Source organism: Oncorhynchus mykiss, chromosome 25 (genome assembly GCF_057628025.1).
Source record: "Oncorhynchus mykiss isolate SJ-2025 chromosome 25, ASM5762802v1, whole genome shotgun sequence".
Classification (NCBI taxonomy): domain Eukaryota; kingdom Metazoa; phylum Chordata; class Actinopteri; order Salmoniformes; family Salmonidae; genus Oncorhynchus; species Oncorhynchus mykiss.
The window spans coordinates 5887490-6031668 of record NC_143046.1 but is presented as its reverse complement, the minus strand read 5'-3'; the positions used below and the strand labels follow the sequence as shown (position 1 = coordinate 6031668).

General features: G+C 45.6%; 4 protein-coding genes and 1 non-coding gene across 8 annotated transcripts; 1 reads left to right on the top strand and 4 right to left on the bottom strand.

The window, feature by feature from the left end:
* Window positions 1-25936: 25936 nt before the first annotated feature.
* On the bottom strand, window positions 25937-52927 carry LOC110504494 (elongation factor 1-gamma). The gene is made up of 11 exons (XM_021583249.3): window positions 52836-52927; window positions 51514-51591; window positions 51126-51206; window positions 50250-50313; window positions 37193-37335; window positions 34765-34908; window positions 32084-32213; window positions 31378-31588; window positions 27828-28000; window positions 26732-26856; window positions 25937-26293 (listed from the first exon to the last, which is right to left on the bottom strand). The coding sequence occupies exons 1-11, from the start codon at window positions 52845-52847 to the stop codon at window positions 26135-26137; spliced, it is 1320 nt and encodes a 439-aa protein (XP_021438924.1). The 5' UTR covers window positions 52848-52927; the 3' UTR covers window positions 25937-26134.
* Window positions 50678-50752, bottom strand: LOC118946087 (small nucleolar RNA SNORD36). Its single transcript, XR_005041273.2, has one exon. It is a non-coding gene; the product is annotated as a small nucleolar RNA SNORD36 (small nucleolar RNA).
* Window positions 52928-53184: 257 nt separating the features above from the next.
* On the bottom strand, window positions 53185-57099 carry polr2g (RNA polymerase II subunit G). Its single transcript, XM_021583248.3, has 8 exons — window positions 56915-57099; window positions 56443-56552; window positions 56071-56230; window positions 54177-54227; window positions 54000-54065; window positions 53808-53879; window positions 53613-53646; window positions 53185-53529 (listed from the first exon to the last, which is right to left on the bottom strand). The coding sequence occupies exons 1-8, from the start codon at window positions 56924-56926 to the stop codon at window positions 53516-53518; spliced, it is 519 nt and encodes a 172-aa protein (XP_021438923.1). The 5' UTR covers window positions 56927-57099; the 3' UTR covers window positions 53185-53515.
* Window positions 57100-57209: 110 nt separating this feature from the next.
* On the bottom strand, window positions 57210-70505 carry pld7 (phospholipase D family, member 7). Of its 2 annotated transcripts, none has more exons than XM_090219981.1 (12): window positions 69899-70505; window positions 68506-68616; window positions 66856-67866; window positions 66132-66319; window positions 62213-62396; window positions 61402-61516; window positions 59855-59982; window positions 59432-59635; window positions 58904-59043; window positions 58505-58674; window positions 58229-58324; window positions 57210-58014 (listed from the first exon to the last, which is right to left on the bottom strand). In XM_090219981.1, the coding sequence occupies exons 1-12, from the start codon at window positions 69983-69985 to the stop codon at window positions 57821-57823; spliced, it is 2628 nt and encodes an 875-aa protein (XP_090076107.1). In that variant the 5' UTR covers window positions 69986-70505; the 3' UTR covers window positions 57210-57820. The 2 variants fall into 2 exon arrangements, with proteins under 2 accessions (XP_090076107.1, XP_090076108.1); XM_090219982.1 differs by having other exon boundaries at window positions 69728-70265.
* Window positions 70387-91862, top strand: LOC110504359 (dynactin subunit 4). 3 transcript variants are annotated; one of them, XM_036969689.2, is made up of 14 exons: window positions 70439-70609; window positions 71343-71413; window positions 73318-73496; window positions 73970-74013; window positions 75001-75108; window positions 76170-76190; window positions 76801-76874; window positions 77797-77909; window positions 79806-79915; window positions 80050-80123; window positions 80244-80298; window positions 84025-84132; window positions 85271-85368; window positions 88237-91862. In XM_036969689.2, the coding sequence occupies exons 1-14, from the start codon at window positions 70475-70477 to the stop codon at window positions 88451-88453; spliced, it is 1407 nt and encodes a 468-aa protein (XP_036825584.2). In that variant the 5' UTR covers window positions 70439-70474; the 3' UTR covers window positions 88454-91862. The 3 variants fall into 3 exon arrangements, with proteins under 3 accessions (XP_036825586.2, XP_036825584.2, XP_036825587.2); XM_036969691.2 differs by lacking the exon at window positions 76170-76190 and having other exon boundaries at window positions 70387-70609; XM_036969692.2 differs by lacking the exons at window positions 85271-85368; window positions 88237-91862 and adding an exon at window positions 84857-85024 and having other exon boundaries at window positions 70441-70609.
* The last annotated feature ends 52317 nt before the right edge of the window (window positions 91863-144179 follow it).

Sequence of the window (144179 nt, the reverse complement as noted above, 5' to 3'; positions counted from 1 at the left end):
TATGCGGGCGTGCACTTGTAGGTACGTGTGCTTGCCAATCCTCTCATATCCCAGGCCATGTCACACCCATATTGACTGAGGTCAAACAGCAAACAGCCAGATGAAAAGAGAGAGAGAGAGAGAGAGAGAGAGGCTACTTTCCAAATGGGCTACTATTCCCTATATAGTTCACTACTGTTAACCAGGGCCCATAGGGATAAGTTTAAAAGTAATTAACTATGTAAGGATTAGGGTGCCATTTGGGAAGCGGCCAAAGAGCAAACAAAGAGGAAGTGGAGACTGATCCTGTGTGTCTGTTTAAGGAAGAACAGGAAATGGAGACTGGTCCCGTGTGTCTGTTTAAGGAAGAACAGGAAATGGAGACTGGACCCGTGTGTCTGTTTAAGGAAAAACAGGAAGTGGAGACTGGACACGTGTGTCTGTTTAAGGAAGAACAGGAAGTGGAGACCGGTCCTGTGTGTCTGTTTAAGGAAGAACAGGAAGTGGAGACTGGTCATGTGTGTCGGTTTAAGGAAGAACAATTAAGGAAGAACAGGAAGTGGAGACGTGTTCTGTGTGTCTCTTTAAGGAAGAACAGGAAGTGGAGACTGGTCCTGTGTGTCGGTTTAAGGAAGAACAGGAAGTGGAGACTGGTCATGTGTGTCGGTTTAAGGAAGAACAGGAAGTGGAGACTGGTCCTGTGTGTCTGTTTAAGGAAGAACAGGAAGTGTAGACTGGTCCTGTGTGTCGGTTTAAGGAATAACAATTAAGGGAGAACAGGAAGTGGAGACTGGTCTTGTGTGTCTCTTTAAGGAAGAACAGGAAGTGGATACTGGTCCTTTGTGTCTGTTTAAGAAAGAACAGGAAGTGGAGACTGGTCCTGTGTGTCGGTTTAAGGAAGAGGAGACTGGTCCTGTGTGTCGGTTTAAGGAAGAACAGGGAGTGGCAGCACGCTACTATGAGTCAAGAAGAACAACTGATTTGACGTGTCCCAAATTTTATTTATTTATTTATTTTATTTAACCTTTATTTAACCAGGTAGGCAAGTTGAGAACAAGTTCTCATTTACAATTGCGACCTGGCCAAGATAAAGCAAAGCAGTTCGACACATACAACGACACAGAGTTACACATGGAGTAAAACAAACATACAGTCAATAATACAGTATAAACAAGTCTATATACGATGTGAGCAAATGAGGTGAGATAAGGGAGGTAAAGGCAAAAAGGCCATGGTGGCAAAGTAAATACAATATAGCAAGTAAAACATTGGAATGGTAGATTTGCAATGGGAGAATGTGCAAAGTAGAAATAAAAATAATGGGGGTGCAAAGGAGCAAAATAAATAAATTAATTAAATACAGTAGGGAAAGAGGTAGTTGTTTGGGCTAAATTATAGGTGGGCTATGTACAGGTGCAGTAATCTGTGAGCTGCTCTGACAGTTGGTGCTTAAAGCTAGTGAGGGAGATAAGTGTTTCCAGTTTCAGAGATTTTTGTAGTTCGTTCCAGTCATTGGCAGCAGAGAACTGGAAGGAGAGGCGGCCAAAGAAAGAATTGGTTTTGGGGGTGACTAGAGAGATATACCTGCTGGAGCGTGTGCTACAGGTGGGAGATGCAATGGTGACCAGCGAGCTGAGATAAGGGGGGACTTTACCTAGCAGGGTCTTGTAGATGACATGGAGCCAGTGGGTTTGGCGACGAGTATGAAGCGAGGGCCAGCCAACGAGAGCGTACAGGTCGCAATGGTGGGTAGTATATGGGGCTTTGGTGACAAAACGGATTGCACTGTGATAGACTGCATCCAATTCGTTGAGTAGGGTATTGGAGGCTATTTTGTAAATGACATCGCCAAAGTCGAGGATTGGTAGGATGGTCAGTTTTACAAGGGTATGTTTGGCAGCATGAGTGAAGGATGCTTTGTTGCGAAATAGGAAGCCAATTCTAGATTTAACTTTGGATTGGAGATGTTTGATATGGGTCTGGAAGGAGAGTTTACAGTCTAACCAGACACCTAAGTATTTGTAGTTGTCCACGTATTCTAAGTCAGAGCCGTCCAGAGTAGTAATGTTGGACAGGCGGGTAGGTACAGGTAGCGATCGGTTGAAGAGCATGCATTTAGTTTTACTTGTATTTAAGAGCAATTGGAGGCCACGGAAGGAGAGTTGTATGGCATTGAAGCTTGCCTGGAGGGTTGTTAACACAGTGTCCAAAGAAGGGCCAGAAGTATACAGAATGGTGTCGTCTGCGTAGAGGTGGATCAGAGACTCACCAGCAGCAAGAGCGACCTCATTGATGTATACAGAGAAGAGGGTCGGTCCAAGAATTGAACCCTGTGGTACCCTTTCCCCTATATATAGTGCACTACTTTTGACCACAGCCCTATAAACCCTATGGACCATGGTCAAAAGTAGTGCACTCCATAAAGAGAAGAGTGCCGTTTGGGAAACGGCCTTAGTCTCAGGATAGGGAACACACGGTGAAGGGAAGTACAGCTGTACTAAAGATGCTGGCTGTGTTCTTTACAAGTAGCCTGTCATCATAAACTGCTGTGTAGGTTAAGAAGATCCTAACGGGCTCAGATGGAATGTCTGTTCCTCTCTAGGAATAGAGGAATCCTCAAAAAATGCATATATTTTATACGCCAAACATGCATGATGTTTGAAAGTAGACACTTTTCTGCATGGGGTTGTGTATGTCATGCTCACACAGTTTGTTTAGCAAATTTAGAAACGTGCTTTGTATGAAATGACTTTAAACTTTCTCCTTTCAACTAACATTGTGTTAAACTTAAACTTACATTTGGTTTAATTAATCACACACAATCATATCATCAAATGATTCTCCACCTGTTTACCTGGGTACCTGTTTCCTTCACTTCCACTAGGGCGTTGGTCCACTTTGAAGAGCAGTTTCATGTGTTGTTATTCTCACAGTCGGCTGAGTCTGACTAACACTTTGTCATGCTCATTGACTTTTAAAGGGATCGCGAGTGGCTCAGCGGTCTAAGGCACTGCGTCGCAGTGGTGTCACTACAGACCGGGGTTCACTATAAAACCCGGGTTCGATCCCGGGCTGTATCACAACGGGCCGTGATCGGGAGTCCCATGGTTCGGGGGCACAATTGTCCCAGCGTCTTTAGGTGAGGGTTTGGCTTGGGTAGCGCTGTCATTAGTAAATAAGAATATTTTTTTATTCAACTGACTTGGCCTTGTTAAATAAAGAATAAATAAATATAAATGACACGAATTAATGAAATAATTGATTAATAAAAATGCAGCTAAACTCTACCTTCCAATCTGTGTCTTCTTTTACATTTCTCAACAGCTCTTTGTCATTTCTTTTGCGAAACACCAGGAATGTGTCAGTGGTTGAATGGTAGGATATGTAGGAAGCACGGGTGTGTTTCCTGGTCAGTGTACAGCACTGTAGGTGTGTCTGCCTGTCTGTGAACCAGTGCAAATAGCTGGGACTGCAGTCACCGTGAGTCAGAGGACGAGTCCCAAATGGTACCCTATTCCCCCAGTAGGGCTCTGATCAAAAGTAGTGCACTATATAGGGAATAGGGTGTACATTTGGGACGATCCCCCCCAAAGCCCCGCATGACTACAACACACACAGAGGCACTGGTGCATAGAAGCAGAGAGAAGGAGGGAAAATCTTTTAGGATTAGCAGAGACGGATGAATACGTTGGGTGTGTGTCTGTGTGGGTGTGTCTGTGTGTGTGTGTGTGTGTGTGTGTGTGTGTTTGTGTGTGTGTGTGTGTGTGTGTGTTTGTGTGTGTGTCTGTATTGGTGTGTGTGTGTGTGTGTCTGTGTGGGTGTGTGAGTAGGTGTGTGTTTTGTGGACAGATCTACAAACACATTTACAATCTTGAGTAACCATCTTCATCCAGACGCTTTCCTTCAGTTCAAACAAGAAGGTCCACAAGCCAATAATAAAACACTAAAACCAAACTGATGATAATCAACTGGAATTCCAATCATTCGATTGGACAATACAAGCAGTGTGTTTAGTAGAGAACAACCAGCCTCTTGTCTGTTTCATATTTGATGAGATCAGTTGATAGATCATGGGGTAGTATTTGTGATACGCTGTGTTGTTGTCTTCAGTGTAACTTAGTATGTTGTGTTGTTGTCTTCAGTGTAACTTAGTATGTTGGGTTGTCTTCAGTGTAACTTAGTATGTTGTGTTGTCTTCAGTGTAACTTAGTATGTTGTGTTGTTGTCTCCAGTGTAACTTAGTATGTTGTGTTGTTGTCTTCAGTGTAACTTAGTATGTTGTGTTGTTGTCTTCAGTGTAACTTAGTATGTTGTGTTGTTGTCTTCAGTGTAACTTAGTATGTTGTGTTGTTGTCTTCAGTGTAACTTTAGTATGTTGTGTTGTCTTCAGTGTAACTTAGTATGTTGTGTTGTTGTCTTCAGTGTAACTTAGTATGTTGTGTTGTTGTCTTCAGTGTAACTTTAGTATGTTGTGTTGTCTTCAGTGTAACTTAGTATGTTGTGTTGTTGTCTTCAGTGTAACTTTAGTATGTTGTGTTGTCTTCAGTGTAACTTAGTATGTTGTGTTGTTGTCTTCAGTGTAACTTTAGTATGTTGTGTTGTCTTCAGTGTAACTTAGTATGTTGGGTTGTCTTCAGTGTAACTTAGTATGTTGTGTTGTTGTCTTCAGTGTAACTTTAGTATGTTGTGTTGTCTTCAGTGTAACTTAGTATGTTGGGTTGTCTTCAGTGTAACTTAGTATGTTGTGTTGTTACTATACATAAGAATTAGCTCATTGTCATTACCCCCCAAATTAAGGTTCTCATGATCGGAACGGACCTTAAAAATGACGTGGTAATGAGAAATGTGTAACGAGAGGCCCGTAGTTCAATCTGCAGGTAATAGGAGCCAGCCGTTTTGAGTCAGAAAACAAAGCCCTCTCATGCCTCCATGTTTAAGGGAGTGGTTCTCTGACTTTTACCTTATTTGAGCTTTTTAATTCATTAATGAGAAGACCAAGTGGAGTAAAGGGAGTGTTTTGAGAAGCAGAACCTGATTCTGAAGGTATATAAGCAAATACATTAATTTAACTTGTGCTCATCTAAGGACTACTCCTCTAGAACAGATGATGCATCAAAGGAACTTGAAATAAATATGATGGTCTAATGTAAACTTCAGCTAGTATACCATTTGTATGATTCATTGGACAAACTACAGGAACATATTTATTTTTTTAATAAAATAAGTAACATTTTATAAAATGACCTGACAATTTGATCCGGACGCATTTCAGTACTGAGAATTTAGGGTGAAAATGTGAAAAATTGCCGAAAATGTCAAATCTATTTTAAATATGACACTTTGTCAAAAAAACGAAACATGTTAGTCTTCATAAAGATAGTTTATTTTTGCAGGTACATCATGATTTTGTAACTAAATTTGCTACAGACTAGTTTCATGAGAATCACCCAGGTGCTTCCACACAGGTGTGATTCCTGAGTTGATGAAGCAATTAACATCGTGCTTAGGGTCATGTATAAAAACGCTGGGCAGGTCATTATTCTGGCTACCCTGGCTATGCCCCCATAGGATGACAATGCCCCCATCCACAGGGCACAAGTGGTCCCTGAATGGTTTGATGGACATGAAAACGGTGTAAACCATATGCCATGGCCGTCTCAGTCACCAGACCTCAACCTAAATGAACACTTCTAGGAGATTCTGATCTCAACCTAAATGAACACTTATGGGAGTTTCTGGAGCGGCACCTGAGACAGCGTTTTCCACCACCATCAACAAAACACCAAATGATGGAATTTCTCGTGGAAGAACATCCCTCCAATAGAAGAACGGTGTCACATCCCTCCAATAGAAGAACGGTGTCACATCCCTCCAATAGAAGAACGGTGTCACATCCCTCCAATAGAGTTCCAGACACTAGTAGAATCTATGTTGAGGTGCATTGAAGCTGCTCTGGCTCATAGTGGCCCAACGCCCTACTAAGACACTTATGGCAACCAATGAAATCAGGCTGTTGTTATGATTTGTATGATATGCGTGTTGCAAGATGGTTAGATATTTCTTGCTGTCTTCGCTGGTTTGTCTGTTTAGTTTTTACACTACATAGTCAGTGGTAACCGTGGAGATATTTTGGTGTCTGATAACACTGCCGTCCTGACCTACAGTAACTGTTGCTTGTCCCATATCATGATTACCATGGATCATGATTACCATGGGTCATGACCCAAATGGCACCCTATTCCCTATAAAGCATACTAGTTTTGATCAGAGCCCTATGGTACCTGGTCAAAACTAGTGCACTTTATTGGGTTGTGACCCAAATGGCACCCTATTCCCTATAAAGCATACTAGTTTTTATCAGAGCCCTATGGTACCTTGTCAAAACTAGTGCACTTTATAGGGAATAGGGTGCCATTTGGGTCATAACCCATGGTAATCATGATATGGGACAAGCAACAGTTACTGTAGGTCAGGACGGCAGTGTTATCAGACACCAAAATATCTCCACGGTTACCACTGACCATGTAGTGTAAAAACTAAACAGACAAACCAGCGAAGACAGCAAGAAATATCTAACCATCTTGCAACACGCATATCATACAAATCATAACAACAGCCTGATTTCCGTGGTTGCCATAGTTGGGATTTCCCCACCACGCTCTCACATGATTCAGAAAAGTCGGGCAAGCCTTCCCCAGAGCCTCCCCACCCCATCCCTTCTTCTGATAGGCTACAGAGAAGAGAAGGAAGAAACATGAAAGCAGGGAATGAGAGACAGATTGAATTGTGCTTTACACTGCAAAGTTGTGAGTCACGAACACGGGGGGACGGACAGAGAGGAGGCTGAAAAAAAAAAACTATTCTGGGATGGTTGGTTGCTATAGCAACATAATAAGCAAGGGGGCAGGTTATTGCAGGGATGTTTCCATAGCAATGCCCCGTGTGTATATATAAATATTGGATGCAGAAATGCAGTTGTAAGTGCTGTAACAAAACAATGCAGAAATGAATAGGTAGTCACAAACAGTTTATTTACATTATCATTGCATGGTGAATAGATCATTTGTCTATAGAAGTAAGAATATGTCCCCTATTTTGGGCTTTTTCTGGGATTACCTTCCCACGGCTAACAGCGTTGGCATGTTATGCCTTGTCATGGCCGACCACAGCACTGAACAATCAACCACTTAGGAAAATAGAGTTATCTCAAAACTTTGCTCAACGTGCGTAACACTCCACCTAGAGTTTCAAACGGCTAGCGCAAAAAAAAAAAAAGCCATTGATAAACCCCTTCATTTTCTACTTGAAGAATAAAGACAATGATAGTTTGAACTTTATCAGAAGGTGTCATCATCAAGTACAACCTCCTTCTAATTCACAGATAACCTGCTTCTCAAATGTGGATGCCCGAGCCATTGTTCTTCGAGTCAGAGGGTTTTTAATAACATTGACCCAGTGTGTGTGTTGGAAACAGTTTGGTGTAGCCCTCGTCGACCCTCCGTTATGTTTTCATTCAGACAGATACCTTCCTGTGAGTTACATTCCTCTATTAGTTGGCCGTGTTCCAGGAGTCTAACACACTGCAGTGTGGCAACGAATCGCAGTGAATTCTGTTAAAATGCAATAAAATCTGCTGATCGAGTGTGTTATCTGAGTGACTCCAACATATGCCGAAGGAGTCATTTGTACACTACCCTCTTGGTAGCTAGACTCACCTTAAACAAACAAGTCCCAAATACACCTAGAAGGTCATCTGGTAACTTGAATCTGTCTTGAGTGTATTTGGGTTCAATAGCTCACTACTACTCCTCTCTCAGACCTCACCAGAGAAACCTGCATTTTTTACCTTTATTTAACTAGGCAAGTCAGTTAAGAACAAATTCTTATTTTAAATGACAGCCTAGGAACAGTGTCATTCTGCCTGTTCAGGGGCAGAACGACAGACCTTGTCAGCTTGGGGATTTGAACTTGCAACCTTCCAGTTACTAGTCCAACGCTCTAAACACTAGGCTACCCTGCCGCCGCTACCTCTGCAGAATATAAGCTATGGTATTTATCTATATCAAAACAGACACTGAGACACACATGCTATTTATGCTATTTAACTGTTGCTAGTGTAACGGATGTGAAAATAGCATTTCAATCGGTGACGTCACTTGCTCTGAGACCTTAAAGTAGTAGTTCCCCTTGCTCTGCAAGGGCCGCGGCTTTTGTGGAGCGATGGGTAACGATGCTTCGTGGGTGACTGTTGTTGATGTGTGCAGAGGGTCCCTGGTTCGCGCGAGGGGACGGTCTAAAGTTATACTGTTACATTGGTGCCGTGACCAGGATCACTGGTTGCTGCGGAAAAGGAGGAAGGTCAAAAGGGAGGTGAGTGTAACGGATGTGAAACGGCTAGCTTAGTTAGCGGTGCGCGCTAAATAGCGTTTCAATCGGTGACATCACTTGCTCTGAGACCTTGAAGTAGTGGTTCCCCTTGCTCTGCAAGGGCCGCGGCTTTTGTGGAGCGATGGGTAACGATGCATCGTGGGTGACTGTTGTTGATGTGTGCAGAGGGTCCCTGGTTCGTGCCCGGGTATGGGCGAGGGGACGGTCTAAAGTTATACTGTTACACTCGTTATTTGAGCAATATCAAATCAGAGATATCTTGTAGATTATCAGAAAACAAGTTTTTATTTGTATTTATTTATTTTATTTCCCCTTTATTTAACCAGGTTAAGAACAAGTTCTCATTTACAACTGCGACCTGGCCAAGATAAAACAAAGCAGTGCGACAAAAACAACAACACATAAACAAACGTACAGTCAAATAACACAATAGTGCCTGGAACTTTGGGGTCTTAAATCCAAAAATGCAGGGGCTGCCTGTCTGTTTCTCTACTCTGTCCCTTTCTCTCTCCCTCTCCCTTTAACTCTCCACATCTCTCCTCTCTCTCTCTCCTTTCCCTCTCTCTCTCCTCTCCCTCCTCTCTCCCCCTCTCTCCTTTCCCACTGTCTCTCTCCTCTTCCTTTCTCTCCCTCTCCTCTCTCTCCTCTCCCACTGTCTCTCTCTTCTCCCTCTCTCCCACTGTCTCTCTCTTCTCCCTCTCTCTCCCTCTCCTCTCCCACGGTCTCTCTCTTCACCCTCTCTCTCTCTCTCCTCTTCCTCTCTCTCCTCTCCCACGGTCTCTCTCTTCTCCCTCTTCCTGGTATGTAGCGATGACATGCAGTGTTCTCTCTTCTGTTCTCTTCTCTTCTCTCTTACACAGTCATACAGAGCATCTAGAATGATATATGCAGGCTACCAATAAATTAAATTAAACATTGTTTATGTACAAAATATTTTTGACTATGTTGCCTTGGCTCCCATGCCTGGTGTCAGTGTTGATGTCAGTGTTGATGTCAGACAGTGTGCATCCCAAATGGCACCCTATTCCTTATATAGTGCACTACTTTTGACCAGAGTCCTTTGAACATGCTCTATTTCCCTGGTCAAAAGTAGGGCACTATATAAAAAACATTGTCTATGCAGACACTGTCTTCTTCCCCAGCCCCATTCAGCTAGTTTACCCTTGCCACAGTCACAATCCTTGACCTCTGACCCTCACCATTCCATTCTGATGCTAAACGACTCTGCTGCTGCATTTTAGTGCCCCGGTAAAACAACACCATGTGCCCCGTTAAGTGTACCAGCTGACTGGAGGCTGCAGAGAGGGAGACACCCACACTCACCCACCCAGGATTTTTTTTGTAAAAACAAAAGATTGCAAAATGAAATTTGAAAGGTTAAATTCATATAGGTGGACTAAGTAGGATACTTAAAAACAACAGTTTGTTAATTTTGCAAATTTTTTTTTGTTGTTGTTATAAAGCAAAATAAGAGGATTAATGTTGATCAAAATTGTATTTATTTTTTAGATAATGTAAAACAATTATAGAAGAATGTCAACATGTTAGTATATCCTTACCACTGTCTACCATACTAAATATTATCTTCTGTCTCTCCCATGCAAAATAGTAACATTGGTACTTTTGCAAGATGTTGCCAAAGATAAATATGCAATATATTACTGGGTTGTAGTTCGCTGTCTAATTTCTAAAACTATCTGGTATTGACAATGAAACCAGTATTTCTGGCATGAATATATCAAGACAGAGAAGATCCCAATTTAGACAAAATGTGTCTAAACCCACTTCCTCTAAAGATTCTGATATACATCGGTTGGTCATTCAACCAATGACACACAGCTTTGTGGAGATCCTCCCCCCCCAAAAAAACTAGAGTAACGGAACTGGCACTCTATACCATAGTAACGACACAAACAATAGAACAAGTATGACAGTGAAATAAAGTGCGTGAGTTGAAGTGAAAGATTTAGAGAACAGGGAAGTAGAGTTTGGGGTGAGGTTGGTTTCTACTTCTGCTGTGTTTGTTCTCTCCAGACCAAACCCAAAACCTTGACTACAACCATCCCACTCTCTCCAGATGTGTGGACAGAAACAGATGCCGAGCACATGCTTACCATGCCTAAACATTCACAAGGGATTGACAGAGAGACAGAAAAAAACAATGCAGAGCTATTGTTATCTTTCTATTTGCCAAAATTTCTTTGATTTTTTTTGAAAAAAATCCCATAAAGTACAGAAGAAGTTGTAAATGGGGGTGTTGCTGTTGGCATAAAACAGAGTATTGTCTTGGGTTTGGCTTTTTTAACTCTAAAGTTACTGGCCAAACACTTATTAAATGTACAGCCTGGGGAGACTAGGCTTGTTCTGGATAGACTAGGCTTGTTCTGGGGAGACTAGGCTTGTTCTGAGGAGACTAGGCTTGTTCTGGATAGACTAGGCTTGTTCTGGATAGACTAGGCTTGTTCTGAGGAGACTAGGCTTGTTCTGGGGAGACTAGGCTTGTTCTGGGGAGACTAGGCTTGTTCTGAGGAGACTAGTCTTGTTCTGGGGGGATTGGGCTTGTTCTGGGGAGATTATGCTTGTTCTGAGGAGACTAGGCTTGTTCTGGGGAGATGAGGCTTGTTCGGGGGAGACTAGGCTTGTTCTGGGGAGACTATGCTTGTTCTGGGGAGATTAGGCTTGTTATGGGGAGATTAGGCTTGTTCTGGGGAGACTAGGCTTGTTCTGGATAGACTACGCTTGTTCTAGGGCGACTAGGCTTGTTCTGGGGAGACTAGGCTTGTTCCGAGGAGACTAGGCCTGTTCTGGATAGACTAGGCTTGTTCTGGATAGACTAGGCTTGTTCTGGGGAGATTAGGCTTGTTCTGGGGAGACTAGGCTTGTTCTGGGGAGACTAGGCTTGTTCTGGGGTGACTAGGCTTTTTCCGAGGAGACTAGGCCTGTTCTGGATAGACTAGGCTTGTTCTGGGGAGACTAGGCTTGTTCTGGGGAGACTAGGCTTGTTCTGGGGTGACTAGGCCTGTTCTGGATAGACTAGGCTTGTTCTGGGGAGACTAGGCTTGTTCTGGGGAGATTAGGCTTGTTCTGGGGAGACTAGGCTTGTTCTGGGGTGACTAGGCCTGTTCTGGATAGACTAGGCTTGTTCTGGGGAGACTAGGCTTGTTCTGGGGAGATTAGGCTTGTTCTAGGGAGACTAGGCTTGTTCTGGGGTGACTAGGCGTGTTCTGGCTGCTGTGTGGTGTAGCTTGGTGACTGGCCCAAATAGCACCCTATTCCCTATATAGTGGAACTACTATGGGTCCTGGTCTAAAGCAGTGCACTATATAGGGAACAGGATGTCGTTTGGAATGCGTGCAGTGTTGGAAACTTTGCCATGTCTCAACCCTTAATAGAAATACTGTCTGTTTGTACTCTACAATAAACTGGTTGAACTGTCATCTTGTACTTCTTCAGTCCAACGTTCCCTGTAGGTGAGTAGTGAGACGTTGTTCTAAATCAAAATATGTGTTTTTCTCATAAATAGAGCGAGGGAGCGGTTCAACAATGCCGGGACTTTTACTGAAGGAATTGAAGAGGTTAGGAATGTGTCTGCTTGTACTATTCTATTCAAGTCATAGTTCCCTCTAGGTCTATGGCTCTACATACCAATATGCTTTATACACAGTTAGAGCAAGGGAGGTGTTCCGTTCAACAATACCAGTCCTTATTGCAGGAATGGGATCAAGGAATAGGTAAGCATGTTGTCTATGTAGGGAACACCCAAATTCTTGTTGCTACGGTGACTATCATAATGAATTTGGTGTGAGTAAACAACTTCTTATGTTACTGTAGGCTTTAGCCGGGATGAGTGAGTCATTCATCCGCTGTAGGACTCAGGTCTGGCACCACTGTCATACTCTGTGTGTGTGTGTGTGTGTGTGTGTGTGTGTGTGTGTGTGTGTGTGTGTGTGTGTGTGTGTGTGTGTCACAAGCCACACATCACGTGGGTCTCAGCACACAAGTCAAGTTGAAAAGATTCTAGCATGTTAAACTTGCCTTTTGGGATATTTAACCTTTGGGATATTTAACCTTTGGGATATTTAACCTTTGGGATATGTAACCGTTGGGATATTTAACCTTTGGGATATGTAACCTTTGGGATATGTAACCTTTGGGATATTTAACCTTTGGGATATGTAACCGTTGGGATATGTAACCGTTGGGATATGTAACCGTTGGGATATGTAACCTTTGGGATATGTAACCGTTGGGATATGTAACCGTTGGGATATGTAACCGTTGGGATATGTAACCTTTGGGATATGTAACCATTGGGATATGTAACCGTTGGGATATGTAACCTTTGGGATATGTAACCGTTGGGATATGTAACCTTTGGGATTTTTAACTTTGGGATATTTTCCTTGTGTGTGCATCTACACTCCACTACGTATTTATTAGGACGAGTGAAGCTAAAACTATTAATATGTCTCTATACTCCAGCATTTTTTGGGGGGAGGGGTTCAGATCAAATGTTTGATCTAAAAATGTTACCTTTTATTTGAGGGTATTTTCATACATAAATCTGTTTTACTGTTTAGAAATGAAGCACTATATGTATCTAGTCATCCCATTTGAAGGTGCCATAAGTATGTAGACTAATTAAATTACATTTGTGAAAAAAAAAAACCTTTTAATGTTCCATGAACACAACCAGTCATGATGTTTCGATCTGACTGTCAAACAAATCACTCAGATAATAGTCTACCTGAGCATGTTCGGCCACTACAAATGAATTGTAGCATCCAAACGATGTGCACCCGGAAGGGAAAGAGATATCCGTTATAAAACACCCTTTACTCATGAAATATCACATTCACATAATTATTCAGACTCTTTACTCGGTACTTTGTTGAAGCACCTTTGGCGTCGATTACAGCCTTGAGTCTTCTTGGATATGACGCTTCAAGCTTGGCACATCTGTATGTCGGGGAGTTTCTGACATTCTTCTCTGCAGATCATATCAAGCTCTGTCAGGTTGGATGGGGAGCGTCGCTGCACAACTATTTTCAGGCGTTGTCTTGGCTGTGTGCTTAGGGATGTTGTCCTGTTGGAAGGTCGCCCCAGTCTGAGGTCCTGAGTGCTCTGGAGCAGGTTTTCATCAAGGATCTCTCTGTATTTTGCTCCGTTCATCTTTCCCTCGATCTCTTAGTCCCTGGTGGTGAAAAACATCCCCAAGGCATCCACCACCATGCTTCACCGTAGGGATGGCATTGATCAGGTGAACATCGGTGGCTGGTTTCCTCCAGACGCGATGCTTGGCATTCAGACTAAGAAGTTCAATCTTGGTTTCGTCAGACCAGAGAATCTTGTTTCTCATTGTCTGAGAGTCCTTTAGGTGACTTTTGGCAAACTCCAAGCGGGCTGTCATGTGCCTTTTACTAAGGAGAGGCTTCCATAAAGGCCTGATTGGTGGATCCTGTCTAGGAGCTCTAAGGACCATTCCTTCGACCTCATGGATTGGTTTGACTGTGGGATCCACCAATCAGGCCAATGTGGGATCAACTGTGACATATTTTATTTTATTTCACCTTTATTTAACCAGGTAGGCAAGTTGAGAACAAGTTCTCATTTATAATTGCGACCTGGCCAAGATAAAGCAAAGCAGTTCGACACATACAACGACACAGAGTTACACATGGAGTAAAACAAACACACAGTCAATAATACAGTATAAACAAGTCTATATACGATGTGAGCAAATGAGGTGAGATAAGGGAGGTAAAGGCAAAAAAAAGGTCATGGTGGTGAAGTAAATACAATATAGCAAATAAAACACTGGAATGGTTGATTTGCAGTGGAAGAATGTGCAAGGTAGAAATAAAAATAATGGGGTGCAAAGGAGCTAAATTAAAATAAAAAAAATCTCCAATCAATTGAATTTACCACAGGTGGACACCAATCAAGTTGGAGAAACATCTCAATGATGATCAACGGAAACAAGATACACCCGAGTCTCATAGCAAAGGGTCTGAAAACTTATGAAATTAGGTATTTCTATTTTTTTAAATAAATAATAAATAATAAAATAAATAATAAATAAATTTGTAAAAATGTATAAAAACCCGTTTTCACTTGGTCATTATGGGGTATTGTGTGTAGATTGATGAGGGAAAACATTTATTTAATCAATTTTAGAGTAAAGCTGTAACGTCACAACATTTGGAAATAGTCAAGAGGGTCTGAATACCTTCTGAATGTTAGATTGTAAACTGTCATGGTCAAAACATGTAGATTCAATGGTTGTCAAGATGGGGAGGGGTCTGTCCGTAATTAAGAGATGCTCTGCTTTTCTGACACCACACTCCAAAAAAGCAAGTCCTGCAGGCTCTAGTTTTGTCTTATCTTGATTATTGTCCAGTCGTGTGGTCCAGTGCTGCATAGAAAGACCTAGTTAAGCTGCAGCTGGCTCAGAACAGAGCAGCAAGTCTTGCTCTTCATTGTAATCAGAGGGCTGATATAAATACTATGCATACCAGTCTCTCTTGGCTAAGAGTTGAGGAGAGACTGACTGCATCACTTCTTCTTTTTATAAGAAACAATGTGTTTGAAAATTACAAATTGTTTGCATAGTTAACTTGTACTCAGCACTGACACACACACTTATCCCATCAGACATGCCACCAGGGGTCTTTTCACAGTCCCCAAATCCAGAACAAAGTCAAGAAAGTGTAGAGTATTATACAGTGCTCTGAAAAAGTATTTATCCCCTTCCTGATTTCTTCTTTTTTGCACATTTGTCACATTTAAATGTTTCAGATCATCAAACAAATGTTAATATTACACAAACATCACCCAAGTCAACACAAAACACAATTTTTAAGTGATGATTTGATTTATTACGAGGAGAAAGAAGCTATCTTAACCTTCATGGCCCTATGTGAAAAAGTAATTGCCCCCTAAATCTAATAACTGGTTGTGCCAACCTCAGCAGCAACAACTGCAATCAAGCATTTGAGATGACTGGAAATTAGTCTTTCACATCGCTGTGGAGGAATTTTGGCCCACTCTTCTTTGCAGAATTGTTTTAATTCAGCCACATTGGAGGGTTTTCGAGCATGAACCGCCTTTTTAAGGTCACGCCACAGCATCTCAATCGGATTCAAGTCCGGACATTGACTAGGCCACTCCAAAACCTTCATTTTGTTTTTTTAAGCCATTCAGAGGTGGACTTGCTGGTGTGTTTTGGATCATTGTCCTGCTGCAAAACCCAAGTGCGCTTCAGCTTGAGGTCATGAACTGATGGCCGGACATTCTCCTTCAGGATTTTTTGGTAGAGAGCAGAATTCACGCTTCAGCTTGAGTTTAGGAACTGATGACTGGATATTCTCCTTCAGGATTTTTTGGTAGAGAGCAGAATTCACGCTTCAGCTTGAGCTCAGGAACTGATGACTGGACATTCTCCTTCAGGATTTTTTGGTAGAGAGCAGAATTCCTGGTTCCATCGATCACAGCAAGTCGTCCAGGTCCTGAAGCAGCAAAGCAGCCCCAGACCATCACACTACCACCACCACATTTGACTGTTGGTATGATGTTCTGTTTCTGAAACGCTGTGTTACTTTTACGCCAGATGAAACGGGACGCACACCTTCCAAAAAGTTAAACTTTTGTCTCGTCAGTCCACAGAATATTTTGCCAAAAGTCTTGGGGATCATCAAGATGTTTTTTGCCAAAAGTGAGACGAGCCTTTATGTTATTTTTGGTCAGCAGTGGTTTTCGCCTTGGAACCCTGCCATGGATGCCATTTTTTGCCCAATCTCTTTCTTATGGTTGACTCATGAACACTGACCTTAACTGAGGCAAGTGAGAACTGCAGTTCTTTAGATGTTGTGGGTTCTTTTGTGACCTCTTGGACGAGTCATCGCTGCGCTCTTGAGGTCATTTTGGTCGGCCGGCCACTCCTGGGAAGGTTCACCACTGTTCCAAATGTTCTCCATTTGTGGATAATGGCTCTCACCGTGGTTCACTGGAGTCCCAGAGCTTTAGAAATGGCCTCGGAACCCTTTCCAGACTGATAAATTTCAATTACTTTGTTTCTCATCTGTTCCTACGTTTCTTTGGATTGGGGCATGATGTCTTGCTTTTTGAGATCTTTTGGCCTACTTCCCTTTGTCAGACAGGTTCTTGGTTCAACAGGTCTGGCAGTAATCAGGCCTGAGTGTGACTAGTGAAATTGAACTCAGCTTCCCAAAAAATGTGATTAACCACAGTAAATTCATGATTTAACAAGGAGGGGGGGGGGGGGGCAATTACTTTGTCACATAGGGCCATGAAGGTTCGGATAGTTTTTTTTCCCTTAATAAATAATATTATAACTCAAAAAATGCATTTTGTGTTGACTTGGGTTATCTTTGTGTAATATTAACATTTGTTTGATGATTTGAAACATTTAAGTGTGACAAATGTGCAAAAAAAATAAGAAATCAGGAAGGGGGCAGATACTTTTTCACGGCACTGTATAGAGCCATTATTGCATGGAACTCCCTTCCCATCTCATATCGCTCAAATAAACAGCAAACCTGGTTTCAAAAAAACAGATAAAGCAACACCTCACGGCAAAACGCCTCTCCCATATTTGCCCAAGATAGTTAGTGTGTATGTATTGATAAAGTTGTAGTCAGAAGTTAACATACACCTTAGCCAAATACATTTAAACTCTAGTTTTTCACAATTCCTGACATTTAAACCTAGTAAAAATGTCCTGTCTTAGGTCAGTTTGGATCACTACTTTATTTTAAGAATGTGAAATGTCAGAATAATAGTAGAGAGAATTATTTATTTAAGCTTTTATTTCTTTCATCACATTCCCAGTGGGTCAGAAGTTTACATACACTCAATTAGTATTTGGTAGCATTGCCATTAAATTGTTTAACTTGGGTCAAACATTTTGGGAAGCCTTCCACAAGCTTCCCACAATAAGTTGGGTGAATTTTGGCCCATTCCTCCTGACAGAGGCCTCCTTGCTCGCACACGTTTTTTCAGGTCTGCCCATACATTTTCTATAGGATTGAGGTCATGGCTTTGTGATGGTCACTCCAATACCTTGACTTTGTTGTCCTTAAGCCATTTTGCCACAACTTTGGAAGTATGCTTGGGGTCATTGTCCATTTGGAAGACCCATTTGTGACCAAGCTTTAAGATGTTGCTTCAATATATCCACATTATTTTCCTCCCTCATGATGCCATCTATTGTGTGAAGTGCACCAATCCCTCCTGCAGCAAAGCACTCCCACAACATGATGCTGCCAACCCGTGCTTCACCGTTGGGATGGTGTTCTTCAGCTTGCAATCCTCCCCATTTTTCCTCCAAACATAACGATGGTCAAAAGTTATATTTTTGTTTTTTGTTTCTTCAGACCAGAGGACATTTCTCCAAAAAGTACGATCTTTGTCCCCATGTGCAGTTGCAAACCATAGTCTGTTTTTTTATGGCGGTTTTGGAGCAGTGGCTTCTTCATTGCTGAGCGGCCTTTCAGGTTATGTTGATATAGGACTCGTTTTACTGTTGTATAGATTATTTTGTTCCTATTTCCTCCAACATCATCACCATAATTTGCAAATAAATTCATTAAAAATCCTACAATGTGATTTTCTGGATTTTTTTTTCTCATTTTGTCTGTCATAGTTGAAGTGTACCTATAATGAAACCCTAACCCTAACCCTAACCCTAACCCTAACCCTAACCCTAAAGGCCTCTCTCATCTTTTTAAGTGGGAGAACTTGCACAATTGGTGGCTGACTAAATACTTTTTTGCCCCACTGTATGCAGGCACTGAACTGTTAGCCTACAGTTCAGTCCTGTCTTATTGACATTCATTTGTATGATTATTAATCATCTTCGCGGAATAAAGACATTCAATCAATTTCAATCAAAATGGATTTGTACAGCACTCTTTGCACAGCAATCAATCAATCGCCAAACGGAACCAGGCATAACCCGCTACACTGTCAAACGGAACCAGGCATTACCCACTACACTGCCAAACGGAACCAGGCATTACCCACTAAACTGCCAAACGGAACCAGGCATTACCCACTAAACTGCCAAACGGAACCAGGCATTACCCACTAAATTGCCAAACGGAACCAGGCATTACCCACTGCACTGCCAAACGGAACAAAGCATTACCCACTACACTGCCAAACGGAACCAGGCATAACCCACTACACTGCCAAACGGAACCAGGCATTACCCACTGCACTGCCAAACGGAACCAAGCATTACCCACTACACTGTCACACGGAACCAGGCATTACCCACTAAACTGCCAAACGGAACCAGGCATTACCCACTAAATTGCCAAACGGAACCAGGCATTACCCACTGCACTGCCAAACGGAACCAAGCATTACCCACTACACTGCCAAACGGAACCAGGCATAACCCACTACACTGCCAAACGGAACCAGACATAACCCACTAAACTGCCAAACGGAACCAGGCATTACCCACTGCACTGCCAAACGGAACCAGGCATTACCCACTGCACTGCCAAACGGAACCAAGCATAACCCACTAAACTGCCAAACGGAACCAGGCATAACCCACTACACTGCCAAACGGAACCAGGCATTACCCACTGCACTGCCAAACGGAACCAAGCATAACCCACTACACTGCCAAACGGAACCAGGCATTACCCACTACACTGCCAAACGGAACCAGGCATTACCCACTACACTGCCAAACGGAACCAGGCATTACCCACTACACTGCCAAACGGAACCAGGCATTACCCACTACACTGCCAAACGGAACCAGGCATTACCCACTACACTGCCAAACGGAACCAGGCATTACCCACTACACTTCATAAAGTGTCAGTCAGTTGTCCTTTGCCAAGACAGATTACCGTCCTCAATATAAACTCAGTTCATTCTTCACGGTCCCATTGGGAATCGGGAAATTACATTAATGTCAACAATAGTTGAACTCGGCTCCGAGTCACCGGCCTATTGTAATGAAAGGAGTAAAAGAACTACGTTGGGTCAGTAAGGTTCTGGTCAAAAGAAGTCCACTATAAAGGGTGTAGGGAGCCATTGGAGACGCAGATTGATTATTGGAAGGGAACTTAATGTGGCTGAGGTTGGCACACAGGACAGAGGTTGCATCAAAGCAAAGGCAGGTTCGGGCGTGGTGGGGCTCAGAGCCTGTAGCAGGCAGGTATAAGGGCCAGGTTCGGGCGTGGTGGGGCTCAGAGCCTGTAGCAGGCAGGTATAAGGGCCAGGTTCGGGCAGAGTTCATGTAGTCAACCTGGGTGGTATTCACTAGGCACCAAACTGAGGAAAACAGACAAACGGGGAGGGACTAAGACTAACTTTTTTTTGTTGCAAGACGTTTGCTGCGCACTAATGTATAAGACCCTGGTCAGGTGGAGATCTTGTGGCCTACCAGTACTACCTATTTGTTTATTTGGATCCCCATTAGCTTTTGGAGAGGCAGCAGCTATTCATCCTGGGGTCAAAAAAAAAAAAACCTACATAAAACATGACAAGTAACAAACCACTGGTACACAGATTTTTATGCAAATATTCTAAACTCCACATTAAAAAAAAACTATAAGTGCATTTTCTAAAAAGAGACGTTTCTGTCAAATTGTCTTGTTGCAGATATAAGGCTGTGTGTGATGACATATACACATACGTGTGTGTGTGGAGGGGTAAATCCCCATGTACCGAACGAACAATACGAGTTCAATGGGTTTCCATGGTATTTTCAACTCTACTGATGGTAAAATGTTGCGCTATGTAGCCACTGTGCTCTCTGGTATTGGAACCTGTGTTCCAGCAAGCAGTTGGCCAGAACACAGCTATAGCCTACATGATTAGATTATTATGGATAAGAGCGAGATTATTTATATCAGTGAAATGAATTATGTGACAAATGGCGGTGGAAACACCTCTATGAGCAAATATTGATATAATGACCATATCCCTAGGACCATGCTTCAGGATTACCTGGCCTGATGACTCCTTGCTGTCCCCAGTCCACCTGGCCGTGCTGCTGCTCCAGTTTCAACTGTTCTGCCTGCGGCTATGGAATCCTGACCTGGTCACCGGACGTGCTACCTTGTCCCCGACCTGCTGTTTTCAACTCTCTAGAGACAGCAGGAGTGGTAGAAACTCTCTGAATGATCGGCTATGAAAATCCAACCCGACATTTACTCCGGAGGTGCTAAATCTGTTGCACCCTCTACAACCACTGTGGTTATTATTATTTGACCCTGCAGGTCATCTATGAACATTTGAACATCTCGGCCATGTTCTGTTATAATCTCCACCCGGCACAGCCAGAAGAGGACTGGCCACCCCTCATAGTCTGGTTCCTCTCTAGGTTTCTTCCAAGGTTTTGGCCTTTTCCTAGCCACCGTGCTTCTACACCTGCATTGCTTGCTGTTTGGGGGTTTTAGGCTGGGTTTCTGTACAGCACTTTGAGATATCAGCTGATGTAAGAAGGGCTTGATAAATAAATACATTTGATGATATCGCAGTAAACTGGCACCACGCGATGATCTGTTGTGTGCTCCTCCCATTACGACTCGGGAAATCATGCAGTTTATTAGGTATACAGATGAAATAAATGATGAGGAATTTCCCAGGGTGGTGAAAGTGCCCGGTGATAAGCTTGATGCTCCTCTCCAATACATATCCAGGGTCATATTCTGGTGACATGATCATCGATGATTGGCTGCCGTTCGACAAAATGAAGTAATATCGCACGGTCGTGAACCAAACATTTTGAGAATGACACAAATATTGATTTTCACAAAATTTGCTGCTTCAGTGTCTTTAGATAAAAAAAAATGTCCGATGTTACAATGGAATACAAGCATTTCATGAGTGTAAAAGGCAATTATATGAAGTTGATGCAAAGAGTCAATATTTGCAGTGTTGACACTTATTTTTCAAGACCTCTGCAATCCACCCTGGCATGCTGTCAATTAACTTCTGGGCCACATCCTGACTGATGGCAGCCCATTCTTGTATAATCAGTGCTTGGAGTTTGTTAGAATTTGTGGGTTTTTGTTTGTCCACCCACCTCTTGAGGTTTGACCACAAGTTCTCAATGGGATTAAGGGCTGGGGAGTTTCCTGGCCATGGACCTAGATGGTTGGGAGAAGTTGCTCTCGGAGGATGTGTTGGTACCATTCTTTATTCATGGCTGTGTTCTTAGGCAAAATTGTGAGTGAGCCCACTCCCTTGGCTGAGAAGCTACCCCACACATGAATGGTCTCAGGATGCTTTACTGTTGGCATGACACAGGACTCACCTTGTCTTCTCCGGACAAGTTTTTTTCCGGATGCCCCAAACAATCGGAAAGGGGATTCATCAGAGAAAATTACTTTAACCCAGTCCTCAGCAGTCCAATCACTGTATCTTTTGCAGCAAAACATTCGCTATATAACGCAACAGTTTGAGACAAAACCATCAGTATAGTTGAAAGTGCGATGGAAACCCAAGTAACTTGTATTTTTCATTCGGTACATGGGAATTTAACCAAAAGTTATTGTTATATGCACTACCTCATCACACACGACCTTTGATTCGCAATAAACCAGTTTGATGGAAACATGGTTGGAAAATGCGCATATTGTTTTAGAATATCTGCATAGAAATCTGTCCCAAATTGGATGTAAACCTAGCTAGCGATAGAAAAGGACAGTCACATAAATGTAAAATGCAACAACGTACAAACAATAATGTGTCTGTGCACTTCTGTGTGTTTGTGAGTGTTTGTTTAGCTTGAATAATTGGAGACAGGAGGGAGTTCCTTGCGTTCATGGCTCTGCGTAATACTGTGTGTTGCGGTGAATTCGGGAAACTGTGAAGACACCGGCTGGTGGCATGTCTTGCTGGGTATGTATGGGTGTCTGAGCTGAATGCTATTTAATTATGCAGACTATCTGGAATTTTCATTACAGTAATACTTCTCATAATAACTAGAAGAGCATTTCATCTCGTCAGCTAGTGTAACGGATGTGAAACGGCTAGCTTAGTTAGCGTGGGCGCTAAATAGCGTTTCAATCAGTGACGTCACTTGCTCTGAGACCTTGAAGTAGTAGTTCCCCTTGCTCTGCAAGGGCCGCGGCTTTTGTGGAGCGATGGGTAACGATGCTTCGAGGGTGACTGTTGATGTGTGCAGAAGGTCCCTGGTTCGCGCCCGGGTATGGGCGAGGGACGGTCTAAAGTTAAAACTGTTACATTGGTGCCGTGACCCGGATTACTGGTTGCTGCGGAAAAAAGGAGGAAGGTCAAAAGGGGGGGTGAGTGTAACGGATGTGAACCGGCTAGCTTAGTTAGCGTGGGCGCTAAATAGCGTTTCAATCAGTGACGTCACTTGCTCTGAGACCTTGAAGTAGTAGTTCCCCTTGCTCTGCAAGGGCCGCGGCTTTTGTGGAGCGATGGGTAACGATGCTTCGAGGGTGACTGTTGATGTGTGCAGAAGGTCCCTGGTTCGCGCCCGGGTATGGGCGAGGGACGGTCTAAAGTTAAAACTGTTACACTAGCAAAAAGGAAAAACTGTCACACATGTTGTTGGTCTGGTAAAAAAAATAAAAATGCATTGAAAAACACTCCCTGCACTGCCAGTGAAGCCTGAGGTCTTGACAAAATGCAACATATGCAAAGGATGTTTTGCGTGTTCCTCTTTTCATGACCATGTTATAGGAAGCTGGTTAACTGATCAGTGGTCGGTCTGGTTGTGAAGTGGGTTATACTTGAGTGTTGACTGATTAACGAAAAAAAGGCCACCCCCTTCTATGGACAACAGAGACTGTATGCTCAGATGATTGATTGAACGACATGCCTGAGGAATTTGACTGTAGACTATGAGCAGTTAATGCAATAGAGTAGGAAAAATATCCCCCCCCTACCCCAGTTTAAATGACTTATGCCCATCTCTCCCCATAGGCCATTGATGACTCCTCTCCCTCTCGCACTCTGCTCTGTCTTCTCAATCTCGTTCCATCCCATGCTGGTTCTCCTGGTTGCTGCTTTCATCTCCCGTTCTTTGTCATAGTAAACTATTTAGATTCAATGCTAGTGACATGATGGCAGGTAGACTAGTGGTTAGAGCGTCGGGGTCAGTAACCGAAAGGTTGCAAGATCGAATCCCCGAGCTGACGAAGTAAAGAATCTGTCGTTCTGCCCCTAAACCATGCAGTGTTCCTAGGCCGTCGTTATAAATAAGAATTTGTTCTTAACTGACTTGCGTTAAAATAAAACGCATTGGCCCGCATGGATTTTGGATCTGATAAATGCACGCAGGTCAGCGCTCGATCTGAATTACCAAAAATATCGTTCCTTTCTTCTGGGGAGTTTTTCCTGGCCACTAAGATTTTATTGCTCTTTGGCGTTTGACAACTGTCGATTGTAAAATACATTTGAGAATGTAAACCATAACCCATTTGAGAGCTGGTTTCTCAAACACAGATTTAAGAAACACTTCCCATGGAGAATCTTCATTGAACATTATTTTTTAGTATAGGGCTAGGCTTAAACTGTACCTTGTTAACAGGCCTGGGTGAAAACATTATCCCATTTGTTGCACGTCTTTGTTTCCTGGAGAACACGAGTCTTTTTCCATTCCACCCCTGTTCAGAAATACTGTATCTAATCCAAGGGTTTGTACGTCCCCTGGAGGACAAAGACAATACTGCACCATCACCATATTCACCCCCCCCCCCAAAAAAAAATATATTTCTCATTGAAATACCAAAGCTGCCATTTTGTAGGCTTTGTTTTGAAACTAGCTCCAGACTTTACTTGTTCTTATGTTACTAAGAACATTATTCAAAATGGCAAAATCTAAAATATTTTCCAATTTCATAGAGCACATAAACTGTATACAAATGAAATCATATGCAAATATTCTCATTCATTATGAAAAAGGCTGTTCTAGAGCCCCAAAGTGGGGGTGTCATAATACCCATAAACCCTAGTGGTCAAACAGGGAAATGGTTCCCATCATTTATCCACTAGTTTTCCCCCCACGGGACAGGTTTACCCTGGCGTGATGTTTTGATGGCCGTGTAAATCTCTCGGACAAGCTGATTTATCAATATAATTGGCTCTATTTTACACACGGGTTAGAAAATGCTAATTAGCATCAAAAAAGTAGACACGTAAAACTACAAATCCCTGCAAGCTCCGTGTACGTCATCTCTCTAGCGGACACCGTTGCTATCAAATAGTGTCAATTGAAAATTTACACAAGACAGTTCACAAAATTGTCAATTTACAGACGATGTAACCAATTTATTCATTAGTTAATCCAGAAATTCTTAGTTTTGCCTCAATGGCGACAGTCTCGTCCAGATAAGGCATTTGTAGTTCATGATAGCTACCATAGCAGATAATTGGCATGTCCTTATTGAGGGGGGGGGGGGGGGGGGGGGGTAAATATATTGATAACAGTCACCTTGTCTGAGATTTACACGGACATCAAAATGTCACATCAGGATAAGCCCACACGAAGCACAGGCCTTATTTAAATGTTTTAAATATCCCCTATAGGAAAAATGACTGGTGGAAAAACTATTGGAACCATTTCCGTTTGACCGCTAGGTTTTATGGGTATTATGACTCGTACCTGTGGTACTCTATTTACTATGATTATATACAGGACACAATTTACTCACCCTTTATACGGAATAGTGTACCATTTGGGATACAGACACTGTATGCACTGACTCGCGAGGCTGAGGGAAGGGGCGGGAGACTCGCGAGGCTGAGGGAGGGGCGGGAGACTCGCGAGGCTGAGGGAGGGGCGGGAGACTCGCGAGGCTGAGGGAGGGGCGGGAGACTCGCGAGGCTGAGGGAGGGGCGGGAGAGTCGCGAGGCTGAGGGAGGGCAGTGAGACTGAGGGAGGGGCGGGAGAGTCGCGAGGCTAGGGGAGGGGCGGGAGAGTCGCGAGGCTGAGGGAGGGCAGTGAGACTGAGGGAGGGGCGGGAGAGTCGCGAGGCTGAGGGCAGTGAGGCTGAGGGAGGGGCGGGAGAGTCGTGATGCTGAGGGAGGGCAGTGAGGCTGAGGGAGGGGCGGGAGAGTCGCGAGGCTGAGGGAGGGCAGTGAGGCTGAGGGAGGGCAGTGAGGCTGTAGATGTTTAGACTGTAGATGTTAAATATATTTATTTTCCACCACATTAAGACTATAATGTACACAACCAATTATTTCATGGGCAGCCATTTAATTATTTTTTACTCCATGTCCAGATTTCAGCTCCATGATAGATACACCAAAACAATAACATTCCTGAATATTTTAACCGAATTAGCCTGGTCCCAGATCGGTTTGTGCCAATTCCATTGCTCATTGTTAAGCCAAACATGACAATGACTGACTGACAAGGTAGTCGGTATAATGGCTCAAACAGACTGGCACTCTGAACTGAGAAGAGATTCAGGCTCAAGAGGTGAGGGGACCACAACTCAAGGCCACAAAACAACAGAAAGAGTCAAGAAATCTACCATTCCTTTTTTTTTGACGGGAATTCTTTCACAAAAAACAAATCCCCCCCCCCAAAAAAATGGCATTGTGGAAAGCATGTTTATTTGTCAACTCAAAACAAGTACTTTTGTTGAACCATCGCGATAACAATCCACTCCAACTGAAGATCAGTTTGAGAAGGTCCAAGTGCAGTTTCAAGGTGTTTGAATGTCCTTTAGGTTAAGGTGTTGATGTATAGCGGTCGGACGTATAGGGGTCATGGTGCCATCATCCTACACGCTGCTCACTTGAAACACTTGCCCTGGTTAAAGGGTTTTCCCACATGTTTGAACTCTCCCTCCCAAGCAAAGTACTCCTTGACCATGGTCTTGGTTTCGTCGCTGTCGGGGTCCAGTTTGCGCCAGGCGTACGACTCGTAATCAATCTGCCAGTCATCAGACAGCTACACAGGAGGGAGAGATAAGTGGTCAACTAAACGCAAGCACACAATCATTGAATTAACGATATCCCCAATATTGGGAGAGAAGAAGTAACTTGTTGGGTTTATCAATGCTTGGTGAGACTATAACAAGATCAACCAAGTCACTCGTATGTATGTATATATGTACACACAAAATGTGCACACACAGAGATCTCCAAGAGCACATTTTCAATTCAACCCCTAGGACCAGTTTCCCAGACACATTAAGTTTAGTCCAGAACTAAAATAATTTTGTTGTTGTTGTCCTGGACTACACTTAATCTATGTCTGGGAAACCAGTCCCCCAGTGTCTCTCCAAAAGTGCTCAGTTTAGTCAACTTTATTATTCCCAGGGCGAATAACAGACCAGAATGGCCTAGTAAAAATGTCCTTCCACCCCAAGGGGAATCAGCAACTCACAGTGAAAGCCAAGTCCTGTCCCCTAAAGATCCAGATACCAGAAATGCTACTGTCGTTGTTCCCTCCGAACAGGATCACGCTGGCAAAGCCGTTCTTGCGGAGTTTGTCGAGTCGCTGGAACATTCCTGAAAGATGAAGCCGCTCTCAGAACACCGGCATTTTTACACCCTCAAGACTCCCGACATTGTTTTTTTTGTGACAATGATCGATACACGTGGAATCCTTGACTCTAAATACATGGCCGTCACGCTGCGTGTTAATTGAGATGGACTTGAAATTTACTGTTGAGTCAGCGTCTACATAACTGTAGCTTAACAGTATGAAGTGCATGTGTCACTACTTTCTAAATTATTCATTTGGGAATCTGGTGCGTGTGAAGCCTATGGACGGCTGTGTGGCTCTGTGGGTGTAGAGCCTATGGACGGCTGTGTGGCTCTGTGGGTGTAGAGCCTATGGACGGCTGTGTGGCTCTGTGGGTGTAGAGCCTATGGACGGCTGTGTGTCTCTGTGTGAGTAGAGCCTATGGACGGCTGTGTGGCTCTGTGGGTGTAGGAGCCTATGGACGGCTGTGTGTCTCTGTGTGAGTAGGAGCCTATGGACGGCTGTGTGTCTCTGTGTGAGTAGGAGCCTATGGACGGCTGTGTGTCTCTGTGGGTGGCTGTGTGTCTCTGTGGGTGGCTGTGTGTCTCTGTGTGAGTAGGAGCCTATGGACGGCTGTGTGTCTGTGTGAGTAGAGCCTATGGACGGCTGTGTGTCTGTGTGAGTAGAGCCTATGGACGGCTGTGTGTCTGTGTGAGTAGAGCCTATGGACGGCTGTGTGTCTCTGTGTGAGTAGAGCCTATGGACGGCTGTGTGTCTCTGTGTGAGTAGAGCCTATGGACGGCTGTGTGTCTCTGTGTGAGTAGAGCCTATGGACGGCTGTGTGGCTCTGTGGGTGTAGAGCCTATGGACGGCTGTGTGGCTCTGTGGGTGTAGAGCCTATGGACGGCTGTGTGGCTCTGTGGGTGTAGAGCCTATGGACGGCTGTGTGGATCTGTGGGTGGCTGTGTGGATCTGTGGGTGTAGAGCCTATGGACGGCTGTGGTAGGTATCTCACCCATGATGAGGTTGCAGCTCATGAAGGTCATGGTAAGCTCCTCGGGGAATTTGTACTCGCCGTACCAGATGGAGTAGCCCTCCTTGTCAAAGTGTTCCCAGAAGTGGGGCACGGCTACAGTCAGCGTGTCCTCGTTAGAGTACTTCCTCTTGAACTCGTCCATGACAAATGCACTGCAGGAAGAGGAGAGAGAGAGAGAGAGCAGGAAGAGGAGAGAGAGAGAGAGCAGGAAGAGGAGAGAGAAAGAGAGCAGGGAGAGGAGAGCGAGCGAGAAAGCAGGACATGAGGAGACTGAGTTATTAGGTGACTATGTAGAGTACAGAGGTTGATATATATATATATATATATATAGACTTTGGACCGGTATAGTGAATGAGAGGTATGAGAAGAGAAGATTGAGTTATCAGACCACAATCCGACCACGTACACAATAAACTATTGACCAGTAGAGAAAAGAGAAGATTGAGTTATGGAGCAGATCATGTAGGATACACAGGACGAAATACACTGAAAAAAAAAAAAAAAAAAAAAACAGAAACGCAACAACTTCATAGATTTTACTGAGTTACAGCTCATAAGGAAATCAGTCAGGCAAAGTAAATAAATTAATTCACGAGGCCCTAATCTATGGATTTCACATGACTGGGAATACAGATATGCATCTGTTGGTCACAGAGATATATAAAGTGGCGTGGATCAGAAAACCAGTCAGTATCTGGTGTGACCCACCATTTTCCTCATGCAGCACAACACATCTCCTTCACATGGAGTTGATCAGGCCGTTGATTGTGGCCCGTGGAATGTTATCCCACTCCTCTTCAAAAACTGTGCGAAGTTGTTGAATATTGGTGGAAACTGGATCACGCTGCCATACACGCCGATCCAGAGCATCCCAAACATGCTCAACGGGTGACATGTCTGGTGAGTATGCAGGCCATGGAAGAACTGGGACATTTTCAGCCTCCAGGAATTGTGTACAGATCCTTGAGACATGGGGGCTGTGCATTATCATGCTGAAACATGAGGCGATGGAGGTGGATGAATGGTACGACAAGTGGCCTCAGGATATCATTACGGTATCTCTGCGCATTCAAATTGATGTCGATAAAAGGCGATCGTTTTCATTGTCCGTAGTTTATGCCTGCCCATACCATAACCCCAATCTGTTGATGACGTTGACATCAGAAAACCGCAAGCCCACACACACAATGCCAAACACGTGGTCGGTCTGTGGTTGTGAGACCGGTTGGACGTACAGCCAAACTCTTGTCAACAGCTCTGGTAGACATTCCCCACCGCCAGCATACCAATTTCCAGCTCTCTCAAAACTCAATCTCCTTGCCTTTTGGGATACTTCCCAAATGATACTGGGTTCCTTACACCTTCTGACCAGTGCCCTAGGGAGCCATTTGGGACAGCTTGAGTCTCTACACATACAGTTAAATAGTCAGACAGAATCTTAAGCTCACCCCTTCTCTCCTCTGAAGCCAATTATACACTGAAGAAAAATATTTTAAAAAACACAACATGTAAACATTTGTCTCATGTTTCACGAGCTGAGCTAAAATATCACAGGAATGCTCCATACCACACAAAAAAATCATCTCTAAAATGTTGTGCACAAATGTGTTTACATCCCTGTTAGTGAGCATTTCTCCTTTGCCAAGATAATCCATCCACCTGACCAGGTGTGGCATATCAAGAAGCTGATTAAACGGCATGATTATTACACAGGTGCACCTTGTGCTGGGGACATTAAATGGCGCCTATTTTTTTTGTTGCAGTTTTGTCACACAACACAACGCCACAGATGTCTCAAGTTGAGAGTGAGCGTGCAATTGGCATGATGACTGCAGGAATGTCCACCAGAGCTGTTGCCAGATAATTGGATGTTTAACCTGTGACGTGGCTGATTATCTTGGCAAAGGAGAGAAATAATATGTTTGTGCACCTGGAACATTTCTGTTGCTCTTTTATTTCAGCTCATGAAACACGAGACCAAAACATTCACACGTTACGTTTAGATTTTTTGTTCAGTGTACAGTGCATTCGAGAAAGTATACAGACCCCTTGAATTTTCACATTTCGTTACAGCCTTATCCTAAAATGGATTAACTAAAATGTTTTCTCAATCTACACACAACTCCCCATAACGACGAAGCAAAAACAGGTTTTTAAATTGTTTTGCAAATATAAAACAGAAATACCTTACATTTTTTAAAAGTACTCAGACCCTTTGCTAAAAGACTAGAAATTGAGCTCTAATGATCATCCTTGAGAAGTTTCTACAACTTGATTGGACTCCACCTGTGGTACATTCAACTGTTTGGACATGATTTGGAAAGGCACACACCTGTCTATATAAGGTCCCGCAGTTGAGAGTGCATGTCAGAGCGAAAACCAAGCCATAAGGTCGAAGGAATTGGCCGTAGAGCTCTGAGACAGGATTGTGTCGAGGCACAGATCTGCGAAGGGTAGCCCAAAAAATTCTGCAGCATTGAAGGTCCCCAAGAACAAAGTTGTCTCCATCATTCTTAAATGGAAGAAGTTTGGAACCACCAAGGCTCTTCCTAGAGCTGGCCACCCGGCCAAACTGAGCAATAGGAGAAGGGCCTTGGTCAGGGACCCGATGGTCACTGACAGAGCGCCAGAGTTCCTCTGTGGAGATGGGAGAACCTTCCAGAAGGACAACCATTTCTGCAGCACTCCACCAATCAGGCCTTTATGGTAGAGTGGCCAGACGGAAGCCGCTCCTCAGTAGAAGGCACATGACAGATCGATTGGAGTTTGCCAAAAGGCACCCTAAGGACTGCCTGGTCTGAAGAAACCTAGACTGAAGTCTTTGGCCTGAACGCCAAGCGTCACATCAGGAAGAAATCTGGCACCATCCCTACAGTGAAGCATGGCAGCATCATGCGGTGGGGATGTTTTTCAGCGGCAGGGCCTGGGAGACTAGTCAGGATCGAGGTAAAGATGAATGGAGCAAAGTACAGAGATCCTTGATGAAAACCTGCTCTATAGCACTCAGACTGGGGGCGAAGGTTTACCATCCCTACGCACACAGCCAAGACAACACAGGAGTGGCTTTGGGACAAGTCACTGAATGTCCTTAAGTGGCCCAGCCAGAGCCAGGAATTATACCCAATCGAACGTCTCTGGAGAGACCTGAAAATAGCACTTGAGAAGATCTGTAAAGACGAATGGGAGAAACTTCCCAAATACAGGTGTGCCAAGCTTGGAGCATCATACCCAAGAAGACTGGAGGCTGGTATCGCTGCCAAAGGTGCTATAACAAAGTACTGAGTAAAGGGTCTGAATACTTATGTAAACCTACTTTCAGTGCAAAGATGTCTGAAAATCTGTTTCCAGACATCTGAAACACACTCAAGAGTGTGTTATCGGTTGTTTAAATAAATCACACCAAGACCATGTCAAGCTCATCTTCCAAACAAATTAAAATCACAATATTTAGACAAGTTATCTTGCTAACGCATTGATCCAGATTGTCAGTATTACCCTCAGGTCTGATGTAGGTGGAGATATGACGTACCTCTTTGGCAGATGAGCGAAGGGGTCCTTTGTTTTGGGTTCTGAAGCCAGAGCTGCTTCACACTCGTCCATTTCCTCCTCGGCAGGGGCAGCTTCCTTCTTCTTCTTCTCCTGAGGTTTGCCTCCCTCCTTTCCAGCTTTCTCTTTCTTGGGGGGGGCGTCTTTCTTGGAAGGGCCGTCTTTCTTGGGCTGCATGTCAGAGAACTTCTTGGCTGGAGAATAAAGAAATTCGATAACCAATCCAGTGTAGTGTACTACACTCGGTGTATCCTTGCTTTTGCATCTTTTAACATCAAAACGAAATGCTATTACCGTTTGACAACATTAGCATACATCGGTGCTTTAAGTGGGGCGTACCGCCACCGCTCATAATCTGGTAACTATTGTCCCAGGTCTTCTAGTCAGATTATTGTAGATTGGGTCTACTTTAACCTGTGCCAAAGTCCTGCGTTATTCTCCCAAGGATTAGATTTCACAACGAGGTGGATGCCTCTTGTCATGATAGTACGGTCTTGGGTGGGTGACAAATTACTTCATAGAAACACCTTTCAATCTTCTCCATGAAAACAAACTACAAAATATTTGTCGTTTAGAAAATCTATCAAAACGTGTAAAATGTGCAGAAAATACAACACTATGCTTCACAGAAAACATAATTTTTGGATCATGGAACTAGAACAATGCTTAGTGCTAAGGTTGGTCCTTACGATCAAACTGAGCCATCTTGTCGCAGAGCTTGACCTCTCCGAGCACGGTCTTGAATTGGGGCTGGTTGACGCAGGTCTGGAACCAGCGGGTCACGTTGGGGAAAGGTTGGCGGAAGGAAGGCTCAAGGACCTACAGGAGGAGAGGGTAATTTAAAACCACCGTGGCCAGCTCTACTACTCCAAACCAACCACAGTGGCCAGCTCTACTACCCTAAACCAACCACGTGGCCAGCTCTACTACTCCAAACCAACCACGTGGCCAGCTCTACTACTCCAAACCAACCACCGTAGCCAGCTCTACTACCCTAAACCAACCACGTGGCCAGCTCTACTACTCCAAACCAACCACGTGGCCAGCTCTACTACTCCAAACCAACCACCGTAGCCAGCTCTACTACCCTAAACCAACCACGTGGCCAGCTCTACTACTCCAAACCAACCACGTGGCCAGCTCTACTACTCCAAACCAACCACCGTGGCCAGCTCTACTACCCCAAACCAACCACCGTGGCCAGCTCTACTACCCCAAACCAACCACCGTGGCCAGCTCTACTACCCCAAACCAACCACCGTGGCCAGCTCTACTACCCCAAACCAACCACCGTGGCCAGCTCTACTACCCCAAACCAACCACCGTGGCCAGCTCTACTACCCCAAACCCACCACAGTGGCCAGCTCTACTACCCCAAACCCACCACCGTGGCCAGCTCTACTAGCCCAAACCAACCACAGTGGCCAGCTCTACTACTCCAAACCCACCAGTGGCCAGCTCTACTAGCCCAAACCAACCACAGTGGCCAGCTCTACTACTCTAAACCAACCACCGTGGCCAGCTCTACTAGCCCAAACCAACCACCGTGGCCAGCTCTACTACCCCAAACCAACCACCGTGGCCAGTTCTACTACCCCAAACCCACCACAGTGGCCAGCTCTACTACTCTAAACCAACCACCGTGGCCAGCTCTACTACTCTAAACCAACCACCGTGGCCAGTTCTACTACTCTAAACCAACCACCGTGGCCAGTTCTACTAGCCCAAACCAACCACGTGGACAGTGTTTCCCAATCCACCGAGCACGTTTGTATCTAGAGCTGATATGTGCAGTCCTAGGAGGTACTCCCTCGAGGAATGGACAGAGAAATACTGACCAAGGCCAAGTCATAGGACATCAAAGCCATTTCGTCAGGTTTCCCAGACCCAGATTAAGTCCTTGATTCAAAATCCATCAATGGACTTTTCACTCTCCATTGAAAGTGTGTTGTAGTCCATCACTATGGTTACCGTCTCTGGTAAACCATCCTAAATGGAACACTAGTGTGTTGTAGTCCATCACTATGGTTACCGTCTCTGGTAAACCATCTTAAATGGAACACTAGTGTGTTTTAGTCCATCACTATGGTTATGGTCTGGTAAACCATCCTAAATGGAACACTAGTGTGTTTTAGTCCATCACTATGGTTACCGTCTCTGGTAAACCATCCTAAATGGAACACTAGTGTGTTTTAGTCCATCACTATGGTTATGGTCTGGTAAACCATCCTAAATGGAACACTAGTGTGTTGTAGTCCATCACTATGGTTACCGTCTCTGGTAAACCATCCTAAATGGAACACTAGTGTGTTGTAGTCCATCACTATGGTTACCGTCTCTGGTAAACCATCCTAAATGGAACACTAGTGTGTTGTGGTCCATCACTATGGTTACCGTCTCTGGTAAACCATCCTAAATGGAACACTAGTGTGTTGTGGTCCATCACTATGGTTACCGTCTCTGGTAAACCATCCTAAATGGAACACTAGTGTGTTTTAGTCCATCACTATGGTTACAGCCTGGTAAACCATCCTAAATGGAACACTAGTGTGTTTTAGTCCATCACTATGGTTACTGTCTCGTAAATCGTCCCTGTGTTTTAGTCCATCACTATGGTTACGGTCTGGTAAACCATCCTAAATGGAACACTAGTGTGTTTTAGTCCATCACTATGTTTACGGTCTGGTAAACCATCCTAAATGGAACACTAGTGTGTTGTAGTCCATCACTATGGTTACCGTCTCCGGTAAACAATCCTAAATGGAACACTAGTGTGTTGTAGTCCATCACTATGGTTACTGTCTCTGGTAAACCACCCTAAACTGAACACTAGTGTGTTGTAGTCCATCACTATGGTTACTGTCTCTGGTAAACCACCCTAAATGGAACACTAGTGTGTTTTAGTCCATCACTATGGTTACAGTCTGGTAAACCACCCTAAATGGAACACTAGTGTGTTTTAGTCCATCACCATGGTTACCGTCTCGTAAATCGTCCCTGTGTTTTAGTCCATCACTATGGTTACCGTCTCGTAAATCGCCCCTGTGTTTTAGTCCATCACTATGGTTACCGTCTCGTAAATCGTCCCTGTGTTGTAATCCATCACTATGGTTACTGTCTCGTAAATCATCCCTGTGTTTTAGTCCCAAAGTGCACTTAATAGGGAGCCAATTTGAGACACATCCTGTTTGTTAATAAACACACGAGGTTCCCTGATTCAACAAACCACTGATCAGTTAACTGAAGCAAAGTGTGTGCAGTCCAACAGGTACTTTGAGGAACGCATAGGGAAACACCCACCTAGACTAAGTCAGAGACATGAAGCCCCTAGGGTATTCGCTGTCATAACAGTCAAAGAGAAAAATCAAACCTGCTTATAGAGCCAGATCATGCTACAGGCCACGCTGATATCAGCCAGGCTGACTCGCTCTCCAACCAGGAAGGTCCTGGTGTTGAGGTGATGGTTGAGGACAGACAGAACCTTCTTCATCTCCTCCTTGGCCTGCTCTGTTGCCTGGAGGGAGGGGGTTGATGCAATGCATTACAATTACCAATGGATAGATTACATTGTACAAGACTAGAGGCTACATACAGGGCAAGAGACATGGCATCCAAATTGAGCCGAGTAGCAGTTAACTAGTACTGATGAGGTAGCTCCTAAGACACTTCATTAAGAACTACAGCCACCAAACCGCATTTCAATGATTTGTTTTACTGCCGTGGGAAATGGATGGTCACGCTGCACATCTCTCAGGTGATCACTAGAGCATGTGAATTAACATTCTCTAGGTGTTGTGAGAGATTATCAACAGCAATACTGACAAAATAGGTCCCACAGGACTAATGACAGATATGTATTAATGTCCCACAGGACTAATGACAGATATGTATTAATGTCCCACAGGACTAATGACAGATATGTATTAATGTCCCACAGGACTAATGACAGATATGTATTAATGTCCCACAGGACTAATGACAGATATGTATTAATGTCCCACAGGACTAATGACAGATATGTATTAATGTCCCACAGGACTAACGACAGATATGTATTAATGTCCCACAGGACTAATGACAGATATGTATTAATGTCCTACAGGACTAATGACAGATATGTAATAATGTCCTACAGTAATAACCCACAGGACTAATGACAGATATGTATTAATGTCCCACAGGACTAACGACAGATATGTATTAATATCCCACAGGACTAATGACATATGTATTAATGTCCCACAGAACTAATGACAGATATGTATTAATGTCCTACAGTAATAACCCACAGGACTAATGACATATGTACTAATGTCATACAGTAATAACCCACAGGACTAATGACAGATATGTATTAATGTCCCACAGGACTAATGACAGATATGTATTAATGTCCCACAGGACTAATGACAGATATGTATTAATGTCCTACAGGACTAATGACAGATATGTATTAATGTCCTACAGTAATAACCCACAGGACTAATGACAGATATGTATTAATGTCCTACAGTAATAACCCACAGGACTAATGACAGATATGTATTAATGTCCTACAGTAATAACCCACAGGACTAATGACAGATATGTATTAATGTCCTACAGTAATAACCCACAGGACTAATGACAGATATGTATTAATGTCCTACAGTAATAACCCACAGGACTAATGACAGATATGTATTAATGTCCTACAGTAATAACCCACAGGACTAATGACAGATATGTATTAATGTCCTACAGTAATAACCCACAGGACTAACGACAGATATGTATTAATATCCCACAGGACTAATGACAGATATGTATTAATGTCCTACAGGACTAATGACAGATATGTATTAATGTCCTACAGTAATAACCCACAGGACTAATGACATATATGTATTAATGTCCTACAGTAATAACCCACAGGACTAATGACAGATATGTATTAATGTCCTACAGTAATAACCCACAGGACTAATGACAGATATGTATTAATGTCCTACAGTAATAACCCACAGGACTAATGACAGATATGTATTAATGTCCTACAGTAATAACCCACAGGACTAATGACAGATATGTATTAATGTCCTACAGTAATAACCCACAGGACTAATGACAGATATGTATTAATGTCCTACAGTAATAACCCACAGGACTAATGACAGATATGTATTAATGTCCTACAGTAATATCCCACAGGACTAATGACAGATATGTATTAATATCCCACAGGACTAATGACAGATATGTATTAATATCCCACAGGACTAATGACAGATATGTATTAATATCCCACAGGACTAATGACAGTAGATAAGTACTATTGAACATATACATACATACATACATATATACACACACACACATATATATATACACACACACACATATATATATACACACACATAGAAATTATATGTTTTGGTGTAATAACAAAAATAATCTGAGTGGCTGGTAGATTTTAAAAAAAACATTTTTTTTAAATGTAGCTGTTGGAGAAAAAGGTAATTCCCACCCTGGTTGTTAGATATGGTCATATAAATCAGGGCTGGGCTCCTCGAAGGCCTGATTGGAGCGACACCTTTTACTCCACCCCTAGCAAACACAGCTGATTAATCACACTGCATTCTAAACTGAAGATCATGATCAGGTGATTGTTGGGAGTCAGGTGTGTTAGCTGGGGGCAAAACTGTGACAACAATCAGGCCCTCGAGGATTGGAATTGCCCACCCCTGATCTACAGCATAACTACAATACAGTGGACCTGGAACAAACCCAGAAATAGCATCAGTGATAACCGTACATACCTGTTTGTTGAACTGCATGATTCCCAAAGTGGGGAAGACCCACGTAGAGGCTGGAGGGATGATTTCAGCATCAGCGAAGCTTACCCACTGAAGCACCTGGGACTGGGCCTGGGGACTGCTGCCACGCAGGGCCTCATTGCTCACTGGAGGAGAAGACAAGACAGACAGTCCACAAGATGAGAATGTGGGCACAGGTCTTAACGAGGTAACGTCGTCCCCAAAGGGCTGCGAGAATCCAAACGCTTTGGTGGACTTTTCAGACCAATGACCTTTCTTAGAAAAGTCCAGTCATGACTTCTATCTCAGATCAAAACCCCCAGATACAGTATGCTAGCAGTAGGGCTTTTCCACTGTAGTGGTACTCCTTTATAAAACACCCTGGTGTTGTGGCAGAGAAATCCCACTGATAAGGATGGATCTAAACCCTCCTGTAGATTTAAACTCCACCCCTGATCCTGGAGAGATACCCTCCTGTAGGTTTTAACTCCAACCCTCATCGAACGCACATCATTCTAATAAATAGCTGGTTAAAAAGTTGAACCAGGTTAGAACAGGGTTGGAGTTAAAACCTACAGGACGGTCTCTCTCTAGGAACAGGGGTGGAGTTAAAACCTACAGGATGGTATCTCTCTAGGAACAGGGTTGGAGTTTAAACCTCCTGGACGGTAGCTCTCCAGGAACAGGGTTGGAGTTTAAACCTCCTGGACAGTAGCTCTCCAGGAACAGGGTTGGAGTTTAAACCTCCTGGACAGTAGCTCTCCAGGAACAGGGTTGGAGTTTAAACCTCCTGGACGGTATTTCTCCAGGAACAGGGTTGGAGTTTAAACCTCCTGGACGGTAGCTCTCCAGGAACAGGGTTGGAGTTTAAACCTCCTGGACGGTAGCTCTCCAGGAACAGGGTGAGAGAGCTGATCTAAGCTGGTGTCATTGATAAGGAAAAAGACTGTTCTGTACACTAACAGTTAATTTATTCATCCCCTCAATGATTTCAGCATTTACCACCATTAAAGAAGCTTAGATGTTAACAAACAATGTCCTTTTGTCTTCTTGTGGGAGGTTTACCTATTTGTATTTATTATGGAGCGCTACTCTTCCTGGGGTCCAGCAAAATTAAGGCAGTTAAATTAAAAACCTTACAATACGTTCACAGATTTCACAACACACTGTGGGCCCTCGGGCCCCTACTCCACCACTACCACACATCTACAACACACTGGGTGTCCTCAGGCCCCTACTCCACCACTACCACATATCTACAACACACTGTGTGCCCTCGGGCCCCTACTCCACCACTACCACACATCTACAACACACTGTGGGCCCTCGGGCCCCTACTCCACCACTACCACATATCTACAACACACTGTGGGCCCTCGGGCCCCTACTCCACCCCTACCACACATCTACAACACACTGTGCGTCCTCAGGCCCCTACTCCACCACTACCACATATCTACAACACACTGTGGGCCCTCGGGCCCCTACTCCACCACTACCACACATCTACAACACACTGTGTGTCCTCAGGCCCCTACTCCACCACTACCACATATCTACAACACACTGTGGGCCCTCGGGGCCCCTACTCCACCACTACCACATATCTACAACACACTGTGTGCCCTCGGGCCCCTACTCCACCACTACCACACATCTACAACACACTGTGGGCCCTCGGGCCCCTACTCCACCACTACCACATATCTACAACACACTGTGGGCCCTCGGGCCCCTACTCCACCACATATCTACAACACACTGTGGGCCCTCGGGCCCCTACTCCACCGCTACCACACATCTACAACACACTGTGGGCCCTCGGGCCCCTACTCCACCACTACCACACATCTAAAACACACTGTGGGCCCTCGGGCCCCTACTCCACCACTACCACATATCTACAACACACTGTGTGCCCTCGGGCCCCTACTCCACCACTACCACATATCTACAACACACTGTGTGCCCTCGGGCCCCTACTCCACCACTACCACACATCTACAACACACTGTGGGCCCTCGGGCCCCTACTCCACCACTACCACACATCTAAAACACACTGTGGGCCCTCGGGCCCCTACTCCACCACTACCACACATCTAAAACACACTGTGGGCCCTCGGGCCCCTACTCCACCACTACAACATATCTACAGTACTAAATTCATGTGTACGTGTGTGTTTAATGTGTGTGTGTGTCTCTTCACAGTCCCCACTGTTAAGGTGTATTTTTATCTGTTTTCTAAATGTAATTTTACTGCTTTCATCAGTTACTTGTTGTGTAGTTGAGTTCCATGTAGTCATGGCTCTATGTAGTACTGTGGAATAGAGTTCCATGTAGTCATGGCTCTATGTAGTACTGTGGAATAGAGTTCCATGTAGTCATGGCTCTATGTAGTACTGTGGAATAGAGTTCCATGTAGTCATGGCTCTATGTAGTACTGTGGAATAGAGTTCCATGTAGTCATGGCTCTATGTAGTACTGTGGAATAGAGTTCCATGTAGTCATGGCTCTATGTAGTACTGTGGAGTAGAGTTCCATGTAGTCATGGCTCTATGCAGTACTGTGGAATAGAGTTCCATGTAGTCATGGCTCTATGTAGTACTGTGGAATAGAGTTCCATGTAGTCATGGCTCTATGCAGTACTGTGGAATAGAGTTCCATGTAGTCATGGCTCTATGTAGTACTGTGGAATAGAGTTCCATGTAGTCATGGCTCTATGTAGTACTGTGGAATAGAGTTCCATGTAGTCATGGCTCTATGTAGTACTGTGGAATAGAGTTCCATGTAGTCATGGCTCTATGTAGTACTGTGGAATAGAGTTCCATGTAGTCATGGCTCTATGTAGTACTGTGGAGTAGAGTTCCATGTAGTCATGTCTCTATGTAGTACTGTGGAATAGAGTTCCATGTAGTCATGTCTCTATGTAGTACTGTGGAATAGAGTTCCATGTAGTCATGGCTCTATGTAGTACTGTGGAATAGAGTTCCATGTAGTCATGGCTCTATGCAGTACTGTGGAGTAGAGTTCCATGTAGTCATGGCTCTATGTAGTACTGTGGAGTAGAGTTCCATGTAGTCATGGCTCTATGTAGTACTGTGGAATAGAGTTCCATGTAGTCATGGCTCTATGTAGTACTGTGGAATAGAGTTCCATGTGGTCATGGCTCTATGTAGTACTGTGGAATAGAGTTCCATGTAGTCATGGCTCTATGTAGTCCTGTGGAATAGAGTTCCATGTGGTCATGGCTCTATGTAGTACTGTGGAATAGAGTTCCATGTAGTCATGGCTCTATGTAGTACTGTGGAATAGAGTTCCATGTAGTCATGGCTCTATGTAGTACTGTGGAATAGAGTTCCATGTAGTCATGGCTCTATGTAGTACTGTGGAATAGAGTTCCATGTAGTCATGGCTCTATGTAGTACTGTGGAATAGAGTTCCCTGTAGTCATGGCTCTATGTAGTACTGTGGAATAGAGTTCCATGTAGTCATGGCTCTATGTAGTACTGTGGAATAGAGTTCCATGTAGTCATGGCTCTATGTAGTACTGTGGAATAGAGTTCCATGTAGTCATGGCTCTATGTAGTACTGTGGAATAGAGTTCCATGTAGTCATGGCTCTATGTAGTACTGTGGAATAGAGTTCCATGTAGTCATGGCTCTATGTAGTACTGTGGAATAGAGTTCCATGTAGTCATGGCTCTATGTAGTACTGTGGAATAGAGTTCCATGTAGTCATGGCTCTATGTAGTACTGTGGAATAGAGTTCCATGTAGTCATGGCTCTATGTAGTACTGTGGAATAGAGTTCCATGTAGTCATGGCTCTATGTAGTACTGTGGAATAGAGTTCCATGTAGTCATGGCTCTATGTAGTACTGTGGAATAGAGTTCCATGTAGTCATGGCTCTATGTAGTACTGTGGAATAGAGTTCCATGTAGTCATGGCTCTATGTAGTACTGTGGAGTAGAGTTCCATGTAGTCATGGCTCTATGTAGTACTGTGGAATAGAGTTCCATGTAGTCATGGCTCTATGTAGTACTGTGGAATAGAGTTCCATGTAGTCAGGTCTCTATGTAGTACTGTGGAATAGAGTTCCCTGTAGTCATGGCTCTATGTAGTACTGTGGAATAGAGTTCCATGTAGTCATGGCTCTATGTAGTACTGTGGAGTAGAGTTCCATGTAGTCATGGCTCTATGTAGTACTGTGGAATAGTTCCATGTAGTCATGGCTCTATGTAGTACTGTGGAATAGAGTTCCATGTAGTCATGGCTCTATGTAGTACTGTGGAATAGAGTTCCATGTAGTCATGGCTCTATGTAGTACTGTGGAATAGAGTTCCCTGTAGTCATGGCTCTATGTAGTACTGTGGAATAGAGTTCCATGTAGTCATGGCTCTATGTAGTACTGTGGAATAGAGTTCCATGTAGTCATGGCTCTATGTAGTACTGTGGAATAGAGTTCCATGTAGTCGTGGCTCTATGTAGTACTGTGGAATAGAGTTCCATGTAGTCATGGCTCTATGTAGTACTGTGGAATAGAGTTCCATGTAGTCATGGCTCTATGTAGTACTGTGGAATAGAGTTCCATGTAGTCATGGCTCTATGTGGTACTGTGGAATAGAGTTCCATGTAGTCATGGCTCTATGTAGTACTGTGGAATAGAGTTCCATGTAGTCATGGCTCTATGTAGTACTGTGGAATAGAGTTCCATGTAGTCATGGCTCTATGTAGTACTGTGGAATAGAGTTCCATGTAGTCATGGCTCTATGTAGTACTGTGGAATAGAGTTCCATGTAGTCATGGCTCTATGCAGTACTGTGGAATAGAGTTCCATGTAGTCATGGCTCTATGTAGTACTGTGGAATAGTTCCATGTAGTCATGGCTCTATGTAGTACTGTGGAGTAGAGTTCCATGTAGTCATGGCTCTATGTAGTACTGTGGAATAGAGTTCCATGTAGTCATGGCTCTATGTAGTACTGTGGAATAGAGTTCCATGTAGTCATGGCTCTATGTAGTACTGTGGAATAGTTCCATGTAGTCATGGCTCTATGTAGTACTGTGGAGTAGAGTTCCATGTAGTCATGGCTCTATGTAGTACTGTGGAATAGAGTTCCATGTAGTCATGGCTCTATGTAGTACTGTGGAATAGTTCCATGTAGTCATGGCTCTATGTAGTACTGTGGAATAGAGTTCCATGTAGTCATGGCTCTATGTAGTACTGTGGAATAGAGTTCCATGTAGTCATGGCTCTATGTAGTACTATGTGCCTCCCATAGTCTGCTCTAAACTTGGGGACTGTGAAGACACCTCTTGTAGGCATGTCTTGTGGGGTATGCCCGAGCTGTGAGCCAGTAGTTTAGACAGACAGCTCTGTGCATTCAACATGTCAATACCTCTCATAATTACAAGCCATAACCTTGTCACGAAGGAAACACACCAGAGCCTCAAGCCATCTGTTCTCTAGCACACGGTTTTCCTAAACACAGGCATGGGGTTCCCCCCCGGGAGCACGTTTTGGTTTTTGTTCCAGCACTACACAGCTGATTCAAATAATCAAAGCTTGATGAGTTAGTGCTGGAATCAAAACCAAGAAATGTGTGAACCACAGGGGGGGAGTAACGCTAGCGGGAACCACGGGGGGGGGGGGGGAGATATGGCAGCTGCACAGATCCAGAGATCTTTGACTTCAAAAACAAAGCAGAACCCCCCCCCCCCCCCCTGTGTCTCCTTATTAAAATCAGCCACTTAGATAACTAACAACAAACCAAATACACAGCTGGAGGCTATAGCACATCTTAAGACAGTTATAAGATACGAAACATTTAGCAGTGAATGACTTCACCTCAGGTGCACCGCACAACACAAGACTCACTGATATGACGTACAACACTATAGACTCACCAGCTCTCGCTGTTCTGGGGGGAACTACGGTTCATAACGACTAATAACACGACAAGCAAAATGAATAACGAGATGTGTCGGTATTTACTCAGCGTCAACAAAATATTCAAATCTATCGAAAAACTCAAAATAAAATGATTTCAACTAATTTTGACGGTTCATGAAATCCATCCTGTGGGTAATTCCAATTATACCCCGCTACACAGCCCAACCCTACTCTCTAGGCGACACCACAGGGGAGAGAGAGGGCAGAGCCAGACGCCACAGGGGAGAGAGAGGGCAGAGCCAGACGCCAAAGGGAGAGAGAGGGCAGAGCCAGACGCCACAGGGGAGAGAGAGGCCAGAGCCAGACGCCACAGGGGAGAGAGAGGGCAGAGCCAGACGCCACAGGGGAGAGAGAGGGCAGAGCCAGACGCCACAGGGGAGAGAGAGGGCAGAGCCAGACGCCACAGGGGAGAGAGAGGGCAGAGCCAGACGCCAAAGGGAGAGAGAGGGCAGAGCCAGACGCCACAGGGGAGAGAGAGGCCAGAGCCAGACGCCACAGGGGAGAGAGAGGGCAGAGCCAGACGCCACAGGGGAGAGAGAGGGCAGAGCCAGACGCCACAGGGGAGAGAGAGGGCAGAGCCAGACGCCACAGGGGAGAGAGAGGGCAGAGCCAGACGCCACAGGGGAGAGAGAGGGCAGAGCCAGACGCCACAGGGGAGAGAGAGGGCAGAGCCAGACGCCACAGGGGAGAGAGAGGGCAGAGCCAGACGCCACAGGGGAGAGAGAGGGCAGAGCCAGACGCCACAGGGGAGAGAGAGGGCAGAGCCAGACGCCACAGGGGAGAGAGAGGGCAGAGCCAGACGCCACAGGGGAGAGAGAGGGCAGAGCCAGACGCCACAGGGGAGAGAGAGGGCAGAGCCAGACGCCACAGGGGAGAGAGAGGGCAGAGCCAGACGCCACAGGGGAGAGAGAGGGCAGAGCCAGACGCCACAGGGGAGAGCGAGGGCAGAGCCAGACGCCACAGGGGAGAGCGAGGGCAGAGCCAGACGCCACAGGGGAGAGAGAGGGCAGAGCCAGACGCCACAGGGGAGAGAGAGGGCAGAGCCAGACGCCACAGGGGAGAGAGAGGGCAGAGCCAGACGCCACAGGGGAGAGAGAGGGCGGAGCCAGACGCCACAGGGGAGAGAGAGGGCGGAGCCAGACGCCACAGGGGAGAGAGAGGGCGGAGCCAGACGCCACAGGGGAGAGAGAGGGCGGAGCCAGACGCCACAGGGAGAGAGAGGGCGGAGCCAGACGCCACAGGGAGAGAGATGGCGGAGCCAGACGCCACAGGGAGAGAGAGAGCGGAGCCAGACACCACAGGGAGAGAGAGAGCGGAGCCAGACGCCACAGGGAGAGAGAGAGGGCGGAGCCAGATGCCACAGGGAGAGAGAGGGCGGAGCCAGACGCCACAGGGAGAGAGAGGGCGGAGCCAGACGCCACAGGGAGAGAGAGGACGGAGCCAGACGCCACAGGGAGAGAGAGGACGGAGCCAGATGCCACAGGGAGAGAGAGGGCGGAGCCAGACGCCACAGGGAGAGAGAGGACGGAGCCAGACGCCACAGGGAGAGAGAGGGCAGAGCCAGACGCCACAGGGAGAGAGAGGACGGAGCCAGACGCCACAGGGAGAGAGAGGACGGAGCCAGATGCCACAGGGAGAGAGAGGGCGGAGCCAGACGCCACAGGGAGAGAGAGGACGGAGCCAGACGCCACAGGGAGAGAGAGGACGGAGCCAGACGCCACAGGGAGAGAGAGGGCAGAGCCAGACGCCACAGGGAGAGAGGGCGGAGCCAGACGCCACAGGGAGAGAGAGGGCAGAGCCAGACGCCACAGGGAGAGAGAGGGCAGAGCCAGACGCCACAGGGAGAGAGAGGGCAGAGCCAGACGCCACAGGGAGAGAGAGGGCAGAGCCAGACGCCACAGGGAGAGAGAGGGCAGAGCCAGACACCACAGGGAGAGAGAGGGCAGAGCCAGACACCACAGGGAGAGAGAGGGCAGAGCCAGACACCACAAGGAGAGAGAGGGCAGAGCCAGACACCACAGGGAGAGAGAGGGCAGAGCCAGACACCACAGGGAGAGAGAGGGCAGAGCCAGACACCACAGGGAGAGAGAGGGCAGAGCCAGACACCACAGGGAGAGAGAGGGCAGAGCCAGACACCACAGGGAGAGAGAGGGCAGAGCCAGACACCACAGGGAGAGAGAGGGCAGAGCCAGACACCACAGGGAGAGAGAGGGCAGAGCCAGACACCACAGGGAGAGAGAGGGCAGAGCCAGACACCACAGGGAGAGAGAGGACAGAGCCAGACACCACAGGGAGAGAGGACAGCCACTAAAGGCTCAGCCTCACTGACAATGGTCTGTATAACAACTACAGAGTTCAGATGTAATAAATCTCATTTTCATCATAGCAGATCTAACTATGTATATTAGATATTGATAAATACAGCCTCTGGAGAGATACTGGCTAAACAGGCTTGGGCTGAGTCTCAATTCTCCAACCTTGTTTAATCCACTTGATAAAATATGCAATAGTACGCTGGTTACCACGACAGCCTTTATAATAGTACGCTGGTCACCACGACAGCCTTTATAATAGTACGCTGGTTACCATGACAGCCTTTATAATAGTACACTGGTTACCATGACAGCCTTTATAATAGTACACTGGTTACCATGACAGCCTTTATAATAGTACACTGGTTACCATGACAGCCTTTATAATAGTACACTGGTTACCATGACAGCCTTTATAATAGTACACTGGTTACCATGACAGCCTTTATAATAGTACACTGGTTACCATGACAGCCTTTATAATAGTACGCTGGTTACCACGACAGCCTTTATAATAGTACGCTGGTTACCACGACAGCCTTTATAATAGTACGCCGGTTACCACGACAGCCTTTATAATAGTACGCTGGTTACCATGACAGCCTTTATAATAGTACGCTGGTTACCACGACAGCCTTTATAATAGTACGCCGGTTACCACGACAGCCTTTATAATAGTACACTGGTTACCACGACAGCCTTTAAAACAGAACTCTTGTTACCATGACAGCCTTTATAATAGTACGCCGGTTACCACGACAGCCTTTATAATAGTACGCTGGTTACCACGACAGCCTTTATAATAGTACGCTGGTTACCACGACAGCCTTTATAATAGTACGCTTGTTACCACGACAGCCTTTATAATAGTACGCCGGTTACCACGACAGCCTTTATAATAGTACGTTTGTGACCACACACACACACATGTAAATATTGCACTTGGGGAAAAAACATCTTACAGTAGAAATAGAATGAAACAAAACGTGGATTCTATTTTTGTTCTATTATAGTGGCCACGATAGTAGACGTCGATCAAGTGCACAAGGCTTCATTGTGTGGAAAAATAACATTCACTGAGTAACACATGTAAAAATCCTCCTCACTCTCAGGCGTTACTGTCAAGTTCAACACAACTAAAACCAGATCTTTGGGCTACACTGCAGGTTATTACAGTGTACACTTTCTGCCTCTGTTCTACAATGTGCCAGCAGATCATTTTTTAATTTGACCTTTATTTAACTAGGCAAGTCAGTTAAGAACAAATTCTTATTTTCAATGACAGCCTAGGAACAGTGGGTTAACTGCCTTGTTCAGGTCGCAGAACGACAGATTTGTACCTTGTCAGCTCAGGGATTCGATCTAGCAACCTTTCAGTTACAGGCCCAACGCTCTAACCACTACCTGCTGCCCCAAGAATGAGACCGTTTGTTGGCATAATTGATCTCTTTCAGGCAGAGTAACACCTGGCATAACTCTTTATTGAGAAAGAGGGAAAGTGTGTGGTGTTTCTTTCACCTCTATAGCGGCTTCCAGTTTAAACCAGGCCCAGCTACACTTCATCCCTGAATCCACCTGTTAAACCAGGCCCAGCTCCAGCTACACTTCATCCCTGAATCCACCTGTTAAACCAGGCCCAGCTCCAGCTACACTTCATCCCTGAATTCACCTGTTAAACCAGGCCCAGCTCCAGCTACACTTCATCCCTGAATCCACCTGTTAAACCAGGCCCAGCTCCAGCTACACTTCATCCCTGAATTCACCTGTTAAACCAGGCCCAGCTCCAGCTACACTTCATCCCTGAATTCACCTGTTAAACCAGGCCCAGCTCCAGCTACACTTCATCCCTGAATTCACCTGTTAAACCAGGCCCAGCTCCAGCTACACTTCATCCCTGAATACACCTGTTAAACCAGGCCCGGCTCCAGCTACACTTCATCCCTGAATTCACCTGTTAAACCAGGCCCGGCTCCAGCTACACTTCATCCCTGAATTCACCTGTTAAACCAGGCCCGGCTCCAGCTACACTTCATCCCTGAATTCACCTGTTAAACCAGGCCCGGCTCCAGCTACACTTCATCCCTGAATACACCTGTTAAACCAGGCCCGGCTCCAGCTACACTTCATCCCTGAATTCACCTGTTAAACCAGGCCCGGCTCCAGCTACACTTCATCCCTGAATCCACCTGTTAAACCAGGCCCGGCTCCAGCTACACTTCATCCCTGAATTCACCTGTTAAACCAGGCCCGGCTCCAGCTACACTTCATCCCTGAATTCACCTGTTAAACAAGCAACTCATTTTCACCTAATTCTCTCATTCTGAAAATTAACCACATACTTTAGAGGGAAATCATCAGTTCACAGATAGTAGTTAGTTCGTTAACATTTCACACCGATTTCCAGGGTCCAGATAGTAACCAACGCGTTATAACTTGATGAACGGCAAGGAGTCGTATACCAGTTAATACTATATTGAATTGGTTAGGTTACGAACGTTAGCTCATCTGATGTTGTAACGTTAGCTGTCTGATTTTATGAGCCCGCTAATTTACGCTTGTTACCACGACAGCCTTTATAATAGAACGCTTGTTGCCACGACAGCCTTTATAATAGAACGCTTGTTGCCACGACAGCCTTTATAATAGAACGCTTGTTGCCACGACAGCCTTTATAATAGAACGCTTGTTACCACGACAGCCTTTATAACAGAACGCTTGCTACCACGACAGCCTTTATAATAGAATGCTGGTTACCACGACAGCCTTTATAATAGAATGCTGGTTACCACGACAGCCTTTATAATAGAATGCTGGTTACCACGACAGCCTTTATAATAGAATGCTGGTTACCACGACAGCCTTTATAATAGAATGCTGGTTACCACGACAGCCTTTATAATAGAATGCTGGTTACCACGACAGCCTTTTCACACCATAAACTCTATTATTTGATAAGTTGGCTAATGTTGCTCAACATTTCTCTGGCTAGTTAACCGAGAATCCGATCCCGCTAGCAAGATACTTCACAGTGCTACCAATACTTGTTCCACCACACTGTCTCCCTCACCTCAAACTTTCCAAATGCCAGGTGGTTTTTTCGGTTACAGGTCATGAAGTACTGCTTCATCACCTTCTCACCCCCTGTCTCCGTGGTCAGGCTTCTGACCTACAGTACCTCTTCGTTTTGGTTCAGGGGACGCGCTGCTGTAAGTTAACTGACAAACTGTCTTTCAGAGCGCAGGCTGATGCTGTAAATAGTAAGTTGGTAGTCTCTTCTCTGTTCAGTCACGTGCTGCATTGTGTTATGTAAAACGATTGGCTGAGCCTTGGATACAGCCAGTATTGGTCCAAACGCTCATCACTCATTCACAAACAGCCAGTAGTGATCCAACCCCCCCCTAAAGCCAGTAGTGATCCACCCCCCTCCACCCCCCCCCTAAAGCCAGTAGTGATCCACCCCCCCCCCCCCTAAAGCCAGTAGTGATCCACCCCCCCCTAAAGCCAGTAGTGATCCACCCCCCCCCCTAAAGCCAGTAGTGATCCACCCCCCCCCCTAAAGCCAGTAGTGATCCACCCCCCAACCCCCTAAAGCCTATAGTGATCCACCCCCCCCTTAAAGCCAGTAGTGATTCACCCCCCCCCCCTAAAGCCAGTAGTGATCAACCCCCCCCCCTAAAGCCAGTAGTGATCCACCCCCCCCCCCCTAAAGCCAGTAGTGATCCAACCCCCCCCCCCCCCTTACAGCCAGTAGTGATCTAACCTCGCCCCCCCCCCCCCCCCCCCCTTACAGCCAGTAGTGGTCCAAACCCCCCTCCCCCCTCCTTACCAGTAGTGAGCCAAACTCCCCCTTACAGCCAGTAATGATCCACCCCCCCCCCCCCCCCCAAAGCCAGTAGTGATCTAACCTCGCCCCCCCCCCCCCCCCCCCTTACAGCCAGTAGTGATCTAACCTCGCCCCCCCCCCCCCTTACAGCCAGTAGTGGTCCAAACCCCCCTCCCCCCTCCTTACCAGTAGTGAGCCAAACTCCCCCTTAAAGCCAGTAGTGATCCAACCCCCCCTTAAAGCCAGCAGTGATCCACCCCCCCCCCCCCCCCCCCCTTACAGCCAGTAGTGATCCAAACTCCCCCTTAAAGCCAGTAGTGATCCAAACCACTCCTTAAAGCCAGTAGTGATCCAAACCCCCCCTTAAAGCCAGTAGTGATCCACCCCCCCCCCTAAAGCCAGTAGTGATCCAACCCCTCCTTAAAGCCAGTAGTGATCCAAACCCCCCCTTAAAGCCAGTAGTGATCCAAACCCCCCCCTTAAAGCCAGTAGTGATCCAAACCCCCCCCCTTAAAGCCAGTAGTGATCCAAACCCCCCCTTAAAGCCAGTAGTGATCCCCCCCCCCCCCCCTTACAGCCAGTAGTGATCCCCCCCCCCCCCCCTTACAGCCAGTAGTGATCCAACCCCTCCTTAAAGCCAGTAGTGATCCAAACCCCCCCTTAAAAGCCAGTAGTGATCCACCCACAAAAAACGTTTCCCATTGGATCTACACAAATCACATAGGTCACCTATTTTTGATTCAAAACTGTACATTTAGCCAAAAGGTGACTAGTTTGCATCTCTGAATTCATCTTCAGACACTTTCAGTCCACATAAAATGCAGAAGGGCTTGAGTCCATAATGACACCATATTCCCTATATTGTGCACTACCCTATGGCCTCCGGTCAAAGATAGTGCACTATTGTATGTAGAGGATTGGGTGCCATTTGGGACGAACCCCTGAAAAAGATGGGATGTGAAACACAGACTTACGGTAGTGAGCAATGGCATTACTCTCGAAAAGACAGAAGCCGTCATCGCCCTGAAAAGCTGGAACCTGTTGAGGGGGACAGTAAAAACGAACAACAAAAATTCAGTCATTTATTTGGATTAGTTTGAGTCCATTTTCAACACCTGTACCTAGATGGGCGACAACAACCATTTTGTTTTCTTTATGGGAAAATCCAGCACTGATATGAAATCCAGCATTGATATGAAAATCCAGCACTGATATGAAACCCAGCACTGATATGAAACCCAGCACTGATATGAAACGCAGCACTGATATGAAGCCCATGTTCAATCTAGCTTGGGCACCAGCCTGTGCCATCGTGCCACACCTTGCCGTGTTTGGCATGACGAGAAGTAGATATGACAGCAGATCTGGGATCAGGCTACGTTAAAATAGTCTGTTTACGTCTGATGCTCAGGGTTAAAAAGCTCAATAAAACTTCATTATTATTTCAGGTGAAGAAATTCAAAAATCATCATTGCATCATACAAACTATTTTAGGAAGGTAAGCCTGCAACCACAGACAGTACAAAATATTATCGTCCCAAGTTCAAGGATGTGTACACAGTAAAGCAGTTAGCCTAGCGGTGGGCCAGTAACCGAAAAGTCGCAGGTTCAAATCTCTGAGGTGACTAGGTTAAAAATCTGTCGATGTGCCCTTGAGCAAGGCACTTAACTCCCAACTGCTCCTGTAAGTTGCTCTGGATAAGTGGGTCTGCTAAATGACTAAAATGGAAACCATATACCAAGTCGCACCCTATTACCTATATAGGGTCCTGGTAACGTAGTGCACTGTGTAGGGAATAGGGTACCCATTTAAGACGTATCTCATTACAAAACGGGATGCTGAAACTCACCTTGCCCAAGGGGAAGTTGTTGAGGAAGGCGGGGGTACGGTTCGTCTGTCCAAAGGTGAAGGCGGGGGCGCTGCTGGCCACCTTAAGAGAGACGAGACGATACTTAATTCATCCTAAAGGGAAAATTAGACTGCGTTTACTCAGGCAGCCCAATTCTGATTATTTATTTATTTTTTTCTCTCCCAATTATGGACAAAATAGCTGATTGGTCAAATTACCAATTAGTGGGAAAAAGATCAGAATTGGGCTGCCTGTGTAAACAGAGTTAGTTTGTCATCCTTACAGCCGCAGTAAAAAAAAACAACTATATAAATACATAATTGAACAACAAATCACAGGACAATAAGAAAAAAGACATATGATGAAGGCAGGTTTAAACGTGTAGTACCTTGAGGCGGGCACCGCTGTACTGGGCTGCAATCTGAGCCTTGAAGGCTCTCCAGTTTTCTGGATACGTGTACAGAGTCTGTGGAAGGGAGAAGATGTTTAAAAAATAAATAAATAATAATAATTAACACACAACTTTATTAAAAAATGGCGGAGGAAAAACCATGTACACAGCAGTGCTTCTAGATCCAGGTGGTGGTGGTTCAGGCAGGAACTAGTAGAAGCTACACAACTATGGGTTTCTAACAGCAGGCTATGTAGGGCATCCAATCAAAAACACCTTTTAACCAATAGGTCAAATAATATAACAAAAGTAATTGAGTTTTTACCCTTGTAGGGTTAGAATGACTTAAATCAACGGAGGCCAGAGAGAAATAAAGTGGTCAACCACCAAAATAAATCTGGAAAATAGCATAGCGTCAGCGAGGCTGGGCTAGAGTTAAATGGTGAGCCTGTCAGTTAGCCTTAACTCGTCATCTTTCTTCTCCAATCCCACAAACATAAAAGAGGTAAAATATACTAAACAAAATGATTAACAGACAATAAAAAAAAAAAAACTGGCAACAGCTCTGGTGGATTCCTGTCGTCAGCATGCCAAATTTAAACTCTCTCAAAATTTGAGACATTTGTGGTGTGCATCAAAACAGCACATTTTAGAGTGGACATTATCTTGTCGGCAGCATAAGGTGCACCTATGTAATGATCATGCTGTTTAATCAGCTTCTCGATATGCCACATCTGTCAGGTAAATGGATTATCTTGACAATGGAGAAATGCCCACTAACAGGAACGTAAACAAATGTGTGCACAAAATTTAAGAGAATTCCGCTTTTTTTTGGGCGCACAGAAAATGTCTGGGAACGTTTATTTCAGCTCATGAAACATAGGACCAACACGTTACGTTTACATTACTGTTCAGTTAAACGTTAGTTAGCCAGCTGGTCACAAGTAAGCTACCAATAGACTCCGGGTGGCAATATGTAGATGCTTTGATTAGGAAATTAAAGTCCTAAATATGCCATGCATACATACGACTGCGATTATATATAATTCATTATTCGTCACGGACTCTGAAGAACCCCAACGTGGCATAAGGCACGGAAAGAGGCGTCATTTAACCACAACCCAAGCCATTATGCTGCATCGTCAAGAAAGACTGAAAAAGGGGTACAAATAAACACGGCAATGACGTTTAAAGGGCATAAATATTTCAGATGCACTAAAAGGTAGCGGATAAGTGGATGGATGGGGCTGATATTGTACAGATGGTTGTTTAAACGCAAGTATAAATTCTGTGACAAGGCATCTCTCCAGTTCACTCACCCCTGCCGCCATCTTTAGGACGAGAGAAAGAACGTGGACGCGCACCAGTGACGTATTTACTGACAGTTCGGGCCCGTCGCTTTAACCAGACTGACTGAATATAAATCAAATTTTGCCCAAATTAAGAAAATATGGGTACGAATTTACATTTAAACAATAAAATGTATTACATTTTTCTAAGTAGGTTTCAATTAATTTCTATTGATTGAATGTGATGGATAACTCCTTATCCTATTTGTTGTGTGCATTGTCATTTGAAAAAGCACAACACATACAAAATGGAGCAGACCAAGGCAAACGCATATTTTACAATGACAGAACACTCAAAGGAGACAAGGTACACATTATATAAAATTTAAAAAAAAAACTGTTTATTTCAGTTCTCAAGTTGTCGAAATACAATATACAACAGCAACTGAAGGGTAACTCAGACGATACAGTAGCGTTTAATACGACAACAACCACCTGCTTATCACCAGGCTGTGGTTTCAATAGTACGCATTCATACTGTGTCAAAGGATCATTGATCCTTCCCCAATAAGTACACAACTTGACTATGTGCAGCAATACCACATGATCAACCTGGAAAAATATTTGTATTGACAATACTGTATTGTAGGGGCATTTACATGAAATATAAGAGATGTATGTTGATTAACCAGCGTAGCACTACAGGGACATCAGCTGACAAGACCTGAGAGACAGAAAAAAACAATTACAGATCAATTCAATCATTTATTTGACACCCATGAAAGAAGACTAATAACGTCAACATACCCAGGTAATCGTCCATGAGGGATCCAATGGCAAACTGAAACAGAAGAAAGAAATTATTCCAAGTTACAACTTGCAGGTCTCTTCAGATAGCTAGCGGTGGCTTGCAATCGGCGAGCCACCGGCAACCGATCAGCGAGCAATCGGCGACTTATCAGGTAGCATCCTTAGTTTATGGTGATTTAACAGTGTACTCACAATGTCGTTTTTATCCACTCTTGTTCCCACGATTTTCAAACGAATCTCATCATCCTGTTGGATTACAATGTCCTAATGGGGAGAAGACAGCATCCTTAATAAGAGGACATGTATCCATGTTACCTAAATATTTATTTTCCAAATGACGACCACATTTTTTAGTGAAGAGCAGGGCTAGTTTTAGTGTCTTACCTCGTCAGTGGTCTTATAACAGGGAGGATTTGAGTTGGGGTCAAACTCCATCTCTGAGGGAATGGACTGCAGAAACAGTAAGTAACCACATTGACATTTTAAAGAGTTTATCAATAAAACCATTCAACAACAACAACAACAACAACAACAACAAGAGACATTTCCATGTGGACCTACATGACGAGAGATGAAACAGGACATGGGGCCGATCTCTGTGAAAAGGCCAACCTGAAAAGAATAGAACATCTTGTATAAATTTCAACACACCATGAAAACAATAAGATCTTTTCTTGTCAATCCTTATTCAGATGTTAATGAGATCAAAGAAGATTGGGCTGTGTCCCAAATGGCACCCTATTGGCTCTGGTCAAAAGTACAACACTTTTAAAAGGGAAGAGGATGTTATTTTTTAAAACACAGTCTTTGAATAACTTACCCCTTTCCACTCATATTTTGCATAATGCTTCTGATAGTTAAATTAACTATCCCATTCTTTCAGATCGCACAACGCCAGATACAGGTATCATCTTATGGACACTCAGATGATCTATCCACCATCCTCTCTGTCACATAGAGTGTAGGGGTGGCAGGTAGCCTAGTAGGGGTGGCAGGTAGCCTAGTGGGGGTGGCAGGTAGCCTAGTGGTTAGAGTGTAGGGGCGGCATGCCTTTTGCACACAATGTATATAGACTCTCTTTTTTTTCTCCTGTGTTATTGACTTGTTAATTGTTTACTCCATGTGTAACTATGTGTTGTCTGTTCACACTTCTATGCTTTATCTTGGCCAGGTCGCAGTTGCAAATGAGAACTTGTTCTCAACTAGCCTACCTGGTTAAATAAAGGTGAAAAAAAAAAAATAATAATATCCATTGATTTACCCAGAAATATGTCCACATCTCAGCCATGTACTGTCTTCCATTGTCCCAGTTCACTGAACTACTCCAGTGTCTGTCAGCATTCAATGTTTTCATGCAACCTCTAGTTATTCTCATTAGGACATCATGTAGGTCTAGGTACAGTAAATGTTTTGCTTTTTTTGTACCTAGAACATTGAATTTGGCCTACGGGTAATTTTAACCCCCCCCCTCCTCCCAAAGTTTTATTTTATTTTATCTTTATTTAACTAGGCAAGCCAGTTACACTCTAACCACTAGGCTACCTGCCGCCTCTACACTCTAACCACTAGGCTACCTGCCGCCTCTACACTCTAACCACTAGGCTACCTGCCGCCCCTACACTCTAACCACTAGGCTACCTGCCGCCTCTACACTCTAACCACTAGGCTACCTGCCGTCTCTACACTCTAACCACTAGGCTACCTGCCACTTCTACACTCTAACCACTAGGTTACCTGCCGTCCCTACACTCTAACCACTAGGCTACCTGCCGCCTCTACACTCTAACCACTAGGCTACCTGCCGCCTCTACACTCTAACCACTAGGCTACCTGCCGCCCCTACACTCTAACCACTAGGCTACCTGCCGCCTCTACACTCTAACCACTAGGCTACCTGCCGTCTCTACACTCTAACCACTAGGCTACCTGCCACTTCTACACTCTAACCACTAGGTTACCTGCCGTCCCTACACTCTAACCACTAGGCTACCTGCCGTCCCTACACTCTAACCACTAGGCTACCTGCCGCCCCTACACTCTAACCACTAGGCTTTATTATTAATCGTTGGACATAAGAAATGTAAAAACAACCAGCAAATCAAGTGATTGTAATTTTGGAAATCTGTTCCAAATTATTCCCTCGCATAAGATGTCATGCAATAAAATGCTAAATAATTACTTAAAATCATACAATGTGATTTTCTGGATTTTTGTTTTAGATTCCGTCTCTCACAGTTGAAGTGTACCTATGCTAAAAATTACAGAACAGATGTTTTGTAAGTAGGAAAACCTGCAAAATCGGCAGTGTAACAAATACTTGTTCTCCCCACTGTGTGTGTGTGTGTGTGTGTATGTATGTATATATATATATATTTTAAAATCGGTCCACGGCTGAATCTAGCTGAGGATCCCTGATAAAGGGAATACGTTTGGGACGTAGCCTTCGTCCCCTTACCTTGTTGACCTGGGTAACCACGGCATCTACCACCTCGCCTTTGAATGGACGGAAAACAATAGCCTTGTACTTGACAGGGTAAAGCACGAATCCCCTGCCCGGTTGGATGACACCTGCACCAATGTTGTCAATGGTGGTCACCGCAATGACGAACCCATATCTGGAACAGAGAGTCAAGTGTCATTAAGTGAGCAAGCAAATCAACTTGTTACTGGTCAAAACAACCTACCCAGTGTTGTGAAACTGGTTCGTCTTTATTCTACTTTGAAATTTAGCCTGGAGTCCACACTGAATCACACTACACTCAGCAATACTGATTTATCGGTTCCAGGCTAATGAAAGGAAAGCCGCCCTTGGCACAATACCACTCACTTTCCTGTGCACGTTCCCTCCACTTCTGTGAAGAGCTTCTGTTTCACAGTGTTCAGGAGATTGGGACCAAAGTACCGAGGGTGGAGCAGGATCTCATGCTCCAGGGAAATCTGTGAATGATATATATATCAATGTTAGTGTACAGTTTGTTTTACAATAGTACTAAATTACTGTACCTGAACAGTTGTACTGTTTATTGTTGAGAATGCTAGCACTTTCATTAAGTCTAAGTAACGTAGATATCTGATTCATAGCTGCTTTTAACAAACTAACATCACCAGACAGGTATAAACCCGTTAAATATGTAGAACTATTATGGACGTTGATTTGTTTTCACTTTTGGCAACAGTTAGTTAAGAGAGCAGTTAGCTAGATAGCTATCCAACCGGTTAACAAAGCTAGCACTAGAGATAGCAGTTAGACATGGTGATGCTTGTTATCGTCACAATATCATACAAATCTAACTACTTACATGATAAAACATTTTTCCCGCTCACTCTTCCTTGATTGTAGTCTTCTGTTTAATTTATCAGAAAGGAATGAATCGTGTCTAAATGATTAAATCCAGCAGCAAATCACAGGATACTGGTGATGTTTTTTTTCCCAGAAGTTAAACGTTTACTTCCGGAGCAGAAGATTTGTGTGACGTCGAATTTCAAAATAAAAGCTCTGTGCATCTTTCATCACCTTAAAACAGACTGGATCATGAACACATGAGCTTTTTTGATCCCAATAATGTGATCACTGATTGTGATAAAAGACAAGGATTTGTTGGCTTAAAAATAATAACAAATATATTTAATTTCAAGAATAAGAATGAAGTTGAAACATCTTTGGTTGAAAAACTGTATAAACATATGACATAACACAAAAATGCACCTGGCATGACAAAAGGTAATCAGTCTTTTCCTTTATAGACAACACATGCCTTGAGTCACTGACAACATCAGTCAGCTAAGCAAAATAAATGGATCAAAAACAGAACTTCCAAGATTAATTCAATATTGACACTTCCATTCAGAATAGGGGGAAAACAAAGATACAGCAAATCACTCAAGTAGAAAATATGTTTTCACCCAAAATTAGCAAATATATACAGTCAAATGCTGCATGTAACAACAGAATTGTCAAATGGGAGTGGTTTAAAAAAACTAAGCAATGCAAGGTAAGCGCATGCTCTTATGATAGGCAGCATTCTGAGCCCCGGTGAAAGTATATGCCAAAACTGTTATCTAAAACTAATATGGGTCTGTGTCCCAAAATGGCACCCACCCTATTCTCTACATTATCGTGCACTATTTTCTCTGGTCAAAAGTAGTGCACTAGATAGGGAATAGGGTGCCATTTGGGATGAATCCCCGAGTCATCGCCGTTAGCATCATCTACCACAGTGTTTGACATCGTCATTGGATAGGATCCGGGCGTATCGAGATGTCCAGTCCCTGAGGAACACTTCCTGTAGCTGGACCTGTAAACTCCTCTGGCCTTGTGCCACCACAGAACCGGTCTGGTTCACCACCAGCCCGATACCTGCAGTGTGGGTGAAATAGTTCTCTGACCAGTTGGATGTTCCTGTGATCACACAATACAAGGTACAAGTTAGTGTAATGATATGGCAGGTCCAAAACATCTCCGTGTACAACAGAATGCTATGTGTAATGTAATGTTTATATTGTTAAAAAAAAAATACAAAAAATAAACAGTAGACATTGGTTTCGCAGCAGAATCAAATCCATAAAAGCAACGGACATTTTGTCCAACGATTAGTGATTGTGATGTGCAGTACCAATATAGACGACTCGGTCGGTCACCATGTACTTGGCATGGTTCACTCTTGAGAAAGGGATCTTTTTCTGCTCTGCTGTCGAAGGCACCTCAAACACTTTCTGTAGGACACATCATGGAAATAGGACATGAGCGACAACAACCGAATGCAAAACTAGAAAAAGAAGAAGGTACATTTTCTGAAGAAAATTGTGTGCTTGCTTTAGCTGTCTACAAGTATTTTTATGGTATTTAAAACATTATTTTTTTAAAAAGGAGAGAATTGAAAACAGCAAACGTGCCACATTGATGTTGCATCCCAGGGGAGGTCTGTTGAGGACGGTCAGGGACTGTAGAAAGAGGAACATGGAGCCTGGAGAGTGTGACCAGCAGCTCACTAGTAGGTTGACCTCTACCCCTCTAGTACACGCTGCTGCCCGTAAGGCCGAGTCAATCGCAGGCCAGAACCTAATACAGAAATGAACCTGATTGGTTAGACGTTTAAAACATATGCACAACATACATCCAATAAAACGTCTTCAATGAATCAAATCTGATACAAAGTTAGAGAAGGATTTAAGGAGTGAATCTTAACTTCCACTTAAGTTGAATTTTCACTCCGGCACTGAAGTCAATGGGAGAAGTGAAAAATTCTACTCAAGTGGAAGTTAGGATTCAGCCGAGTACGGACAGTCACCTGAGTGGCTCAGTGAACTGGGACAGCGGAAGATAGTCCATGACTGAGATGTGGACATATTTCTGGGCGTCTGCGATGACAGAGAGGATGGTGGATAGATCGTCGGAGCGTCCATAAGCTGATATCTGGGGTGGAGCGCTCTGAAACAATAGGACAGTTAGTTAAAACAAAACATTCAGTAGCATTATGCAAAATACGAGTGGAAAGGGTTATTTAGTCAAAGACGGCATCTCAAAGAACACCATTTTTTACCCATAGTGCTCTGTTCAAAAGTAGAGCAGTGTGTAGGGAATAGGGCTCTGTTCAAAAGTAGAGCAGTGTGTAGGGAATAGGGCTCTGTTCAAAAGTAGAGCAGTGTGTAGGGAATAGGGCTCTGTTCAAAAGTAGAGCAGTGTGTAGGGAATAGGGCTCTGTTCAAAAGTAGAGCAGTGTGTAGGGAATAGGGCTCTGTTCAAAAGTAGAGCACTATGTAGGGATACAAGTTACCAATTGGAACGCAGCAACAAAAAAAAACAAGATCCAACTCACAGAGAGATATACTCGTGCAGGGACTCCATTGAGTTTGAGATTTAAGGGGTGCTTGGAGCTAGAGAGGGCAGAGTATCGGGCAGGCCAGAAGGGGGGTAGGGAGCCATTTTTTTGAGCACCAATGTTCCAGTACACCCCGAATATCCTTGACGCATCCTGTGCCAGGCAGCTGCAGTCCTCCATTGAAACTCCCACCTCCTTCACCTGAGGTGATCAATCAATCGTGAAATCAATCAATCATCGATCAATGCATTGATATATAATGAGACATATTAATTGTTTAAAAAAATAAATAACATAAAAATGGCTCAACATGCTGTTTCATCAGTTTCCCTGTTCAACAGTTCAGACAATGTTTTCTATTAAAAATAAATAAAATGAACTAGAGAGGAGGGTATTTTATACCAGTACTTTAGGAAATACCTGTGTGAGGGACCGCCAGTCCATGTTGGCACTGCCCAGGTAGAGGTGTTTCTGATCCACGACCCACAGCTTGGTGTGGACGATACCTCCCGTCACTGACTGGAGATCCACTTCCCGTACCTCTGCACCTGGACACAAAAAAACAAAGCAGGAGGTTAGACACAGCCAACTAAAGGTAGGACAGACAACCACATACCACAGTCAACTAAAGGTAGGACAGACAACCACATACCACAGTCAACTAAAGGTAGGACAGACAACCACATACCACAGTCAACTAAGGTGGGATAGACAACCACATATCAGTCAACTAAGGTAGGATAGACAACCACATATCAGTCAACTAAGGTAGGACAGACAACCACATATCAGTCAACTAAGGTAGGACAGACAACCACATATCAGTCAACTAAGGTAGGACAGACAACCACATATCAGTCAACTAAGGTAGGACAGACAACCACATATCAGTCAACTAAGGTGGGATAGACAACCACATATCAGTCAACTAAGGTAGGATAGACAACCACATATCAGTCAACTAAGGTAGGATAGACAACCACATATCAGTCAACTAAGGTAGGACAGACAACCACATATCAGTCAACTAAAGGTAGGACAGACAACCACATACCACAGTCAACTAAGGTAGGATAGACAACCACATATCAGTCAACTAAGGTAGGACAGACAACCACATATCAGTCAACTAAGGTAGGACAGACAACCACATATCAGTCAACTAAGGTGGGATAGACAACCACATATCAGTCAACTAAGGTAGGATAGACAACCACATATCAGTCAACTAAGGTAGGACAGACAACCACATATCAGTCAACTAAGGTAGGACAGACAACCACATCAGTCAACTAAGGTAGGACAGACAACCACATATCAGTCAACTAAGGTAGGACAGACAACCACATATCAGTCAACTAAGGTAGGATAGACAACCACATATCAGTCAACTAAGGTGGGATAGACAACCACATATCAGTCAACTAAGGTAGGACAGACAACCACATATCAGTCAACTAAGGTAGGATAGACAACCACATCAGTCAACTAAGGTAGGACAGACAACCACATATCAGTCAACTAAGGTAGGACAGACAACCACATATCAGTCAACTAAAGGTAGGACAGACAACCACATTCAGTCAACTAAGGTAGGACAGACAACCACATATCAGTCAACTAAGGTAGGACAGACAACCACATTTCAGTCAACTAAGGTAGGATAGACAACCACATCAGTCAACTAAAGGTAGGACAGACAACCACATTCAGTCAACTAAGGTAGGATAGACAACCACATCAGTCAACTAAAGGTAGGACAGACAACCACATTCAGTCAACTAAGGTAGGACAGACAACCACATTCAGTCAACTAAGGTAGGATAGACAACCACATCAGTCAACTAAAGATAGGACAGACAACCACATACAGTCCATTTGCTAGTCATTTACAGAACACATGCATAACCGGAAGAACAGAAAGCAGGGCCAGCTGTGGTGACAGATGTGCAAGTAGCTGCATGTACCCGTTCTGGCTAAATCAGCCGTGTCTCGATTATCATTCTGAGGACCATTAACAGCAATCTGAAGTTTCACTCCTTTTGCTTCCAGTTCCATCAGCTGCTTGAAGACCTGCTTACCCTGTAAAAAAAACCCCACATACAGGTCAAAGTGACAACACATTAAATAAAATACACACACACACACACACACACACACACACACACACACACACACACACACACACACACACACACACCAAAATAGAACTGATCAATGTGCAAAAGAACTCAACGGAACAGCTCTCCTAAACATCCACTGGTGCCACTTGGAATGGGGAAGTCATTTGAGATTTGTGATGATGATTGTGTGATTCATTTGTATATTATCACCAAAACACAAATTAATAGATTAAAATGTTTTCCTTAAATCTTTTTACATTATATTTTTAAATGAATTAATTGGTAAACCCCCAAAACGTGTTAAAAATACAAAAAATATCAACCCTTTTCTCCTCCTACCTGTGCAGCACTAGGCTCTGTGAGTCTCAGGGCAGTATTCTCCTACCTGGGCAGCACTAGGCTCTGAGTCTCAGGGCAGTATTCTCCTACCTGGGCAACACTAGGCTCTGAGTCTCAGGGCAGTATTCTCCTACCTGTACAGCACTAGGCTCTGTGAGTCTCAGGGCAGTATTCTCCTACCTGTACAGCACTAGGCTCTGTGAGTCTCAGGGCAGTATTCTCCTACCTGTACAGCACTAGGCTCTGAGTCTCAGGGCAGTATTCTCCTACCTGGGCAGCACTAGGCTCTGTGAGTCTCAGGGCAGTATTCTCCTACCTGTACAGCACTAGGCTCTGTGAATCCCAGGTCAGTGTCTCGGAGGGTAAAGTAGAAGGCAGCTATGTCCACAGAGCTGTTGGCCCTGGTCAGTAGGTTCGTCCATGTATCAGAAATGCTTGGCAGGGATGAGGAATCCAGTGGGTATAAGAGGCCATCAGGGATGCTTTCCACCAGGCTCACACTGATTAGAGAAGAGCAATTCAATTCAATTCTATTAGGGCTACAGCAGTGCTCCAGACACATGTCAATTCTATTAGGGCTACAGCAGTGCTCCAGACACATGTCAATTCTATTAGGGCTACAGCAGTGCTCCAGACACATGTCAATTCTATTAGGGCTACAGCAGCGCTCCAGACACATGTCAATTCTATTAGGGCTACAGCAGTGCTCCAGACACATGTCAATTCTATTAGGGCTACAGCAGTGCTCCAGACACATGTCAATTCTATTAGGGCTACAGCAGTGCTCCAGACACATGTCAATTCTATTAGGGCTACAGCAGCGCTCCAGACACATGTCAATTCTATTAGGGCTACAGCAGTGCTCCAGACACATGTCAATTCTATTAGGGCTACAGCAGCGCTCCAGACACATGTCAATTCTATTAGGGCTACAGCAGCGCTCCAGACACATGTCAATTCTATTAGGGCTACAGCAGTGCTCCAGACACATGTCAATTCTATTAGGGCTACAGCAGTGCTCCAGACACATGTCAATTCTATTAGGGCTACAGCAGTGCTCCAGACACATGTCAATTCTATTAGGGCTACAGCAGTGCTCCAGACACATGTCAATTCTATTAGGGCTACAGCAGTGCTCCAGACACATGTCAATTCTATTAGGGCTACAGCAGTGCTCCAGACACATGTCAATTCTATTAGGGCTACAGCAGTGCTCCAGACACATGTCAATTCTATTAGGGCTACAGCAGCGCTCCAGACACATGTCAATTCTATTAGGGCTACAGCAGTGCTCCAGACACATGTCAATTCTATTAGGGCTACAGCAGTGCTCCAGACACATGTCAATTCTATTAGGGCTACAGCAGTGCTCCAGACACATGTCAATTCTATTAGGGCTACAGCAGTGCTCCAGACACATGTCAATTCTATTAGGGCTACAGCAGCGCTCCAGACACATGTCAATTCTATTAGGGCTACAGCAGTGCTCCAGACACATGTCAATTCTATTAGGGCTACAGCAGTGCTCCAGACACATGTCAATTCTATTAGGGCTACAGCAGTGCTCCAGACACATGTCAATTCTATTAGGGCTACAGCAGCGCTCCAGACACATGTCAATTCTATTAGGGCTACAGCAGCGCTCCAGACACATGTCAATTCTATTAGGGCTACAGCAGTGCTCCAGACACATGTCAATTCTATTAGGGCTACAGCAGTGCTCCAGACACATGTCAATTCTATTAGGGCTACACACTACATATACTCCCTGTATGTAGACATGTTATTATCTACTTCCTGTCTATAGCCATGTTATTATCTACTTCCGGTGTATAGCCATGTTATTTTCTACTTCCTGTCTATAGCCATGTTATTATCTACTTCCTGTCTATAGCCATGTTATTATCTACTTCCTGTCTATAGCCATGTTATTATCTACTTCCTGTCTATAGCCATGTTATTATCTACTTCCTGTCTATAGCCATGTTATTATCTACTTCCTGTCTATAGCCATGTTATTATCTACTTCCTGTCTATAGCCATGTTATTATTATGAGACATAGGACGGCGCACAATTGGCCCAGCCTCGTCCGGGTTTGGCCGGTGTAGGCCGTCATTTGTAAAATAAGAATTTGTTCTTAATCACAGCCGGATGTGATACAGCCTGGATTCGAATCAGCGACTGTAGCGATGCCTCTTGAACTCAGATGCAGTGCTTTAGACCTCTGAGCCACTCGGGAGTCCCATGCCAAGTACATGGGCTCAGACAGTGTCTTCTATATTGGTACTGGACATTACAAGTCATTGGACTCAGGTTCACACGAGTCCAGTGACACCTTCAACTTCACTATGCAGACTGTTAAGACATTATGACATGAGAAAGCTGTGACCTGCTAGCCTGGTCCCAGATCAGTTTATACTGTATAGTCAAAATGACCATTGGAGTTAGCTGTACAGCACAAAGGGAAAATGAAGCAGGCTATTGACTATTCTTGTGTTGGGTGAACACAGTAATCTCCAACTGCAGACGTTGGGCTGGTGGTGAAGCAGACAGGTTCTGCGGTGGGAGAGGGCCAGAGGAGATAACAGACCCAGGTAGTCTTCTTAAAGAGAAACTGAACACACCGATTGGCTCGTGTGTTTTTCTGTTGCTCATTAGGAAAAAAAAAACTTGATTTCGGTCATGGAGGAGGTGTTTCCTGACCGATTCTGCTTTTGGTTAATGATTGTCCTCCGTGAGACACTGTAGGAAATCTATTTCACTTCCTATAAAATCCCCAGAATGAATCTAAGATCATTTTTAAAAAAAATCGCTTCCAGATATCTTGAGTTAACATTTTTTTTTTTTTGTAGAATATGTTTTTGTTGTTGAGCAATTTTACATCCAACTAAAAGGTGTCTGGTGCTGTATTTATAAAGTATTAAAACAAAAACCCACGGGCCGTGGTGTTTTATGCCGATAGTCAGAGCTGCTGGACATGTCTGTCGTACCGTCTACGCTACTGGATAGAAAGCAATCACCACAGCTGTTCACCCTGGTAACTTCATGTTTTATGTATCCCTATATTTATGTTATTACCGGGGGCTATCACTCTGTTACTGCCGGGGGGCTATCGCTCTGTTATTACCGGGGGGGCTATCGCTCTGTTATTACCGGGGGGGCTATCGCTCTGTTATTACCGGGGGGGCTATCGCTCTGTTATTGCCGGGGGGGCTATCACTCTGTTATTACCGGGGGGGCTATCACTCTGTTATTACCGGGGGGGCTATCGCTCTGTTATTACCGAGGGGGGGCTATCACTCTGTTATTACCGGGGGGGGGCTATCGCTCTGTTATTACCGGGGGGGCTATCGCTCTGTTATTACCGGGGGGGGGGCTATCGCTCTGTTATTACCGGGGGGGCTATCGCTCTGTTATTACCGGGGGGGGGCTATCGCTCTGTTATTACCGGGGGGGGGCTATCGCTCTGTTATTACCGGGGGCTATCACTCTATTATTGCGGGGGCTATCACTCCGTTATTAGTACGCCTGCGCAGCAGACTCGTTGTTGATGAACCTGGCCTGAGTGCTAATGTGCTAAAGGGGTTTAGTAAACGTTGGTAAACTGGAACCTTGTCGTTGTGTCATTACGAGTTTAACACACCCCACGTTAGTGGGCAAGTGGACATCGTCAAATCAAAACCAAACCTTCATTTACCCGTTGGGACGCACAGATGTTACGAGCTCCGTTTTAGACGAGATTGACTTTCTGACCGAACGTATCCTTTTACACGTTGTAGTCAATTGCAACACTAGAATAGATGCTTCTGGCTCATAACAATGCCATTACAGGCCTTTTCTCAAAAGGGATTTGTTGCTTTTTAAAAGCAGTCGCTCTTTAAGAGATTAGACATCTCAATGACGATGTCAACGTGGTAGATGATGCCAACGGTAACAAACCCATGGCCGTATCCCAAAATGCCACCCTATTCCCTAGAATGTGCTCTGCTTCTTACCAGAACCCCCCATAGGGTACATCCCAAATGACCCCAAATGGTTCTGGTCCAAAGCAGTGCACTAAATATTTAAAAAAAATAAAAATAAATCTAGATCTGTCCCCCGTCCCAACATCCACCAAAAGCTGTGAAACAATTAAATTACTTATAAATTACATATAAAAACATGTGAATAGATTTAGTGAAGGGTCAAATAAAACATGTTCTAATTTATCTTGTTGTCACACTTCTTTTCTTACCGACAATCTGAGTTACAAGGCTCGTGTGGCACCCACAGTCCCTCCAGCCAGTGCAGCTCCAACTGTCCCATCAACTGTGACACCGACAGAGGCATCCCATAGTGCCACACGTGTTGACCGAATCCTCCAATCACAAGCAGAGTGGAGGGGAAAAGGCAGAATAGTGCAAAGCTCCAGCACCATGACGTCTACAAATGTAAGAGTGAGATTTAAAACATGAGAAAGAGAACAGATCATGTGAACTATTACAAGAAGGGATTGTCTGTTTGTCGTTACGATCAGGCTGCTAAGACGTTTGTACGTCGTTAAGATCAGGCTGCTAAGACGTTTGTGTCATTAAGATCAGGCTGCTAAGACGTTTCTGTGTCATTAAGATCAGGCTGCTAAGACGTTTCTGTGTCATTAAGATCAGGCTGCTAAGACGTTTCTGTGTCATTAAGATCAGGCTGCTAAGACGTTTGTACGTCGTTAAGATCAGGCTGCTAAGACGTTTGTACGTCCTTGAGGTCAGGCTGCTAAGACGTTTGTGTCATTAAGATAGTCATTATCTTATGTTGGGACAATCTCCATGGGGTCATTATGTGCATAGCCTACAATCAAAACAAAGCAAGATAAAGGAAATGTACAATTGCTGATAAAATCAATACAATACAGCTGATGCTTATGGTGTGGCATACCAAGATGGGTAATATCAAGAGAAAGAACTGGTATCTAGACACCTCACCTTGTTTGACTGACTGGGTTTAGCTGTTCTCCGAGGCACTGCTCTGTTAGAGGGGACTGCGGTATCAGCGACGGTTGTATCCTCTAGGGTTTTTGACCATTTCCCAGAAGCCCTCTCTTTGTTGGCAGACTTGTCTTGATTCTCACGAACAACCTCTGATTCACTGAAGCTCTCAGTCTCAACACTGGGCTTCTCAAGCTCCTTCTCCTCCAGCAATGGGGAGGAGTCCAACCCATCTCCATCCTCTTCTAACAGAAACTCAATCTCCATGGCTTCAGCCTGACAGGGATTTTCCTCATAGCCTGTTTCTACATCATCATCATCATCATCATCATCAGGCTGATTCAGATCGGTCTCATCTTCCTCACCTTCATCTGTCTCTAGGGATTCCTTTTCGGCATGACCAGAAGGGACGTCGCCGCCATCCATTCTGACGTCAGCCTCAAACTCTTCCTCCGTCGCCTTCTGTGCAGCTCCAGTGGTATGAAGTGGTTCTCCCGGGTCATCGTAGTCCCCTGCTTCAGCCCTGAGGGCCGGTCTGGGGGTTGCCGTCATGGGATGGAGCTGCTCCTGATCCCCCTCGGGTGGAGTAACATCCAGAGAGCTGGGGCTTTGCTCTGAGGAGCTAACAGCATGAGACAGGGTCTGAGGGTTGAGTTTATGTAGACGGACTGTGGGAAGAGGGAGACCCGTTTCTCTAATATTGGGCAGTTTTGATCTTGACATCTCTCCACTGCTGCTTGTTAAAGCTGCCTGGTTAGAAGACTCTTTGCTGGTAATAGATGAGGCAGGTGGATCTGAGCGTTGACTGCTGCTGCTGCTGCTGGTGGTGCTGCTGCTGGTGGTGGTGTTGGGGCGTTTTTTGGCTAATGTTTTGTGAAAAGCAGGAATTCGAGACGCATGTTGTTGTTTCCCAGTTTTCCGCGCGTCTTCTTTTTCTTCATCCTCTTTCTTCTCAGAGTCTTCCTCTTGGTCTAACCGGTTCAACATTACAGTCCAATTCTTAGCTCCCTGTTTTACAAAAAAAAAAAAAAAATCCTCCCCCGGGGGTCAGGAAGGGAGAGAATGTCAGAAATTAATAGTTAAAAAAACCACAAAAAAAACACGAAGGTTACTTGTTGCAAGGTGTGTGTGAATAATTTGAAGAGATCGTAGATAATAAAAAGTGACAGGGGCGAGCGCAATGTACAGGTCTTTTCATTTCAAATGAATCATTTCACAGTGTCCCATCTACAGTTTCATCAAATGCTAAGTAACAGAAAGGAAATGATCCAATACATACGAAAAAGACATTCATGATGTCATTTCCTGTGAGGAGTAAATCATACGGGACAAGGCCAACGTTTTAAAAAGTGTCTCCAGTTTCTTTAATGCAAACAGTAAGAAACCTTAAATCAAGACACGGGTCATCATAGAGCTGTAAAATGTTTTCATTTCCTGTGAGGAGTAGGCCAAATTATCCGTGCTTCTACACCTGCATTGCTTGCTGTTTGGGGGTTTTAGGCTGGGTTTCTGTACAGCACTTTGAGACATCAGCTGATGTACGAAGGGCTATATAAATATACATTTGATTTGATTTGATTCAGGGCAATGCCAAGTTGTGTATATGGCAAAAGAAAACAAAACCATAGATGTACTGTTAAAACCTACCATCACGTCCGGGTGGGAGTCCTCAGACCGCGTCGTGGTGACGTCATCTTCTGACAGGGCGGGAGAATGATCATCATCCATCACAGCTTGGTCCTGAAACTCCTCTGTATCCTAGAACGAGTCACACAATCAAGTCGGTGGTCGATTTTGCACATGACCCTGCTGCAACTCCTAGTTCCAACCGATGCAACCAACGTGTTCTGAGCATTTTGTATAAATGGATGCATGTGAAATCCGAGAGCACTCCATTTAGTGTGACGTGTTACGTTTTCGTATGGGATGTGTTAATTTGTGGATGTCCTATGGGCCAACTGTCAGACTACGGACTGGATCCAGACAGGGGTCAATATGGACCGTGGGGTCCAGAAAAATAAATATACGTATTATTTATTTTTTACTAAGCCGGGCTTCGACCACAGGTATCATATAAACGACACGTAAGAATGCGTAGCTTTTAAAAACAGCAAAAACAATCTCTGCACACATGCAAAATGTGTAGAATTGTGGGAAATGTGTTTTTAAAACTCCATATGGACTTTTGCCACCTAGGACATTTTATGACTGGACCTTCTCTTCTACTTACAACTGTTCTATGCTATTGTAGTATATTGTGGATGTCCATCATCCATTTTGTATAATATTAATTACAATTCGTATGATATGTTACGAGTTGCCAAAACTTACAATATATGTTCCCGAATTTGCAAAACGTATGATATGCTACGAATTTGTTAAACGTATTTGTTGTGGCTAACGCTAACTAAAGTTAGATGGCTTAAATTAGCTCTAGGGGTTAGGGGGTAGGGAAAGGGCTTTAGCTAACATGCTAAGTAGTTACAAAGTAACAATAAACAACAACAAAAAAGTAATAAGTAATGTCAGTTGTAAAGTTGCTAATAAACTTCAATTGTCTGTGCTGGGATTCGACCCAGCAACCTTTTGGATGGCTAAACGTCCGCGTTATATATACACACCCACCCACCCATCGTCCTTTCGCTTTAACCTCAAATATCCTTCCATCTTTAAACCCTTTAACAAACATAATCATACTAATTTGAGTAGCTTTAGTTTACGATGTTACGTCTAGTCTATGAGACCAGTCTGACCCAACAGAAACTCGGAAAAGGGAAACTATGAGCGAGTTTTCAAACCTGGCGTCTAAATATAGTGATTCACCTAAACTTTGAATTTATATTCAAGGATTTTTTTAACTTAAACTTACCAGGAGTTTATCGGCAGTCAGCTACAATCAAACCCGCTGAACGTGTTGTACTCTGTCACTCTACAGTGCCAACCTGGTTAGCTACGTGGCTATGAACAAGTCGGATGAGGAAGAGAGAGGAAGGCGGAAAAGCTAACTCACTCAATTCAACAAGAAAAAATATTCACCCACCTCTAAAAACGTGCTGTTATTTTTCCTGAGACGGATCGACCTTCTGACTTGCATCACAACTCGACCAGATTTCCTGCGAAGCTCCATCTTCAACTGTTGCTAATTTACAGCCTCAGAAAGAGCCAAGTCACAACAGTTAGCCTAGCATGCTAACGTTAATGTTTTCGCGCAAAAAAAAATACTATTAGAAAGTCAAAAAACAAACTTTTTTGTTTGTAAATTAGCAAAAAATAACTAGTTTGTAAACTATCCTGCTACGCATTGCACCCACCGGTAACTTATTTTTGTTTAACATTTAGGTGTGTTAGCAAAACTTAAGACACCAAAAACAGACACAAAACAATAAATTGAAATAACCGCGATTTCCTGTCTTTGATGATGGGTTGGTGGTAACCACCACAACAACACAAAGCATGACATGTCCAGGCATTGGGGGGCAAAGCTGCCCCCTGCTGGTTTAAAATTAAACTGCACATCGCCGAAATGTCCACTATCACAACGCACCACCAGGGGGCGCCGTCGAGCCAACGACAAAAAACCACTGGGTGACGACGACGCCAGACGATTCAGTCAAAGATGGCGTCTCTTCTGCAACCCGACAGGGTTCTCTACCTTGTTCACGGAGAGAAAAAAATCCTCTCGTCGTTGTCTACACTTTATTTTTGCCGGTATTGCAGTGAATTGCGTTCCTTAGAATGTGTGTCTCACGAGGTATGTCAACATTACCGTGGCTAATTTAGCTATTGTTATCATAGAGATGTCTAGCTAACGTTAGCGGTTTTGGAGATTTTGGTCAATTTAGTCCAGACCCCCCCCCCCCCACAAAATATGTATTTGTCATACCGCACGTCAATCAACATTTATTCAACAACCCTGTGGTCTGATTGGCCGTTATCGTCTTTACTTCCGCGCTACGTTCATAATAGTGTACGTTTATCAAGCTACCTAAGATTAAGGCTTAGCAACATAATCAATACGGTGTTTTATTTTTGGTCGGTGTTCACTTATGAGCTTCTTTTTCTCCAATTAACAGTGACACAAATTCCCACTGGAAATACAACTAAAACCTAACAACTGTTTGATAAACCTCCTAGTTAGCTAGTCTGCTGTTAGCTGGCTAATGTTCCCTATTCATCACCACACCCAGACAAGAGTGACCACATATCTTATTTAGGTATCTAGCTAACCATTTTTTGTTGTTGTTATAGCTATCTAGTTATCGTCTATTTTGATACGTGCCAAGTCAGACAGCTTTGATTCTTAATTTACACAGCCACACAACGGACAGTGACGCCTTGCCCTCAGAAACTCACACTTTTATTACTGAAGCTTGGGCCAGTATCTGAAACATAATTACTATCTGCAGTTATAACTATAATAAGGGATAGCCATGCACATTCATGTATTTCCACATGGTTGAATGCTGCCTCCGTTTGGTTCCTAGGTGGACTCCCATTACTGTCCGAGCTGCCTGGAGAATATGCCTTCAGCTGAGGCCAAGCTGAAGAAGAACAGGTGGGAAATTAAACCTGTTAAATACAGGTCTATGGCATAGACCTATTCTTTACTGTGTAGCGGATGTGAAACGGCTAGCTTAGTTAGCGTGGGCGCTAAATAGCGTTTCAATCAGTGACGTCACTTGCTCTGAGACCTTGAAGTAGTAGTTCCCCTTTGCTCTGCAAGGGCCGCGGCTTTTGTGGAGCGATGGGTAACGATGCATCGTGGGTGACTGTTGTTGATGTGTGCAGAGGGTCCCTGGTTCGCGCCCGGGTATGGGCGAGGGGACGGTTTAAACTTACACTGTTACACATGCATGACTTCTCACTGCATCCAGCCTACATTTCCCAGCTCTCTTGTTTTGTTCTAGGAAGAGGATATGCAACCAGCTGAACGAAAACTTCAGGTTAGGCACAGAGGTTAAGGTTAAGCTTTAGGGTTATCTATTATTAATGTTTATATTCTATATTAGGGCTGGGGAATTGCCAGGGACCTCACCATACGATATTATCACGATGCTTAGGTGCCGATACGATATGTAATGGCGTTTCTTACACAACTCTCACGATTCCATATGTATTGCGATTCGATGCTGTGATTTTATTGCGATTCGATCTTCCTAACATATTGCTCACCGTGTGTCTGCTGCAGAGTGACACAGAGAGAGCCGGGAGAAAAATAGTTTTGATCAGTCATTGGAAATGAAAATGTTAAAAACAAATTGTCTCCCTATTTAAAAAGAAGATGGAGAGCAAGCTATGAAGGAAAAAATGCCGCAGTTTTGGTGCAGGTACAAAAATTATACTGCCATATTTGTCAAAACTATATGATATATCGTCAAGATTTTTCCCCCCCATTACTATTCTATGTAATTCGATGGGGTTGAAGGTTACATTAAAGTTAGGTGTAGCCTAGTTTACGTGAGGTCAGGGTGATTAGAGTGGTTAGAGTGTAGGGGCAGCAGGTGTCCTAGTGGTTAAAGTGTAGGGGCGGCAGGTAGCCTAGTGGTTAAAGTGTAGGGGCGGCAGGTAGCCTAGTGGTTAGAGTGTAGGGGCGGCAGGTAGCCTAGTGGTTAGAGTGTAGGGGCGGCAGGTAGCCTAGTGGTTAGAGTGTAGGGGCGGCAGGTAGCCTAGTGGTTAGAGTGTAGGGGCGGCAGGTAGCCTAGTGGTTAGAGTGTAGGCGCGGCAGGTAGCCTAGTGGTTAGAGTGTAGGGGCGGCAAGTAGCCTAGTGGTTAGAGTGTAGGCGCGGCAGGTAGCCTAGTGGTTAGAGTGTAGGGGCGGCAGGTAGCCTAGTGGTTAGAGTGTAGGGGCGGCAGGTAGCCTAGTGGTTAGAGTGTAGGGGCGGCAGGTAGCCTAGTGGTTAGAGTGTAGGGGCGGCAGGTAGCCTAGTGGTTAGAGTGTAGGGGCGGCAGGTAGCCTAGTGGTTAGAGTGTAGGCGCGGCAGGTAGCCTAGTGGTTAGAGTGTAGGGGCGGCAAGTAGCCTAGTGGTTAGAGTGTAGGCGCGGCAGGTAGCCTAGTGGTTAGAGTGTAGGGGCGGCAAGTAGCCTAGTGGTTAGAGTGTAGGCGCGGCAGGTAGCCTAGTGGTTAGAGTGTAGGGGCGGCAGGTATCCTAGTGGTTAGAGTGTAGAGGCGGCAGGTAGCCTAGTGGTTAGAGTGTAGGGCCAGTAACCAAAGGGTTGCTGGATCGAATCCCCGAGCTGACAAGGTGAAAATCTGTCGTTCTGCCCCTGAACAAGGCAGTTAACCTACTGTTCCCCGGTAGGCCGTCATTGTAAATAAGAATTTGTTCTTTAACTGCCTCGTTAAATAAAGGAAAGCCATAAAAGCTAGCATTGGGTTAGAGTACTGCGTTTGTTTACCCCGGTTGAAGAACAAAGGTAGTGTTTATAACTAGCTATACCTTCGTCCTCGTCGTGTCCCAGGTGTGCCAACTGTTTCGACTGCCCGTGCTGCATGCACACCCTGTCCACCCGGGCAACCAACATCCCAGCCCCTCTTCCCGACGACCCCAGCAAGACGGCCATGAAGAAGGCCTACTACCTGGCCTGTGGCTTCTGTCGTTGGACATCCAGAGATGTGGGCATGGCTGACAAGTCTGTGGGTGAGTGACAGGCCTACTTTACTGTTGATGATGAGAGTCACCTCATGGTATTGTTGGGTAATCTTTGACTATTGACTATTGACTTTTTTTTAAATATTGGGCCAGTGGCATGGCCAACGATTCCGTAGCTGGGTGAATGTGAGAAGTAGCTACAACCAAATCAAATAGCAAACCTTGCTATTGATCGTAATTACTGAGCTATTGAATGAAGAGCCCCCTGCACTGGTAATGAGGCGGAGATATATGGGACTGCCTTGTTAAAATGGCTGTGTTAGAATGGTTTCAAATGCTAAACTAATTCATATCTGTATGTATGGAACTTTGTTTGGAGTTGTTACTCTGAATAGAGATGTGTCCCTTATCATGTACTTGACTAGTAGCCTATGTGTCTGTTGTGTGATTGACTTGTTAGGTGTTTTATGGAGGACTATTTCACTTATTTTATATATATATTTTGTGTGTCTTCACTTCAGCCAGTGGAGGATGGCAGGAGCCGGACAACCCTCATACTCAACGGGTATGTTGCCTTCCTTTTGGTCTGATCTATTTTCTCTCTCTCTCTAGTGTTGCTCACCTGAGGAAAGCTTCAGTTGAGCTAGACAACCCCCCTTATGTTGTAGAATGCTGTGACACAGGGAAGTTGTCTATTGTAATGGATTCTGTAATGACAAAAAAGCACCGTGTGATCAACCACAAACAGCACACTCCTGATACAAGCTCCAGGCCTAAATGTTGGCTTTATGACTGTGCTTTCTACTATTTATTTTCCTGCTGGTAACATACATGGTATGCTGAATGATACATGCTGTATACATGGTTCTCTGGCCTATAACTTCCCCCTAACAGCACTGCAGAATATTGGGGTGGCAGGGTAGCCTAGTGGTTAGAGCGTTGGACTAGTAACCGGAAGGTTGCAAGTTCAAACCCCCGAGCTGACAAGGTACAAATCTGCCGTCATTGAAAATAAGGATTTGTTCTTAACTGACTTGCAGTTAAATAAATAAATAAAAATTAGTTGTGAGTCAGACTCATGCTATATCTAAAGTTGAAATGTTATGCTTTATATTTTCTTGATGTGATAAGAACTTGCTGTATACATGGTTCTCTGTGTAGGAATTTTCCCTTCTATATGAATAGTAGCACTGAATGGGGCTAGTCTATGACATTCTGACTCATTTTATGTGCAATCTTCCTCCGGATACTCATGGTATTGTTGGGTAATCTCCCTCTGGATACTCATGGTATTGTTGGGTAATCTCCCTCTGGATACTCATGGTATTGTTGGGTAATCTCCCTCTGGATACTCATGGTATTGTTGGGTAATCTCCCTCTGGATACTCATGGTATTGTTGGGTAATCTCCCTCTGGATACTCATGGTATTGTTGGGTAATCTCCCTCTGGATACTCATGGTATTGTTGGGTAATCTCCCTCTGGATACTCATGGTATTGTTGGGTAATCTCCCTCTGGATACTCATGGTATTGTTGGGTCATTTTCCTCCAGATCAATAAACTGATAGAGTATTACCAGCAGCTGGCCCAGAGGGAGAAACTGGAGAGGGACCGGAAGAAGCTGGCCAGGAGACGACCCTACATGCCTCTGGCCTTCTCGGTACAAACACACACACACACACACACACACACACACACTTCGGCAGATAACATGCTAAGCCTGTGCACCTCTCTCAATAAGCCCAGCTCCCACCTTTATAATGACACAAATCATGCTTTTCATATGTGTTAGTTTGTGATGGTTATTGCCGTGTTATTAACCCTGCTGAAATGAACAAGGCAACTGTTTCTGAATAGTGTACATTTCTACATTTGTACTGTAATATTTTGTTACAGTATGTTGACATCGATTGACATGCATGTCTAGTTAATGTGTATAGATAGAAGGATTGGTTTAGATTAGAACCTGGGGCATACTGGAATATTGATTTCAGACCCTGTGATTGGTGAAGGGTGTGTGCTAGCTAGCTATATAGTAGCTACTGCAGCTGAATAGTCACTAAGCTAGCTGTGTGCTAGCTAGCTATATAGTAGCTACTGTAGCTGAATAGTCACTAAGCTAGCTGCTAGCTGTGTGCTAGCTAGCTATATAGTAGCTACTGCAGCTGAATAGTCACTAAGCTAGCTGCTAGCTGTGTGCTAGCTAGCTATATAGTAGCTACTGCAGCTGAATAGTCACTAAGCTAGCTGTGTGCTAGCTAGCTATATAGTAGCTACTGTAGCTGAATAGTCACTAAGCTAGCTGCTAGCTGTGTGCTAGCTAGCTATATAGTAGCTACTGCAGCTGAATAGTCACTAAGCTAGCTGCTAGCTGTGTGCTAGCTAGCTATATAGTAGCTACTGCAGCTGAAGAGTCACTGAGCTAGCTGCTAGCAGTGTGCTAGCTAGCTATATAGTAGCTGCTGCAGCTGAATAGTCACTAAGCTAGCTGCTAGCTGTGTGCTAGCTAGCTATATAGTAGCTACTGCAGCTGAAGAGTCACTGACCTAGCTGCTAGCAGTGTGCTAGCTAGCTATATAGTAGTTACTGTAGCTGAAGAGTCACTATAAGCTAACTGCTAGCTGTTTGCTTTATTAACTGCTTTGGTTTTCCTTGATACGTTCTTCTTTTTCTTTGCTTCTGCACGCTGATATGTTGGTTTCTAACCCCTCCCTCCCCCAGCAACACACTATTCATGTGGTGGTGAGTTGTATTTTTCACAACTTATAGTTCAAACACACTCTTTCTCTCTGTCTGTCTCTCTCTCTCTCTCTCTCTCTCTCTGTATCTCTCTCTCTCTCTCTTCCTTCCTTCCTTCCCCCCTTCATCTGTTCTCCGTATCTAATCTGTAACTGAGTGACCTCCCTAATCACACGAGTGTCCCCTCAGGAGAAAGATATTATCAGGAGCACAATAGGATACTTTATGTTGACTGGGGGGGGGGGGGGGGGGGGAAGAGAATCAATAGGATGCATTCTATTGCAGTGTACAGTTAATGCTGTTTTAGTCTGTAGTATATAGTAGGGAGTAGTAATTATCCCACTGTTGACATAAATGTTTGTGTTCTCGTTTTTTTTAAACCAAATGTTTCTCTAGAATTGGTTTCGAATCCCATTTATTTATTTTTTTGTTGCCATTTATGTTCATGTTTACCTAATTAGATTTTTGAAAATGTGTTATTAGGAAAAAAAATAAGCAATCAGTCATCAATAGAAATGCCAGTGTGTCCTCTCCCTTTAAGTCCACCACGTGGTGGTGGTGGTGTCTTGTCTGTGAGCTAGTTGACAGTTGTGGATGTGTTGCTCTGTAAAAGGAGAAGTATGGTCTGGGTACCAGACTACAGAGACAGAGACCTGGAGCTCCTATCACCAGTCTGGCTGGTCTTTCGTGAGTATGACATGAATATACAAAAACTTTACTGTTTATAAAGTACGAGTATCACACCCTCGTATAATACTATACTGTACACTTTTATTTATTGTACATTTGACGTGTGACAAATCATGTTGATGTTATTAGCACATCACGAATAGCCTATACAAGGACCGAGTTTCCCAAATGGCACCCAATGTAGTGCATTACTTTTGTATAGGCTCTTTGGTCAAAAGTTGTGCACTAATTAGGGAATGGCGTGCAGTTTGGGATAAAGCCACTGCCTTGTGTTAGAGTTAATAAATACAGCTGTCTCCTATTGTGGCCCTCACTGTGTCTGTCCCTGTCTCCTATAATGGCCCTCACTGTGTCTGTCCCTGTCTCCTATAGTGGCCCTCACTGTGTCTGTCCCTGTCTCCTATAGTGGCCCTCACTGTGTCTGTCCCTGTCTCCTATAATGGCCCTCACTGTTTCTGTCCCTGTCTCCTATAGTGGCCCTCACTTTGTCTGTCCCTGTCTCCTATAATGGCCCTCACTGTGTCTGTCCCTGTCTCCTATAATGGCCCTCACTGTTTCTGTCCCTGTCTCCTATAGTGGCCCTCACTGTGTCTGTCCCCGTCTCCTATAATGGCCCTCACTGTTTCTGTCCCTGTCTCCTATAGTGGCCCTCACTTTGTCTGTCCCTGTCTCCTATAATGGCCCTCACTGTGTCTGTCCCTGTCTCCTATAATGGCCCTCACTGTGTCTGTCCCCGTCTCCTATAATGGCCCTCACTGTGTCTGTCCCTGTCTCCTATAATGGCCCTCACTGTTTCTGTCCCTGTCTCCTATAATGGCCCTCACTGTGTCTGTCCCTGTCTCCTATAATGGCCCTCACTGTGTCTGTCCCTGTCTCCTATAATGGCCCTCACTGTGTCTGTCCCTTTTTGCTATTCCAGTCTGAAGGAAGGTGAAGACCAAAAGGAGATTAACATAGAGCCAGCCCAGGCCTTAGACGAGGTGGAACCACTGCCTGAAGACTACTACACTAGACCAATCAACCTACCCGAGGGTAAGAGAGATCCACTCCTAAGCCTAACCACTAACCCTACACTAGGGTAAGAGATATCCACCCCTAAGCCTAACCACTAACCCTACACTAGGGTAAGAGATATCCACCCCTAAGCCTAACCACTAACCCTACACTAGACCAATCAACCTACACTAGGGTAAGAGATATCCACTCCTAAGCCGAACCACTAACCCTACACTAGACCAATCAACCTACACTAGGGTAAGAGATATCCACCCCTAAGCCGAACCACTAACCCTACACTAGGGTAAGAGATATCCACCCCTAAGCCGAACCACTAACCCTACACTAGGGTAAGAGATATCCACCCCTAAGCCTAACCACTAACCCTACACTAGGGTAAGAGATATCCACTCCTAAGCCGAACCACTAACCCTTGACCTGGAACACGACACTAACCCTACACTAGACCCATCCAACCTACCCGAGGGTAAGAGATATCCACCCCTAAGCCTAACCACTAACCTTTGACCTGGAACACGACACTAACCCTACACTAGACCCATCCAACCTACCCGAGGGAAACAATGATCACCATTTTTTTTTAAAGCTAGAATCCTTAATTGAAACGATAACAAAACATACTCCCCACCACTGTTTTGCTAAAAAAAAAGCTAAGAGAAGGGGCTGTAGAAATGTAACCAGTCTCAAATTAAATAACAGAGCTATGGATGAGATGACTGACCATCCATGATATCAACATTGTAGTTTTAACCACGTTATGAGGGCTGTACAGTGTTTGCATTGACATAGTTTTACTCCAATGTTTGTAAACCAAGGTTCTATTTTAGTTTGTGATTGGTAAAGATTGATGAACGAAGCCCATGAGGCATTTACAAGTTACATTCCTCATTAATCAATGGGTATAATCACATTAATTTCAGTGATTCATAAAAAAATATATCTCATTTATAAGTTATATTTTTCATGAATCACTTAACTATTAAATGACTGAGCGAGACCCATTGATTCATGAAAAATATAAATGGGTGTATCTCATTAATTTATAAGTCCAACATGGATGTAGCAACTAGTTATTAGCTTTATACACAACTTTTCCTGAGAGTTATTTTATAATATTGAAGTCTACAGTTATATCAGAGATATTGTAAACTGGTAAACTTAGGTTGTTTTGCAATCTGCCATGTTGTGTCTCGTTGACCATGTTGTGTTAACTCCCTCTGATGTCTCGTTGACCATGTTGTGTTAACTCCCTCTGATGTCTCGTTGACCATGTTGTGTTAACTCCCTCTGATGTCTCGTTGACCATGTTGTCTAGTTAACTCCACCGCGTTGTCTAGTTAACTCCCTGTGTTGTCTAGTTAACTCCCTGTGTTGTCTAGTTAACTCCCTGTGTTGTCTAGTTAACTCCCTGTGTTGTCTAGTTAACTCCCCGTGTTGTCTAGTTAACTCCCCGGTGTTGTCTAGTTAACTCCCCGGTGTTGTCTAGTTAACTCCCCGGTGTTGTCTAGTTAACTCCCCGGTGTTGTCTAGTTAACTCCCTGGTGTTGTCTAGTTAACTTCCTGGTGTTGTCTAGTTAACTCCCCGGTGTTGTCTAGTTAACTCCCTGGTGTTGTCTAGTTAACTTCCTGGTGTTGTGTAGTTGACCATGTGTTAACTTCCTGGTGTTGTGTAGTTGACCATGTGTTAACTTCCTGGTGTGTGTAGTTGACCATGTGTTAACTTCCTGGTGTGTGTAGTTGACCATGTGTTAACTTCCTGGTGTGTGTAGTTGACCATGTGTTAACTTCCTGGTGTGTGTAGTTGACCATGTGTTAACTTCCTGGTGTTGTGTAGTTGACCATGTGTTAACTTCCTGGTGTGTGTAGTTGACCATGTTGTGTTAACTTCTTGGTGTGTGTTATACATTCCAGTGACATCCTTGCGTCAGCGGCTGCTCCAGCCTGACTTCCAGCCAGCCGGAGCCTCTCAGCTCCACCCCAAACACAAACACCTGTTGATCAAGCGCTCTCTGCGATGCAGGGTCAGTTTACGACACACCGTACTTTACACCACACTACCCTTCTCAGGAAGGGCATTTTACTACTATTTTACTGTTGTTTGTTCGCAATTTCTCTTAATTACTCGTGATACATTTGTTTTTGCTTTTCTTCCTAGAAATGTGAGCACAATCTGAGCAAGCCAGAATTCAACCCAACCTCAATCAAGTTCAAAATCCAGCTGGTGGCTGTGTAAGTATTGCTTAGCATCTCCTCTGTACCGAAACACATTCACCTTTGTTTTCTACTCTTGAATGTTGGTAGTGTATTGTGTTATTTCTCAGTAAAGTGACGTGATTTTCAATCCTAAAGGAGTTACATCCCTGAGGTCAGAATAATGTCCATTCCAAACCTGCGCTTCCAGAAGGCAAGTCAATTATTCAAGTAATGGAACATGTAGGGTAGCAGAATGACTTACAGTATGAGTGGTATTGTGTTGTCTGTAGGGTAGCAGAATGACTTACAGTATGAGTGGTATTGTGTTGTCTGTAGGGTAGCAGAATGACTTACAGTATGAGTGGTATCATGTTGTCTGTAGGGTAGCAGAATGACTTACAGTATGAGTGGTATTGTGTTGTCTGTAGGGTAGCAGAATGACTTACAGTATGAGTGGTATTGTGTTGTCTGTAGGGTAGCAGAATGACTTACAGTATGAGTGGTATCGTGTTGTCTGTAGGGTAGCAGAATGACTTACAGTATGAGTGGTATTGTGTTGTCTGTAGGGTAGCAGAATGACTTACAGTATGAGTGGTATCATGTCTGTAGGGTAGCAGAATGACTTACAGTATGAGTGGTATCGTGTTGTCTGTAGGGTAGCAGAATGACTTACAGTATGAGTGGTATCGTGTTGTCTGTAGGGTAGCAGAATGACTTACATTATGAGTGGTATCATGTTGTCTGTAGAGTAGCAGATTGACTTACAGTATGAGTGGTATCGTGTTGTCTGTAGGGTAGCAGAATGACTTACAGTATGAGTGGTATCATGTTGTCTGTAGGGTAGCAGAATGACTTACAGTATGAGTGGTATCATGTTGTCTGTAGGGTAGCAGAATGACTTACAGTATGAGTGGTATCGTGTTGTCTGTAGGGTAGCAGAATGACTTACAGTATGAGTGGTATCGTGTTGTCTGTAGGGTAGAAGAATGACTTACAGTATGAGTGGTATTGTGTTGTCTGTAGGGTAGCAGAATGACTTACAGTATGAGTGGTATCGTGTTGTCTGTAGGGTAGCAGAATGACTTACAGTATGAGTGGTATTGTGTTGTCTGTAGGGTAGCAGAATGACTTACAGTATGAGTGGTATCATGTCTGTAGGGTAGCAGAATGACTTACAGTATGAGTGGTATCGTGTTGTCTGTAGGGTAGCAGAATGACTTACAGTATGAGTGGTATCGTGTTGTCTGTAGGGTAGCAGAATGACTTACATTATGAGTGGTATCATGTTGTCTGTAGAGTAGCAGATTGACTTACAGTATGAGTGGTATCGTGTTGTCTGTAGGGTAGCAGAATGACTTACAGTATGAGTGGTATCATGTTGTCTGTAGGGTAGCAGAATGACTTACAGTATGAGTGGTATCATGTTGTCTGTAGGGTAGCAGAATGACTTACAGTATGAGTGGTATCGTGTTGTCTGTAGGGTAGCAGAATGACTTACAGTATGAGTGGTATCGTGTTGTCTGTAGGGTAGAAGAATGACTTACAGTATGAGTGGTATTGTGTTGTCTGTAGGGTAGCAGAATGACTTACAGTATGAGTGGCATCATGTCTGTAGGGTAGCAGAATGACTTACAGTGTGAGTGGTATCATGTTGTCTGTAGGGTAGCAGAATGACTTACAGTATGAGTGGTATCATGTCTGTAGGGTAGCAGAATGACTTACAGTATGAGTGGTATTGTGTTGTCTGTAGGGTAGCAGAATGACTTACAGTATGAGTGGTATTATGTTGTCTGTAGGGTAGCAGAATGACTTACAGTATGAGTGGTATCATGTTGTCTGTAGGGTAGCAGAATGACTTACAGTATGAGTGGTATCATGTTGTCTGTAGGGTAGCAGAATGACTTACAGTATGAGAGGTATCATGTTGTCTGTAGGGTAGCAGAATGACTTACAGTGTGAGTGGTATCATGTTGTCTGTAGGGTAGCAGAATGACTTACAGTATGAGTGGTATCATGTTGTCTGTAGGGTAGCAGAATGACTTACAGTATGAGTGGTATTGTGTTGTCTGTAGGGTAGCAGAATGACTTACAGTATGAGTGGTATTGTGTTGTCTGTAGGGTAGCAGAATGACTTACAGTATGAGTGGTATCGTGTTGTCTGTAGGGTAGCAGAATGACTTACAGTATGAGTGGTATTGTGTTGTCTGTAGGGTAGCAGAATGACTTACAGTATGAGTGGTATCATGTCTGTAGGGTAGCAGAATGACTTACAGTATGAGTGGTATCGTGTTGTCTGTAGGGTAGCAGAATGACTTACAGTATGAGTGGTATCGTGTTGTCTGTAGGGTAGCAGAATGACTTACATTATGAGTGGTATCATGTTGTCTGTAGAGTAGCAGATTGACTTACAGTATGAGTGGTATCATGTTGTCTGTAGGGTAGCAGAATGACTTACAGTATGAGTGGTATCATGTTGTCTGTAGGGTAGCAGAATGACTTACAGTATGAGTGGTATCGTGTTGTCTGTAGGGTAGAAGAATGACTTACAGTATGAGTGGTATTGTGTTGTCTGTAGGGTAGCAGAATGACTTACAGTATGAGTGGCATCATGTCTGTAGGGTAGCAGAATTACTTACAGTGTGAGTGGTATCATGTTGTCTGTAGGGTAGCAGAATGACTTACAGTATGAGTGGTATCATGTCTGTAGGGTAGCAGAATGACTTACAGTATGAGTGGTATTGTGTTGTCTGTAGGGTAGCAGAATGACTTACAGTATGAGTGGTATTATGTTGTCTGTAGGGTAGCAGAATGACTTACAGTATGAGTGGTATCATGTTGTCTGTAGGGTAGCAGAATGACTTACAGTATGAGTGGTATCATGTTGTCTGTAGGGTAGCAGAATGACTTACAGTATGAGAGGTATCATGTTGTCTGTAGGGTAGCAGAATGACTTACAGTGTGAGTGGTATCATGTTGTCTGTAGGGTAGCAGAATGACTTACAGTATGAGTGGTATCATGTTGTCTGTAGGGTAGCAGAATGACTTACAGTATGAGTGGTATTGTGTTGTCTGTAGGGTAGCAGAATGACTTACAGTATGAGTGGTATTGTGTTGTCTGTAGGGTAGCAGAATGACTTACAGTATGAGTGGTATCGTGTTGTCTGTAGGGTAGCAGAATGACTTACAGTATGAGTGGTATCATGTTGTCTGTAGGAGAGCTGAATGACTTACAGTATGAGTGGTATGATGTCTGTAGGGTAGCATAATGACTTACAGTATGAGTGGTATCATGTTGTCTGTAGGAGAGCAGAATGACTTACAGTATGAGTGGTATCATGTTGTCTGTAGGGTAGCAGAATGACTTACAGTATGAGTGGTATCATGTTGTCTGTAGGGTAGCAGAATGACTTACAGTATGAGTGGTATCGTGTTGTCTGTAGGGTAGCAGAATGACTTACAGTATGAGTGGTATCATGTTGTCTGTAGGAGAGCAGAATGACTTACAGTATGAGTGGTATCATGTCTGTAGGGTAGCAGAATGACTTACAGTATGAGTGGTATCATGTTGTCTGTAGGGTAGCAGAATGACTTACAGTATGAGTGGTATCATGTTGTCTGTAGGGTAGCAGAATGACTTACAGTATGAGTAGTATCATGTCTGTAGGGTAGCAGAATGACTTACAGTATGAGTGGTATCATGTTGTCTGTAGGGTAGCAGAATGACTTACAGTATGAGTGGTATCATGTTGTCTGTAGGGTAGCAGAATGACTTACAGTATGAGTGGTATCATGTTGTCTGTAGGAGAGCAGAATGACTTACAGTATGAGTAGTATCATGTCTGTAGGGTAGCAGAATTACTTACAGTATGAGTGGTATCATGTTGTCTGTAGGGTAGCAGAATGACTTACAGTATGAGTGGTATCATGTTGTCTGTAGGAGTGCCAGGTGCTGCTCACCCTGACCAACCCCGTGGAGAGCATTACCCACGTCACCCTGGTGGGCTGTGAGGAAGGAGACCCAGAGGACATCAACAGCACTGCGAAGGTAGTACTGACTAGGGTTGCGAAGCTACTGGTAATTTACCAAAGATACCGGAATCTTCAGTCATTATTGTAATTAACAGATTGCCATAGATTTTCTCACACAACTTTGGTAATTTATACTTGAATAAATAATGTATTCTTATATATATATATATATTTGTGTTATTTTTTTGTGTTACACGTTTCTAGTAGATAAACCATATGGTTCAACAGTGTAAAAATAGTGTAATTAATGAAAAAGCATTTTAAATCAACAGTTAAATTATTTTCTCTCAGAATCTCTTCCGACAATTGACTTTTTTCACAACTACGACCAATTTGGCCACAAAACATTTGACAACAACATGCAAATGAGCATAGTAAATCAAATTTAAAAAATTATATTTCGTGCTGAAACCCTCATATTAAACACCGATGTTATTCACTCAGTTAATGTTTTATATTTAGATATTTTGCATCTTGGTCATTCTGTTTTTTTGGTTTTTTTTTCTATTTTTTTAAATCATCTTATTTAATCATATTGTGATAAGGCCACACGGAGGGACAGACGGCTACCCAAAAGTGCCAGTTGATGTCTTGTTATAGATGACAGAAAATACTTGAACGAAACCAACGTTATGGTAGTTTACTGGAACATTTAAGACCCTTCCAGGAATATACCCTTCTTTTGTAACCCTACTGCTGACCTCTCACCCCTGACCTCTGTTGTTGATGATGTTTTATAGGTGATGGTTCCTACCAAGGAGTTGGTCCTGGCAGGGAAGGATGTTGTTGATGATGATGTTGTTTTATAGGTGATGGTTCCTACCAAGGAGTTGTTCCTGGCAGGGAAGGATGTTGATGATGATGATGTTGTTTTATAGGTGATGGTTCCTACCAAGGAGTTGTTCCTGGCAGGGAAGGATGTTGATGATGTTGATGTTGTTTTATAGGTGATGGTTCCTACCAAGGAGTTGGTCCTGGCAGGGAAGGATGTTGTTGATGATGATGTTGTTTTATAGGTGATGGTTCCTACCAAGGAGTTGTTCCTGGCAGGGAAGGATGTTGTTGATGATGATGTTGTTTTATAGGTGATGGTTCCTACCAAGGAGTTGGTCCTGGCAGGGAAGGATGTTGTTGATGATGATGTTGTTTTCTAGGTGATGGTTCCTACCAAGGAGTTGGTCCTGGCAGGGAAGGATGCTGCAGCAGATTACGACGAGTTGGCTGAGCCACAGGACTTCCAGGACGACCCAGAGTAAGACACACACACACACACGCTGGTACACCGTTATAAGTGACGATATGGTCAGAACCGAGGAGAAATTACATTAGCTCTAGGTTAAAACAAATGTACTTCATAGGGAATATAAGGAGATGAGGGGAGCTCTGGCCCTCGTCTCCTAACCTTCCCTCTCTGGCCCTGGTCTCCTAACCTTCCCTCTCTGGCCCTGGTCTCCTAACCTTCCCTCTCTGGCCCTGGTCTCCTAACCTTCCCTCTCTGGCCCTGGTCTCCTAACTTTCCCTCTCTGCCCCTCATCTCCCAACCTTCCCTCTCTGGCCCTGGTCTCCTAACCTTCCCTCTCTTGGCCCTGGTCTCCTAACCTTCTCTCTCTGCCACTCATCTCCTAACCTTCCCTCTCTGCCCCTCATCTCCTAACCTTCTCTCTCTGCCACTCATCTCCCAACCTTCCCTCTCTGGCCCTGGTCTCCTAACTTTCCCTCTCTGCCCCTCATCTCTTAACCTTCCCTCTCTGCCCCTCATCTCCTAATCTTCCCTCTCTGCCCCTCATCTCCTAACCTTCTCTCTCTGCCACTCATCTCCTAACCTTCTCTCTCTGCCACTCATCTCCTAACCTTCCCTTTCTGCCACTCATCTCCTAACCTTCCCTCTCTGCCACTCATCTCCTAACCTTCCCTCTCTGGCCCTGGTCTCCTAACCTTCCCTTTCTGGCCCTCATCTCCTAACCTTTCCTTTCTGGCCCTCATCTCATAACCTTCCCTCTCTGGCCCTCATCTCCTAACCTTCCCCCTCTGGCCCTCATCTCCTAACATTACCTTTCTGGCCCTCATCTCCTAACCTTCCCTTTCTGGCCCTCATCTCCTAACCTTCCCTCTCTGGCCCTCATCTCCTAACCTTCCCTTTCTGGCCCTCATCTCCTAACCTTCCCTCTCTGGCCCTCATCTCCTAACCTTCCCTCTCTGGCCCTCATCTCCTAACCTTCCCTTTCTGGCCCTCATCTCCTAACCTTCCCTTTCTGGCCCTCATCTCCTAACCTTTCCTTTCTGGCCCTCATCTCATAACCTTCCCTCTCTGGCCCTCATCTCCTAACCTTCCCCCTCTGGCCCTCATCTCCTAACATTACCTTTCTGGCCCTCATCTCCTAACCTTCCCTTTCTGGCCCTCATCTCCTAACCTTCCCTCTCTGGCCCTCATCTCCTAACCTTCCCTTTCTGGCCCTCATCTCCTAACCTTCCCTCTCTGGCCCTCATCTCCTAACCTTCCCTCTCTGGCCCTCATCTCCTAACCTTCCCTTTCTGGCCCTCATCTCCTAACCTTCCCTTTCTGGCCCTCATCTCCTAACCTTCCCTCTTTGGCCCTCATCTCCTAACCTTCCCTCTCTGGCCCTCATCTCCTAACCTTCCCTCTCTGCCACTCATCTCCTAACCTTCCCTCTCTGGCCCTCATCTCCTAACTTTCCCTCTCTGGCCCTGGTCTCCTAACCTTCCCTCTCTGGCCCTGGTCTCCTAACCTTCCCTCTCTGGCCATGGTCTCCTAACCTTCCCTTTCTGGCCCTCATCTCCTAACCTTCCCTCTCTGGCCCTCATCTCCTAACCTTCCCTCTCTGGCCCTGGTCTCCTAACCTTCTCTCTCTGCCCCTGGTCTCCTAACCTTCCATCTCTGGCCCTCATCTCCTAACCTTCCCTTTCTGGCCCTCATCTCCTAACCTTCCCTTTCTGGCCCTCATCTCGTAACCTTCCCTCTCTGGCCCTCATCTCCTAACCTTCCCTCTCTGGCCCTCATCTCCTAACCTTCCCTCTCTGGCCCTCATCTCCTAACCTTCCCTTTCTGGCCCTCATCTCCTAACCTTCCCTTTCTGGCCCTCATCTCCTAACCTTCCCTTTCTGGCCCTCATCTCCTAACCTTCCCTCTTTGGCCCTCATCTCCTAACCTTCCCTCTCTGGCCCTCATCTCCTAACCTTCCCTCTCTGCCACTCATCTCCTAACCTTCCCTTTCTGGCCCTCATCTCCTAACCTCCCTCTCTGGCCCTCATCTCCTAACCTTCCCTTTCTGGCCCTGGTCTCCTAACCTTCCCTCTCTGGCCCTGGTCTCCTAACCTTCCCTCTCTGGCCCTCATCTCCTAACCTTCTCTCTCTGCCACTCATCTCCTAACCTTCTCTCTCTGCCACTCATCTCCTAACCTTCCCTTTCTGGCCCTCATCTCCTAACCTTCCCTCTCTGGCCCTCATCTCCTAACCTTCTCTCTCTGCCACTCATCTCCTAACCTTCCCTCTCTGGCCCTCATCTCCCAACCTTCCCTTTCTGGCCCTCATCTCCTAACCTTCCCTTTCTGGCCCTCATCTCCTAACCTTCCCTTTCTGGCCCTCATCTCCTAATCTTCCCTCTCTGGCCCTCATCTCCTAACCTTCCCTCTCTGGCCCTCATCTCCTAACCTTCCCTTTCTGGCCCTCATCTCCTAACCTTCCCTTTCTGGCCCTCAACTCCTAACCTTCCCTCTCTGGCCCTCATCTCCTAACCTTCCCTTTCTGGCCCTCATCTCCTAACCTTCCCTTTCTGGCCCTCATCTCCTAACCTTCCCTTTCTGGCCCTCATCTCCTAACCTTCCCTTTCTGGCCCTCATCTCCTAACCTTCCCTCTCTGGCCCTCATCTCCTAACCTTCCCTCTCTGCCCCTCATCTCCTAACCTTCCCTCTTTGCCCCTCATCTCCTAACCTTCCCTCTCTGGCCCTCATCTCCTAACCTTCCCTCTCTGGCCCTCATCTCCTAACCTTCCCTCTCTGGCCCTGGTCTCCTAACCTTCTTTCTCTGGCCCTGGTCTCCTAACCTTCCCTCTCTGGCCCTGGTCTCCTAACCTTCCCTCTCTGCTCCTGTCTCTCCTCCAGTGTGGTGGCCTTCAGGAAATCCAATAAGATCGGTTTCTTCATCAAGGTGGTCCCTCAGCGCGAGGAGGACGGCGATGTCACGGTGTCCTTTAAGATTCGCCACGACTTCCGCAACTTGGCGGCTCCCATAAGGCCGAGTGAGGAGGACGATGCCCCAACCGAGGCAATATGGCTCACACACCACGTGGAGCTCAGCCTGGGGCCGCTCGTAGCGTGAAGTTACACACACACACACACACACACACGTTAACACAACCACAAAATACATATATACACTGAGTGTACAAAACATTAAGAACACCTGCGCTTTCCATGACAGACTGACAAGGTGAACCCAGGTGAAAGCGATGATCCATTATTGACGTCACCTGATAAATCCACTTCAATCAGTGTAGATGAAGGGGAGGAGACGGGTTAAAGAAGGAATTGTAAGACTTGAGAGAATTTGAGACATGGATTGTGTATGTGTGTCATTCAGTGGGTGAATCGGCAAGACAAAAGATTTAAGTGCCTTTTTAACAGGGTATGTTAGTAGGTGACAGGCGCACCAGTTTGAGTCAAGAACTGCAACGCTGCTGGGTTTTTCACACTCAACAGTGTCCCGTATGTATCAAGAATGGTCCGACACCCAATGAACATCCAGCCAACTTGACACAACTGTGAGAATGGAGTCAACTTTGGAGTTCATGACCTGACGAATTGAGGCTGTTCTGAGGGGGGGGGGGTGCACCTCAGGTTCCTAATGTTTGGTATGCTCATGATATATAGTAGAGCAGTGTTGAGAGAGAGCGAGAGAGAGAACACACCTAACAGACAAACACACACACGCCGTACATACATTGGATCACATATCCCTCACACACAACACACACACACACACACACACACACACGTACTCGACTAGCAACACTTCTCTGTACCACCAAGCAGTTCCAGAGACCCTTTCCTGCTTCACGCTTCAACTTAGGCCCTACCTTCATCATCCTCCTCCTAAGGATGAAGAGTATTTACCTGCATGCCAGGCTACATCTACCTGCTAATAAATGTCTCTTAGATGATGTCATTACTGTTTCTCCTCTCTGGGTTGAAGGTAGGGTGAGACTGTCATTACTGTTTCTCCTCTGGGTTGAAGGTAGGGTGAGACTGTCATTACTGTTTCTCCTCTCTGGGTTGAAGGTAGGATGAGACTGTCATTACTGTTTCTCCTCTCTGGGTTGAAGATAGGGTGAGACTGTCATTACTGTTTCTCCTCTGGGTTGAAGGTAGGGTGAGACTGTCATTACTGTTTCTCCTCTCTGGGTTGAAGGTAGGGTGAGACTGTCAGTACTGTATCTCCTCTCTGGGTTGAAGGTAGGGTGCGACTGTCATTACTGAATCTCCTCTGGGTTGAAGGTAGTGTGAGACTGTCAGTACTGTTTCTCCTCTCTGGGTTGAAGGTAGGGTGAGAATGTCATTACTGTTTCTCCTCTCTGGGTTGAAGGTAGGGTGAGACTGTCATTACTGTTTCTCCTCTCTGGGTTGAAGGTCGGGTGAGACTGTCAGTACTGTATCTCCTCTCTGGGTTGAAGGTAGGGTGAGACTGTCATTACTGTTCTCTCTGGGTTGAAAGTAGGGTGAGACTGTCAGTACTGTTTCTCCTCTCTGGGTTGAAGGTAGTGTGAGACTGTCCTTACTGTTTCTCCTCTCTGGGTTGAAGGTAGGGTGAGACTGTCAGTACTGTATCTCCTCTCTGGGTTGAAGGTAGGGTGAGACTGTCATTACTGTTCTCTCTGGGTTGAAAGTAGGGTGAGACTGTCATTACTGTTTCTCCTCTCTGGGTTGAAGGTAGTGTGAGACTGTCATTACTGTTTCTCCTCTGGGTTGAAAGTAGGTTGAGACTGTCATTACTGTTTCTCCTCTCTGGGTTGAAGGTAGGGTGAGACTGTCATTACTGTTTCTCCTCTCTGGGTTGAAGGTAGTGTGAGACTCATTACTGTTTCTCCTCTGGGTTGAAAGTAGGGTGAGACTGTCATTACTGTTTCTCCTCTCTGGGTTGAAGGTAGGGTGAGACTGTCATTACTGTTTCTCCTCTCTGGGTTGAAGGTAGGGTGAGACTGTCATTACTGTTTCTCCTCTCTGGATTGAAGATAGGGTGAGACTGTCATTACTGTTTCTTCTCTCTGGGTTGAAAGTAGGGTGAGACTGTCATTACTTTTTCTCCTCTCTGGGTTGAAGGTAGGGTGAGACTGTCATTACTGTTTCTCCTCTCTGGGTTGAAGGTAGGGTGAGACTGTCATTACTGTTTCTCCTCTCTGGGTTGAAGGTAGGGTGAGACTGTCATTACTTTTTCTCCTCTCTGGGTTGAAGGTAGGGTGAGACTGTCATTACTGTTTCTCCTCTCTGGGTTGAAGGTAGGGTGAGACTGTCATTACTGTATCTCCTCTGGGTTGAAGGTAGGGTGAGACTGTCATTACTGTTTCTCCTCTCTGGGTTGAAGGTAGGGTGAGACTGTCATTACTTTTTCTCCTCTCTGGGTTGAAGGTAGTGTGAGACTCATTACTGTTTCTCCTCTGGGTTGAAAGTAGGGTGAGACTGTCATTACTGTTTCTCCTCTCTGGGTTGAAGGTAGGGTGAGACTGTCATTACTGTTTCTCCTCTCTGGGTTGAAGGTAGGGTGAGACTGTCATTACTGTTTCTCCTCTCTGGGTTGAAGGTAGGGTGAGACTGTCATTACTGTTTCTCCTCTCTGGGTTGAAGGTAGGATGAGACTGTCATTACTGTTTCTCCTCTCTGGGTTGAAGGTAGGGTGAGACTGTCATTACTTTTTCTCCTCTCTGGGTTGAAGGTAGGGTGAGACTGTCATTACTGTTTCTCCTCTCTGGGTTGAAGGTAGGGTGAGACTGTCATTACTGTATCTCCTCTGGGTTGAAGGTAGGGTGAGACTCATTACTGTTTCTCCTCTCTGGGTTGAAGGTAGGATGAGACTGTCATTACTGTTTCTCCTCTGTGTTGAAGGTAGGATGAGACTGTCATTACTGTTTCTCCTCTCTGGGTTGAAGGTAGGGTGAGACTGTCATTACTGTTTCTCCTCTCTGGGTTGAAGGTAGGGTGAGATTGTCAATACTGTTTCTCCTCTCTGGGTTGAAGGTAGGGTGAGACTGTCATTACTGTTTCTCCTCTCTGGGTTGAAGGTAGGGTGAGACTGTCATTACTGTTTCTCCTCTCTGGGTTGAAAGTAGGATGAGACTGTCATTACTGTTTCTCTCTGGGTTGAAGGTAGGGTGAGACTAAGGAGTTGGGAGTTATTTTTGCTGTTGTCTTCAGTACTGAAGTCAGTCAGTTCTATTAGCAGTATTGAAGTAGTGAGACCTGTAAACTTGTCTTTGTCTGAGGTAAGATACATTACCTAAAAACACTATCGATCAATCGTACATTTTCATAAAATGTAAAGTGTATTATATATATATTCATTGGATGGTTTCTGCTGAAGATCTGACCAACAGTGGCTGGTTGCTGTTTATTGTGGTTCACTGGCACTCATTTTAGTTTGTTGTCTCTTTGTGAAGTCTGGAAGGAATTCCTCGGGTTTTTGTTAGTCTTACAACACGGTTAACCTGTTACTGGCTAATAAAATAATGTCAGAAAAACACCTTGTGTTTGAATGTGTTATTGGAGAGGTATCGAAGGCACCAGGGCTCAACCCCCCCCCCCCCCCCCCCCCCCCCCCACAACGAGACACGAGGACCAACCAACCAACCAAAAAAATCACAACTCTCGCTCACAATTTAAAAACGTGATACTTGATTTCTCCTATTTGAGTTAAAATCACTACTTTTTTGGCCGTCAGTGGCCTTTAACAGAAGCATTCTATTGTGTTTTTACCTTTTGATTCGTACATTTTATTGTTTTTCTTCCAAGAAACTTGTCTTATCAATTTGACTGTGTCATTTAGTGCATGTAGACAACCACAAGGTGGCGCTGTGTTTTTTAATTTATATTTTAAATGGTGTAACTGCATGCTACATCCTGTAGGCGGCAGCCTCGAGTCACTGTCGACAGTGACTGTGTCATTTAGTGCATGTAGACAATGCCACCACAAGGTGGAGATGTGGGCTTTTTATTTTTATTTGAATGGTGTAACTGCATGCTATATCCTGTAGGTGGCAGCCTCGAGTCACTGTCGACAGTGACTGCTGTGCTAACAGTGTGACAGGTATGTCAACTGTGACTGTTTTGACAACTATATTAGGGGGACAGTTGTCTCGGGGGTAAAGTGGGGACTCCAGTTTCCTTTTCACCTCATTTTGACACCTGATTTACTTCACAAAAGACTCGTCTCAATCGGTGGTGGGTGGTGGTGGTATGTTATGATTAAAGCACAAGTGGGAGAGGGTCTCTATTGCTCCTCTGTTGTGTGTCTTTCAGAGGGGTTGGGGTTAAAAGCAGAAGTCACATTTTCAGGTTGGACCCTTGTGTGCGATTGACTAAAATAGTGACCTTTAACCCTTTATTTTTGAAGCAGAGAGGGAGGTCGATGACATAACGGATTCCCATCAGACAAACTCCTTGAATGTCCTGCTCTAAGTTTGCAGTTGTCTAAAAAAAATAACAATATCTTTCTCAAAACATTTATTATTGTATATATTTTTTGTGTGTCATTTATTTATATTTGGAATATTGCTTTTTTAAGGATGTTTTAAGTGAAAGGAACAATTTTATATTTTGAGTCATTTAGCAGGTTCTCTATGTTCAGAGCAATTAGGGTTTAGTGCCTTGCTCAAGAGCACATCGACAGATTTTTCACTTAGTCGGCTCGGGGATCCTAACCAGTTACTATTTGGTTACTGGCCCATCACTAGGCAACCTGCCGACCAATGTAGGTATCCTCCACGATGTAGGTATCCATTCTCTCTTGCTTCTCAAAAAATAAACAGAAAATATTATGATTACAAGTCTTCTTAGAAGAAAATAGTCCCCACAGAGAGATTAAACATGAATCATTACCGAAAAAGGAATTGAGGTCGGTGCTGTTTGTAACTGGAACACACTTTACGTTTTTGTGGGAAAAGACACTTTGGAGGAGGAGATGTTGCTTCACTAGAAGATAAACATCCAACTAACACACACGCACACACACAGAGAGAGAGAGCTGCTGATGATAGAGGCCGTTGTATCCCTACTGTAAATAATGGCCTAACGATCTCACATCTGGTAGGGTAAATGTTCTGTAAACTAATTTCAGTAAATGGAGCCAGACCGAGCCAGGAAGGCTGGCAGGTTAACATGTGGGTGGCTGAGCTGTGTGGTAGTTGTGTTTTTAAGACTCAGTAGTTAAACTACTATATTATACGACTACTGTTACTGTTCTGATACTATAGAACTACTTAAAGGCTGTGTGGAATAGTGATCTGTCAACATCAGGCAAACGTCAGTCAACAAACTCACATCAGCCAGCGTCTAGACTACAGAGAGACATGAGAAAACCCCAGGGACGACTGCTAACCCAAAACAGGAAGCTGAATGTTGTGGGTGTGACCCAAATGGCACCCTATTCCCTTTACAGGGCACTACTGTTGACCAGGGCCAATAGGGACACACATGTGGCTGAGCCTGTATCCTATCAACAGATCCTCTTGACCAGAGCTTGAGACATTCCTCTACATGTTCCTTTCCACATCATTCCTACCCTCACCCCCTTTTTACTCAGTCAACCCCTGACTCCTCTCCAACTCTTCTCCTCTGTCCTTCTCTCCATCTCCCCTCCTTCCTCTCCAACCTTTCCACTAAGGGGCATCTAGACTCCACAGACAGCCATACTGCAGTATAATAACAGACACTTGAGCCCTGGGGGCTCCAAAATGACTCCCCAGTGGTGTCTCCTCTCTGTGGCACTGGCCAGAGCTGTATCTGATGTTACAGTTGTAGAGGGTAAGGGTGAGGGGGGCATCGAGGGCGAGGGCTGAAGCGTGGGGGTGGGGTGGGGGGGATCAGAGTTCCTTTTCACTCCAAGGTCCAAAGTCAACATTGGAAATAGAGGGGAAAAGAGGCAGAGAAAGAAAGGATGACAGAGAAAGAGAGAGAGAAAAAGGTTGATTTATTCCAGAGGTTTCTCAGGTTGGGCCAGGTTCTAGTCAGAACAGGAAACCCTGAGGACTCTATGTATCCCTCCATCCATCTGACCCAGACATCATCTATTACCTGTAATTAGCCTGGTGATGGTCCGCTGAGCAGAGAACAATGGGTGGTGATTAATCAGACCCCCCCCCCCCCTCCGCCTCCTCTCTGGTTGGTTGGTCCCGGAGGTAAGGTGATGTATCAGACCCCCCCCCCTCCTCCTCCTCTCTCTGGTTGGTTGGTCCCGGAGGTAAGGTGATGTATCAGACCCCCCTCCTCCTCCTCTCTCTGGCTGGTTGGTCCCGGAGGTAAGGTGATGTATCAGACCCCCCTCCTCCTCCTCTCTCTGGTTGGTTGGTCCCGGGGGTAAGGTGATGTATCAGACCCCCCTCCTCCTCCTCTCTCTGGTTGGTTGGTCAAGGAGGTAAGGTGATGTATCAGACCCCCCTCCTCCTCCTCTCTCTGGTTGGTTGGTCCCGGGGGTAAGGTGATGTATCAGACCCCCCTCCTCCTCCTCTCTCTGGTTGGTTGGTCCCGGGGGTAAGGTGATGTATCAGACCCCCCTCCTCCTCCTCTCTCTGGCTGGTTGGTCCCGGGGGTAAGGTGATGTATCAGACCCCCCTCCTCCTCCTCTCTCTGGTTGGTTGGTCCCGGAGGTAAGGTGATGTATCAGACCCCCCCCCCCCCCTCCTCTCTCTGGTTGGTTGGTCCCGGGGGTAAGGTGATGTATCAGACCCCCCCCTCCTCCTCCTCCTCTTCTCTCTGGTTGGTTGGTCCCGGGGGTAAGGTAATGTATCAGACCCCCCCCCTTCCTCCTCCTCCTCCTCTCTGGTTGGTTGGTCCCGGAGGTAAGGTGATGTATCAGACCCCCCCCTCCTCCTCCTCCTCCTCTCTGGTTAGTTGGTCCCGGGGGTAAGGTGATGTATCAGACCCCCCTCCTCCTCCTCTCTGGTTGGTTGGTCCCGGAGGTAAGGTGATGTATCAGACCCCCCCCTCCTCCTCCTCCTCCTCTCTGGTTGGTTGGTCCCGGAGGTAAGGTGATGTATCAGACCCCCCTCCTCCTCCTCTCTGGTTGGTTGGTCCCGGGGGTAAGGTGATGTATCAGACCCCCCCCCCCCCTCCTCTCTCTGGTTGGTTGGTCCCGGAGGTAAGGTGATGTATCAGACCCCCCCCCCCCCCCCCTCTCCTCCTCCTCTCTGGTTGGTTGGTCCCGGAGGTAAGGTGATGTATCAGACCCCCCCCCCCCCCTCTCCTCCTCCTCTCTGGTTGGTTGGTCCCGGAGGTAAGGTGATGTATCAGACCCCCCCCCCCCCCCCCCTCTCCTCCTCCTCTCTGGTTGGTTGGTCCCGGAGGTAAGGTGATGTATCAGACCCCCCTCCTCCTCCTCTCTGGTTGGTTGGTCCCGGAGGTAAGGTGATGTATCAGACCCCCCTCCTCCTCCTCTCTGGTTGGTTGGTCCCGGGGGTAAGGTGATGTATCAGACCCCCCTCCTCCTCCTCTCTGGTTGGTTGGTCCCGGGGGTAAGGTGATGTATCAGACCCCCCCCCTCCTCTCTCTGGTTGGTTGGCCCCGGAGGTAAGGTGATGTATCAGACCCCCCCCCCCCCCTCCTCCTCCTCCTCTATCTGGTTGGTTGGCCCCGGAGGTAAGGTGATGTATCAGACCCCCCCCCCCCCCCCCCCCCCCCCCCCCCCCTCTCTCAACAAAAAAAAAAATCCTGTTTTTTTGTTTTGTTTTTATTGTCTCTATTGTGTTATATTCTCCTACATTATTTTAACATTTCTACAAACTTCAAAGTGTTTTCTTTCCAATGTTACCACTTATATGCATATCCTGGCTTCAGGGCATGAGCCACCCCCGTGCTTTATAGTTGGGATGGTGTTCTTCGGCTTGCAATTTTCTCCCTTTGTCCTCCAAACATAACAATGGTCATTATGGCCAAACAGTGGTCAGTGGACAATGGTCATTATGGCCAAACAGTATTTTTGTTTCATCAGACCAGAGGACATTTCTCCAAAAAGTACGATCTTTGTCCCCATGTGCAGTTGCAAACCGTAGACTGGCTTTTTTTCTGGTGGTTTTGGAGCAGTGGCTTCTTCCTTGCTGAGCGGCGACCTTTCAGGTTATGTCGATATAGGACTGGTTTTACTGTGGATATAGATACTTTTGTACCTGTTTGTACCTTTGCTGTTGTTCTGGGATTGATTTGCACTATTCACACCAAAGTACGTTCATCTCTAGGAGACTGAACGAGTCTCCTTCCTGAGTGGTATGACGGCTGCATGGTCCCATGGTGTTTATACTTGCGTACTAAGGTTTGTACAGATTAATGTGGTACCTTCAGGCTTTTGGAAATTGCTCCCAAGGATGAACCAGACTTGTGGAGGTCTACACATTTTTTTTTGAGGCGGATTTCTTTTCATTTTCCCATTAGGTCAAGCAAAGAGGCACTGAGTTTGAAGGTAAGCCTTGAACTACATCCACAGGTACACCTCCAATTGACTCAAATTATGTCAATTAGCCTGTCAGAAGCTTCTAAAGCCATGGCATTATTTTCTGGAATTTTCCAAGCTGTTTAAGTGCACAGTCAACTTAGTGTATGTAAACTTCTGACCCACTGGAATTGTGATCCTGTGAATTATAAGTGAAATAATCTGTCTGTAAGCAATTGTTGGAAAAATTACTGAACAAAGTAGATGTCCTAACCAACTTGCCAAAACTATGGTTTGTTAACAAGACATTTGTGGAGTGGTTGAAAAACGAGTTTTAATGACTCCAACCTAAGTGTATGTAAACTTCTGACTTCAACTGTACATAGAACAGTCTCTATAAATAATCCAGACCTATGTGGGGGGGGGAATTGTTTTAAGAAGGCTCTACTATGGCTCCTTCAGCTATTTGACTTTTCATTTTAGCACCCCTTTAGGTATCGAAAAAAAAACATATTTTTTATTTTTTTTATTTTTGGCCGTTCGGATGTTACAGACATTTTAAGTGAGAAGACTGATTTTTCGGGACGTCTCATGGTCTGACAAACACTGCTATATCGGTCTGCCACCGTCCATCGCAGATACGGAAGTGCAACATAGACGGATTCTGGTGGATAGAGACCCATATCACTGGCTCAAACTGATGGATTCTGGTGGATAGAGACCCATATCTCTGGCTCAAACTGACGGATTCTGGTGGATAGAGACCCATATCTCTGGCTCAAACTGACGGATTCTGGTGGATAGAGACCCATATCTCTGGCTCAAACTGACGGATTCTGGTGGATAGAGACCCACATCTCTGGCTCAAACTGATGGATTCTGGTGGATAGAGACCCATATCTCTGGCTCAAACTGACGGATTCTGGTGGATAGAGACCCATATCTCTGGCTCAAACTGATGGATTCTGGTGGATAGAGACCCATATCTCTGGCTCAAACTGACGGATTCTGGTGGATAGAGACCCATATCTCTGGCTCAAACTGACGGATTCTGGTGGATAGAGATCCATATCTCTGGCTCAAACTGATGGATTCTGGTGGATAGAGACCCATATCTCTGGCTCGAACTGATGGATTCTGGTGGATAGAGACCCATATCTCTGGCTCAAACTGACGGATTCTGGTGGATAGAGACCCATATCTCTGGCTCAAACTGACGGATTCTGGTGGATAGAGACCCATATCTCTAGCTCAAACTGACGGATTCTGGTGGATAGAGACCCATATCTCTGGCTCAAACTGACGGATTCTGGTGGATAGAGACCCACATCTCTGGCTCAAACTGACGGATTCTGGTGGATAGAGACCCATATCTCTGGCTCAAACTGACGGATTCTGGTGGATAGAGACCCATATCTCTGGCTCAAACTGACGGATTCTGGTGGATAGAGACCCATATCTCTGGGTCAAACTGACGGATTCTGGTGGATAGAGACCCATATCTCTGGGTCAAACTGATGGATTCTGGTGGATAGAGACCCATATCTCTGGCTCAAACTGACGGGTTCTGGTGGATAGAGACCCATATCTCTGGCTGAAACTGATGGATTCTGGTGGATAGAGACCCATATCTCTAGCTCAAACTGACGGATTCTGGTGGATAGAGACCCATATCTCTGGCTCAAACTGACGGATTCTGGTGGATAGAGACCCATATCTCTGGCTCAAACTGACGGATTCTGGTGGATAGAGACCCATATCTCTGGCTCAAACTGACGGATTCTGGTGGATAGAGACCCATATCTCTGGCTCAAACTGATGGATTCTGGTGGATAGAGACCCATATCTCTGGCTCAAACTGACAGATTCTGGTGGATAGAGACCCATATCTCTGGCTCAAACTGACGGATTCTGGTGGATAGAGATCCATATCTCTGGCTCAAACTGATGGATTCTGGTGGATAGAGACCCATATCTCTGGCTCAAACTGATGGATTCTGGTGGATAGAGACCCATATCTCTGGCTCAAACTGACGGATTCTGGTGGATAGAGACCCATATCTCTGGCTCAAACTGACGGATTCTGGTGGATAGAGACCCATATCTCTGGCTCAAACTGACAGATTCTGGTGGATAGAGACCCATATCTCTGGCTGAAACTGATGGATTCTGGTGGATAGAGACCCATATCTCTGGCTCAAACTGACGGATTCTGGTGGATAGAGACCCACATCTCTGGCTCAAACTGACGGATTCTGGTGGATAGAGACCCATATCTCTGGCTCAAACTGACGGATTCTGGTGGATAGAGACCCATATCTCTGGCTCAAACTGACGGATTCTGGTGGATAGAGACCCATATCTCTGGCTCAAACTGACGGATTCTGGTGGATAGAGACCCATATCTCTGGCTCAAACTGACGGGTTCTGGTGGATTTTGTTGTGGATTTATTTTGTTACGTAACTTATATTGACCAACCGGTGAGTCAATCGATTCTAGTGGTTTAACAACCATCATACTGTATTGATTCTCTGCAATATGCTTATAACATTATTCAAAATATCAGAATTGGTTCAAAAAAGGTTATGCATGCCAACATGTTAGGCAAGAATTAAGAGTAGGCAATGTGATCGTGTCTGGCAAACAATTATGTCAAACGTTTTACCATTGGGCGGCAGGGTAGCCTAGTGGTTAGAGTGTAGAGGTGGCATGGTAGCCTAGTGGTTAGAGTGTAGAGGTGGCATGGTAGCCTAGTGGTTAGAGTGTAGAGGTGGCAGGGTAGCCTAGTGGTTAGAGTGTAGAGGTGGCAGGGTAGCCTAGTGGTTAGAGTGTAGAGGTGGCAGGGTAGCCTAGTGGTTAGAGTGTAGAGGTGGCAGGGTAGCCTAGTGGTTAGAGCATTCGACTTGTAACCCGGAAGGTTGCAAGTTTAAACCCCCGAGCTGAAAAGGTACAAATCTGTCGTTCTGCCCCTGAACAAGGTTAACACCCACTGTTCCCCGGTAGGCCGTCATTGAAAATAAGAACTTGTTCTTAACTGACTTGCCTAGTTAATTAAAGGTAACAAATAAAAATAAATAAAAAATAATGTCGGCTACAGTCACTATGGATACCTGCAGCTATAGAGTTCACAGTACTACTGGGTTCACAGTACTACTGGGTTCACAGTACTACTTGGTTCACAGTACTGGGTTCACAGTACTGGGTTCACAGTACTACTGGGTTCACAGTACTGGGTTCACAGTACTGGGTTCACAGTACTACTGGGTTCACAGTACTGGGTTCACAGTACTACTGGGTTCACAGTACTGGGTTCACAGTACTACTGGGTTCACAGTACTACTGGTTTCACAGTACTGGGTTCACAGTACTGGGTTCACAGTACTACTGGGTTCACAGTACTGGGTTCACAGTACTACTGGGTTCACAGTACTACTGGGTTCACAGTACTACTGGTTTCACAGTACTGGGTTCACAGTACTGGGTTCACAGTACTACTGGGTTCACAGTACTGGGTTCACAGTACTACTGGGTTCACAGTACTACTGGTTTCACAGTACTGGGTTCACAGTACTACTGGGTTCACAGTACTGGGTTCACAGTACTACTGGGTTCACAGTACTACTTGGTTCACAGTACTGGGTTCACAGTACTGGGTTCACAGTACTACTGGGTTCACAGTACTACTGGGTTCACACTACTGGGTTCACAGTACTGGGTTCACAGTACTACTGGGTTCACAGTACTACTGGGTTCACAGTACTGGGTTCACAGTACTACTGGGTTCACAGTACTACTGGTTTCACAGTACTGGGTTCACAGTACTGGGTTCACAGTACTACTGGGTTCACAGTACTGGGTTCACAGTACTACTGGGTTCACAGTACTGGGTTCACAGTACTACTGGGTTCACAGTACTGGGTTCACAGTACTACTGGGTTCACAGTACTACTGGTTTCACAGTACTGGGTTCACAGTACTGGGTTCACAGTACTACTGGGTTCACAGTACTGGGTTCACAGTACTACTGGGTTCACAGTACTACTGGGTTCACAGTACTACTGGTTTCACAGTACTGGGTTCACAGTACTGGGTTCACAGTACTACTGGGTTCACAGTACTGGGTTCACAGTACTACTGGGTTCACAGTACTACTGGTTTCACAGTACTGGGTTCACAGTACTACTGGGTTCACAGTACTGGGTTCACAGTACTACTGGGTTCACAGTACTACTTGGTTCACAGTACTGGGTTCACAGTACTGGGTTCACAGTACTACTGGGTTCACAGTACTACTGGGTTCACACTACTGGGTTCACAGTACTGGGTTCACAGTACTACTGGGTTCACAGTACTACTGGGTTCACAGTACTGGGTTCACAGTACTACTGGGTTCACAGTACTACTGGTTTCACAGTACTGGGTTCACAGTACTGGGTTCACAGTACTACTGGGTTCACAGTACTGGGTTCACAGTACTACTGGGTTCACAGTACTACTGGGTTCACAGTACTACTGGGTTCACAGTACTGGGTTCACAGTACTACTGGGTTCACAGTACTACTGGGTTCACAGTACTACTGGGTTCACAGTACTACTGGGTTCACAGTACTGGGTTCACAGTACTACTGGGTTCACAGTACTGGGTTCACAGTACTGGGTTCACAGTACTACTGGGTTCACAGTACTGGGTTCACAGTACTGGGTTCACAGTACTGGGTTCACAGTACTACTGGGTTCACAGTACTGGGTTCACAGTACTACTGGGTTCACAGTACTACTGGGTTCACAGTACTGGGTTCACAGTACTGGGTTCACAGCTGGTTGTTCCCCATCATCTGCAACGATGTTGTTAAGGTTTTCTTCCTCCTCTTCCTTTGGTGGTACTGGGTCTGTCCTGGAGGTTATGGGTCTATGGTGGAGGTTGAGGGTCTGTGGTGGTGCTGGGTCTGTCCTGGAGGTTATGGGTCTATGGTGGAGGTTGAGGGTCTGTGGTGGTGCTGGGTCTGTCCTGGAGGTTGAGGGTCTGTGGTGGTACAGGGTCTGTCCTGGACGTTGAGGGTCTGTGGTGGTACTGGGTCTGTGGTGGAGGTTGAGGGTCTGTGGTGGTACTGAATCTGTGGTGGAGGTTGAGGGTCTATGGTGGAGGTTGCGTGTCTTTGGTGGTACTGGGTCTGTCCTGGAGGTTGAGGGTCTGTGGTGGACGTTGAGGGTCTGTGGTGGTGCTGGGTCTGTCCTGGAGGTTGAGGGTCTGTGGTGGTACAGGGTCTGTCCTGGACGTTGAGGGTCTGTGGTGGTACTGGGTCTGTGGTGGAGGTTGAGGGTCTGTGGTGGTACTGGATCTGTGGTGATTCTGGGTCTGTGGTGATTCTGGGTCTGTCCTGAAGGTTGAGGGTCTGGTGTGATACTGGGTCTGTGGTGTGGTGTGGTTTCAACCTTCCCTGTGTGTGTTCTTTATTACATGACTCTATTACCAGTTTAATACTACTGCGATACTACACACTCCCAGCAGACAGCCATGCTACCAGACTAAACATACATTAGTTGTTTGTCAGAGAGGTCTGTGGGTCTCTGTCTGGTTTCCTTCTCTCAGCCTTCACCAGGCCTTCATCCAAACCCCACAACACAACTTATTCTACCAGGTTTATTCTCTTGGAAACTGGTAGTCTCTTTTTCGAGAGAGACCTGACCAAAAATAACAACAGACATTACAAGTGGTGAAAGCCACAGGGGGGGGGGGGGTGAAGTAGACCCCATGTTTATTTTACTAAAGCATGAAACACAGGGAATCTGACTGCCGATAGACTCCCTATAGGCACTGATCACAGTAGGAGGCCGTTCCTTCTCTTGCTAGAACAATAAGTGGTTCCTGCTGCGGAACCGGCGTTGTAGAAGCGCAATGCTCCTCTATGGCCGACAACTTGACTATGAGCCAATCAGAGGGGAGGGGAGGGGAGGGGAGGTTAGCCTAGTGGTTAGAGCGTTGGACTAGTAACCGGAAGAATGCAAGTTCAAATCCCCGAGCTGACAAGGTACAAATCTGTCGTTCTACCCCTGAACAGGCAGTTAACCCACTGTTCCTAGGCCGTCATTGAAAATAAGAATTTGTTCTTAACTGACTTGCCTAGTTAAATAAAGGTAAAATAAAAAAAAAGAGAGTGGGGATAGCCAACGGGAGTGACTACAAAAATCCAACCCCTTTTCATCAAAGAATGCAAAGAGAGATCGAGAAGAGAAGCGTGAACTTTCCAGTGCGCAGTATTGAAATGGACAGAGAGAGTGCTAGATGCAAGGGGTCTATGCTCTGGTTAACCTTCTGATGTGGATCCTCCACATGCCGTAAACTACAAAGCCCATCCTTAAAGCCCACTCACCTCTCTCACCACAGTCCCAGGGTTATGACATAGTTTAGTCTCATTGAGATCCACATCAATATAACAGCACATATTTACAGTAGTCACAGCCCCAGGGTGGTATAACTAACTAACATTCACTCACCATTGGAGCTACAGCATCATGATATTAGATTTAAAAGCATGGTTAGCGAAAATTCACAGGATAGCCACTGTCTGTTTGAGAGAGAGAATCAGAGAGAAAGAGAGAGTGAGACAGACCTGGCTATGTGCACACTGCCCTCAAAATGAGGTGGAAACTGAGCTGCAATTCCTAACTTCCTGCCTAATGTATGACCATATTAGAGACACGTATTTCCTTCAGATTACACAGACCCACAAAGAATTTGAAAAACAAATCCAATTTTTATAAACACATATCAATTGGGAGAAACATTACAGTGTCATCACAGCAGCAAGGTTACTTGCTTGATTACTGACTGCGGTCCTTGCACACACTGTAAACTATAATGTGGGGTGTTGGTGGTTGTGAATTAGTCTGTGAACTGTGTGTGTGTGTGTGTGTGTGTGTGTGTGTGTGCCAGCAACTAATTGGAGAGTCAAAGCTAAATATCAGCTGCTTGTGGCAGAGGAGACGGATGTGAGTTACCACAGGATTTAAGTGGCAGAGAGGGAATAGAAAGCATATCATAGGAAGTTTAAAAAAAAACATTATGTGAAGCAGGCATAATGGATCTGATTTGAAGTAGGCATTATGGACCTGATTTGAAGCAGGCATTATGGACCTGATTTGAAGCAGTCATTATGGATCTGATTTGAAGCAGGCATTATGGACCTGATTTGAAGCAGTCATTATGGATCTGATTTGAAGCAGGCATTATGGACCTGATTTGAAGCCAGTATTATGGATCTGATTTGAAGCAGGCATTATGGATCTGATTTGAAGCAGGCATTATGGATCTGATGTGAAGCAGGCATGGATCTGATTTGAAGCAGGCATTATGGATCTGATTTGAAGCAGGCTTTATGGATCTGATTTGAAGCAGGCATTATGGATCTGATTTGAAGCAGGCATTATGGATCTGATTTGAAGCAGGTACTATTGTATCATTAGCATCGTCGTTACCCTTCCCTCCATAGATCCTTCCTACCGTTTGGATTTGGGATCTTCGAGGAGAGAGGGCTGGGAATCAAATGTACTGAATCACATTCCTCTATAGTGTGCTACTTTTGAATGGGGGCTGTGAGGCTTTATGTAGGGAACAGTGTTCCATTTGGGAACGAGACAGAGTACAGGACACACCGCTCATAAGAAGACCCAGCTTTGGACAGCAGTCCGAAGGTTCAAATAGTATTTGTTCTCCTTTCGAATATTTTTAAGCGTTTGGATTGAGACTGCATGCGGTGCCAGATGGGCAAGGTTTGAACTTGTCAGGCTATCCCATTGGTTGTACTGCAACCAGGCAACTGGATCAAGCGCAGCAAAAGCATTTGAACAAAATTAAAAATACTACCTGAACCCATGTCCGTTGGGACAGACGCTTCGGCCAGCTGGGGACAAAACTCCTCGCCAGTCAACTGAAAACAAGGATCAGGATGCAGCGACAGGGGGGGTTTCGTTCCATTTCCTCGTCTGAACAGACACTCTAAGTTACTTTCTCATGTCAGCCAAGACTCCAACATTGTCATTCGAATATCAGGAAGACCAAACTGACCATTTTAGCACGTTTGGCCGTTTACATATTTTCAAAAACAACATGAGGTATCAATAAAGGACTGGAAGATAATGCTGAGGGGGGAAGATGGGAGACATCAGGATACAGGAGTCTAGCAGCAGCATACAATGGCCTCCATGACTCTAAATCATATATATACTGTTGCAATGAAATGTTGTGCTCAAGGGCACATCGACCGATTTTTCACCTTGTCAGCTCGGGTATTCGAATGTGCATGTGTGTATGCTTGCAAGAACGGTGTTGCCAGGCTGGAACCTTAGTGGACGTTGGCTGGGAGACTTTTTGTGTTGCCAGGCTGGAACCTTAGTGGATGTTGGCTCTCAGACTCTCAGTGTTGTTAGGCTGGGCCCTTAGTGGACGTTGGCTGGGAGACTCCCTGTGTTGCCAGGCTGGAACCTTAGTGGATGTTGGCTGAGAGACTCCCTGTGTTGCCAGGCTGGATCATTAGTGGACGTTGGCTGGGACACTTTCTGTGTTGCCAGGCTGGAACCTTAGTGGACGTTGGCTGAGAGACTCCCTGTGTTGCCAGGCTGGAACCTTAGTGGACGCTGGCTGGGAGACTCTCTGTGTTGCCAGGCTGGAACCTTAGAGGATGTTGGCTGGGAGACTCCCTGTGTTGCCAGGCTGGAACCTTAGTGGACGTTGGCTAGGAGATTCCCTGTGTTGCAAGGATGGAACCTTAGTGGACGTTGGCTGGGAGACTCTGAGAAAAACTCTGGGAGAGGAATCCTGAGCATGGTTCTGGTTGTCCATGGGCTTTTATCTAAACCATGTTGTTATCTTTGATTTCTTGTTGAGGTACATGTAGCTGGCTGGAGATTTTATATGTTGTTGAGGTGGCTGGCTGGAGGGCTGATTTCCTGTTGAGGTGGCTGGCTGGAGGTCTGATTTCCTGTTGAGGTGGCTGGCTGGAGTTTTGATTTCTTGTTGAGGTGGCTGGCTAGAGGTTTGATTTCTTGTTGAGGTGGCTGGCTAGAGGTTTGATTTCCTGTTGAGGTGGCTGGCTGGAGGTCTGATTTCCTGTCTGTGAAAAATGATCTTGTCATCAATCTGCCGACCAGGGGCAGAATTTCTCTCTGGTGAGCTAGCCTGTTCTCCCTCCTCCTCTTCCTCCTTCCAATGGATTCTTGACACTTTGGATTTTCTTGCATGAAAGTTTGAATTTTCATTTTGGAAGAGGAGAGGGGTGGGAGAGAGAGATGGAGGACTCTGCCATGTGTTGGAGGAGTGGAGGACTCTGCCATGTGTTGGAGGAGTGGAGGACTCTGCCATGTGTTGGAGGAGTGGAGGACTCTGCCATGTGTTGGAGGAGTGGAGGACTCTGCCATGTGTTGGAGGAGTGGAGGACTCAGCCATGTGTTGGAGGAGTGGAGGACTCTGTCATGTGTTGGAGGAGTGGAGGACTCAGCCATGTGTTGGAGGAGTGGAGGACTCAGCCATGTGTTGGAGGAGTGGAGGACTCTGTCATGTGTTGGAGGAGTGGAGGACTCTGCCATGTGTTCTTTCTCTTTTTGGGGTTGAGTGCATCATGGAAGTAGGTCAGAGAAGGAAATAAATGGCAGCAGAGGGAAGGAGGGAAGAAAAGACCTGTGCTGATGAAGGGGGTGGAATATTTTGGGTCTGGGACCAATTGAGAAGTATGGCAGCTCCTTCCTGTAACTTACCCTTTAACAGAGGAGAGCGATGGGAAGACAGAGAGAGAGGAGAGAGAGCCGGAGAGATAGAGAGGTGGGAGAGTGTAAGGGGGGGGGGGGGGTAGTGTGAGAGGAGTCGTACAGAGATATACAGCATATTCCCTTGCACTGTTCCTGTCATGACAGTAGCCTGGTTTCATGACAGTAGCCTGGTTTCATGACAGTAGCCTGGTTTCATGACAGTAGCCTGGTTTCATGACAGTAGCCTGGTTCCATGACAGTAGCCTGGTTTCATGACAGTAGCCTGGTTTCATGACAGTAGCCTGGTTTCATGACAGTAGCCTGGTTCCATGACAGTAGCCTGGTTCCATGACAGTAGCCTGGTTCCATGACAGTAGCCTGGTTTCATGACAGTAGCCTGGTTTCATGTGAAGTCTGCAATTTACCATTCAGCCATTTTGCAGACGTTCTTATCCAGAACAATTTACGGTAGAGTGGGTTACATTCAATACAAATCACAGACACCTCTGCCTTTTAATTAATGCCAGAACAGTTATACTTCAGGAAAAACCTGAAACCAAGTCATATCTATAGTAAACATTCAGAATGATTTACGTGCTGTACATTCAATCAATCAAAGTAGCAGAGCCATACATACTGTACTGACCTAATACCTAACAGTTATACTTCAGGAAGAACCTGATACCCAGCCGTATCTATAGTAAACAGGCAGAAGTTCTTATAGGGACTGACTCTCTGACTGTAGTAGTAGTACTGTATGTACACTACCGTTCAAAAGTTTGGAAAGTTTTATACATGTCCTTGTGATAGTCCGGTGGTCATTCGATGACTTGGGAGTCTGGAGTCTCTGACAGTTTTATGAGCTTTCCTCTGACACCGTCTATTACATAGGTCCTTGATGGCAGGAAGCTTGTCCCCAGTGATGTAGTGGACCATACGCACCACCCTCTGTAGTGCCTTACAGTCAGATGTCAAGCAGTTGCCATAACAGGCGGTGACGCAACCGGTCAGGATGCTCCCGATGGTGCAGCTGTAGAGCTTTTTGAGGATCTGGGGACCCATGTCAAATCTTTTCAGTCTCCTGAGGGTGAAACAGTTTTGTTGTGCCCGCTTAACGACTGTCTTGGTGTGTTTGGACCACGATAGATCGTTGGTGATGTGGACACCAAGGAACTTGAAACTCTCGACTCGCTCCACTATATCCCGTTGATGTTAATGGGGGCATGTTCGGCACATCTTTTCCTGTAGTCCACGATCAGCTCCTTTGTCTTGCTCACATTGAGGTTGTTGTCTTAGCACCACACTCCCAGTTCTCTGACCTCCTTCCTATAGGCTGTCTCATCGTTGTCGGAGATCAGGCCTACCACTGTTGTGTCGTCGGCAAACTTAATTATGATGTTGGAGTCGTGTTTGGCCATTCAGTCGTGGGTGAACAGGGAGTACAGGCGACTAGTCATGCACCCCTGAGTGGCCCCAGTGTTGAGGATCAGCATGGCAGATGTGTTGTTGCCTACCCTTACCACTTGGGGGAGGTCTGTCAGGAAGTCCAGGATCCAGTTGCAGATGGAGGTGTTTAGTCCCAGGGTCCTTAGCTTAGTGATGAGCTTCATGGGCACCATGGTGAACGCTGAGCTGTAGTCAATGAACAGCATTCTCACATAGGTGTTCCTTTTGTCCAGGTGGGAAAGGGCAGTGTGGAGTGCGATTGAGATTGCGTCATCTGTGGATCTGTTGGGGCGGTATGCAAATTGGAATGGGTCTAGGGTTTCTGGGATAATGGTGTTGATGTGAGCCATTACCAGCCTTTCAAAGCACTTCATGGCTACAGACGTGAGTGCTACGGAGCCGTAATAATTTAGGAAGATTACCTTTGCTTCCTTGGCACAGGGACTATGGTGGTCTGCTTAAAACATGTAGGTATTACAGACTCAGTCAGGGAGAGGTTGAAAATATCAGTGAAGACACTTGCCAGTTGGTCTGTTAATGCTTTGAGTACACGTCCTGGTAATCCGTCTGGCCCCGCGGCTTTGTGAACGTTGATCTGTTTAAATGTCTTGCTCACATCGGCTACCGAGAGCGTTATCACACAGTCACCCAGAAGCATAAAATGCATTTAGCTCGTCTAGTAGGGTCGTGTCACTGGGCAGCTCGCGTCTGTGTTTCCCTTTGAGTCCGTAATAGTTTTCAAGCCCTGCCACATCCGACAAGCGTCAGAGCCGGTGTAGTAGGATTCAATCTGAATCCTGTATTGACGCTTTGGTGGTTTGATGGTTCATCTGAGGGCATATCAGGATTTCTTATAGGCGTCCGGATTAGTGTCCCGCTCCTTGAAAGTGGCAGCTCCAGCCTTTAGCTCGATGCAGATGTTGCCTGTAATCCATGGCTTCTGGTTGGGATATGTACGTACGGTCACTGTGGGGACGTCGTCGTCGATGCACTTATTGACGAAGCCGATGACTGAGGTGGTAAACTCCTCAATGCCATTGGATGAATCCCAGAACATATTCCAGTCTGTGCTAGCAAAACAGTCCTGTAGTGTAGCAGCCGCGTCGTCTGACCACTTCCGTATTGAGCGAGTCACTGGCACTCCCTGTTTTAGTTTTGGCTTGTAGGCAGGAATCAGGGGGATAGTATTATGGTCAGATTTGCCAAATGGAGGGTGAGGTAAAGCTTTGTACGCATCTCTGTGTGTGGAGTAAAGGTTGTCCAGAGTTTTTTCCCCCTCTGGTTGCACATGTGACATGCTGGTAGAAATGAGGTGAAACGGATTTAAGTTTCCCTGAATTAATGTCCCCGGCCACTAGGAGCGCCGCCTCTGGATGAGCGTTTTGTTGTTTGCTTATGGCCTTATACAGCTCATTGAGTGTGGTCTTAGTGCCGGCGTCGGTTTGTGGTGGTAAATAGATCACTATGAATAATATAAATGAGAACTCAGTTGTGCACCGGGGCCTCTCACTCCCCTTTCTATTCTGATCTACAGCTTATCATGAGGTATTCAGGCAAGCAATAACTCGAGACTTCTTTATTATTAGACACACACCCCCGCCCCTCTTCTCACCAAACGTAGCTGCTCTGTCCTGCCGATGCACAGAGAAGCCAGCCAGCTCAATATTATCTGTGTCGTCATCCAGCCACGTCTTGGTGAAACAGAAGATGTTACAGATTTTAATGTCCCTTTGGTAGGATAGTCTTAATGGTAGATAGTAGATTGTTTTCCAATGATTGAAGGTGTCAAATAAAACGGAGGGTACTTTTTAATTAGTGCTACAGGATGCAAATAACAAGCGCCAACGGTGAGAGACTTATTTCTGGAAAGGTGGATTTTTAAAAGTAGAAGCTCAAATTGTTTTGGCACAGACCTGGATAGCATGACAGAACTCTGCAGGCTATCTCTGCAGTAGATTGCAACTGCGCCCCCTTTGGCAGTTCTATCTTGTCTGAAAATGTTGTATTTGGGAATTGACATTTCTGAGTTTTTGGTGGATTTCCTAAGCCAGGATTCAGACATGGCTAGGACATCATGGTTGGCGGAGTGTGCTAAAACAGTGAATAAAACTTAGGGAGGAGGCTTCTGATGTTAACATGCATGAAATCAAGGCTTTTACAGTTACAGAAGTCAACAAATGAGAGCGCCTGGGGAATAGGTGTGGTGCTGGAGGCTACAGGGCCTGGGTTAACCTCTACATCAGCAGAGGAACAGAGGAGGAGTAGGATAAGGGTACGGCTAAAAGCTATTAGAACTGGTCGCCTAGTGCATTGGGAACAGAGAATAAAAGGAGCAGATTTCTGTGTGTGGTAGAATAGATTCAGGGCATAATGTACAGACGAGGGTATGGTAGGATGTGAGTACAGTGGAGATAAACCTAGGCATTGAGTGATGATGAGAGAGGTTTTGTCTCTAGAGGCACCAGTTAAGCCAGGTGAGGTCTCCGCATGTGTGGAGGGTGGGACAAAAGAGCTATCTAAGGCATGTTGGGCAAGGCTGGGGGCTCTACAGTGAAATAAAACAATAATCACTAACCAAAACAGCAGTAGATAAGGCATATTGACATTAGGGAGAGGCATGTGTAGCCGAGTGATCATAGGGTCCAATGAGTAGCAATAGGTGAGTCAGAGAGCCGTTCGGTAGTCGCTACTACGCTAGGCAAGCTGGAGACACGGCGATTCAGAAAGCTAGCGGGCCGGGGCCTGCAGATGGGTCTTCGGCAACGTCGCAACGGAAAAGCCTGTTGAAACCACCTCGGATGATTACGTCGGCAGACCAGTCGTGATGGATCGGCGGGGCTCCGTGTCGGCAATAAACGATCCAGGCCAATTGGCTAAAGAGGTATTGTAGCCCAAGAATTAGCTGGTAGACCTCTTCGGCTAGCCGGGAGATGGGCCTAGTTCAAGGCTAGCTCAAGGCTAACTGGTGCTTGCTTCAGGACAGAGGAGTTAGCCACTCGGATAGTAGCTAGCTAGCTGATGATGATCCGGTGTAATAGTCCAGAGCTTGTGGTAGGAATCTGGAGATGTGGTAGAGAAAAAGCAGTCCGATATGCTCTGGGTTGATATCGCTCTGTGCAGACTGGCAGGTATTGACCGAGCTGAGGGTGGCTGGTGTCTGAGTTAACAGCAAAGACCACTAGCAGTGGCTAACTGACTACTAGCTAGTTAGCTGGCTAGCTTCCGATGGGGGTTCCGGTTATAAAGTATAAAAATAGCAGCTCCATACCACATTGGGTGAGGCGGGATGCAGTAGAGTATACTCAGTCCGTAGATGGAAAATTAGATTAAAATATATACAAAACTATACAAAAAAAATGAGGAAAACTATTATTTACACGGGACAAGACAAACACGTCTGACTGCTGCGCCATCTTGGATACATAGATCCCCTCCCCCCTTTGTTTTTACAATGCCTCTACTCGCTGTTTATTATCTATGCATATTCATTTTACAAATTAGCTCGACTAGCCTGTACCCCCACACATTGACTCTGTACTGGTACCCCCTGTATATAACCTCCACATTGACTCTGTACTGGTACCCCCTGTATATAGCCTCCACATTGACTCGGTACCGGTACCCCCTGTATATAGCCTCCACGTTGACTCGGTACCGGTACCCCCTGTATATAGCCTCCACATTGACTCTGTACTGATACCCCTGTATATAGTCTCCACATTGACTCGGTACCGGTACCCCCTGTATATAGCCTCCACGTTGACTCGGTACCGGTACCCCCTGTATATAGCCTCCACATTGACTCTGTACCGGTAACCCCTGTATATAGCCTCCACATTGACTCGGTACCGGTACCCCCTGTATATAGCCTCCACATTGACTCTGTACCGGTAACCCCTGTATATAGCCTCCACATTGACTCGGTACCGGTACCCCCTGTATATAGCCTCCACATTGACTCTGTACCGGTACCCCCTGTATATAGCCTCCACATTGACTCTGTACCGGTACCCCCTGTATATAGCCTCCACATTGACTCTGTACCGGTACCCCCTGTATATAGCCTCCACATTGACTCTGTACCGGTACCCCCTGTATATAGCCTCCACATTGACTCTGCACCGGTACCCCCTGTATATAGCCTCCACATTGACTCTGTACCGTAATACCCTGTATATAGCCTCCACATTGACTCTGCACCGGTACCCCCTGTATATAGCCTCCACATTGACTCTGTACCGGTACCCCCTGTATATAGCCTCCACATTGACTCGGTACCGGTACCCCCTGTATATTGTAATCCTTATTGTGATTTTCTTGTTACTTTTTGATTTCATTTTACTTAGTGAATATTTTCTTAACATTATTTCTTGAACCGCATTGTTGATTGAGTGCTTGTAAGTAAGTGTTTCATGGTGAGGTCTACACTTGTTGTATTTGGCGCATGTGCATGAGGTCGAAGGAATTGTCCGTAGAGTTCCGAGACAGGATTTTGTCGAGGGACAGACCCGGGGAAGGGTACCAAAATATTTCTGCAGTATTAAAGGTCCCCAAGAATGCAGTGGCCTCTGTTGTTCTTAAATGGAATAAGTTTTGAACCACCAAGACTCTCCCTAGTGCTGTCTGCCTGGCCAAACTGAGCAATCGGGGGAGAGGGCCTTGGTCAGGGAGGTAATGTTTTGCAGCGGCAGGGACTGGGAGACTAGTCAGGATCGAGGGAAAGATGAACGGAGCAAAGTACAGAGAGATACTCAATGAAAGCCTGCTCCACAGCACTCAGGACCTCAAGCTGGGGCAAAGGTTCACCTTCCAAAAGGACAACAACCCTAAGCACACAGAAAGACAACGCAGGAGTGGCTTCGGGACAAGTCTCTGAATGTCCTTGAGTGGCCCAGCCAGAGCCCGGACTTGAACCCGATCGAACATCTCTGGAGAGACCTGAAAATAGCTGTGCAGCAACACTCTCCATCCAACCTGACAGAGCTTGAGAGGATCTGCAGAGAGGAATGGGAGAAACTTCCCAAAACCAGGTGTGCCAAGCTTGTAGCGTCATACCCAAGAAGACTAGAGGCTGTAATCGCTGTGAAAGGCGCTTCAACACAGCGTCTGAATACTTTATGTAAATGTGTTATTTAATCCATTTTAATTTAGAATTTAATCTCACAAAATGTGGAAAAAAGGTCAAGGTGTCTGAATACTTTCCCGAATACGCATCTGTTGTTTTTAATGCTGGGGCTTGTCTCCATTTCTGGAAGTGTCACACAAACCCAAAGTGTTCTTGAACTTCTTTCACCTTGTAATTACGTTCTGAGAGAATTACAACAAACACAATGTTATAGTGTCATAATGGTTTAACCATCTGTCTCCAAAATATCCACGGTCATTGTGACTAACGTGATAAACTTCACAGAGAAAAGGTTTCAACATTTTCCTCTTTGTCAGCATCCTTTTCCTACTGTACTCAATACTGGTATTCTCTGTCCATCTGGAAGGGAAAAAAATCCTAAGCATCAGTGGATTTGAATACATTCTAGACCCATGGTTTTCTTCGTACCTTTTATAACACACTATATTGTACAGGGTTTTGTAAGATACGGTATGTTGAGTGAAATGGATGTAAAAAAACACGTCTCTATCAGACTGTCAAATCCCAGGTTATTTCCAGCGTTGACTCAGAATGTGTTTGGCAGATATAGGAACGTTACATCACTGCTTTTCACCAATAGAGCCTGTAGCCTTGGACATGCCTGAGTGGAACAATGACCCAGAGAGAGAGAGAGGGAGGGAGGGAGGCAGGGAGGGAAGGAGAGAGGGAGTGGGAGGGAAAAAGAGAGAGCACGAGAGAGAGAGGGAGGGAGAGAGGCAGTGAGGGAGGGAGGGAAGGAGAGAGGGAGTGGGAGGGAAAAAGAGAGAGCACGAGAGAGAGAGAGAGAGAGAGGCAGGGAGGGAGGGAGAGAGGGAGTGGGAGGGAAGGAGAGAGGGAGTGGGAGGGAAAAAGAGAGCACGAGAGAGAGAGAGAGGCAGGGAGGGAGGGAGGGAGAGAGGGAGTGGGAGGGAAGGAGAGAGGGAGTGGGAGGGAAAAAGAGAGAGCACACGCGCGAGAGAGAGAGAGGCAGGGAGGGAGGGAGAGAGGGAGTGGGAGGGAGGGAGAGAGGGAGTGGGAGGGAGAGAGGCAGGGAGGGAGGGAGGGAAGGAGAGAGGGAGTGGGAGAGAAAAAGAGAGAGAGAGAGAGGCAGGGAGGGAGGGAGGGAGGGAGGGAAGGAGAGAGGGGGAGGGAAAAAGAGAAAGCACGAGAGAGAGCGAGGGAGAGAGGCAGGGAGTGGGAGGGAAGGAGAGAGGGAGTGGGAGGGAAAAAGAGAGAGCACGAGAGAGAGGGAGGGAGAGAGACACAACAGGAGGGAGAGAGGGAGTGGGATAGAGAGCGAGAGAGCAGGAGTGAGGGAGAACAAGGGATTTCCCCTGAAACACAGGACAGAACAGCTCTTTGCTGCAGTATTCACACTAAAACAACATGTCTGGGAGCAGAGAGTAAAGGAAATCTCCAGGTAGTGCCATATATATATATATATATATATATATACACACACACACACACACACACACACACACACACACACACACACCCTTCTCTTCATAGTCCATCTATTCTGTGTCCTCACATCATTCCCTACCACCAAGGGACTAGAGTCATCTGTCCAGATCATTCATCCACCTCCACCTACTGTATCCAGCCAACTATTCTGCCTCAGTTGTATCATCCATCCTCCCTTTATCCACCCACTCAACCACCCTCCCTGTATCCACCCACTCAACCACCCTCCCTGTATCCACCCACTCAACCACCCTCCCTGTATCCACCCACTCCGACAGCTAAAGCGGAGCAGTATACTACAGTAGAGAGAAGTAGACTACAGTAGAGAGCAGCATAGAGCAGCAGACTACAGCATAGAGCAGTAGACTACAGCATAGAGCAGTAGACTACAGTATGGAGCAGTAGACTACAGTATGGAGCAGTAGACGACAGTATAGAGCAGTAGACTACAGCATAGAGCAGTAGACTACAGTATGGAGCAGTAGACTACAGTATGGAGCAGTAGACGACAGTATAGAGCAGTAGACGACAGTATAGAGCAGTAGACTACAGTATAGAGCAGTAGACTACAGTATAGAGAAGTAGACTACAGTAGACTACAGTATAGAGCAGTAGACTACAGTATAGAGAAGTAGACTACAGTATAGAGAAGTAGACTACAGTAGACTACAGTATAGAGCAGTAGACTACAGTATAGAGAAGTAGACTACAGTAGACTACAGTTTGGAGCAGTAGACTACAGTATAGAGCAGTAGACTACAGTAGAAAGCAGTAGACTACAGTATAGAGCAGTAGACTACAGTAGAGAGCAGCATAGAGCAGTAGACTACAGTATGGAGCAGTAGACTACAGCATGGAGCAGTAGACTACAGTATAGAGCAGTAGACTACAGTATAGAGCAGTAGACTGCAGCATAGAGCAGTAGACTACAGTATAGAGCAGTAGACTACAGTATAGAGCAGTAGACTGCAGCATAGAGCAGTAGACTACAGTATGGCGCAGTAGACTACAGTATAGAGCAGTAGACTACAGTATAGAGCAGTAGACTACAGTATGGAGCAGTAGACTACAGTATGGAGCAGTAGACTACCGTAGAGAGCAGTAGACTACAGTATAGAGCAGTAGACTACAGTATAGAGCAGTAGACTACAGCATAGAGCAGTAGACTACAGTATGGAGCAATAGACTACGATATAGAGCAGCATAGAGCAGTAGACTACAATATAGAGCAGTATACTACAGTATAGAGCAGCATAGAGCAGTAGACTACAGTATAGAGCAGTAGACTACAGCATAGAGCAGTAGACTACAGCATAGAGCAGTAGACTACAGTATAGAGCAGGAGACTACAGTATAGAGCAGCATAGAGCAGTAGACTACAGCATAGAGCAGTAGACTACAGTATGGAGCAGGAGACTACAGCATAGAGCAGTAGAATACAGTATGGAGCAGTAGACTACAGCATAGAGCAGTAGACTACAGTATAGAGCAGTAGACTACAGTATAGAGCAGTAGACTACAGTATAGAGCAGTAGACTACAGTATGGAGCAGTAGACTACAGTATAGAGCAGCATGGAGCAGTAGACTACAGTATGGAGCAGTAGACTACAGTATAGAGCAGCATAGAGCAGTAGACTACAGTATGGAGCAGTAGACTACAGTATAGAGCAGTAGACTACAGTATGGAGCAGTAGACTACAGCATAGAGCAGTAGACAACAGTATGGAGCAGTAGACTACAGTATAGAGCAGTAGACTACAGTATAGAGCAGTATACTACAGTATAGAGAGCATAGAGCAGTAGACTACAGTATGGAGCAGCATAGAGCAGCAGACTACGGTATAGAGCAGGATAGAGCAGTAGACTACAGTATAGAGCAGCAGACTACAGTATGGAGCAGCAGACTACAGTATAGAGCAGTAGACTACAGTATGGAGCAGTAGACTACAGTATGGAGCAGTAGACTACAGTGTAGAGCAGCATAGAGCAGTAGTCTACAGTATGGAGCAGTATAGAGCAGCAGACTACAGTATAGAGCAGTAGACTACAGTATGGAGCAGCAGACTACAGTATAGAGCAGTAGACTACAGTATAGAGCAGCATGGAGCAGTAGACTACAGTATGGAGCAGCATAGAGCAGCAGACTACAGTATAGAGCAGTATAGAGCAGTAGACTACAGTATTGCGCAGCAGACTACAGTATAGAGCAGTAGACTACAGTATAGAGCAGTAGACTACAGTATAGAGCAGTAGACTACAGTATAGAGCAGTAGACTACATTATGGAGCAGTAGACTACAGTATAGAGCAGTATAGAGCAGCAGACTACAGTATAGAGCAGTAGACTACGGTATAGAGCAGTAGACTACAGTATAGAGCAGTAGACTACAGTATAGAGCAGTAGACTACAGTATAGAGCAGTAGACTACAGTATAGAGCAGTAGACTACAGTATGGAGCAGTAGACTACAGTATAGAGCAGTAGACTACAGTATAGAGCAGTAGACTACAGTATGGAGCAGCAGACTACAGTATAGAGCAGTAGACTACAGTATAGAGCAGTAGACTACAGTATAGAGCAGTAGACTACAGTATAGAGCAGTAGACTACATTATGGAGCAGTAGACTACAGTATAGAGCAGTATAGAGCAGCAGACTACAGTATAGAGCAGTAGACTACGGTATAGAGCAGTAGACTACAGTATAGAGCAGTAGACTACAGTATAGAGCAGTAGACTACAGTATAGAGCAGTAGACTACAGTATGGAGCAGTAGACTACAGTATAGAGCAGTAGACTACAGTATAGAGCAGTAGACTACAGTATGGAGCAGCAGACTACAGTATAGAGCAGTAGACTACAGTATAGAGCAGTAGACTACATTATGGAGCTGGAGACTACAGTATAGAGCAGTAGACTACAGCATAGAGCAGCAGACTACAGTATAGAGCAGCATAGAGCAGTAGACTACAGCATAGAGCAGTATACTACAGCATAGAGCAGCATAGAGCAGTAGACTACAGTATGGAGCAGTAGACTGCAAGTTACAGAGAATGTGTTCTGGGTATGTCCCAAATGGCACCCTATTCCCTATTTAGTGCACTGCTTTTGCCACATGGCTCTGGTCAAAAGTAGTGCACTATATAGGGAATAGGGTGAAATAGGGCTCTGGTCAAAAGTAGTGCACTATATAGGGAATAGGGTGAAATAAGGCTCTGGTCAACAGTAGTGCACCATATGGGGAATAGGGTGCCATTTGGAACGGAATGGTCTGACATCATGTCCAGATTCAGTCTAATGCGTTCACTCTGAGTTGGTTATTTTCATGTTCCTCCTCCAGCCTTGATCCCAGATGCAGAGAATCAAATGAAAGTGTGTCTGGGTTGTTGGATGAGAGGCAGGGACGTGGGCCAAACCCCAGTCGCAGCCCAGCGGGGAGAAATGGACACAACGATGACGATCAATGGATTGTTGGTGTTTTTGCAACCATGAAGAAAACTCCCCTTTGCAACAACATACTGCTGCTAACATTTTGTTTTCATGTCTCTCTCTCTCTCTCTCTTTCTCTCTCTCTCTCACACACACACACACACACACACACACACACACACACACACGTCACTCATCATAAAGCTTGTGGTCTCGTCTCCGGCCCCCCCCATTACATAATCTAGCAGCATTGTAAGCCCCCCTCACCATCATCAAATTCAACTACATGATCTGTCCTGTTTTAAATGATTATACTCCACTTCCCATAATGACTGTCATGACTAGTTTGTCATTGAGAGAGAGAGAGAGTTGATCAGGGCGCGGGTCCTTCTTCTCTTTCTACATATTTATAGTGGCTTGTTTGAAGATGTTGGTCGGCCTCGTTCCGTCGCGGGAGAAAGAAATGTCAGTCAAAAGAAAGCTACAATTCATAACCTTCATTCTGAAGTTGAGATCTAGATTACTTCCCAAATGGCACCCTATTCCCTATACAGTGCACTACTTTAGACCAGAGCCCTATTCCCTATACAGTGCACTACTTTTGACCAGGGCCCTATTCCCTATACAGTGCACTACTTTAGACCAGGGCCCTATTCCCTATATAGTGCACTACTTTAGACCAGGGCCATATTCCCTATATAGTGCACTACTTTTGACCAGGGCCCTATTCCCTATACAGTGCACTACTTTTGACCAGGGCCCTATTCCCTATATAGTGCACTACTTTAGACCAGACCCCTATTCCCAATATAGTGCACTACTTTTGACCAGAGCCCTATGGGCCTTGTTCAAAAGAAGTGCATATGGAATAGAGTTTATTTATTTAGGAAGCCTTGATTCTACAGAACAGAGAGAAGAGAGGAATCAAGAAGTCAACATCAGGAAGATAGAGAGGATTCAGGAAGTCAACATCAGGAAGTCAACATCAAGAAGATAGAGATGAATCAGGAAGTCAACATCAGGAAGATAGAGAGGAATCAGGAAGTCAACATCAGGAAGATAGAGATGAATCAGGAAGTCAACATCAGGAAGATAGAGATGAATCAGGAAGTCAACATCAGGAAGATCGAGAGGAATCAGGAAGTCAACATCAGGAAGATAGAGAGGAGACAGGAAGTCAACATCAGGAAGATAGAGAGGAGACAGGAAGTCAACATCAGGAAGATAGAGAGGAGTCAGGAAGTCAACATCAGGAAGATAGAGAGGAATCAGGAAGTCAACATCAGGAAGATGGAGAGGAATCAGGAAGTCCACATCAACACTTGGCTGACTGCCTGATACACAATAACTATAGTTCTTATATTTCATTACATCCAGATTACAGTCTTATAACGCTTTATCATCGACTTCATGAAGATGTATCTGTATGTATCTGGGGACTTGTTATGTTGATTACTGCAGCATCATTTGATAATCAACTGTGGCATTCACAACAACCCAACAGGCCTCAATGATCACAATGAATTGTCTCTGTTGGTTAGCTGTAGCATCTATGCTAGCTCGACTGGGAGAGTGATTTTATTTTACGGCCAGGCGGGGTGGTTGGGTGTAAACCAGGATGTTGAAAGTGTTAGATTTAGTATCCTGCATCCAATAAGTCACCCTCCCATACCAACACTCTCTACCCCTCCCAATGTCTCCTTCACTGCTCTCTCTCTCTCACTCTCTCCTCCGCTTCTCTCTCCCCCCTCTCTCCCTGCCCATTCTTCACTGCATACATCTGTAACCGCTCAGGGTCCAGTGGGTTGGATCTGCTTTGTAAAAAGCCCTGAACACTATGACCAGGAAAGAAAGAGCTGGACTGAGCCATAGACTGTTAGAGTGTAGCAGACCAGAGTAGGACAGAGTGCATCTCTCTAACCCACAGTTCTGTCAGGGCAGCAGGTGGTCTGGCTAGTGGGACAGTCTTAGTTAAAAAAAAGGTTACACAAGTGTTCTTCGGCTGTCCCTACATGAGACCTCTTTTTTGGCTCCAGTTAGAACCCTTTTAGGTTCCATGTAGAACCCTCTGTGGAAAGGGTTCTACACGGAACCCAAAAGGGTTCTACCTGGAACAAAATAGGGTTATTCAAAGGGTTCTCAAACGAGCACAGCAAAATAACCTTTTTAGGTTCTAGATAGCAAAAAATGTTTCTAAGAGTGTAGTGTAGGATTGTTGGCTGGTTCTGTTCACTTCAGAAGGCCTGAATGTGTGATTTATCTGTGTGCGCTGACGAGTAGAATCAACAGCATCAACAACAATGCCCCTCCTATCCTAAATCAAATCACATTTTATTGGTCACATACACGTGTTTAGCAGATGTTATTGCGGGTGTAGCGAAATGCTTGTGTTTCTAGCCTCGACAGTGCGGTAATATCTAACAAATTACACAACATTTACCCAATACACACACATCTAAGTAGGAATGAACTAGGACTATATACATATATGGACGAGAGATGTCAGAGTGGAACGGACTAAGATACGGAAGAATAGTATAGAATACAGTATATACATATGAGATGAGTAATTCAAGATATGTAAACATTAAAGTGACTAAGATACAGTAGAATAGTATAGAATACAGTATATACATATGAGATGAGTAATGCAAGATATGTAAACATTAAAGTGACTAAGATACAGTAGAATAGTATAGAATACAGTATATACACATATGAGATGAGTAAAGCTGTCATCAAGGCAAATGGTGGCTACTTTGAAGAATCTCATCTCTAAAATATGTTTTGATTTGTTTAACACTTTTTTGGTTACGACATGATTCCATATATGTTATTTCATAGTGTTGATGTCTTCACTATTATTCTACAATGCAGAAAATAGTAAAAATTAAGGAAAAACCCTTGAATGAGTAGGTGTGTCCAAACTTTTGACTGGTACGTTATATTGACAAAAACAACCTTCTTCACCTGATTTCATGCTTGTTATCCCACCCCAGTGTACACACCAACCTTTCAGAAGAACAGAAGGCCCCATTTTGTATTCCCCTCCTCTCCTTGCTTCACTCTAGGCAGCAAGACTTTAGAGAAGGACACACTCAACTCTCTGAAAGGATGCAAGCTGCAGATGTATGTTTATTGGCAGAACCAGGACAATGTTGGCAAACGTGCTGGAATGACAACATGACTGGGGCAGCTGGACACACACACACACTGCACTGATCAGAGTAACCAGCCTAGCACCAAGGACAGAGTGGTGTCAACAGCTGGGGGCAGCCAGGAGACAGTCAGGATGTGGTGTCATTGTGACTTCCTGTTAATCAAAGTTAATCACAGCTAGTTACATGCTCCACTGCTGTCTGGTCCATGTGATCTACTGTGACACACAACACAATACTCACTTATAGAACTGGCCTGGACAGAACAGGCTGAACACTGGCCTGGACAGAACAGGCTGAACACTGGCCTGGACAGAACAGGCTGAACACTGGCCTGGACAGAACAGACTGAACACTGGCCTGGACAGAACAGACTGAACACTGGCCTGGACAGAACAGACTGAACACTGGCCTGGACAGAACAGACTGAACACTGGCCTGGACAGAACAGGCTGAACACTGGCCTGGACAGAACAGACTGAACACTGGCCTGGACAGAACAGACTGAACACTGGCCTGGACAGAACAGACTGAACACTGGCCTGGACAGAACAGACTGAACACTGGCCTGGACAGAACAGACTGAACACTGGCCTGGACAGAACAGAACAGACTGAACACTGGCCTGGACAGAACAGGCTGAACACTGGCCTGGACAGAACAGGCTGAACACTGGCCTGGACAGAACAGGACAGGACAGACTCATACTGAACACTGGACAGGACAGAACAGACTCATACTGAACACTGGACAGAACAGGACAGGACAGACTCATACTGAACACTGAACAGGACAGAACAGACTCATACTGAACACTGGACAGGACAGGACAGGACAGACTCATACTGAACACTGGACAGGACAGGACAGAACAGACTCATACTGAACACTGGACAGAACAGGACAGGACAGACTCATACTGAACACTGAACAGGACAGAACAGACTCATACTGAACACTGGACAGGACAGGACAGGACAGACTCATACTGAACACTGAACAGGACAGAACAGACTCATACTGAACACTGGACAGAACAGGACAGGACAGACTCATACTGAACTGGACAGGACAGGACAGACTCATACTGAACACTGGACAGGACAGGACAGGACAGACTCATACTGAACACTGGACAGGACAGGACAGGACAGACTCATACTGAACACTGGACAGGACAGAACAGACTCATACTGAACACTGAACAGGACAGAACAGACTCATACTGAACACTGGACAGGACAGGACAGGACAGACTCATACTGAACACTGGACAGGACAGGACAGACTCATACTGAACACTGGACAGACAGGACAGGACAGACTCATACTGAACACTGGACAGACAGGACAGGACAGACTCATACTGAACACTGGACAGAACAGGACAGGACAGACTCATACTGAACACTGGACAGGACAGAACAGACTCATACTGAACACTGGACAGAACAGGACAGGACAGACTCATACTGAACACTGGACAGGACAGGACAGACTCATACTGAACTGGACAGGACAGGACAGACTCATACTGAACACTGAACAGGACAGAACAGACTCATACTGAACACTGGACAGGACAGGACAGGACAGACTCATACTGAACTGGACAGGACAGGACAGACTCATACTGAACTGGACAGGACAGGACAGACTCATACTGAACACTGGACATGACAGAACAGACTCATACTGAACACTGGACAGAACAGGACAGGACAGACTCATACTGAACACTGGACAGGACAGAACAGACTCATACTGAACACTGGACAGAACAGGACAGGACAGACTCATACTGAACACTGGACAGGACAGAACAGGACAGACTCATACTGAACACTGGACAGAACAGGACAGGACAGACTCATACTGAACACTGGACAGGACAGGACAGACTCATACTGAACACTGGACAGAACAGGACAGGACAGACTCATACTGAACACTGGACAGGACAGGACAGACTCATACTGAACACTGGACAGGACAGGACAGACTCATACTGAACACTGGACAGGACAGGACAGGACAGACTCATACTGAACACTGGACAGGACAGAACAGGACAGACTCATACTGAACACTGGACAGAACAGGACAGGACAGACTCATACTGAACACTGGACAGGACAGAACAGACTCATACTGAACACTGGACAGAACAGGACAGGACAGACTCATACTGAACACTGGACAGGACAGGACAGACTCATACTGAACTGGACAGGACAGGACAGACTCATACTGAACACTGAACAGGACAGAACAGACTCATACTGAACACTGGACAGGACAGGACAGGACAGACTCATACTGAACACTGGACAGGACAGGACAGACTCATACTGAACTGGACAGGACAGGACAGACTCATACTGAACACTGGACATGACAGAACAGACTCATACTGAACACTGGACAGGACAGGACAGACTCATACTGAACACTGGACAGGACAGAACAGGACAGACTCATACTGAACACTGGACAGGACAGAACAGGTCAGGACAGACTCATACTGAACACTGGACAGGACAGGACAGGACAGACTCATACTGAACACTGGACAGGACAGAACAGACTCATACTGAACACTGGACAGGACAGAACAGACTCATACTGAACACTGGACAGGACAGGACAGACTCATACTGAACACTGGACAGGACAGAACAGGCTGAACACTGGACACTGGACAGGACAGGACAGAACAGACTCATACTGAACACTGGACAGGACAGAACAGGACAGACTCATACTGAACACTGGACAGAACAGGACAGGACAGACTCATACTGAACACTGGACAGGACAGAACAGGACAGACTCATACTGAACACTGGACAGGACAGGACAGGACAGACTCATACTGAACACTGGACAGGACAGAACAGACTCATACTGAACACTGAACATGACAGAACAGACTCATACTGAACACTGGACAGGACAGGACAGGACAGACTCACACTGAACACTGGACAGGACAGGACAGAACAGACTCATACTGAACACTGGACAGGACAGGACAGACTCATACTGAACACTGGACAGGACAGGACAGACTCATACTAAACACTGAACAGGACAGAACAGACTCATACTGAACACTGGACAGGACAGGACAGGACAGACTCATACTGAACACTGGACAGGACAGGACAGACTCATACTGAACACTGGACAGGACAGGACAGACTCATACTGAACTGGACAGGACAGGACAGACTCATACTGAACACTGAACAGGACAGAACAGACTCATACTGAACACTGGACAGGACAGGACAGGACAGACTCATACTGAACACTGGACATGACAGAACAGACTCATACTGAACACTGGACATGACAGAACAGACTCATACTGAACACTGGACAGGACAGGACAGGACAGACTCATACTGAACACTGGACAGGACAGAACAGGACAGACTCATACTGAACACTGGACAGGACAGGACAGACTCATACTGAACACTGGACAGGACAGAACAGACTCATACTGAACACTGGACAGGACAGAACAGGACAGACTCATACTGAACACTGGACAGGACAGGACAGACTCATACTGAACACTGGACAGGACAGAACAGACTCATACTGAACACTGGACAGGACAGAACAGGACAGACTCATACTGAACACTGGACAGAACAGGACAGAACAGACTCATACTGAACACAGGACAGGACAGACTCATACTGAACACTGGACAGAACAGGACAGGACAGACTCATACTGAACACTGGACAGAACAGGACAGGACAGACTCATACTGAACACTGGACAGGACAGGACAGACTCATACTGAACACTGGACAGGACAGAACAGACTCATACTGAACACTGGACAGGACAGGACAGGACAGACTCATACTGAACACTGAACAGGACAGAACAGACTCATACTGAACACTGGACAGAACAGGACAGGACAGACTCATACTGAACACTGGACAGGACAGGACAGACTCATACTGAACACTGGACAGAACAGGACAGAACAGACTCATACTGAACACTGGACATGACAGAACAGACTCATACTGAACACTGAACAGGACAGAACAGACTCATACTGAACACTGGACAGGACAGGACAGGACAGGACAGACTCATACTGAACACTGGACAGGACAGGACAGACTCATACTGAACTGGACAGGACAGGACAGACTCATACTGAACACTGAACAGGACAGAACAGACTCATACTGAACACTGGACAGGACAGGACAGGACAGACTCATACTGAACACTGGACAGGACAGGACAGACTCATACTGAACTGGACAGGACAGGACAGACTCATACTGAACACTGGACATGACAGAACAGACTCATACTGAACACTGGACAGGACAGGACAGACTCATACTGAACACTGGACAGGACAGGACAGACTCATACTGAACACTGGACAGGACAGAACAGGACAGACTCATACTGAACACTGGACAGGACAGAACAGACTCATACTGAACACTGGACAGGACAGGACAGACTCATACTGAACACTGGACAGGACAGAACAGACTCATACTGAACACTGGACAGGACAGGACAGGACAGAATCATACTGAACACTGGACAGGACAGGACAGACTCATACTGAACACTGGACAGGACAGAACAGACTCATACTGAACACTGGACAGGACAGAACAGGACAGACTCATACTGAACACTGGACAGAACAGGACAGAACAGACTCATACTGAACACTGGACAGAACAGGACAGGACAGACTCATACTGAACACTGGACAGAACAGGACAGGACAGACTCATACTGAACACTGGACAGAACAGGACAGGACAGACTCATACTGAACACTGGACAGAACAGGACAGGACAGACTCATACTGAACACTGGACAGAACAGGACAGGACAGACTCATACTGAACACTGGACATGACAGAACAGACTCATACTGAACACTGAACAGGACAGAACAGACTCATACTGAACACTGGACAGGACAGGACAGGACAGACTCATACTGAACACTGGACAGGACAGAACAGGACAGACTCATACTGAACACTGGACAGAACAGGACAGGACAGACTCATACTGAACACTGGACAGGACAGAACAGACTCATACTGAACACTGGACAGAACAGGACAGGACAGACTCATACTGAACACTGGACAGGACAGGACAGACTCATACTGAACTGGACAGGACAGGACAGACTCATACTGAACACTGAACAGGACAGAACAGACTCATACTGAACACTGGACAGGACAGGACAGGACAGACTCATACTGAACACTGGACAGGACAGGACAGGACAGACTCATACTGAACTGGACAGGACAGGACAGACTCATACTGAACACTGGACATGACAGAACAGACTCATACTGAACACTGGACAGGACAGGACAGACTCATACTGAACACTGGACAGGACAGAACAGGACAGACTCATACTGAACACTGGACAGGACAGGACAGACTCATACTGAACACTGGACAGGACAGAAAAGGCTGAACACTGGACACTGGACAGGACAGGACAGAACAGACTCATACTGAACACTGGACAGGACAGAACAGGACAGACTCATACTGAACACTGGACAGAACAGGACAGGACAGACTCATACTGAACACTGGACAGGACAGAACAGGACAGACTCATACTGAACACTGGACAGGACAGAACAGGAGAGGACAGACTCATACTGAACTGGACAGGACAGAACAGGACAGACTCATACTGAACACTGAACAGGACAGGACAGGACAGACTCATAATGAACACTGGACAGGACAGAACAGACTCATACTGAACACTGGACATGACAGAACAGACTCATACTGAACACTGGACAGGACAGGACAGACTCATACTGAACACTGGACAGGACAGGACAGAACAGACTCATACTGAACACTGGACAGGACAGGACAGACTCATACTGAACACTGGACAGGACAGGACAGACTCATACTGAACACTAGACAGGACAGAACAGACTCATACTGAACACTGGACAGGACAGAACAGAACAGACTCATACTGAACACTGGACAGGACAGGACAGAACAGACTCATACTGAACACTGGACAGGACAGGACAGGACAGACTCATACTGAACACTGGACAGGACAGAACAGACTCATACTGAACACTGGACAGAACAGGACAGAACAGACTCATACTGAACACTGGACAGGACAGAACAGACTCATACTGAACACTGGACAGGACAGGACAGACTCATACTGAACACTGGACAGGACAGGACAGAACAGACTCATACTGAACACTGGACAGGACAGAACAGAACAGACTCATACTGAACACTGGACAGGACAGGACAGACTCACACTGAACACTGGACAGGACAGGACAGGACAGACTCATACTGAACACTGGACAGGACAGGACAGACTCACAGTGAACACTGGACAGGACAGGACAGACTCATACTGAACACTGGACAGGACAGGACAGACTCATACTGAACACTGGACAGGACAGGACAGACTCATACTGAACACTGGACAGGACAGGACAGACTCATACTGAACACTGGACATGACAGAACAGACTCATACTGAACACTGGACAGGACAGGACAGACTCATACTGAACACTGGACAGGACAGGACAGGACAGACTCATACTGAACACTGGACAGGACAGGACAGACTCATACTGAACACTGGACAGGACAGGACAGGACAGACTCATACTGAACACTGGACATGACAGAACAGACTCATACTGAACACTGAACAGGACAGGACAGAACAGACTCATACTGAACACTGGACAGGACAGGACAGACTCATACTGAACACTGGACAGGACAGGACAGGACAGACTCATACTGAACACTGGACAGGATAGGACAGAACATACTCATACTGAACACTGGACAGGACAGGACAGGACAGACTCATACTGAACACTGGACAGGACAGGACAGGACAGACTCATACTGAACACTGGACAGGACAGGACAGACTCATACTGAACACTGGACAGGACAGGACAGGACAGACTCATACTGAACACTGGACAGGACAGAACAGGACAGACTCATACTGAACACTGGACAGGACAGGACAGAACAGACTCATACTGAACACTGGACAGGACAGAACAGACTCATACTGAACACTGGACAGGACAGGACAGACTCATACTGAACACTGGACAGGACAGGACAGACTCATACTGAACACTGGACAGGACAGGACAGACTCATACTGAACACTGGACAGGACAGGACAGACTCATACTGAACACTGGACAGGACAGAACAGACTCATACTGAACACTGGACAGGACAGGACAGACTCATACTGAACACTGGACAGGACAGGACAGACTCATACTGAACACTGGACAGGACAGAACAGACTCATACTGAACACTGGACAGGACAGGACAGACTCATACTGAACAATGGACAGAACAGACTCATACTGAACACTGGACAGGACAGGACAGACTCATACTGAACACTGGACAGGACAGGACAGACTCATACTGAACACTGGACAGGACAGGACAGAACAGACTCATACTGAACACTGGACAGGACAGGACAGACTCACACTGAACACTGGACAGGACAGGACAGACTCATACTGAACACTGGACAGGACAGAACAGGACGGACTCATACTGAACACTGGACAGGACAGAACAGACTCCTACTGAACACTGGACAGGACAGGACAGACTCATACTGAACACTGGACAGGACAGAACAGACTCATACTGAACACTGGACAGGACAGGACAGACTCATACTGAACACTGGACAGGACAGGACAGGACAGACTCATACTGAACACTGGACAGAACAGGACAGAACAGACTCCACCTGAACACTGGACAGGACAGGACAGACTCATACTGAACACTGGACAGGACAGAACAGACTCATACTGAACACTGGACAGGACAGGACAGACTCATACTGAACACTGGACAGGACAGGACAGGACAGACTCATACTGAACACTGGACAGAACAGACTCATACTGAACACTGGACAGGACAGGACAGGACAGACTCATACTGAACACTGGACAGGACAGAACAGGACGGACTCATACTGAACACTGGACAGGACAGAACAGACTCATACTGAACACAGGACAGGACAGAACAGACTAATACTGAACACTGGACAGGACAGGACAGACTCATACTGAACACTGGACAGGACAGGACAGACTCATACTGAACACTGGACAGGACAGGACAGACTCATACTGAACACTGGACAGAACAGGACAGACTCATACTGAACACTGGACAGAACAGGACGGAACAGACTCATACTGAACACTGGACAGGACAGACTCATACTGAACACTGGACAGGACAGGACAGGACAGACTCATACTGAACACTGGACAGGACAGGACAGGACAGACTCATACTGAACACTGGACAGAACAGGACAGGACAGACTCATACTGAACACTGGACAGAACAGACTCATACTGAACACTGGACAGGACAGAACAGGACAGACTCATACTGAACACTGGACAGGACAGAACAGAACAGACTCATACTGAACACTGGACAGGACAGAACAGACTCATACTGAACACTGGACAGGACAGGACAGACTCATACTGAACACTGGACAGGACAGAACAGACTCATACTGAACACTGGACAGGACAGGACAGGACAGACTCATACTGAACACTGGACAGGACAGACTCATACTGAACACTGGACAGAACAGGACAGGACAGACTCATACTGAACACTGGACAGGACAGGACAGGACAGACTCATACTGAACACTGGACAGGACAGGACAGGACAGACTCATACTGAACACTGGACAGGACAGAACAGACTCATACTGAACACTGGACAGGACAGGACAGACTCATACTGAACACTGGACAGGACAGAACAGACTCATACTGAACACTGGACAGAACAGGACAGGACAGACTCATACTGAACACTGGACAGGACAGGACAGACTCATACTGAACACTGGACAGGACAGAACAGACTCATACTGAACACTGGACAGGACAGAACAGACTCATACTGAACACTGGACAGGACAGAACAGACTCATACTGAACACTGGACAGAACAGGACAGACTCATACTGAACACTGGACAGAACAGGACAGAACAGACTCATACTGAACACTGGACAGGACAGACTCATACTGAACACTGGACAGGACAGGACAGGACAGACTCATACTGAACACTGGACAGGACAGGACAGGACAGACTCATACTGAACACTGGACAGAACAGGACAGGACAGACTCATACTGAACACTGGACAGAACAGACTCATACTGAACACTGGACAGGACAGAACAGGACAGACTCATACTGAACACTGGACAGGACAGAACAGAACAGACTCATACTGAACACTGGACAGGACAGAACAGACTCATACTGAACACTGGACAGGACAGGACAGACTCATACTGAACACTGGACAGGACAGAACAGACTCATACTGAACACTGGACAGGACAGGACAGGACAGACTCATACTGAACACTGGACAGGACAGACTCATACTGAACACTGGACAGAACAGGACAGGACAGACTCATACTGAACACTGGACAGGACAGGACAGGACAGACTCATACTGAACACTGGACAGGACAGGACAGGACAGACTCATACTGAACACTGGACAGGACAGAACAGACTCATACTGAACACTGGACAGGACAGGACAGACTCATACTGAACACTGGACAGGACAGAACAGACTCATACTGAACACTGGACAGAACAGGACAGGACAGACTCATACTGAACACTGGACAGGACAGGACAGACTCATACTGAACACTGGACAGGACAGAACAGACTCATACTGAACACTGGACAGGACAGAACAGACTCATACTGAACACTGGACAGGACAGAACAGACTCATACTGAACACTGGACAGACAGGACAGGACAGACTCCTACTGAACACTGGACAGGACAGGACAGACTCATACTGAACACTGGACAGGACAGGACAGAACAGACTCATACTGAACACTGGACAGGACAGGACAGACTCATACTGAACACTGGACAGGACAGGACAGACTCATACTGAACACTAGACAGGACAGAACAGACTCATACTGAACACTGGACAGGACAGAACAGAACAGACTCATACTGAACACTGGACAGGACAGGACAGAACAGACTCATACTGAACACTGGACAGGACAGGACAGGACAGACTCATACTGAACACTGGACAGGACAGAACAGACTCATACTGAACACTGAACAGGACAGAACAGACTCATACTGAACACTGGACAGGACAGGACAGACTCATACTGAACACTGGACAGGACAGAACAGACTCATACTGAACACTGAACAGGACAGAACAGACTCATACTGAACACTGGACAGGACAGGACAGACTCATACTGAACACTGGACAGGACAGGACAGGACAGACTCATACTGAACACTGGACAGAACAGACTCATACTGAACACTGGACAGGACAGGACAGGACAGACTCATACTGAACACTGGACAGGACAGAACAGGACGGACTCATACTGAACACTGGACAGGACAGAACAGACTCATACTGAACACAGGACAGGACAGAACAGACTCATACTGAACACTGGACAGGACAGGACAGACTCATACTGAACACTGGACAGGACAGGACAGACTCATACTGAACACTGGACTGGACAGGACAGACTCATACTGAACACTGGACAGAACAGGACAGACTCATACTGAACACTGGACAGAACAGGACAGAACAGACTCATACTGAACACTGGACAGGACAGACTCATACTGAATACTGGACAGGACAGGACAGGACAGACTCATACTGAACACTGGACAGGACAGGACAGGACAGACTCATACTGAACACTGGACAGAACAGGACAGGACAGACTCATACTGAACACTGGACAGAACAGACTCATACTGAACACTGGACAGGACAGAACAGGACAGACTCATACTGAACACTGGACAGGACAGAACAGAACAGACTCATACTGAACACTGGACAGGACAGAACAGACTCATACTGAACACTGGACAGGACAGGACAGACTCATACTGAACACTGGACAGGACAGAACAGACTCATACTGAACACTGGACAGGACAGGACAGGACAGACTCATACTGAACACTGGACAGGACAGACTCATACTGAACACTGGACAGAACAGGACAGGACAGACTCATACTGAACATTGGACAGGACAGGACAGACTCATACTGAACACTGGACAGGACAGGACAGGACAGACTCATACTGAACACTGGACAGGACAGAACAGACTCATACTGAACACTGGACAGGACAGGACAGACTCATACTGAACACTGGACAGGACAGAACAGACTCATACTGAACACTGGACAGAACAGGACAGGACAGACTCATACTGAACACTGGACAGGACAGGACAGACTCATACTGAACACTGGACAGGACAGAACAGACTCATACTGAACACTGGACAGGACAGAACAGACTCATACTGAACACTGGACAGGACAGAACAGACTCATACTGAACACTGGACAGACAGGACAGGACAGACTCCTACTGAACACTGGACAGGACAGGACAGGACAGACTCATACTGAACACTGGACAGGACAGGACAGGACAGACTCATACTGAACACTGGACAGGACAGAACAGACTCATACTGAACACTGGACAGGACAGAACAGACTCATACTGAACACTGGACAGAACAGGACAGACTCATACTGAACACTGAACAGGACAGAACAGACTCATACTGAACACTGGACAGGACAGAACAGACTCATACTGAACACTGGACAGGACAGGACAGGACAGAACAGACTCATACTGAACACTGGACAGGACAGAACAGACTCATACTGAACACTGGACAGGACAGGACAGACTCCTACTGAACACTGGACAGGACAGGACAGACTCCTACTGAACACTGGACAGGACAGGACAGGACAGACTCATACTGAACACTGGACAGGACAGGACAGGACAGACTCATACTGAACACTGGACAGGACAGGACAGACTCATACTGAACACTGGACAGGACAGACTCATACTGAACACTGGACAGGACAGAACAGACTCATACTGAACACTGGACAGGACAGGACAGGACAGACTCATACTGAACACTGGACAGGAAAGGACAGACTCATACTGAACACTGGACAGGACAGGACAGGACAGACTCATACTGAACACTGGACAGGACAGGACAGAACAGACTCATACTGAACACTGGACAGGACAGGACAGAACAGACTCATACTGAACACTGGACAGGACAGCACAGACTCATACTGAACACTGGACAGGACAGAACAGACTCATACTGAACACTGGACAGGACAGGACAGACTCATACTGAACACTGGACAGGACAGGACAGGACAGACTCATACTGAACACTGGACAGGACAGGACAGAACAGACTCATACTGAACACTGGACAGGACAGGACAGAACAGACTCATACTGAACACTGGACAGGACAGAACAGACTCATACTGAACACTGGACAGGACAGAACAGACTCATACTGAACACTGGACAGGACAGGACAGACTCATACTGAACACTGGACAGGACAGGACAGAACAGACTCATACTGAACACTGGACATGACAGAACAGACTCATACTGAACACTGGACAGGACAGAACAGACTCATACTGAACTGGACTAGACTGATTATAGAACTGGACAGGCCAGGGCTGTTCTCTCTGTGTTTATTGGTCCTGGTTGGCCCTGGTTTGTTGGGCCTTGTTGGTTGGTCCTGGTTGGTTGGTCCTGGTTGGTTGGTCCTGGTTGGTTGGTCCTGGTTGGTTGGGCCTTGTTGGTTGGTCCTGGTTGGTTGGTCCTGGTTAGTTGGGCCTTGTTGGTTGGGCCTTGTTGGTTGGTCCTGGTTGGTTGGTCCTGGTTGGTTGGTCCTGGTTGGTTGGGCCTTGTTGGTTGGTCCTGGTTGGTTGGTCCTGGTTGGTTGGTCCTGGTTAGTTGGGCCTTGTTGGTTGGGCCTTGTTGGTTGGGCCTGGTTGGTTGGGCCTTGTTGGTTGGTCCTGGTTGGTTGGTCCTGGTTGGTTGGTCCTTGTTGGTTGGTCCTGGTTGGTTGGTCCTGGTTGGTTGGTCCTGGTTGGTTGGTCCTGGTTAGTTGGTCCTGGTTAGTTGGGCCTTGTTGGTTGGGCCTGGTTGGTTGGGCCTTGTTGGTTGGTCCTGGTTGGTTGGTCCTGGTTGGTTGGTCCTGGTTGGTTGGTCCTTGTTGGTTGGTCCTGGTTGGTTGGTCCTGGTTGGTTGGGCCTGGTTAGTTGGGCCTGGTTGGTTGGTCCAGGTTGGTTGTACCACTGGCAGCACATGTACCGTTTGAATCTTAGTCATGAAGGTGATGTGTTTTGGTTCAGTCTATTTCCTTTTTTAGAGGACGATTCTGGAATAAAAGAGGTTGAGTGAGGATATGGCTGCTTGTCCTTCCTTTTTAACATCTTTCCCACGTCTTTCTCTGGTCTTTCTCTGGTCTTTCCCAGGTCTTTCTCTGGTCTTTCCCAGGTCTTTCTCTGGTCTTTCTCTGGTCTTTCCCACGTCTTTCTCTGGTCTTTCTCTGGTCTTTCCCAGGTCTTTCTCTGGTCTTTCCCAGGTCTTTCCCAGGCCTTTCTCTGGTCTTTCTCTGGTCTTTCCCACGTCTTTCTCTGGTCTTTCTCTGGTCTTTCCCAGGTCTTTCTCTGGTCTTTCTCTGGTCTTTCCCAGGTCTTTCTCTGGTCTTTCTCTGGTCTTTCTCTGGTCTTTCTCTGGTCTTTCCCAGGTCTTTCTCTGGTCTTTCTCTGGTCTTTCCCAGGTCTTTCTCTGGTCTTTCCCAGGTCTTTCTCTGGTCTTTCCCAGGTCTTTCTCTGGTCTTTCTCTGGTCTTTCCCAGGTCTTTCTCTGGTCTTTCTCTGGTCTTTCCCACGTCTTTCTCTGGTCTTTCTCTGGTCTTTCCCAGGTCTTTCTCTGGTCTTTCCCACGTCTTTCTCTGGTCTTTCTCTGGTCTTTCCCAGGTCTTTCTCTGGTCTTTCCCAGGTCTTTCCCAGGCCTTTCTCTGGTCTTTCTCTGGTCTTTCCCACGTCTTTCTCTGGTCTTTCTCTGGTCTTTCCCAGGTCTTTCTCTGGTCTTTCTCTGGTCTTTCCCAGGTCTTTCTCTGGTCTTTCCCAGGCCTTTCTCTGGTCTTTCTCTGGTCTTTCCCAGGTCTTTCTCTGGTCTTTCTCTGGTCTTTCCCAGGTCTTTCTCTGGTCTTTCCCAGGTCTTTCTCTGGTCTTTCCCAGGTCTTTCTCTGGTCTTTCCCAGGTCTTTCTCTGGTCTTTCCCAGGTCTTTCTCTGGTCTTTCTCTGGTCTTTCCCAGGTCTTTCTCTGGTCTTTCTCTGGTCTTTCCCACGTCTTTCTCTGGTCTTTCTCTGGTCTTTCCCAGGTCTTTCTCTGGTCTTTCTCTGGTCTTTCCCAGGTCTTTCTCTGGTCTTTCCCACGTCTTTCTCTGGTCTTTCTCTGGTCTTTCTCTGGTCTTTCCCTGGCCTTTCCCAGCTCTTTCCCAGGCCTTTCCCAGGCCTTTCCCAGGCCTTTCCCTGGCCTTTCCCAGGCCTTTCCAATGCCTTTTCCATGTCTTTCCCTGGCCTTTCCCAGGTTTTTTCCATGCCTTTCCCAGGAATTTCCCAGTCCTTTCCAAGGTCTTTCTCAGGTCTTTCCCAGGCCTTTTTCAGGTCTTTCCCTGGTATTTCCCAGGTCTTTCCCAGGCCTTGAAACTCATAAGGAGTTATTGTTATGGCTACTACATTAAATCTAAAGACAAATATATTTTAAGAAACGTTACCTAAGATGTTCTCTTCATCCCGTTTCCTTGGCAATTAATACCTATCGATACCATCTGTTATGTCTTATTATGACAGTGTTCTGTAGGCCTCATGACAGAGACTTTGAGTATCCTACTGTTTTTACTAATCAAATCAATTCAAATTGTAAACTAGTGTCCTGTACAGGGGGAGTACTTGGACATCAAAGCTGCCTGACACTACAGAAACAGGAGACATGCTCCTGTTCTATGGTCCATTCTGGCTTGGACAATGCTTACTGCTGTTACCATGTGTTTGAAAGAACCCACTTCTTCAACAGTATCAACACTGTCCCAGTGTTACCTCCTCCTCCTCCTCCTCCTCTTCTTCACTCCAATCTCTCCAATCTCCACTCACAGACAGACACTTATAGCTACTGTGATGTCCTCTCTGTCCTCTCTATCCTAAATCCTCTCTCTGTCCTCTCTCCTCTCTCTGTCCTCTGTCCTCTCTCTATCCTCTCTTCTCTCTCTGTCCTCTCTATCCTACCTCCTCTCTCTGTCCTCTCTATCCTACCTCCTCTCTCTGTCCTCTCTATACTATATCCTCTTTCTGTCCTCTCTCTGTCTTCTTTCCTCTTTATCCTCTCCTCTCTCTGTCCTCTATACTATCTCCTCTTTCTGTCCTCTCTCTGTCCTCTCTCTCCTATCTCCTCTCTCTGTCCTCTCTGCCCTCTCTTCTCTCTCTGTCCTCTCTATCCTACCTCCTCTTCCTGTCCTCTCTCTGTCCTATCTCCTCTCTCTGTCCTCTCTCTGTCCTCTCTCCTCTCTCTCTCCTCTCTCTGTCCTCTCTCCTCTCTCTGTCCTCTCTCCTCTCTCTGTCCTCTCTATGTCCTCTCTCCTCTCTGTCCTCTCTCCTCTCTCTCTCTCTCTCTCCTCTCTCTGTCCTCTCTCCTCTCTCTGTCCTCTCTTTGTCCTCTCTCCCCTCTCTGTCCTCTCTCCTCTCTCTGTCCTCTCTCCTCTCTCTGTCCTCTCTCCTCTCTCTGTCCTCTCTCCTCTCTCTGTCCTCTCTCCTCTCTCTGGCCTCTCTCCTCTCTCTGTCCTCTGTCCTCTCTCCTCTCTCTGTCCTCTCTATCCTATCTCCTCTTTCTGTCCTCTCCCTGTCCTCTCTATCCTACCTCCTCTTTCTGTCCTATCTCCTCTCTCTGTCCTCTCTCTGTCCTCTCTCCTCTCTCTCTCCTCTCTCTCTCCTCTCTCTGTCCTCTCTCCTCTCTCTGTCCTCTCTCCTCTCTCTGTCCTCTCTCTGTTCTCTCTCTGTCCTCTCTATGTCCTCTCTCCTCTCTGTCCTCTCTCCTCTCTCTCTCTCTCTCCTCTCTCTGTCCTCTCTTTGTCCTCTCTCCCCTCTCTGTCCTCTCTCCTCTCTCTGTCCTCTGTCCTCCCTCCTCTCTCTGTCCTCTGTCCTCTCTCTGTCCTCTCTCCTCTCTCTGTCCTCTCTCCTCTCTCTGTCCTCTGTCCTCTCTCCTCTCTCTCTCCTCTCTCTGTGTTTTGATATGGAGCTGTTGGTCTGCTCTCCACAGTGGGCTCTGCATCCCAAATAGCATCCTATTCCCTAAATAGGGAATTCCCTTTGACCAGAACCCTATGGGTTGTGGTCAAAGTTAGTGACCAATGTAGGGAATAGGGTTCCGTTTGGGACGTAACCTGTGACTGCAGCTCAGCAGTATTTTGTGAAGCAGAGGCACTATGCTGTTAATACCAGGCGGTGGTCTTCCTGTCTGTCTAACAATGACATACCACTGGCATAATGACCCACTACAGGCCCCTCTCTCTCTCTCTCTCTCTCTCTCTCTCTCTCTCTCTCTCTCTCTCTCTCTCTCTCTCTGCCCCTCTCTCTCTCTCTCTCTGCCCCTCTCTCTCTCTGCCTCTCTCTCTCTCTCTGCCCCTCTCTCTCTCTCTCTCTCTCTCTCTCTCTCTGCCTCTCTCTCCGCCTCTCTCTCTACCTCTCTCTCTCTCTGCTTCTCTCTCTCTGCCTCTCTCTCTCTCTCTGCCTCTCTCTCTGCCTCTCTCTCTGCCTCTCTCTCTGCCTCTCTCTCTCTGCCTCTCTCTCTCTCTGCCCCTCTCTCTCTCTCTGCCTCTCTCTCTCTCTGCCCCTCTCTCTCTCTCTCTCTCTCTGCCTCTCTCTCCGCCTCTCTCTCTACCTCTCTCTCTCTCTGCTTCTCTCTCTCTGCCTCTCTCTCTCTCTCTCTCTCTCTCTCTGCCTCTCTCCCTGCCTCTCTCTCTGCCTCTCTCTCTGCCTCTCTCTCTCTGCCTCTCTCTCTCTCTGCCTCTCTCTCTCTCTGCCTCTCTCTCTCTCTGCCTCTCTCTCTCTCTGCCTCTCTCTCTCTGCCTATCTCTCTGCATCTCTCTCTCTCTGCATCTCTCTCTCTCTGCCTCTCTCTCTCTGCCTATCTCTCTGCCTCTCTCTCTCTCTCTCTCTGCCTCTCTCTCTGCCTCTCTCTCTCTCTGCCTCTCTCTGCCTCTCTCTCTCTGCCTCTCTCTCTGCCTCTCTCTCTCTGCCTCTCTCTCTCTCCACACAAACGATACTATTTCTACAGCTTGTTCCTACAAATCTGTCATTGCTTCGATGTTGTTGAATCTTACAGAAATGTCAAATGTGTGAGTGAAGAAAGTATAAAAACTAGTGTTATGTAGCGGAGGATACATCATCCTATTCTGTTGATACAAGCACCTGGTCATGCCCAGTTAGAGCCAGCGCCAGCTAATTGTGTGCTAACGGAACCATGATGTCAGAGAGGGATTCACGCTCACCAAAGAGGAACAAACTTAGGCTGTGTTTATCTCCTTTTTCAGACCTCAAGCCCCTTTCTGCTGGTAGAAGCAGACTAAACACACACAAAACACAAACGTTTTAGAACATCTATTCATTCAAGGGTTTATCTTAATTTTTTTTACTATTTTCACAGTGTAGAATAATAGTGAAGACATCAAAACTATGAAATAACACATATGTAGTAACCAAAATCAAAATACATAAAATCTCTGACCAAATAGTTTCTTGTTCATACCAGATTTGAATTTCTTATTAATTTAAGCAAATGAGGTGGGGGTGGTGTTAGGGGGTGGTGGTGTTGGGGTGGTGGTGGTGTTTGGGGTGGTGGTGTTAGGGGGTGGAGGGGGTGGGGGTGGTGTTACGGGGTGGTGGTGTTGGGGTGGTGGTGGTGTTAGGGGGTGGTGGGGTGGTGTTAGGGGGGGTGGTGGTGGTGTTACGGGGTGGTGGTGTTGGGGTGGTGGTGGTGGTGTTAGTGGGTGGTGGTGGTGGTGTTAGTGGGTGGTTGTGGTGTTAGGGGTGGTGGGGGTGGTGGTGGTGGTGTTGGTGGTGTTATTAGTGGTGGTGGTATTAGGTAGTGGGGGTGGTGGTGGTGTTAGGGGGTGGTGTTATGGGGCGGTGGTGGTGGTGATGGTGATGGGGGTGGAGGTGGTGGTGGTGGTGATGGGGGTGGAGGTGGTGGTGGTGGTGGTGTTAAGGGGTTGCCGGTGGAGGTAGTGGTGGTGGTTACACACACACACACACACACACACACACACACACACACACACACACACACACACACACACACACACACACACACACACACGCTGAACCACATGACACAACTCTCTCAAGGAAGGTATGTGTGTTTGTCATTCTCCCACCAGATGATTAACAGCCTACACTATTTCTGTGGTAACTTTTTATTGTTCTGTGTGAGTGAATCTCCGACACAGACAACCACAGAGCTCTGAGGGAGATTACATCAAAACCAATTAAAATAAAAACCCTCTCTGTGTGCATCCCAAATGACACTCTATTCCCTATAAAGTGCACTACTTTTGACCAGGACCCATAGTCTGGGCTTATCAGCGTTTAGGATGCACTCCTAAGATTATGCATAGAAAGATTTGTCAACGAGAGCTACTGGGTGCTTAGTTTTGAGCTTTTAGCTGACTGACTGACTGACTGACTGACTGACTGACTGAGACTGACTGACTGACTGACTGGCTGGCTGGCTGGCTGGCTGGCTGGCTGGCTGGCTGGCTGGTTGGCTGGCTGACTGACTGACTGACTGGCTGTGTGACTTCAGGGGAATAGAGCAGAGAGCTGAACAGCAGGGCTACATAGTCAAGGCCATTTCTGCTGCTCTCTATTTTCTCTGCTGAAATTATGTGGTGGTTGGCTGGGGAACATCTGTGGTCTTTAGAAGCACCAGTAAACTGGGTGGAGTGGGAGAAGGCAACAGAGAACTAAAAGAAGAGTAGACCGAGAAAAATAAGGAGAGAGAAACAGAGAGGAGAAGGGGACTTTGTAGCCAGCTTGTTGAAGCATGTACTGTCTATTGACAACACACACACACACACACACTTACGCACACGGTGAGACTGTGTTATTTGGTGAGAGTGCTGGTATTTGAGATGAGTGTATTTCATTGGAACTGATGTGTGTAGTGAGAGATTCCTCACGCTACCCCTTGCTACTAACTAAAGCCTAATATGGTCATTTATCATACAACCCTTCATTCCACATTCCATCCTCCCTGAGACAAACCCAGTGGGACTTAGGTCATAGTAGTCAAACACAGTGTAACGGCTGTCGTGGGTTGAAGAAGGTGAGGACCAAGGTGCCGCGTGGTACATCTGTTTATTTGGAACTGAACACTGAATAGCAAAACAATAACAACCGAAACAGTTCTGTTTGGTGCAGACACAAAAACAGAAAGCAACTACCCATAAACACAGGTGGGAAAAGGCTACCTAAGTATGGTTCTCAATCAGAGACAACGATTGACAGCTACCTCTGATTTGGGAACCATACCAGGGCAAACACATAGAAATACAACACACAGAACAAAACATAGAATGACAGACATAGAATGCCCACCCCAACTCACGCCCTGACCAAACCAAAATAGAGACATAAAAAAGGAACTAAGGTCAGGACGTGACACAGAACCAGTGGGTCCAAGTAACAGTAGTCGTCTTCAAGCACGGCTCTCTCAGACAGAACCAGTGGGTCCAAGGAACAGTAGTCGTCTTCAAGCACGGCTCTCTCAGACAGAACCAGTGTCTCCAAGGAATAATAGTCGTCTTCAAGCACGGCTCTCTCAGACAGAACCAGTGTCTCCAAGGAATAATAGTCGTCTTCAAGCACGGCTCTCTCAGACAGAACCAGTGTCTCCAAGGAATAATAGTCGTCTTCAAGCACGGCTCTCTCAGACAGAACCAGTGTCTCCAAGGAATAATAGTCGTCTTCAAGCAAAAAAACACCAAGGATGAATGAAAGAATAGGGAGAAATGACCTTAGATCAGCATCTAGTGGAAACTTCACCAACTAAGTGGTGATATTTCTGATATCAAAAGGTTTCTGAGGCATCATCACCCAGATAGCCTTCAGATTGGTAGTGGATAAGGGTTATTTTCCATTCTAAACATGTAAAGTGAGCATTGGAGAGAGAAAAACACCCCCCCCCCCCTCTAAACCAATCCATCAGCATGTGTGTCATGGGAACAATCCCTTGACTGCTTATTGTAAAATATTCAAGGCTTTTGTTTGATGACCACATGTTGAGCAGATGATCAGCGTAAAAAATTAAAACACTCACAAAAACCAATGGATGATCTAACCTATCAACCCTAATGAGTTCACCACCTATTCCTTATGTAGCGCAATACTTTGGACCAGGGCCCATAGGGAACAGGGGGGGGGGGAGGGGGGGGAATTTGGTACACAGTCATTACAATAACACAAAATCTTCTTCTAGCTGCTTAGTGTCTGTCTAGCTGGTTGGTTGGTTTGGATGTTGATATCCTGTTTGAGGACCTGGGCCAAGTGCCTCCTGGGTGCGAGGTACACGACTAGGACAAGGGGGAAGAAAGGAAAGAGGGATGGAGGGGGGGCTTAGGGAGGGGAAGAGGGAGAAGGATGATGGGAAGAGACGGTGATGTCATATAGGAGTGTGTGTCTGTGTGTAATGTGTCTGTGTGTAATGTGTATCTTCTTCAGACATCTGGGGGCGAGGACACGGCTGCAGTCCTGCAGGTGAAGAACACAACCTGCAGTAACCAGTCAAAAGTTTGGTCTCACCTACTCATTGAAGGGTTTTTCTTAATTTTTTACTATTTTCTACATTGTAGAATAACACATATGGAATCCTGTAGTAACCAAAAAAAGTGTTAAACAAATCAAAATATATTTTAGATTCTTCAAAGTAGCCAACTTTTACCTTGATGACAGCTTTGCATACTCTTGGCATTCTACCAACCAGCTTCATGAGGAATGCTTTTCAAACAGTCTTGAAGGAGTTCCCACATATGCTGAGCACTTGTTGGCTGCTTTTCCTTTACTCTACACAGTAACCCACAGGCACGTGGTGAAAATCATCAGTGAAGAGGACAACAAGAGTCTCAGACCCAGGCGGACAGATGTTTAATTGGGTTGAGGTCGGGTGATTGTGGAGACCAGGCCATCTGATGCAGCACTCCATCACTTTCCTTCTTGGACAAGTAGCCCTTACACAGCCTGGAGGTGTGTGTTGGGTTATTTTCCTGTTGAAAAACAAATGATAGTCCCACTAAGTGCAAACCAGATGGGATGGCGTATCGCTGCAGAATGCTGTGGTAGACATGCTGGTTAAGTGTGCCTTGAATTCTAAATAAATCACAGACAGTGTCACCAGCAAAGCACCATCACACCTCCTCCTCCATGCTTCACGGTGGGAAGCACACATGCGGAGATCATCCGTTCACCTGCTCTGCATCTCACAAAGACACAGCGTTGGAACCAAAAATCTCACATTTGTACTAATCTGACCAAAGGACAGATTTACACCGGTCTAATGTCCATTGCTCATGTTTTTTTGGCCCAAGCAAGTCTCTTCTTCTTATTGGAGTCCTTTAGAAGTGGTTTCTTTGCAGCAATTTGACCATGAAGGCCTGATTCATGCAGTCTCCTCTGAACAGTCGATGTTGAGATGTGTTTGTTACTTTAGTTTTGGCTGCAATTTCTGAGGCTGGTACCTCTAATGAACTTATCCTCTGCAGCAGAGGTAACTCTGGGTCTTTCCTTTCCTGTGGCGGTCCTCATGAGAGCCAGTTTCATCATAGCGCTTGATGGTTTTTTGCGACTGCACTTGAAGAAACTTTCAAAGTTCTTAAAATGTTCCGGATTGACTGACCTTCATGTCTTAAAGTAATGATGGACTGTCGTTTCTCTTTGCTTATCTGAGCTGTTCTTACCTTGATACCAATGGACTTGGTATTTTACCAAATAGGGCTAACTTCTGTATACCACCCCTACCTTGTCACAACACAACTGATTGGCTCAAACACATTAAGAAGGAAAGATATTCCACAAATTAACTTTTAAAAAGGCACACCTGTTAAATGAAATGCATTCCAGGTGACTAATTTCTGAAGCTGTTTGAGAGAACGCCAAGAGTGTACAAAGCTGTCATCAAGGCAAAGGGTGCCAACTTTGAAGAGTCTCAAATATAAAATATATTTAGATTAGATTTTTTAAACACTTTTTTGGTTACTACATGATTCCATATGTGTTATTTCATAGTTTTGATATCTTCACTATTATTCTACAATGTAGAAAATAGTAAAAAATAAAGAGAAACCCATGAATGAGTAGGTCTTCTAAACATTTTGACTGGTACTGTAGGTGCGCCTGAACACACACACACACACAGGACTCACCTAAATATAATGATCATCAGAATGAAGAAACTGACTTAATGACATACTACTGAACAACACGATTGTACACACACACACACACACACACACACACACACACACACACACACACACACACACACACACACACACACACACGCGCACACACACCTGATCTGAATCATACCAGCACATTACGCAGTAACCCACAGACACGTGGTGAAAATCATCCGTGGAGGATGATGACAGAGTCTCAGACCCAGACAGACAGATGTTCCATCTAGAACAGGGCTGGAGCAACGTTGAAACAACAGAAACAAGAACTCTGAACTCATCATGAGGCGTTGCTCGAGGGTACTGGGCAATTGTTTTTCTTTTTTTTTTGTGAGCACCGAGGAAGGCGTTTAAAATATCGAATTTCACATGGTTCTCTCTAATCATCTGAGATCGAAGTATATTTCTAGTGATCAGGCTGGTTTAAATAGTT

What these genes read in the sequence shown, in the direction of transcription:
- pld7 (XM_090219981.1), bottom strand. Translation starts at nt 69,985, where the DNA reads ATGGAGCTTCGCAGGAAATCTGGTCGAGTTGTGATGCAAGTCAGAAGG. An exon ending in AACCCAGTCAGTCAAACAAG is followed by an intron (nt 66,320 to 66,855) that starts GTGAGGTGTCTA and finishes TTACATTTGTAG; the next exon opens with ACGTCATGGTGCTGGAGCTT. An exon ending in CCTTGTAACTCAGATTGTCG is followed by an intron (nt 62,397 to 66,131) that starts GTAAGAAAAGAA and finishes TTCTCTAATCAG; the next exon opens with TGTGAGCCTGGTGGAAAGCA.
- LOC110504359 (XM_036969689.2), top strand. Translation starts at nt 70,475, where the DNA reads ATGGCGTCTCTTCTGCAACCCGACAGGGTTCTCTACCTTGTTCACGGA. An exon ending in ACATGCCTCTGGCCTTCTCG is followed by an intron (nt 75,109 to 76,169) that starts GTACAAACACAC and finishes TCCCTCCCCCAG; the next exon opens with CAACACACTATTCATGTGGT. An exon ending in GACTTCCAGGACGACCCAGA is followed by an intron (nt 85,369 to 88,236) that starts GTAAGACACACA and finishes TCTCTCCTCCAG; the next exon opens with TGTGGTGGCCTTCAGGAAAT.
- LOC110504494 (XM_021583249.3), bottom strand. An exon ending in ACAGCGGTGCCCGCCTCAAG is followed by an intron (nt 51,207 to 51,513) that starts GTACTACACGTT and finishes GTCTCTCTTAAG; the next exon opens with GTGGCCAGCAGCGCCCCCGC. An exon ending in TTCGCTCATCTGCCAAAGAG is followed by an intron (nt 28,001 to 31,377) that starts GTACGTCATATC and finishes CTCTTCCTGCAG; the next exon opens with TGCATTTGTCATGGACGAGT.
- polr2g (XM_021583248.3), bottom strand. An exon ending in GTTATAAGACCACTGACGAG is followed by an intron (nt 53,880 to 53,999) that starts GTAAGACACTAA and finishes TCTCCCCATTAG; the next exon opens with GACATTGTAATCCAACAGGA. An exon ending in GAGTGGATAAAAACGACATT is followed by an intron (nt 53,647 to 53,807) that starts GTGAGTACACTG and finishes CTTCTGTTTCAG; the next exon opens with TTTGCCATTGGATCCCTCAT.